This window comes from Entelurus aequoreus, linkage group LG14, assembly GCF_033978785.1.
Source record: "Entelurus aequoreus isolate RoL-2023_Sb linkage group LG14, RoL_Eaeq_v1.1, whole genome shotgun sequence".
Lineage (NCBI taxonomy): Eukaryota > Metazoa > Chordata > Actinopteri > Syngnathiformes > Syngnathidae > Entelurus > Entelurus aequoreus.
The window spans coordinates 15,365,704-15,509,882 of NC_084744.1; the positions used below are offsets into that span (position 1 = coordinate 15,365,704).

A 144,179-nucleotide genomic window follows, 5' to 3' on the forward strand; every position below is an offset into this window, starting at 1 on the left:
TCATTTATAAAAAATCTATTTTTTTTATTTTTATTTATTTTAAAAAATGTTTTATTTTTTATTATTTAATCCAACAAAACAATACACAGCAATACCATAACAATGCAATCAAATTCCAAAACCGACCCAGCAATACTCAGAACTGCAATAAACAGAGCAATTGAGAGGAGACACAAACACGACACAGAACAAACCAAAAGTAGTGAAACAAAAATGAATATAATCAACGACAGTATCAATATTAGTTACAATTTCAACATAGCAGTGATTAAAAATCCCTCATTGACATTATCATTAGACATTTATAAAAATTTAAAAAAAGAACAATAGTGTCACAGTGGCTTACACTTGCATCGCATCTCATAAGCTTGACAACGCACTGTGTCCAATATTTTCACAAAGATAAAATAAGTCATATTTTTGGTTCATTTAATAGTTAAAACAAATGTACATTATTGCAATCAGTTGATAAAACATTGTCCTTTACAATTATAAAAGCTTTTTACAAAAATCTACTACTCTGCTTGCATATCAGCAGACTGGGGTAGATCCTGCTGAAATCCTATGTATTGAAGGAATAGAGAATAATTTTGAATCGGGAAAAAAATCGTTTTTGAATCGAGAATCGTGTTGAATTGCAAAAAAATCGATTTTGAATCGAATCGTGACCCCAAGAATTGATATTGAATCGAATCGTGGGACACCCAAAGATTCACAGCCCTAATATATATATATATATATATATATATATATATATATATATATATATATATATATATATATATATATATATATATATATATAATATTAGGTCAGGAAAAAACACAAAAAGCTATATCATCCCTACAAGCCTGTTTCGGAAAAATCCCCTGACGAGCAGGGGCCGTACTTATCAAGCTTCTCAGAATTACTCCTAAGAAGTCTGCTAAGAGTTGACTTAAGAGTAAATAAATTCTTCGCTGAAAGCTGCACTTAAAAGTTAGTTATCAAGCGTCTTACTCACACTTTCAGCGAAGTGTAGGACTGAATCTTAAGTGTCACACTCAGAGCTGAATTACGACATTACTATGTGCCGTAAACGGAATTTTAGGTGACGTCATTTCTGTGTCCATAGAAATGACCAATCACGGAAGGGAATCCGTTGTCTAAGAATAAAGAAATATCTTGGAAATATTTAAGTGGACAATGGGAGTGTATATTTTGACAATAAACTACAAAATAATACAAAACAAACTAGTCCCCGCCGGCACTCACGCTACCGCTCCCTCTCTTCTATCGCCCACACACTCACTGACGTCACTCACCTCACGGCCACACACATACGCTACTGTCATAACATTTTCTTTCCAATTCATTAATTAGGCAACTAATTTGAAACTGGTGTGGGTGGCTCTATATATACTAGCCCACTGCAGCCACATGCAGAAATCAACATGGAATCGAAAAGTATTAAATCTGTGACAAAAATACCCGCTCTGTCTAAACGATACCGTTTGATCAGCTGCTCGTCATCAAACAAATCCAGAACATCGTTCCGCTCCCTGAATGTTCGCGCACGTCTCTCTCGCCTCAGTGCCATCCCCTGCTGGCAACTCCTAACCACTTAAGACACCTCTGAAGGTCTCTTGAATATCGTGGAGAGTAGGAGTGATTCTTAGACTTAAGAACGTTGATAAAAAGCTTTTATTCTTAAGTTTGAGAGTAGGACTAAATTTCGCAAATTCTCAGGACTTAAGTGTAAAATGGCACTCTAAGAAGCTTGATAAGTACGGCCCCAGGAAAACCTGCGAAACAGGCTTGTAGGGATGGTATATACTCTTGTGTTTTTTCCTGAACTAACATATATTCCGCTTTACCCCGGTATTGAGCACTGTATAACGGATATACCACAGAAACCTTGACCCCCCCCCGCCCCACACACACGCCAACATTTTTTCAACCCAACACAGCACCCCCGAGTCAAAAAGTTTGGGGACCCCTGGTATAAAGTGTGTTTTATCCAATTTTTCCGATAGCTGCAGCTCTAATTTTATAAATCCATCCATCAATCCATCCATTTCTACCGCTTTTCCCTTATGGGGACGCGGGGGGTGCTGGATACAGTTTCATTATTTATTATTTTTATTTTTAACGCCTCTTAATGAAGCAGCCATTTTGAACATCGAAGTAACCAAATATGGTACCGAACCACCTCATGATGTTTTTTTACTTTTGTCGTGTCCCCCCTCAGAGGGCTCAGCTCCCCCCTACTGTGTCTCAGGTGTGCTGCCACCCCCCGCCCTAAGCCATCATGGGCGACTGGAGTCTCTTGGGGAACGTCCTGGAGGAGGTTCAGGAGCATTCCACCTCGGTGGGGAAAGTGTGGCTCACCGTGCTCTTCATCTTCCGCATCCTAGTGCTGGGCACGGCGGCCGAGTCGTCGTGGGGGGACGAGCAGAGCGACTTCCTGTGCGACACGCAGCAGCCCGGCTGCACCAACGTTTGCTACGACAGCGCCTTCCCCATCGCCCACATCCGCTACTGGGTGCTGCAGATAGTCTTCGTGTCCACGCCGTCGCTCATCTACATGGGCCACGCCGTGCACACGGTGCGCAGTGAGGAGAAGCGGCGGCGGAGGGAGCAGGAGGAGAGGGAGGCCCGTGCGGAGGGCGGCGGGGCGGACCTGGAGGCGGAGAAGGAGTACCTGCAGCAGGGGGAGATGTCGGAAAGGCCGAGCCGCGTCCGCCTTAAAGGAGCTCTGCTGCAAACTTACGTCCTCAGCATCCTCATCCGCACCGCCATGGAAGTCATCTTCACCGTCATCCAGTACTGGCTTTACGGCGTCTTCCTCAAGGCGCTCTACCATTGCACGTCGTCGCCGTGCCCCAACCCGGTCAACTGCTACATGTCCCGCCCTACGGAGAAGAACATCTTCATCGTCTTCATGCTGGTGGTGGCCGCCGTGTCCTTGGCGCTATCTGTGCTGGAGCTCTACTACCTGGGCTGGAAGAGCACGAGGTCGTGCATCCGCCGAAAAAGGGCGCAACAAGCCGTGGACGCCGCCTTGGAGCACAACAGCCTGCCTCCGCCCTCGGACTCCCCCACCCCTCCCCCTGACTTCATCCGCTGCGCCATCACCTCCTCCATGACCCCCATGGCGTCCATGACCTCCATGGCCTCGCACCCCTTCAGCAACAGGGTGGCGCTGCAGCAGAACTCGGCCAACCTGGCCACCGAGCGCCACCACAGCTGCGACAACCTGGAGGACGACCGGGACTTCCTGGTGAGGTACCAGCACCAGGCGCCCAATGAGCTCCCCAACATCAACAACAACTGCCACCCGTTGCCCGCGCTGCATTCAGGGTACACCAGAGACAAACGACGTCTGAGCAAGACGAGCGGAAGCAGCGGAAGTCGGGCTCGTCAAGACGACCTGGCCGTTTAAAATGGTGGACCAAAGAGATGGGCCATCTGATAGTTGTGAACTCCTTGACCACCCAAAACTGACTCATGAACTACAGAGAACAGGGTATCAGGTGGGATCCTTCACTATTGCACATTTTGGAATATGAAACGCCAATAAAAAGGCGAGAATGACCTAAAAATGTGGACATGGTTTCCCTTAAAGGGGTCATATGACTTTTTTCCTCAATTACAAAACTTCCTTGAGGTCTACATAACATGTAATGGCGGTTTTTTGGTCAAAATTTTGCAAAGATTTCGTTTTACAGACCATCTTCCAAGACCCATTCTGACCATCTCTTCATATTGACGTGCCTCCACTGTGACTGCTTTTTCTCCTCGCCATTTTTGTTGTCGTTTTTAGCACTTCCATATGGAGTTTACTGACTGATGTAAGTTCAAACTATACGCTGCTTTGTATAAAAAAAAATGGCAACATAGGAGGATGCATGTGCTTGTACAAGCCAGTCTGCCCCACAACAAGAGGATAGAGAAAAAGAAGGAGCTCATTGACTACAGCATCGGACTACAATGGCAGACTCACGCAAAGCTCTTCGGGTAAATCTCTACTGAAGACGGAGATGTCCTCTGACGTCACACTCGGGGAAAAAAATTCACAAATTGGGCAAATTGCAAACGGCTCGTTTGGAGGAAGTATACTGAACAAAAATATAAAACGTAACACTTTTGTTATTGCTCCCAATTTTAATGAAACGTAAAACTTGTACGACATATAGTACATGCCAATAGTTTGGACACACCTTCTCATTCAATGGGTTTTCTTTATTTTCATGACTATTTACATTGTAGATTGTCACTGAAGGCATCAAAACTATGAATGAACACATGTGGAGTTATGTACTTAACAAAAAAATTTGAAATAACTGAAATCATGTTTTATATTCTAGTTTCTTCAAAATAGCCACCCTTTGCTCTGATTACTGTTTTGCACACTCTTGGCATTCTCTCGATGAGCTTCAAGAGGTAGTCACCTGAAAGGGTTTTCACTTCACAAGTGTCATAGTTTTGATGCATTCAGTGACTATCTACAATGTAAATAGTCATGAAAATAAAGAAAACGCATTGAAATGAGGTGTGTCCAAACGTTTGGCCTGTACTGTACACAAAAGTCCTATTCCTTCCAAATATTGTTCACAAATCTGTCTAAATCTGTGTTAGTGAGCACTTCTTGGCCAAGATAATCCATCCCACCTCACAGGTGTGGCATATCAAGATGCTGATTTAACAGCATGATTATTTCACAGATGTGCCTTAATAAAAGGCCACACTGAAATGTGCAGTTTATAATTTGTCAATTATTTGCTTATGCAAACCAATTGTTGCAGCAACCGTCTGGGTGGCTGGTCTCAGACTATCATGAAGGTGCACCTGCTGGATGTGGAGGTCCTGGGCTGGTGTCGTTACATGTGGTCTGCTGTTGTGAAGCCGGTTGGATGTACTGCCAAATTCTCTGAAACGCCGTTGGAGATGGCGAATAATAAAGAAATGAACATTCAATTCACAGGCAACAGCTCTAGTGGACATTACTGCAGTCAGCCTGCCAACTGCACACTCCCTCAAAAATTGGGACATCTGTGGCATTGTGCTGTCTGATAAAACGGAACATTTCAGAGTGGCCTTTTATTGTGGGCAGCCTAAGGCACACCTGTGCAATAATGCTGTTTAATCAGCATCTTTATATGCCACACCTGTGAGGTGGGATGGATTATCTTGGCCAAGAAGAAGTGCTCACTAACATAGATTTAGACCAATTTGTGAATATTTGAGAAGAATAGGTATTTTGTGTATATTACAAAAGTTTTAGATCTTTGAGTTCAACTCATGAAAAATGGGAGCAAAAACACAAAGTGTTGGGTTTATATTTTTGTTCTGGTATGAAGGAAGGCAAGATTGTTTTATAAATATTTCCGCCATGCCTCCATTGTTTGATTTTAAATTTTCCGCACTCAAGCAGATCCCAAATACACAAAAACAGGTACCAACAGGTTAAAATAAAGTTGTTTATGCATAATAGGTGCCCTGTAAATGATGAGCTGTGAAGGTGGCCTTGGATCACTGTGAATCGAGTGCCTTAGTGAGTCACAGGATTAAACATATGTTATGAAGAAAAGCCATCCAAGTACAAAAATGTGTGTAAGAAAAAAAGATACATTAGTACCAGTAGTTTGAAATAAGTGGCTTGCAGGTATGACTTAAATGGGAGCTTTTCATTTCAATTGAATCTAAAGCAAAACTTTGATTAAGAATTATTATCTGTGTACAATTATTGTACATATTTCTAATGTAGCTTTGTTTTGATACAATTATTAAACAATTCAAGTCTAGATGGAGCCCACGTACCAGCAGTGGTGCTTAAGCACTGTACACTAAATTCCAGGAATGCCTGTCGTGAGGATATTTGGCCACCAGGTGGCGACCCTGCACTTATTTGTCAGAGTTTTCTCGTTTATTTTTCCTTTCACTTGATGTCGACAGTGTATTTTATTTCAAGTATTGTCTTCATATTTATATAATATGCTTGCACTGGTTATGTATCACTATTTTTTGCAGGAAACGTTGCAGCCTTTGAAGTGTGGTATAGCAATTAATCTTCTAGTGAGTCTGGTTCATTCATATTTTATACACTTTTGGTTGTTTCACATTAAAATGCATCAGTTGTCATCTCTTTTCCATCACACGCCAATAAATGTGTCATTTGGATCACTTTTGTTTGTTTTGTGTCTGTGGGCCTTTGTGCATATTATGTCATTCCTATTTTATCATGTTACAACATCACCTTATCTACTCAATTTAAACTAGATTATATTTTCATCACGTTAATGTTGTTTCAAACTTGCTCATATTCATATCCTCCTAAGACCCAGCAATACATGTTTGTCCTCTGTATGGAACAAGCCTTTCACAGCCTTTTTTTCAAAAAATAAAAAACAAATACTTGCTGCGCTGTGGAAGACATCCTGACTGATTTGTTGGTGTTTGTCCATGAAAGAAGATATGCCTCTGCAACATTTCTGCAAAACTAAACAAAACTGAAGTAAGTTATTACATTTATCCAGTTAGTGTATTATTTAAATTAGAGATTGAGTAGATGTAAAATAAATAGTTTGGGGAACATTAATTTGTAAGATACTGAAAACAATACATTTTTCATTGTCCTCTGTGGTGGACATGAGGACCTACTGCAAATAGTACTACTTTTTTATGTAACATGACGCGACAAATGCAGCAAGATGCAAAAAGGCATGTGTGTAACCAAGAAGAAAAACTGCTTCTTGCTATATAATTTTTTCAAAGTGTAACATTAAATTTACTAAATGCCAAAAATAAGAGCAATACCTAGCCAACATTTTCAATGTTTTTTTTTTCATGCCCAATACATGCAATGAATAAAAAATAGAAGCAATAAGAAGTATGCACTGCTTTGAATTTTCAATGTTTAATCACAACAGTAGAAAATATGATATATAATTATATTCAGTCGGCCATAAATACTTTGCAGAAAAAAACATTAAATAAATTAAGTATTACATATGTCAAATAAATAGATGTATACATAATATTTGTCCACAAGAAATTGTAACTTTTATTTTTTATGAATCTCGGGAGATCAAAAAGACTTCATTGTATAAAAAATTGTGTGTAATCTTCACTCACCGATAGAGAGCAGCAAACTTTTTCTTCCTGTATCCCCAGACGGCCAAAAATACTGAAGACAAAGAAGAAAGGAATGTGGCGTGAGCATTTACATTTTATTTCGAATTAAGTTTTTACTTGGTGGATGTATGTACAATTATTTTTCCAATAGGTTATGTGAATATTGAAAAACTTAACTGGCACGGAGTTGTTTTGTCCCCGTTTTGTACCCGATCGGTACCGGAAAACCTGATCGGTCCACGCCTGCGCAAAGACTGCATCACTTCCTTTCTAGCTATATTTTACTACGGCGCTTCTGTGACATCACGTGCTGTGCTATTTGAATGTTTTTTTGAATGTTTTGTAGAAAAAAAAATAACTTACCAAGTAGTCAAAAATAACAAGAATATACAAATTAAAAGGTAGATTTGAAAAAATTAGAGCGTATTATCGCCACAATTTCAACCACGTTCACTTTTCTGCCATTGCTATATGAATGACGCACTAATGAGAGTCCCATTGAGTAATTTATTTTTGTTTATGTTTTTTTTTTTTAAACAAGGCACTTAAGTTAAATCCAAACCTGCTGCCTAACAAAAAGTAGACATTTAAAGTGTCATTATTGTGAACTTAGACAAACTTAGACTTAGACAAACTTTAATGATCCACAAGGGAAATTGAACTGATGTATTTGATGTAAATAAAGTAATAAAAAAAGATGGATTCACCTTTTTGTTTTCCTTTGTCATTATTGGTGAGTTATATACTTTTTCTTAACTTCAGAATAAAACAAAAAAATATTTGGTTTGCATGACATTACTCTGGATTTGTGAATATATAATGTTCCTAATAGTAAAGGTTTGACAGAACTCAGCATGACATTTACATTGTAAAAACAGAACCATTTCTTCTTTGAAAGGAACATTCTGGAGAAACATCCTGAAAGAATTTGGATAGAAGTGAGTTACAAGAGTAAAATTGGTCAAATATTTTGACGTTTAGTTCTTTAACTTCATTTGGAATGATAAATGTTATTTTTTTTAATTAATCAAAAGGAAATAAGTTTTGCTACTTCAAATGGCCATCCATCTTTTACTGCTTGTCTCTTTCGGGGCGGCGGGGCGTGCAAATGTCGACTGCACAACTTTTTACGTCGAGCATGTTTCTAACCGCACACTTACAAAACGGAATACGGCCTGTGAACTCTGGGAAATGTAGTTTTATTTCTACAACAGGCTTGTGTCGACTGGGCACTATGCCCTGCTCGAGCCTACACTTCCCGGCATGACCATTTCTTGCGAGAGCCAGTGTGTGGATTGCTGGTACTTTACGTGAGGGGACTTGACATAGTGAACGCTGATACAAGACAGGCGACGGACTGTAAAAGTATTCTACTTCTACGGTAAGCATGGTGGTATAAAACGTTATTCTTTGTTCTGCTTCGAGTTGGGTAATTTGTCTTTTAGACGTCATGCTCTCGTTGGAGAGTTCGAGCTACCAGTTTTGGTATTATTTGAAACGTTATCCACCAGCTAAATTCAAGTTCAAGCGGGCAAGGCGCCGATTGGGTAACATTTATGTCTTGTGTGTTCACATTCGTCCTATTTTGTCGAACAGAGTTGTATTGTTTTAATTCGTTTTTGGAGCTGACATTCCACATGTATCAGTATTCACCTCGGTCAGTAGGGGGCAGTTGAGCGTTTCTTCCTAATTGAATGCTACTACCTGCATACCGGAAGCTTCTAGTCATTCTGATGAGAGCGACCTGTCTGCGAACAACTGAAACGTTCTGTGTGCTTTTTTCCTCATGTTTAACAGGTTAGTTTTGGTAACTCCCAAATTAGAGCTCCCGTTTTCTTATTGATTTTATAATGTATTTTTGTATAATGTGTGTGCTCTGAAAGAGGTTTTACATGCTATTTTGTTGTGCTTAGACATGGTTGTATAAGTTAAGCTCTCAGGAATGGTCAATGAACATTTCAAGTACAGTAACTTAAAGCTGCTATTATAAGAAGAAGAAGAATATGAAGAAAAGTAAAGTGCTTAAATGAGTGTTGCTAAAAGTGCATTAAGTTAAAGGTGAATATTCCTGAGAAAGACACCTACTCAGTGGCCTAGTGGTTAGAGTGCCCCACCCTGAGATCGGTAGGTTGTGAGTTCAAACCCCGGCCGAGACATACCAAAGACTATACAAATGGGACCCATTACCTCCATGCTTGGCACTCAGCATCAAGGGTTGGAATTGGGGGTTAAATCACCTAAAATGATTCCTCGGCGCGGCCACCGCTGCTGCCCACTGCTCCCCACACCTCCCAGGGGGTGGACAAGGGGATGGGTCAAATGCAGAGGACAAATTTCACCAATTGTGACAATCATTGGTACTTTAACTTAACTTTAACAAGACAGTGAACAAAGGTCTAATTGGGCACTATATTGTATGTTTAGGAGTGATGATGTGGATATGTGAAAATATATGGGAAAGACATACAGTATTGTTATGGTAATAATAATTCCAGTGATACAGTAACGGTTTAAAGATAGTGTATTGAGTGTTTTGATGAAAATTGACATAATACAAAGTGACAAAAGATATGGGAAATGAAGTGAATTGTTGATCTGTAATTTCTGTTAATAAATTCTGATGAGAGCGACCAGTCTGTGAACAACTGAAACGTTCTGTGTGCTTTTTCCTCCTGTTTAACAGGACATTATTTTCTGACTGCTTGTCCTGGCTACCTGGGACCTGCAAAAGATATTTGGGGGCTCGTCCGGGATTAGCAACGCCATTGATGGTTTGACGGTTGCTGATCCAGTGATATATATATATATATATATATATATATATATATATCATATATATATATCATGATCCAGTGATATATATATCATATATATATCACATATATCGGTTGCTGATCCAGTGATATATATATATATATATATATATATATATATATATATATATATATATATATATATATATATATATATATATATATATATATATATATATACATATATATATATATCATGATCCAGTGATATATATATCATGATCCAGTGATATATATATCACTGGATCAGCAACCGTCAAACCATCAATGGCGTTGCCAATCCCGGACGAGCCCCCAAATATCTTTTGCAGGTCCCAGGTAGCCAGGACAAGCAGTCCAAATATCTGTTGCAGGTCCCAGGTAGCCAGGACAAGCAGTCAGATAATAATGTCCTGTTAAACAGGAGGAAAAAGCACACCGAACGTTTCAGTTGTTCACTGACTAGTCGCTCTCATCAGAATGACAAGAAGCTTCCCGTATGCAGGTAATAGCATTCAATTAGGAAGAAACGCTCTACTGCCCCCTACTGACCAAGGTGAGTACTGATAAATGTGGAATGACAGAATTCAAACCACAAAATAAAATAAATAAATCAACACAAAAATGTGGCACATTATGGGTGGGTCACATATGCGCTTCATAACTGATTAATATACGTGTGAACCATGTCTAAAAGATGACATCACTTTGATAAGCTGCCATTTTTAAGATTCAGTTTGTGGAATACCCAGATGTTAAATCGAGCCAGGTTATGTTATGTATATTACGGTACATGTCCATGCACTAAATTAGTTAGATTTTTTCAAATATTTAGACTCTAAATAAGCTCCCTACAACCCATGGAAACACCTTAATCTGATCATGGTCCGTTTTGGAAAAGTTGGACTCAGGCTATGTCTACACTAAGCCGGATAACCCCTTCAATCAATCAATCAATCAATCAATCAATCAATGTTTATTTATATAGCCCTAAATCACAAGTGTCTCAAAGGGCTGTACAAGCCACAACGACATCCTTGGTACAGAGCCCACATACGGGCAAGGAAAACTCACCCCAGTGGGACGTCAATGTGAATGACTATGAGAAACCTTGGAGAGGACCGCATATGTGGGTAACCCCCCCCCCCCCCCCCCCTCTAGGGGAGACCGAAAGCAATGGATGTCAAGTGGGTCTGACATAATATTGTGAAAGTCCAACACATCAGCGAAAGTCCAGTCCATGGTGGGGCCAGCAGGAACCATCCCGAGTGGAGACGGGTCAGCAGCGTAGAGATGTCCCCATCTGATGGACAGGCTAGCGGTCCAACCCGGGTTGGGAGCAGAGTAGAAAAGAAAAAAAACGGCAGATCAACTGGTCTAAAAAGGGAGTCTATTTAAAGGCTAGAGTATACAAATGAGTTTTAAGATGAGACTTAAATGCTTCTACTGAGGTAGCATCTCTAACTTTTACCGGGAGGGCATTCCATAGTATTGGAGCCCGAATAGAAAACGCTCTATAACCCGCAGACTTTTTTTGGGCTCTGGGAATCACTAATAAGCCGGAGTTCTTTGAACGCAGATTTCTTGCCGGGACATATGGTACAATACAATCGTCAAGATAGGCAGGAGCTTGACCGTGTAGTATTTTATACGTAAGTAGTAAAACCTTAAAGTCGCATCTTAGGTGCACAGGAAGCCAGTGCAAGTGAGCCAGTATAGGCGTAATATGATCAAACTTTCTTGTTTTTGTCAAAAGTCTAGCAGCCGCATTTTGTACCATCTGTAATCTTTTAATGCTAGACATAGAGAGGCCCGAAAACCAAACGTTACAGTAATCAAGACGAGATGTAACGAACGCATGGATAATGATCTCAGCATCGCTTGTGGACAAAATGGAACGAATTTTAGCGATATTACGGAGATGAAAGAAGGCCGTTTTAGTAACACTCTTAATGTGTGACTCAAACGAGAGAGTTGGGTCGTAGATAATACCCAGATTCTTTACCGAGTCGCCTTGTTTAATTGTTTGGTTGTCAAATGTTAAGGTGGTATTATTAAATAGATGTCGGTGCTGAGCAGGCCGATAATCAGCATTTCCGTTTTCTTAGCGTTGAGTTGCAAAAAGTTAGCGGACATCCATTGTTTAATTTCATTAAGACACGCCTCCAGCTGACTACAATCCGGCGTGTTGGTCAGCTTTAGGGGCATGTAGAGTTGGGTGTCATCAGCATAACAGTGAAAGCTAACACCGTATTTGCGTATGATGTCACCTAGCGGCAGCATGTAAATACTAAAGAGTGCAGGGCCAAGAACCGAACCCTGGGGAACTCCGCACGTTACCTTAACATAGTCCGAGGTCACATTGTTATGGGAGACACACTGCATCCTGTCAGTAAGATAAGAGTTAAACCAAGACAAGGCTAAGTCTGTCATCCCAATACGCGTTTTGATACGCTCTAATAAAATATTATGATCAACAGTATCGAAAGCGGCGCTAAGATCAAGAAGCAGCAACATAGATGACGCATCAGAATCCATCGTTAGCAATAGATCGTTAGTCATTTTTGCGAGGGCTGTCTCCGTAGAGTGATTTGCCCTGAAACCGGACTGAAAAGGTTCACAGAGATTGTTAGACGCTAAGTGTTCATTTAGCTGCTGTGCTACAATTTTTTCGAGGATTTTCGAGATAAACGGAAGGTGGGACACCGGCCGGTAGTTTACCAGGAGATCAGGATCGAGGTTAGGTCTTTTGAGTAGAGGATGAATAACCGCTTTTTTGAATGCTAGGGGAACAGTGCCAGAGGAAAGTGATAAGTTTATAATATTTAACACTGATGGACCTAATAATACAAAAAGCTCCTTGATAAGTTTCCCAGGAATTGGGTCAAGTAAACATGTTGTTTGTTTTGTCCCATTTACACATTTTGACAATTCCTCCAATGTTATTTCATCAAAGAGAGAGAAACTATTTTGGAGGGCGGTATCCGTCGTATATACAGTCATATTTGTGTTAATAGAACCCAGTTGTAGCTGAGATGCATTGTCTTTAATCTCTTTTCTAATGACTTCAATTTTCTTATTAAAGAAATTCATAAAGTCATCTGCTGTGTGGGTGGAGCTACTGGGAGGAGTCCCTTGTTGGGTTAGCGATGCTACTGTACTAAACAGAAATTTAGGATCATTTTTGTTGAGGTGGATGAGATTTTAGTAATATTTAGCTTTAGCTGAGGTAAGCATGCGTTTATAAGTTATTAAACTATCACACCATGCTTGATGGAAAACCTCAAGTTTAGTCGCACGCCATTTGCGTTCCAGCTTTCTACATGATAATTTCTGGGCTTTAGTTTCTTCTGTAAACCATGGGGTACGCCTTTTAGGGGCCCTTTTTAGCTTTAGCGGTGCTACACTATCAATGGTGTCGCGCAGGGCGTCATTAAAGTTGTTAGTGAGGTTATCAATAGAGCCCACATAATTTGGGAATGGTGCCATTACCGAAGGCAGTAGGTCAGTAAGAGTCGTCGTCGTGGCAGCATTAATGTTGCGGCTGCTATAGTAGTTAATATTATTATTATTAGTTTGTTGACAATGAGTCAGAACTTCAAATTTTATAAGGTAATGATCGGACATTACTTTAGTGTATGGGAGTATCGTAACCTTAGAGGTGGTGACACCCCTGACAAGCACCAGATCTATCGTATTACCGTTGCGATGCGTGGGTTCATTCATTATTTGTGTAAGACCACAGCTATCAATTATAGTCTGGAGCGCCACGCGTGGAGGGTCCGATGGGGTATTCATATAGATATTAAAGTCCCCCATTATAAATTATATTGTCGGCGTGCGTCACTAGATCAGCAACAAACTCTGAGAATTCACTGATGAAGTCCGAATAGGGCCCAGGGGGGCGGTAGATAACAGCCAGGTGGAGAGGCAGCGGTGTGACAAACCTCAAAGTGAGCACCTCAAACGAGATATATTTATTATTTAGGTTAGGTGTAAGATTATAGTTTTCATTGTATATTAGTGCGACACCCCCTCCCCTTTTAAGAGGTCGGGCAACATGTGTATTGGTATAGTTAGGAGGAGATGCCTCATTTAGCGCAAAAAAATCGTCTGGTTTGAGCCAGGTCTCGGCGAGACCAACAAGTTTGTTGGTCTCATCAAACCATCAAGTTTGTTGTCTCTAATGACTTCATTAACTAATAACGTTTTGGAAGATAATGATCTTATGTTTAAAAAGCCCATATTATAGGTAGTGGGCTGTTTTGAGGATTGTTTGTTGAAATTATCCGAAGTAGCAATATTAATAATGTTGCGTTTATTATGCGTATTGCACTTTAAATAGTTTCGACCATATCTAGGAATTGATACGACGGGGATATTCAGATTGTTTGCTTGATGTTGCGATAAACTGAACGCATCAAAGTTAGCTACCTCAGTACAATGTATGTCTGCCTCTGACACGGTCACAAAAGAAAAAACATTATGTGAGTTGTGTTTTATTCTAAGAGAATTGCTATGTGTGCAGGGATTATCCAGCCTGACGCCGGCTATTTCTAGTTTAAATGGCTTCTTACCCGGAGACTCCACGCTTCTTTGGTTGATGAATAATGAATAATGATTTAACCTAAGCCCCGTTTCAGCCACACTAAACTATCGTTTAAGGTTCCCCTCCTCGGACAATTTTTTACACAGGTAAGTGCGCCGTGTATTTCTTGAATCTCCAGCTCTTAGCTTTGTATGGACTCATTGATCGTTTACAAACTGAGTTCGGCGAGGAAGTGACGCTAGAAAGACCGCGCCCCACACAGGAAGTCACGTCAGAAAGAACGCGCCACAGCCAGCTTCATAATACAGCGGTTTCGTAACTCGGAGCTAACCACTGGAAATATGGAGGAGAGTCATCCAGACATGCCCGTGTTTCTCCTTCCGTCTGTACAGACGCTTGTGGAAATCACACATGAATACCTTAAGAGAAAGCGACTGCAGCTATTTCTCATACACCACTTCTCGGACGGCAAGAGAACTTTCGAATGTCCAGGTCAGCTGTGATTCTACTTCCCGAAAAACTGTCCATTTGTCAAAGGAGAGTCAACAAGAATGCGGGCTCCCGTGGATGTGATAAAAAAGGAAGCGTGTGCTTTGTATTACCTGGCCGTCGAGGGAAGACTACGGAAAATGTAACTTGTATTACCTGGCCGTCGAGGGAAGACTACGGAAAACATCGAATGCATTTGGACTGGCAAAGCAGACTGTATCAGTTATGTGCGCCATGTATGGGGAAATCAGACTAATTTAGTGCATAGAAATGTAGTGAAAGACACAATTTAGAGTCCCCGATTACCCTAACACACATTTTTGTCAACTGAGAGGAAACCGTAGTAAACCTACACCAGCACTATCAAGTTATGTGTTGGTTGTTTGTGCTCTCCCCTAACTTGAAAAGGGTTTGACTTTTTGACCAGGGTTACACTGGGACTTCACTTTTTTTGACTTCAATGATGGGACAAATCTCTCTTCCTCCTTTTATTTTTGGACTTGATTGTCTCTTTTTTTCATTGAAATCAACAGTTGCAAGGTGAAAAACCTTTGGAGAAGGTGGTGACACACAAAAGCAATTAGGGACCGATATAAACAAATTACATTTCAATTAACCATTTTTGAAAGTAACATGTTTTCAAAAGTACATATACTGATTCTTTACAGCTTAGATTTGACATGAAACATTGTACAACCAATTGGCAGTTAAAATAAATTCAAGATATCAAATCAAACATCCAAATAATACAGGTCATCTCACCGTCAGCCACCCTGGTCCCTGCAAACAGTTGGGCACTACTGCACTAGGCAAGACTCTCCTAGAGCAGTGTTTGTTGTACTGAAGTCTGAGCTGAAGCTACAGACTTTTCTTTAGGCGAGAGCCTTCCTGATTGCTGAATGGCTTTCAGCTGTTGGGAAATGTTGACTGTCATTCCAGTTCTCTCCTCTGGGGGGAAATAGGAGCCAAACTCACATTTTGAAATGAGGCTCTTCTGTTGTTTGGGTGGGTGAAGGCTTTGACCTTGTGTATAGTTTGCCAAGACAAGCACAGTGGAGAACATGCAAAACAGAGATTTAAACTTGGATCTCCAGACTGCTATGTTGACATGTTAAACACAAAGCCACCGTGCAGCACTAAAATACCAATGTTATTGTTGATAAATTAGATTATTACTCACCTGATGATAAATTGTATTCTCTTTACAGCACTGCCATGAGGAAACTTTGGACCAAAGTTGGCTTCTTTGGCTCCGTGTCCATTGCCTTGGTTTCAGTGATGTGGTGGAAGCGGAAAAACCAAAGTGGCGACTCAAAACTGTACGAGCTGAAACTGGTTCAAGTCCTGTTTCGACACGGCGCCCGAACGCCACTTAAAACCATACCCGATGTGATGGAGGTATTTATATATATATAAAAAAATAACCCAAGGATCAATTATTTACATTTGGGGGATGATCCATGACTGTTTGGTTGGCTCCATTATTAACTGAAAATATCCCTCTTTTTATAGTTGGAAACATATTTGTTCAAACAAAATGTATCTTTTTGTTAAACTACACTAAGAAGGATTACATTTTGATTACTCTGCTTCATTGATTAGTATTATCTTAAAATTAGCAATATAACTCCTCCTCTGTTGCTTGCTACCTTGCCTAACCACCCTCAAGAGGGTGGTTAGGCAAGAGTCACTGGTTTGCATGTGAGTGAGTGACTGGAGGAAACGCCTTTCGCTCGAGGTTAAAATACAAGACGGCTTATCTTTTTTCACCCCATTTTCTAAAGGAAAAGTACGGTCTTATATTTTAGGACACTACCTTCATTTTACTTCAGCTTTTGTTTGCGGTGAAAAACTCAAAATAATGTTATTATGGTCACACCAGAAACAAAAAAACAACTGCACTTTGAGAATTTAGGTTAAGAAGAAAAAGAGGAGTAGAAAAAAAAGTTGTCATCATACAGAAATATATTTAGTTGTAATTTTTATGAGGGTGAAGGCTGATTGTGTCAGACTGTTGCGTTTAGGTTGGTGTGAAAAAGTTAACATTGACTTTAAACATAAAAGTGGGTTATGGTCACACCAGAAACAAATAACATATATACTTTGAGAAATTAGGTTGTATGTTATGAAAAAAACAGGTTTAAAAAAAACGTAATCTGACGAGAATATAATGAAGTAAAAATTCTGTGAGAGTAAAGTTTGATTGTGTCAGACTGTTGCCTTAAGGTTGCTGTGAAAAAGTTAATATTGACTTTAAACAGAAAAAAATTAAAATAACGTAAATATTAATCGTCCCTTGTGGAATTTTTTTTTTCCAAGCATATTCTGTGTAAATTTGGCCTGAATTATTTTTTAAGCATTCAAAAGGCTAAATGAACTAAAAAAAAAAAGAGAGTGTACATGTGGGTGTTACTTCATGTCTACAGGGCTCTCGCAATGTCAAAAACATATTTAGAAGGTCCCAAACAGGTTTTCTAAGCTCCAGCTATGAAAAGAGTTGATTTATGATTAATAAAATCCTACTTTGCGTATACCAATAACAGTGATAAATAAGGGGTTACTGTAGCTATATATATTTGATTGATTTATTTTAGATTTATTGGTCCCCGTTGGGGAAATTCATTTCCACTGCCGTACATTTGAACAATAGACATTACACATCACAAACAAAAATAACAAAAAATCATATATATATATATATATATATATATATATATATATATATATATATATATATATATATAAATATAAATATGGGTGTAAAACAAAATCGATTTTCAAATGAATCACGATTCATATTTAAAAAATCAAATTGCTTTTCTTAGATGTATTTAGTTTTATATTGAAAATTTTATTTTTATCTGTTTATTTCTTAAAAATCTGTCTTGTCCAGCCACTCAGGCAAATCATATTATTGATGTAGATGCCCATATCTGCTGTTCAGATTTACTTTAGAAAAGAGAGGGGTTTGATACTTCTCTTGTTGCCTTGTTTGGATTTGACTTTATTAAAAGTTTGGGTAGAACTTCATTAAACAAAACCAATTTTCTTTTAAGTAATATAAAAATTAATCAGAGCTGTTTGTCCATTTTATGGAGGAATGTGGGACCCAATCGTATTAAAAAAGTATTGATTTTGAATCAAAAATTGATTTGAATCGAGAATCGATTCTCATTCGAATTGTTACCCCCAAGAATTAAATCGAATTGAATCGTGTGGTGGCCAAAAATTCCCAACCTTAATATGAAACACTGTACACAAATAGGCAGATTTGCGAATGCAGGTTTTACTTTTGTGTATGCACGCTGGGCATGTCGGTGTGTATGAGACAGCTGTAAGTGACAGCTATCTTTTTTTGTTCAATTTAATTTGTAATTGTGGAAAAATATAGACATGGCAAATAAGTGAGTTAAAACCGCACGGGCACAATTTTAGGATCCAATGTATTTGTCTTTTTTCCCAAAGGTGCAATGGTTGCCCACCCTGTTGGAGCCCCCTGCCCACACGCACATCAATTACGTGGTAACAGATCTTCAAGGCGGGCCCAGACCCCCATCAATGGTGGAAGACAGCTACAGGAAAAAGACGCTGAGCGTGAGTAGGTTTGAAAAGTTTTTTGTTATCTTTCACTACAATGAAGTGGTGGCACTATGTGTAACTGGGGGCTGTACGCACGATTTGGGGCCCAGGCACACTTGCACTGTCAAACTCCACTAATAAATACAAACAAATAGGCAAAATATATACAAACAGTAAACAAAGACATCAATAAACAAGGTTTTTATTTATAGACTGTGAATTGGCTGTTGACAAGTGATGATGCCCCCTCGTGGCCATTTAGGTCGCGTATAAAGAGAAACGCTGAGTATGCTGCCAACTTTGCACCAATGTACTGCTAACGCTTGTTTGTCCACAATATACTGTAAGGGTGGCGTGTTTCCGGGTCAGCTGACCACTTTGGGCATGCAGCAGCTGTACGAGCTGGGCAAAAGGCTGAGGAGGAGATACATCGAGGAGAGCCCCTTCCTTGGTGCCACCTTCAGCCCAACTGAGGTCTAGTAAGTAAATGATGAAACAACACACCAATTTCTACCTGAATGGATTTTAACCAACTTGTCCCTATTTGAAGCGTGCGCTCCACCAACATTGTCAGGACTATTGAGTCCGCCAAGTGTCTGGTAGCGGGCCTCTTCCAGCAAAAACAAAAAGGTAGAGCATGAAATCAGCTCCGTGTGTCTTCTGTTGGAGATCTCATCTATCGGTCTCCCCTGTGAAGACGTCGTTCCCATAGCAACCACAGCGGCAGAATCGGAAATCCTCTACCCCAACTACCACTCATGCAAGCTGCTTCGAATGCTCGGCAGGTTTGTACAACCATGTTTATTAACCCAGCAAAAACACTTTAAAACATTTTAAGAGTTCAATTTTGTTTGTGCATCAAGCCGCCGCCTGGCAGAGTCGTCCCGCCTTCCAGACATCGCAGCAGACCTCAAGAGCATCCAGAGCGAGCTGGGCATCCCCGACCGCCCGGATGTTGACTTCATCCTCATCAGAGACAACATGGTCGCCAGAGAGGTGACCACGCTGACACTTTGTTATTAGCATTCAGGCTATCTGTAAGCCAACTGTGTTTTTATTACGATGCTGCTTTTAACTGGATAAATACATTATTTGGGCTGCTTGGTCACATGATCATGTTGTTTGGGATCTTAAAAACAAATGTTTTAGAAAAAGAGAGCGTCGGACTACAATGGCGGAATGTGGCAAAGCACTTTGGTTAAATTTAAACCATAAATGGATATTTCGGTGATGTCATTGGTGCGATAAACGTCACTGGTTTTGCAAATTTCAAATGGCTAGTTTGGGGGAAGTATGAGGGAAGGCAAGATTATTTTATAAATATCTCAGCCATACCTCCATCTTTTAATTTCAAATTGTTGGGACTTATGCAGATCCCAAATATACAACAGCAAGTACCAATAGGTAAGAGAAGTTGGTTTTGCACAATAGGGCCCTGTAACTGTTGAATGACACGAAAACCAGTCTTGCAATGAGCAGTTAGGTTCACATTTTAAAGTGTTTCTGCCATTAAGTTACCAAAATATCTGCACTATTATTTTTATCAATTTTGAAAACCTGATTATTAAACTGGGTTATACATGATGGCAGGTAAAAACAGGGTTGGCAGGGTTGAACGTGACACCATCATGTAAGTGTTAATTAAATAGTATAATAATAAGGTTAAATAAACATTAAAGGCCTACTGAAACCCACTACTACCGACCACGCAGTCTGATAGTTTATATATCAATGATGAAATCTTAACATTATAACACATGCCAATACGGCCGGGTTAACTTATAAAGTGACATTTTAAATTTGCCGCTAAACTTCTGGTTCGAAACGCCTCTGAGGATGACGTATGCGCGTGACGTAGACCGGCGAACACAGGTATGCCTTCCACATTGAAGCCAATACGAAAAAGCTCTGTTTTCATTTCATAATTCCACAGTATTCTGGACATCTGTGTTCGTGAATCTGTTTCAATCATGTTCATTGCATTATGGAGAAGGAAGCCGAGCAAGCAAAGAAGAAAGTTGTCGGTGCGAAATGGACGTATTTTTCGAACGTAGTCAGCCACAACAGTACACAGCCGGCGCTTCTTTGTTTACATTCCCGAAAGACGCAGTCAAGATGGAAGAACTCGGATAACAGAGACTCTAACCAGGAGGACTTTTGACTTGGATACACAGACGCCTGTAGAGAACTGGGACAACACAGACTCTTACCAGGATTACTTTGATTTGGATGACAAAGACGCAGACGTGCTACTGTGAGTATGCAGCTTTGGCTTTTTTTTGCGTATGTACGTAACTTTTTTAAAATATATAAGCTTTATGAACCTTGGGTTAGGTGAACGGTCTTTTGGGCTGAGTGATTGTGTGTGTTGATCAGGTGTTTGAATTGTATTGGCGTGTTCTATGGAGCTAGGAGCTAGCAGAGGAGCTAGGAGCTAGCATAACACGTACCGTACCGTACGTGCGCGTCACGTACGTAACTTTTTAAAAATATATAAGCTTTATGAACCTTGGGTTAGGTGAACGGTCTTTTGGGCTGAGTGATTGTGTGTGTTGATCAGGTGTTTGAATTGTATTGGCGTGTTCTATGGAGCTAGGAGCTAGCAGAGGAGCTAGGAGCTAGCATAACACGTACCGTACCGTACGTGCGCGTCACGTACGTAACTTTTTAAAAATATATAAGCTTTATGAACCTTGGGTTAGGTGAACGGTCTTTTGGGCTGAGTGATTGTGTGTGTTGATCAGGTGTTTGAATTGTATTGGCGTGTTCTATGGAGCTAGGAGCTAGCAGAGGAGCTAGGAGCTAGCATAACAAACACGCAGGTGTTATTATGCAGGATTAATTTGTGGCATATTAAATATAAGCCTGGTTGTGTTGTGGCTAATAGAGTATATATATGTCTTGTGTTTATTTACTGTTGTAGTCATTCCCAGCTGAATATCAGGTACCGTGAGTATGCAGCCTTGGCTGCTAAACATTCGATAACTTGACCGTATGTGCGCGTCACGTACGTAACTTTTTAAAAATATATAAGCTTTATGAACCTTGGGTTAGGTAAACGGTCTTTTGGGCTGAGTGATTGTGTGTGTTGATCAGGTGTTTGAATTGTATTGGCGTGTTCTATGGAGCTAGGAGCTAGCAGAGGAGCTAGGAGCTAGCATAACAAACACGCAGGTGTTTTTATGCAGGATTAATTTGTGGCATATTAAATATAAACCTGGTTGTGTTGTGGCTAATAGAGTATATATATGTCTTGTGTTTATTTACTGTTGTAGTCATTCCCAGCTGAATATCAGGTCACCCCCGGCTCTCACAGCATCTTCCCTATCTGAATAGCTTCAACTCCCCACTAGTCCTTCACTTGCACTTTACTCATCCACAAATCTTTCATCCTCGCTCAAATTAATGGGGAAATTGTCGCTTTCTCGGTCCAAATCTCTCTCACTTCATGCGGCCATCATTGTAAACAATAGGGAACTTTGCGTATATGTTCAACTGACTACGTCACGCTACTTCCGGTAGGGGCAAGCCTTTTTTTTTATCAGATACCAAAAGTTGCAATCTTTATCGTCGTTGTTCTATACTAAATCCTTTCAGCAAAAATATGGCAATATCGCGAAATGATCAAGTATGACACATAGAATAGATCTGCTATCCCCGTTTAAATAAAAAAAATTCATTTCAGTAGGCCTTTAACCATATATTTAAAGACAAATATTTGTTTTGTGAAAGCTGTCAAATGATAATTTTTTTAACCAGATGAATTACATTTTGGAATTTGGATTAATCATGGTTATTCATAGGTGATTACTGGCTTGCATAATTAAAATTTGCTTGGAAAAGACCCCAATAAAAAATATTTTAAAAAACAGGAACATTTTTAAACCTTTTACATGAATGCATTTCATGTAAAATGCATTCACGGGACGGCGGGGAGCGGTTGGGAGAGTGGCCGTGCCAGCAACCTGAGGGTTCCTGGTTCGATCCCCACCTTCTACCAACCTTATCACATCCGTTGTGTCCTTGAGCAAGACACTTCACCCTTGCTCCTGATGGGTCGTGGTTAGGGCCTTGCATGGCAGCTCCCGCCATCAGTGTGTGAATGTGTGTGTGAATGGGCGAATGTGGAAATAGTGTCAAAGCGCTTTGAGTGCCTTGAAGGTAGAAAAGCGCTATGCAAGTATAACCCATTTACACAAATTTGGTAACAGTTTTATCTAAAGTTATTTCAGGCTGTATTTCGGAGTGAAATTGCCAGCGAGCACACCAGTCGGACTGTTTTTACTCATTTTTGTACTGACCTATGTATTGATGTGATCCCTGACCTTTATAGCGGTTAAGGTAAAAGAGCTTGTACGGTCATTAAAAAATGGCATGATTATTCTAGGTGTGTTCATTGCGATAATTTTTTGTAATTAGTAAAATGAGTTAACTTGTTATTTTGACAGCCCTGATTTTTGTTCATTATTAGTATCAGCTTTTTGTCATTACATAATGCCTTTTAAGCTCTTACTGTATTGGTAACTGGACAGATCCATGAGGAGTTTGAGTATAAATATGTCATGAAAGAATTAACTATAGACCACGAAACATTCACCAAATGTTATGTCACATTAAGTGTTTTTAAAGTAATAACGCTCTGACCTGAAAATCTCCACAAATAATGTAAAATAACATAGTGTTTACTTTTTATTATCAATATAAAACACAAAAGAGTTTGACCAATGAAGATAAAGTCTAATAAACAAGCTGTGTTCTTCTCCAACAACACCATGTGGATAAGTGCAACAGTTTGGCCAACAAAACTAAATAGGAGTGATACCTCTTACATGTGATACACAAGCTTTGTGCCTCACTGACAACTCAGCATGCTGACACTTTAAAGCCTGCGTTTAATTCATTTTAACTAGTGTTGACATTATTTGGAAACGCTGACAAAAATTGCAATGAAATAATGGACGAGTGACCATCCCAGAAAACCAAAATGAAAGACGTCATATACAAGTTGTGGCACTGTTCCGTACACATGGTTTTACAGATCACCTGCTACACGTTTCCTCCTGTACATAACACACTGAGTCGCAGCAGGTAGTTGAAGGAGCGACCAGTGACTAAACGCAAATACCGTAATTTCCGGACTATAAGCCGCTACTTTTTCTCCTCGTTCTGTTCCCTGCGGCTTATACAAGGGTGCGGCTTATTTACGGCCTGTTCTTCTCCGGCACCGACAAAGAGGATTTCGGTGGTTTTAGTACACAGGAGGAAGACGATGACACAATGATTAAAGACTAACTTTTCATATACCGGTAGGCTGGTTATTTTGATAACGTACAGGCGAGCACTTTGTATTACTTTGCACCGTCGTATTATTTGTACTCTGCACGAATGCTGTTCGCCATGTCAGTGATGTGAAAGTTTGATTGAAAGATTTATTGTTAATAAATGGGACGCTTTGCGTTCCCAAACAGTCATCTCTGTCCCGACAATCCCCTCCGTGGTAGCAGGAAACCCTATATACTACGGTAATTACACATCAAAACCCTGCGGCTTATAGTCGGGTGCGGCTTATATATGGAGCAATCTGAATTTTCCCCTAAATTTAGCTGGTGCGGCTTATAGTCAGGTGCGGCTTATAGTCCGGAAATTACGGTAATATATCGTTATCCTCCGTGGTATACTTTTTATGTGGGAAAATGCGTCTGTCTCCAATTTTGTCCACACCTGTCGCCGACTAGTAAGAGCAGTGCGGTCTTTAACGCGTGTCTTGACTCCACGGAAGTGAAGCAAGTGAAATGAAGTGAAACCCCGGGAAAAGTTTGTTAATGTTAATTATAATTTTAATGTTGTAGTTCGGCTCGGTGATTAAGTTTTGTGCTTAATCCCAAAGGTCTCTGACGTGGACGGGCGCGCGCTTCACAGGTCTGTTCTCTGCTGCTGCGGTTGTGAAAGTGCTTGATTTGATATGCAGCTGAGTCTGTTTTTTAAATGTTAATGTCGCCGGCAATCATCCTCATTTATTCGTGGCAGCCAAAATCGTGATTGTGATTCAAATTCGATTAATTGTGCAGCCCTAACCTGATCTGTCCCACTTTTTAGTACCTATCTGTTATTTTGCATAGTTAACAAACAAAAAGGTGCTGCACATAAACCTGCAGCCTCTCAGATGAGGCTATTGTCTGAATTTGACATTGTGCTGAACTCTTAATGCTCACATTGTTAGGCACACGGTCTGCCATGTCCCCCTGTGTATAACACGTGGAGAAGCACGGTGGAGCAGAGAGCAGTAGACATGATGTGTCACGTCTATGAACCCAGCAAGAGGTCAGCAGCAGACCTTTAACAAAGACCTTCTATCAACGTCAAACACAGACTCCAACTGGAATGAATAACGTTTCTTTCTGCCAGGGAGAGCTTGCAGCTTTGTGTGGGACCTCTGCTGCACGCCATTTTGTTGAACATGGAAGAGAAGCTGCAAGGTGCATATTCACAGCCTAACAGGTCAGACCAGCACCTTTACTCGGCTCTAGCACCTTTCTGTGCACATTAACTTAACATATTACATTTAATGATGTAATCACTGTCCCATGAAAAGCATGTATCGCAAATACACATTTGTTTAGCATTGTTACATAAATGTGTTTAGCATCGTTAACATGTTTGCATTTGCTTTGTCATAAGCAAACGTGCATACAAAATATATATATATATTTTTTTTAAATGACCTTGTTAAATTCTGATTTTAAAAAATGTATTCCACTTTCCTGATGCAGGCTAAGTTGCCATCTTACCTTTCATTTTGTCTAAATAAAAAAAAAAAATTAAATGTCCGCATAAAAATACAACTATTCTATGAATGTAATGTTAATTTTCATTTCAATTATTTTTTTATTTTTGTTTGAAACAAATGTGTTTTTCTGGTAAAGATTTAAAAAGAGGAACATGGAGATATTTGATTTTAGCTGGACAGCTATGATATATTTCCATCATTTTTTATTCACGTTTATATTCCTGTTAATTCCAATATCATCACTGTCCAAAAAAACACACATTTCTTCACATTTGGGATAAAAAAATAAATAAAATGAGAAAAAAAAAAGATTTTGTTCTTTAAGTTTTGTTTTTTATCGCACACATTTGTATATATGAATCACCATGCAACACAATTCCAATATTGTTGCTGTTAAAAAATAATTTTAGCAATTTAAAAACAATCTAAAATGTTTTTTTTCTGATTTAAAAAAATTATTTCAGCAGACTAGATACGCATTTTAGTGAGAACATTGCAATCATTTCTCATAGATTTTATTACATTAATAATCTTTGTAAATATTCTTATTCCTCTTTTTCTCTACATTGTCACTGTCCAACAAGACTAAGAAAATTAATGCTTTTTAAAAAATCGACAGATTTAGAGATACATGCTTTTTTTGGAATGACAATATAAAGCAGTTTTGGTTTTTTTTTTTTAAGTATTTTATTTTGTTAATAATTTTCCTTTTAATTTTCATTTTGTTGCTGTCCACAAGTAAGCACCAACAGTATCTTTGCATTTTGGATTTCTTTTTTTCTACCACACAAAATGAAAATCCATCCATCCATCCATTTTCTACAGCTTGTCCCTTTATTTCAAATTATATATTAATATTATATTTATATATGAAATATGTTCATTATGTCCATGTACTCTAAACGTGGTCTATCGAGGTATTCATTTTATTATTTTATTTTAGGAAGTTGTTCTTGTATTCTGCACACGACACCACGTTGATCCCGTGCCTAATGGCTCTGGGCATTTTCGACATGCAATGGCCGCCGTACGCCGCCGACCTCACGCTGGAACTTCATCAGCACCAACGCACCAAAGAGGCTTTTGTCAAAGTGTCCTACAATGGCCAGGTAGGACCTGCTCAGACCACCACAGAAGACAAGACTTTTTCAATTGTCGTTTCTATCTGTTTAGGATCAACTTCTTCCAGGATGCAGTGGACTCTACTGCCCCCTGCAGGAATTCAAACAGGTGCTATCAGCATACTCGCTCAACACTGAACTGTATGAGACACTTTGCAATAACACAACCGCCACTTAGTGCATAGCATGTGTTTTCTTAATCTAACACCGACTCCCCACTATTCAAATCATTGTTTCATCATTTGGTTTTGTTCAACAAATGCAACTTCAAATATGAACAATTCATATTTATATTTTACACACCATCTTATGTTTATAGCAAGTGAGGTTGTGCAAAATAATAAAGAAACTACTGCTTTTTGCTTTGCTAGTACTTGTATGTTCTAGTATTTTGTGATATTTAACCACAATAATGTTCTGCAGTCAAAGTGTTTTAACTTTAAGTGTTCTATGAAGGGTTAAGACTTTGCCGGATGTTATATTGAAGTAGAAAATACTAAAATATTTTTTTGAAAAATCAGTAAAACATTAATTTTATTCATGTTTTAGTGATTTTTGCCTTAAAAATAATTATAGAATATAATCAATTTGTTGGGGTCCAAACCAGGGTCATCACTCGACCTTATACTGTACTTGGGCACAAAGAATTCATGAGAGCGTGCAAAGTGCATGAGAAAAAAAAACATTCAGCACTTATTTATCATAAAAAACAAACAGTGGCCTTGTGGTTAGAGTGTCCGCCCTGAGATCGGTAGGTTGTGAGTTCAAACCCCGGCCGAGTCATACCAAAGACTATAAAAATGGGACCCGTTACCTCCCTGCTTGGCACTCAGCATCAAGGGTTGGAATTGGGGATTAAACCACCAAAAATGATTCCCGGGCACGGCACCGCTGCTGCTCACTGCTCCCCTCACCTCCCAGGGGGTGAACAAGGGGATGGGTCAAATGCAGAGGACACATTTCACCACACTTAGTGTGTGTGTGACAATCATTGGTACTTTAACTTAACTTATTATGGTGTGTGTTTTTTGCCCCATCGCCTTTATCAAAGACTCTCCTTTTCTTGATTCTATCTTGCCTCCCGTCTCTGCATTCTGGGGTCCACACCTTGACCCAGTCCTACCAGTGGCTCATTTTGGTAAACATACATTTCAACATGTACTGTTGGGGGGGAAGAGGAGAGAAAGAAAGGCAGGCCTTGTTGGTGGGTGTGTTCACTTGTGATGCCCCCTTGCTTTTCTTCTCATGCCCCCCCATGTGAGGAGGAAGAGTTTGGTACTGGGACTGTCGCAAAAGCTCAAGAGGAAGAAGAGGGAACTTCTAGTGAACTTAAAGCGGTTTTAAATAAGCGAAGGCAAGATAAAACATGCTGAAGGATGCAATAAAGTAGATTTCAGGGAGAGTAGTGTTGGAGTCTATGGTAACTTTTCATTATAATATCTCAAAGACACTTCATTGTGCAGTACAAGCTTTCTTTATAAGACAGTATGTCCCAATGTTTGACTGTTACTGTACACGTCCACTAACTTGTGTAAATAATGTTACAATAAGAGCTTTTGGGACTCGGGTACTAACTATTATTATTATTATTATTATGTCAGTGTGTAATGGTGTGCATGCGTGCGTGTGAACTTATTATGCATTATCATTATTATTGGTTATTATATTATATTTACACTAACTAATAATAACATTATTACTATTACTCCAAATATTTTCTTCACAGGCCATGTAGATAGTTGGCTTTTTTCCAGGAATTACTTTCTTCAGGCGTCTAATTGGCTAAAATAGTCTTGTGTGTGTCTGTATATGAACATACAGTAAATAATGAGGCACTTATGTAAATACAGTACAGTACTTGCAACATTTGATCCAAAACAATTAAGATTCTTTACATGACTTAATTTAAAATTGTTTAAAAAAAAATTTCTAGTGCGGCCACCACTGCTGCTCACTGCTCCCCTCACCTCCCAGGGGGTGGAACAAGGATGGGTCAAATGTGGAGGGTACTTTTACCACACCTAGTGTGTGTGTGACTATCAGTGGTACTTTAACTTTAAAATATTCAGTCATATCAGACTATGTTGTCTAGATCTTTGATAAATCACCTGTAATGTACTGCGGTAATGCATTTGGTTCTCTGTCTCATCTCTCTCGGAGGCCCATCAACTTCCTGCAAATATGTACATACTTCAAAGTCTCCTATCTGCTCTGTTTACAAAGTTATCCCACCATTCCTTGTGACAAAAAAAGTCACCTGACCAAAAAGCATTCTGTAAGAAACTGACAGGTTTTTTGTTTTCCAATTTTGTTTTTGTTTTTCCCCCATATGGGAGGTTTTGTATTTCTGCCATCGATATTCAAAATCAAATGACTGAGGCAAAAAAAAGAAAAAAAACATGATTGGGACATCTTTCAACTCATCAACTTTCCTCTCTCCCAACACTCTGTTGTTCCAGTTTATCGGGACAGACATGAAAATTAATTTAAATGAACGTAATTAGGGCAACAAAACCCAATATTTTTAAGCCATCATTCTGTTGAAAAATACACAAATGTTCGTATTTTTTCTGGCAATAAAACCAGATGCTTTAGCTGTAGCCATTTTCCTGGTGACAAAACAAGATTATTTTAGTCAAAGACAAACCCATTAACAATAAAAGTCTACTGTGCTATTTTTCTGTGAAATTAACTTAAATTACTTAAAAATTTGGCTCACGACTTGATAGGGAAAATATTTGTTCTTGTCATTTGAGAACCACTGCACCATCCATAGGTTGTATCTATCAACTCACACAAGTTTACTCAAAATCATCATTGATGCAGAGGTCCTGAGCAGAACCAACATTATGTTTCATGCTCACTGGAAATTCCCCCGACAGCTCGTACAGCAAATTAATATGAAGAGATGGGTAGAGTAGCCAGAAATTGTACTCAAGTAAGAGTACTGTTACTTTAGAGTTTTATTACTCAAGTAAAAGTAAGGAGTAGTCACCCAAATATTTACTTGAGTAAAAGTAAAAAGTATGTTGTGAAAAAACTACTCAAGTACTGAGTAACTGATGAGTAACCTGTTCGTTTAATGACGACGGCAACAAATAATGCACAAAAACATTAAAGTAGCAATGAACAAATTCAGAGCCAAGAATATCTCTTAAAGGCCTACTGAAATGATTTTTTTTTATTTAAACGGGGATAGCAGATCTATTCTATGTGTCATACTTGATCATTTCGCGATATTGCCATATTTTTGCTGAAAGGATTTAGTATAGAACAACGACGATAAAGATTGCAACTTTTGGTATCTGATAAAAAAAAAGGCTTGCCCCTACCGGAAGTAGCGTGACGTAGTCAGTTGAACATATACGCAAAGTTCCCTATTGTTTACAATGATGGCCGCATGAAGTGAGAGAGATTCGGACCGAGAAAGCGACAATTTCCCCATTAATTTGAGCGAGGATGAAAGATTTGTGGATGAGTAAAGTGCAAGTGAAGGACTAGTGGGGAGTTGAAGCTATTCAGATAGGGAAGATGCTGTGAGAGCCGGGGGTGACCTGATATTCAGCTGGGAATGACTACAACAGTAAATAAACACAAGACATATATATACTCTATTAGCCACAACACAACCAGGCTTATATTTAATATGCCACGAATTAATCCTGCATAATAACACCTGCGTGTTTGTTATGCTAGCTCCTAGCTCCTCTGCTAGCTCCTAGCTCCATAGAACACGCCAATACAATTCAAACACCTGATCAACACACACAATCACTCAGCCCAAAAGACCGTTCACCTAACCCAAGGTTCATAAAGCTTATATATTTTTAAAAAGTTACGTACGTGACGCGCACGTACGGTACGGTACGTGTTATGCTAACTCCTAGCTCCTCTGCTAGCTCCTAGCTCCATAGAACACGCCAATACAATTCAAACACATGATCAACACACACAATCACTCAGCCCAAAAGACCGTTCACCTAACCCAAGGTTCATAAAGCTTATATATTTTTAAAAAGTTGCGTACATACGCAAAAAAAAGCCAAAGCGGCATACTCACAGTAGCACGTCTGCGTCTTTGTCATCCAAATCAAAGTAATCCTGGTAAGAGTCTGTGTTGTCCCAGTTCTCTACAGGCGTCTGTGTATCGAAGTCAAAAGTCCTCCTGGTTAGAGTCTCTGTTATCCGAGTTCTTCCATCTTGACTGCATCTTTCGGGAATGTAAACAAAGAAGCGCCGGCTGTGTACTGTTGTGGCTGACTACGTTCGAAAAATACGTCCATTTCGCACCGACAACTTTCTTCTTTGCTTGCTCGGCTTCCTTCTCCATAATGCAATGAACATGATTGAAACAGATTCACAAACACAGATGTCCAGAATACTGTGGAATTATGAAATGAAAACAGAGCTTTTTCGTATCGGCTTCAATGTGGAAGGCATACCCGTGTTCGCCGGTCTACGTCACGCGCATACGTCATCCTCAGAGGCGTTTCGAACCGGAAGTTTAGCGGCAAATTTAAAATGTCACTTTATAAGTTAACCCGGCCGTATTGGCATGTGTTATAATGTTAAGATTTCATCATTGATATATAAACTATCAGACTGCGTGGTCGGTAGTAGTGGGTTTCAATAGGCCTTTAAGCATGTATTATAAATTAAATAATACATTAAAATAAAATAAATTAAGGCAAAATGAGCCACAATAACTTAACAGCACCATAGGCTCAGTAGACAGAGATTACTAAGGGAAAGAACAAGTTAGCCTTCACAAAAACCCTAAACTCTGATAGGTGTGGGCTGCACCTGGGAACACACTGTGCACTTCTGATTAGTGTTTGTATGCATGAGTGTGTGTGTGTGTGTGTGCATGTGAAGTTTTGCATGTTCATTCAGAATCACTCAGTTAAGTGACTATTCAGTTTCAATAACAACTGGCTCTCAGGGTTCACACTGTGAAGCTGTGACCTCTTAGCCGTGAACAGGAGTCCTGCGTGACTAAAAAGTCTCTCACAGGCTGCAGATGCTGGGAGGCTTGTGTTGATTTTCAGTGACAGGCTCTTGATTTGAGGAAAGGAATGCAAGAGATCCATACCTCCAGTGGATGGACATGAAAGGTACCTCTCTAGCTCTCCTGTTTTTGATTGTCCTGTACTCAGCGATGCAAAGAAGTCATCTTCATCAGAGTGACTACTGTTTGTGGGAGCATCATCCATCTCCAAGTCAGTGTCCATGTGATTTTTGATGCCTGTGGCAAGAGGAAGTGATTTCAAAAGAATTAGGTCTGAACATATTGTTTTCCTTTCTACTGTGTAGCCTTCCAAGCTGCTGGTTTTTGATGTGCTCCTAACTCTTGCTAGCCTATAATTTGTCACTGATAAAATATGAACTTAAATAAAAAGAACATTACATGGATTGATATACACACATCTTCATTTGGAAAATGTGTACATGTGCATAAGTATATTTACCGTCATTTAAGATGCTCATCAGTGGTCCAGGATGTCCTGAATTTTGGTAGGCGTAAAGCTGCTGCAATCAGCTCAGGTTGTTTCATCATCTCTCCAAAATGTTTCTGGATCCCCTCCTGCAGGACATCAATGAGAGGTCTACACACTTTGCAAGATGACTCCAACTTCTTCAGCTTGTCCTGCAACTGGTGAAGTGTTGGCAGCAGGAAGCCCAAATCCATATGCAATGATGATTGCCCTTGGAGGATATTCAGGTCCTCAGTCAAAAATGCCATTTCAGCTGTATTGAGCCTATAAAAGATGTAAAGATGTAATTTAGCTTTTAGCAACTTTTGATACATCCATTTTTTCATTTTCATTATGTGTGTTAAGTGATCATACAAACTACACAACAAATCAACTACAATTATCACATGACCATGTAAAGAAAACTATTATATTGATCTTAAAACAGGTGGATTCACCCACATTAATCAGCAATGTCCACATTTGTTCTATTACCGGTACACTTAAAACAACGTGAGTTCTGCCAACTTACATCTTTATCCGCAGTGCTATGCACACATTGCGGAGTGCTTTTTCTCCTCGCTCCTTCTGAATGTGCACCACCCTTTCTACAGCAAAGAACATGGCGCTCCAACGAGTTTGATTGGGTCAGAGAAACTGCATCTTGCATTCACGTTCCACAATTTCAAATGCTGTGGTTGACCTGCTGGTCTTATTCCACAAAGCATTAACTTAGTTATAATAAATTATCTGCAAGAAACACAAAAATTGGCATTTTTGAGCTAACGTTCTGGCTCTGGTTACAAAGTCATCAATGCTCTCATTTGGCTTTTGCCTGTACTGCATTAGATGGAGTCCATCCATCCATCCATTATCTACCTCTTATTCCCTTCGGGGTCGCTGGAGCCTATCTCAGCTACAATCGGGCGGAAGGCGGGGTACACCCTGGACAAGTCGCCCCCTCATCGCAGGGCCAACACAGACAGACAACATTCACACACTAGGGCCAATTTAGTGTTGCCAATCAACCTATCCCCAGGTGCATGTCTTTGGATCCTAAAATTCACATTCAGTTTCAAATATTACATATGTTATATTGCTACTGCGGTACATTTTTAGTCTGTTTTATACCTGCATTGTCCTTTGCAACTGAGCTACTGTGTGGAACAATTTCCCTTGTGGATCATTAAAGTTTGTCTAAGTCTAACTGACCTTCATAGAATTCCCATAGTTTAGCAGGCTTCTTCTTGTCATCCTCACTGCGACCACTGGCATTCAGTCCTTCATCTCCAATGCCACGGCATACTTTCCTTGCCTGCTTAGCACCATCTGTTATTTCTTCGTCCTCTAGGTAAAGAATCATTTTCTGTTTAAACAGTGATATTGCCTCACTCAGGTCCGGGTCGGTCCAGTTCATGGTCGGTAGGTGTGCAGCTCTCGCTGCTATCAGTTAGCTCGGCTCCTCCGTTGGTACCGACAGTTTACACGTGTAGTGCGGGCGACGACATACTTCTCCTCGGACAACTCCCCCTCTCGTCCTGCTCCGTGGGTGATCACTTTAGTCACCGCTGCCACCTTCAAGTGTTATTCGTATGAATAATACACTGGATAGTTACGACTGGAACATGTTTTATTCCAGAACGCTTGTTTTTCAGCCGGCATAATAGTAGTGGTGCACCCTTACGTAATATCCGTTTCCAGCACCTATCACTACACCGCAGTTAATCACGTGACCGCCTGGCTCTGTTTGATTGGTCAAAACGGAGTCAAACGTCACCATTTGAAACGCAGGCATGCGATCATAGATATGTTATAAGTAGACGCCGCATTGGCTGCTGTGACGCGAGAGATTCGGCCGCCATCTTGAAGTGGTGATGAGGAGCCGGCGAGCAGCCTAAACTGACAGTTGACAGGTAGAAAACAAAGATGTCGGGCTGGTTTTCAGCGTTTTCCTGCTCAAATGAGCGGACTGTTGAAAATAAGAATCGGGGGATTACTTTTCACAAGTCAGATTTAACAGTAACGTACTATTGGTTGTATTTTGTGAAAAGAATATTACCACAGAGTTGAGAAGGAGCAAAGATCTTCAATAGTACTGAAATCGTAGCCGCTAGCAAACAAGAGTATGACCATAATAGAATTGCTTGTCAATTAAATTAATTACATTTAAAAATGTCATACTTGAATAACATAAAGTTTAAATAAATGAGGAAGATAAAGATTCAAAAAGCCAACAGGGGTAAAAGTTAGGACCACAGTCCACCACTGAAACCATAGACATCTTATAAGTAGACGCAGCATCGAGCGCTACTGCCTACTGGCGCTGACGAGACGCGGGGCCGCCATCTTGGAGTGGTGATCCGCTCCACTCAGTGCAATTCATTTGGCAGGAACAATGAACTGTCAGCTCATTTAATTCATTTTACCCCACTAAATACCACTGATTTTCACGCGGGTTTTTGTCATACGTGTAGCTATGATAAAGGACATATGTTTTGGCGTGTTTTATTATCCATAGTTTGCTTAACAGTAATAGAATATTCTGATATGCTATAAATGACCAGACGTCTGAGATCAAAACTGGGAATATAATCCCAGAGAAGGGGGAAAAAACGGTCAGCTATTTTTAAATTGAAAAAACAATATGATTAGGTTATATATACATGCGTATATCCTACATAAACACTGTATGAATACATTAGATATCTATATATCTTAGGGACCTATAGACTGTATCTCTGTTGCTGCAGCAGCAGTTTATTCTGTTTTGACACTTTGTATTGATATTTTGTATCACATTCTTCCCTTAAATGATAATGTTTAAAGTGATTGTTTTATATCTATTTTTTATGTATGTCGCTTTGAATAAAAGCATCTGCCAAATACTTAAATATAAACACATATAAACACCTGAAAGTCTTTATATCAGCTAAAATCTGTTTCACTGGATTCAGAATATAACCAAATTTTGTTTTACCCAACAATGTTAGTATTTGAATATTGTTACTTGAAGACATATTCCTGGTTACAATTATACTGTTAAGAAAGTATTGTCTTATACTTTGCCTAAAATGAGAACACATCATAATCAGTGGCAGCCATAGGTGGATTAATGACCGGGCCTACCGGGCCCAGGCCCAGGGGGCCAGAGGCCCCAAGGGGCCAGGCCAACTTGGCCCCGCGGCCGCGACCCAAGCAAAACTACTTTTGCAAAAATAATAATCTTAAGCCCCAAGGGGCCAGGCCAACTTGGCCCCGCGGCCATGATCCATAGAGGGTAAGAGGCCCCAAGGGGCCAGGTCAACTTGGCCCCGCGGCCGCGACCCACAGAGGGCCAGAGGCCCCAAGGGGCCAGGCCAACATGGCCCCGCGGCCATGATCCATAGACGGTCAGAGGCCCCAAGGGGCCAGGCCAACTTGGCCCCGCGGCCACGATCCATAGAGGGTCAGAGGCCCCAGGGGGCCAGGTCAACTTGGCCCCGCGGCCACGATCCATAGACGGTCAGAGGCCCCAAGGGGCCAGGCCAACTTGGCCCCGCGGCCACGACCCACAGAAGGCCAGAGGCCCCAAAGGGCCAGGCCAACTTGGCCCCGCGGCCGCGAGCCACAGAAGGCCAGAGGCCCCAAGGGGCCAGGTCAACTTGGCCCCGCGGCCACGATCCATAGAGGGTAAGAGGCCCCAAGGGGCCAGGTCAACTTGGCCCCGCGGCCGCGACCCACAGAGGGCCTGAGGTCCTAAGGGGTCAGGCCAACTTGGCCCCGCGGCCATGATCCATAGAGGGCCAGAGGCCCCGAGGGGTCAGGCCAACTTGGCCCCGATCCATAGAGGGTCAGAGGCCCCAAGGGGCCAGGCCAACTTGGCCCCGCGGCCACGACCCACAGAGGCCCCAAGGGGCCAGGCAAAATTGGCCCCGCGGCCATGATCCACAGAGGGCCAGAGGCTCTCAATCATTATTATCAAAGCTAATTCTCAAATTGGATGGATCACACAACCTCACTCACATATTCTTTATCAATTATTAAAGGTTGTTTCTGAATTTTGATCACAGAACTTAATGCAAATATTCTTGATTGATTGACAAAGCTCATTCTCAAATTTTGATTACACAACCTTACTCTGACAAATTATCATTATCAAAAAGCTCTATCTCGAATTTGGATCACAGAATCTCACTCAAGTATTCTTAGCTGTGCCCCTCCCCCATCAAGTCTTTCATAAACCGGTCTGTTCTTTTAGAATCTCCTCATTTGGTATTTTGAACTCGTGAGAGACTGCTCAAAATTTGGTTTCCTTTCCCTCAGTTCAGACTCAGAGATAATTTGAAATCATTCAACAAGAAGTTTAACGCGCGCACACACACACACACACACACTTGAGTTGAGCATTACTTGGAAATTCTTATATTTTCCATTTTGCTGTTATTATCAGCATCTTCCCATTTTGTCCTTTTCTTTCGAGAAAGTTTACAGTCTGACATTTGTCACTGCTGTCAGTTAATAACTTTTTGGTCTTTGACCCATTTTGTCATTTTCTCGATTCGATCGTCACTGACCACTCTCTCCTGTCTGGCAGACATCGTTGCTGCCATCATAGCTAGCAAGCTGCCTGCAGCGGGTCATCCCTATGTTCCCCGTCCCTATGTTACCCGGGTCCTATGTTCCCCTCTACCGGGGAACTAAGGACCCTTTTTAAAAAAAAGGGTTCTATGTTCCCCGCTGCGGGGAACGTACAACACTTTTTCCAGAAAAGGGTTCTATGTTCCCCGCTGCTTCCAATGCGCGACTAAGTAAGACGCACGCAGACACGCATGACAGAGACGCGTTTAAGTTGTCGAAGGAAGGAAGTTCGCGTTTGAGTTGCTCTATCTGCTGCCGCACGCCCTGTGACAGGTTAGGTTTAGGGATGGTTTTGGTCAGGGCACAATTTCGCCAAAAAAGTGCTCCACAACGCCCTGTGACAGGTTAGGTTTAGGGATAGTTTTGGTCAGGGCACAATTTCGCCAAAAAAAAGTGCTCCACAACGCCCTGTGACAGGTTAGGTTTAGGGATGGTTTTGGTCAGGGCACAATTTCGCAATTTCGCCAGATACAATGCAGGGAACATAGGACCCTTTTTTAGAAAAAGGGTCCTAAGTTCCCCGGTCGCATACAAAGACCCAGGAACAACCGGGGAACATAGGACCCGGGGAACATAGGACCCGGGGAACATAGGCACGCTCCCGCCTGCAGATAGCAACATTTTGGTGTCCTTTGGGAAAATATTTAGAAAGAAGACAAAAGTACACACAGTTGTACAACTATTATCTTTATGATCTTTTTTTTGTTAGTTTCTCTGTTACTGTGTGTGGCCAATTAAGCGACTTTTGGCCATACCTGGCTGGTGACATTTAGCGACTTTCTGGTTGATGTTAAGATTAATAATAGCAACAGTTCTCTTCATCTTAATGCAATTTATTGTGTCTGTCTCTCCACATTTTGCCATTAGGTACTTTGAGCTCTTGTTGGTCAGTCACTCTAAGGTACATTGTTGCTGCCATCATAGCTAGCAAGCTGCCTGCAGATAGCGACATTTTGGTGTCCTTTGAGAAATATTAAGAAAGAAGACAAAAGTACAAGACATTGTACGATTACTATCTTTTTAAAATTATTTGTTTCACTGTGTGATTGACCGACTTTGCCGCTAGATTTCGCGTCTTTTGGCCATACCTGGCTAGCGACTAAAAACATCATTTAGCGACTTTTTGGTTGTGAAGATAAGTGGTAAAAGCAGATCTTCCTGTTGGTCTTCCCACATTTGGTACTTTGCACTCTTCTTGGTCACTCCAAGGCATTTGTCCCTGCCTTCAGCTAGTCACTTGGCTCTTTTGGAATATATTTCACTGTAATTGGCTCTCTCTCTCTCTTTCTCCTCAGTACAAATCAGCCTGTTCCCTTGCCATTCATCACTGACCACTCTGCTCTCCTGTCTGTCAGACATTATTGCTGCTTGCAGATAGCTTGGGGTCCTTAGAGAAAATATCAGAAGAGAAAAGTACACAATTATCTTAATTATCTTTTTTATTCAGTCAGTCCTTCAGTGAGTCCCAGTGTGTTGGCGATTAAGCAACGTTGGCATTCAATTAGCGACTTTTGGCCATACATGGCTGGCGACTCAAAAAACTAGAAAAAAAGTACAAAAAGTTGTACAATTAATATCTTTATTATCCTTAATTCCCCTGAATCCTAGAGTGTGTTGCAATTAAGCAACTTTGCTGCTAGGTTTAGCGACTCTTGTTTTGGGCATACCTGGCTAGCGACTACAAACATTATTCAGCAACTTTTTGTCTGTTAAGATTAACGTTAATAAATTAAATCCTAATACAATTTATTGTGTTGGTCTCGCCATCTTGCTATTAGGTACTTTGAATTCTTGTTGGTCTCTGCTAAGGTATCTGGCTGTTGTCTTTGCCTTCAGTTAGTCACTTGGCTCTGGAATATATTTAACTGTACTTGGCTCTCTCTTTCTCCTCAGTACAAATCAGTCTGTTCCCTTGCCATTTAGACATTTTCTTGATTGGATCATCACTGACCACTCTGCTCTCCTGCTGTCTATCAGACATTGTTGCTCCCATCATAGCTAGCAAGCTGCCTTGGTGTCCTTTGTGAAAATATTTAGATAGAAGACTAAAGTGCACAAAGGTGTACAATTATTATCTTTTCAAAATATTTGTTTCACTGTCAGTGTGATTGACCGACTTTGCCGCTAGATTTCGCGTCTTTTGGCTATACCTGGCTAGCGACTGAAAACATCATTTAGCAACTTTTTGGTTGTGAAGATAAGAGGTAAAAGCAGATCTGCCTGTTGGTCTTTCCACATTTTGCCATTTGGTACTTTGCACTCTTGTTGGTCACTCCAAGGCATTTGTCCCTGCCTTCAGCTAGTCACTTGGCTCTTTTGGAATATATTTCACTGTAATTGGCTCTCTCTCTCTTTCTCCTCAGTACAAATCAGTCTGTTCCCTTGCCATTTAGACATTTTCTTGATTCGATCATCACTGACCACTCTGCTCTCCTGCTGTCTATCAGACGAATCAGTTGATTCTCTGCTCTCAATTGTCTATGCTAGTAAGCTGTTATTCTCTGCTTTGGAGTGTTGATGCTGGGTTGCTAGTTTTCTAAATCACCTCACACACTTGAAGGAAGCAGCACCGATCATAAACACACAAACAAACTCACACACACACACACACACACACACACACACACACACACACACACACACACACACACATAGTTGGTTTATCTGTTGTGATAGGCAAAGAGCCAATGTGCAAAGAAAGAAGGGAAATATGGATCATAAACGTTTAAGTGGAGGAGCTAGAAAAAAAATTCAGCAAGAAAAGAAAAAAAAGGAATCAGTTTTACTTGAGAGTGTTCCAAATATCTCCAGCTTCTTCAGTACAAAGACATCTGCTGAAAGCAATTCTATAAATGCTACTGCAAATTCAGCTAAGGTTAGCAATGCACCTGAGCTAGCATGTAGCTCCCAAGATCCTGAGACCACTACAAGTGTAGACACTGAACCAAATGCTTCTGATGCTTATGATTCAACCAATTCAGCAGTAGCCAGTTGCTCGGATGAATGTGAGGTCACTGCACCTCTGGACAGCATAGAAAATGAGCTGAATCTTTCTTCAACACCATCTACAGTGACAACTCTACCTAGTGATCCCGCTAAATGGGCTGAGACCCTCACTGAGTCAATGAAGGAAGTTCTTATTCAAAGAGGTGCAAAATCATTTCACAACCGTCACAGCCATTATCCAGCTTCTGTGAGGAACAGTGGGCTAGGAGGCAAAACCCGATGCCTAAACAATGAACATTTTACTTCACACTTGCCCAATGGACAACGAGTACAAAGAGAGTGGCTGATGTACTCTCCCTCTACTGGTAATGTTTACTGCTTTGCATGCAAACTGTTTTCCCCAAAAACGCATTCTTTTGTGACAGGCTATTGTGATTGGAAACACTCAGAAAGATTTGGTGAACATGAGCGAAGTGCTGAGCACATAACCTGCATGCAAGCAGTCTTGAACCGCGCCAAAGGTGCCACAGTTGATGCAGACCTGTTCAAACAGTTTCAGGCAGAGAGCAGCTATTGGAGGCAGGTGTTACAAAGAGTTGTTGCAGTCATTAAATTCCTTGCAGAAAGGGGCCTTGCATTTAGGGGTAAAAATGAATCGTTAGGGTCTCCTCTCAATGGGAACTACCTTGGTATTCTGGAGGTCCTGGCTGAATTTGATCCCTTTCTAAAGGATCACATCAGAAAGTTTGGGCAGATGGGTCGAGGTAATACCTCATATCTGTCCTCCACCATTTGTGAGGAATTCATTGAATTGATGGGTGCAAAAACCAAACAGGCTATAGCAGATGAACTGCAAGCAAGCAAATACTACTCTATCATTGTGGATTCAACCCCAGATTTATCTCATGTGGACCAATTGACATTCATATTCCGTTTTGTTAGCAAAGAGGGCAGTGTTGTTGAACGCTTTGTGGGTTTTGAGCCCATTACTAGCCATACAGGTGAAAGTTTGGCTAACTGTGTCATGTCTGTGTTGGAAAATCTAGGGTTAGAGCTGTCAAATTGCAGGGGGCAGGCTTATGATAATGCCAGCAACATGTCAGGGAGGTATAATGGGTTGCAGGCTCACTTAAAGAAAAGCAACCCATTAATACACTATATTCCATGTGCAGCTCACTCTTTGAATTTGGTGGGAGTCAACAGCATTGACAGATGTGGAAATGAAGTCTCTAAGTATTTTGACTTGATTCAGTCTATTTACAACTTCACAACTGCATCCACACACCGATGGGACAGGGTATTTGGCAATTCCAACATAGATCTCACACTTAAAGCTTTATCCAACACGCGTTGGAGTTGCCGTGCAGAATCTACCAAAGCACTGTGGCAGAACTACAGTAAAATAAAAGCAGCACTACAGGTTATTTCCACTGATGACACAGAGAAACGAGACACACGAACTGAAGCTGACAGTCTAGTGCGGAAGCTGGATTCACTTGAGATGGCCTTCATGGCAGGCTTTTGGGACACTGTTCTGTCCAGATTTCAGGCCACAAGTCTGCAACTTCAAAAAGCAGACATGGACCTTGGTACAGCAGTTAGATTGCTGGAATCTCTGCGCACCTTTGTTCTCTCCCAAAGAGATCTATTTGATCATTTTGAGCAGAAAGCCTTAAACATGTTGGGTGGCACCCCATCTTACAGGGCTGAACGGACGAGGAAACGTAAAAAGTTTGCTGATGAATCAGCATCCCCAGATGTTGTGCTTGAGGGAAGGCAACTGTTTCAAATAGAGACATTTATTGCCTCTATTGATCAACTGAGTTCAAGCCTTAATCACCGTCTGGAGGCCTACAAACATCTGAACAATTTGTTCAGTGTCCTTTTCTCTTTGGATACAGAGTCCAATGCTTCAGTCCTTCACAAGGCCAAGATTCTCACTGAATCATACCCATCTGACCTCAATGAAAGTCTTGGACAGGAGCTTATACAGTTCAAATCTTTTATACAGCTCAACAACACTGATGAGGAGAGGACCCCTTCAGGACTGCTCAAAACAATAATACATTTTGGACTACAGCCTACGTTTCCTAATACATACATTGCGCTACAGATTTTTCTCACTCTACCGGTCAGTAACTGTGAGGGAGAACGCTCATTCTCTCTTTTGTCAAGAGTAAAAAATGAGCTGCGCACAAGAATGACTCAGAAAAGATTAAATGCGTTATCTCTAATGGCAATTGAGAGTGAGCTGACAAGAGAGTTGGACTTCAATGATGTGGTGGATGATTTTGCAAAATTGAAAGCACGAAAGAAACCCCTTGCTTAAAGGTGCACTGTGTAAGATTTTTAGGTTATTTCCAGAATTCACCCATTCACTAATGTTAGGCTACCTGTTTTCATGAATACTTACCACCACCATAAAATTCTAAGTATCCATTATGACTTGGAGAATTGCACTTTTGCCATTTCTGGGAAGTGTCACCTGGATTGTGAAGATAGGATTGACTTTAGGCAGAAGCTTGGTGCTTTCTCTGGCAAACTGAACCTCAAGCTTCATTCTCTGCAGCTTTGCATTCTTGTGCAGACTTTCATCCACAAGGAACTTTTCAACTTCCCCACTATCGTGAAGGGGCCATCAAAAGATTTCAGTGTGTCCAGCATGTCTAGTCTCTTACTCTCCTTTCTTTGAGCCATCTCTTGTTTCTCATCTGCCCTACTCTCGAATTTTGCCTTCATGAATTTACTCCAGTTGAGTTCAACCTCCCTTTTTGCTTGTGCTGCTGCCTTGAAACCTCTGAAGCTCCTGGCTCTTCTGTAAAATTATTGACCTATTGACTGCGTTCAGTGTGCCCAACTTCTTCAGTTTGTAGTCCACCTTGCCACATTGTCTCTCCATCCCAATGTTGTGCACAGGGGTGCCATCAATGTTACTAGCCTGTTCACTGACAGGGTCCATTGGGAAGGTCTCCTCATCCATCCTCTGCCTGGCCAGGACAGTCTTCAGATGGGGCAGCATGAGATCTGTCAGCTGCTTCACTTCATCCAAGTATTCGGCAGCCACGTCTGACACTGAGTTCAGGACATGTCCAGTGCCTGTCCAGCCACTATAGCATTCTTGGAAATGGGCTATCTTGACCTGCATGCAGCCCTTGTACCATGAACTGGCCTACACCTTTCTTTGTGGTGCTCTCCGATGCATGTTATCATTTTACCTTTCTCCTTCTCCTCAAGCTTAACCACAAATAGATACAGACTTTGAGCCTCAATTTGCTGCACAGCTGCCGTTATGCCAATGTGTTTTCCTAAGATATTATTTTATTTTTAATGATAGAAGGGAGGAAAAGGGGGCAAAAATCATGTCCGATTTAGTTTTTTGGGTGGGTTGGGGGGTTTATTTCATGATAGCTACCAACTTCCAATACATAATATCTCTCAAATGACCCAATGCACCATCACTGAAGTGGGTGTAATCATTTTCAAAAATGTTTATTTTTAGGCCATTTATCCCCTCCCCCTGTGTCTGTGTGAAACCTGTGCTTGTCAGTGTCTGTGTGGTATACCTAATAGTGTGTGTGCAGTATGTGCACTCTTCTGTACAGTACAGTGTGCATGTCTGTTCACAGTATACAGTATTTCTTGCATAGTGCGTGCGTGTGTGTGCGCCCACACGCGCGGGGGGTTGAGGGGCCAAGACCATGTCAGGCCCAGGGGGCCAAAATTTCTTAATCCGCCCCTGGTGGCAGCTGGTGAATTTTGTTTTAGGTGGGGCTGAAAGTTTGTAAACCAAACCCCTGTAGGGGCGTCATCCTCCCCCAGAAGATTTCTTTGTGATTTTTGGCAAGACACTTGCCCAAGGACACTCTCGCTCTCTTGACTAGAGTGGAATCGAACCTGGAACCATCTGCACCATGAGAATATCGGGAAATTAATATTAGGGTAAAACTGGTAAAGGAATCTAAATGACTGAGAAACATAAATAAATACCGAAACAGAAAGAAAATATTGTAAAAAAACAAACTCGGGGTTAGAGGATATTTTTCATTTTACTAATATGTTAGTAAAATAAAAAACAAAAACAAGTACAGGATTTTAATGAGTGCCCTATGAAGGGCTACATTTGGAAAAATGCTGGGAAATATGTAAAGAAAGGTGAAAAGAAAACATCCACATAAAAAGCATGGACAACATGTATATACCAAAACAATATCTTTTATTTGTAGTCCATCACCACAGCCCTGGTAGACTATTTGCACCAAAGCCAACGGAGAAACACAATGACAAGCTTATACAACAGAGAAAAAGAGAAGAGGAAGTCAACTGGATGGTAAAAGCAGTGCGTGTTTACATCGGTGTCTCACTCCGGGTGCCTTTAACTACCGCTAACTAGTTCTATGGCATACCTGCTGCGGCGCTGAGCCACTCCGTTCTGCTGACCATTGGAGGGGGTTGGGGGGATTATTGCTGTGGGAATGATTCACCCAGAGTCAACCAGGAAGAAAAAAAAAAACCAACGAGAAGACACAAAGCACATCTGGGTTTTAGCAATAGTATCCACGCTGGCTAAAGAAGTCCTGGGCAATTTTGGAGCACTATGCTGCAAAGTATCCCCCCTCCCATCACACACTTCATGTGGTAAAAATAGAGAAAGAAGACGCTTTCGGCAGACGGTCCATGTTTGTGCTTTTTTTTTTCCTTTCTTTAATAATACTATTATCTTAATGAGGTCATAGTTTGGTTTGTTATACACTGGAGTTACAAAGGAAATTAAAATAGACTAAAATTCCAATAGCCCACCAATGGTAAACAGTACAGTATTTTTTTAAGGGGGCGCTTCCTCCCCCTCCCCAAATAAAGTCGGGTAAGAAGGAGGTCGAGAGGTCACTGATAGAATGCCTATACACACAGAAACACGCACTCTCACACACGCGCACACACACACGCACGCACACACACACACACACACACACACGTGTATACTATACAGAAACAGTCAAAAAAAACATTGGATGGAGTCCTTTCAACGCCATCGTTGGTCTCCAGCCTGTTCCATACCGAGATTTCTTATTTTGGGAAAAAGTATACTGTATCATCTCCACGCTGAGCTTCAGTCCATTTAAGAGTCAAAAAACGATGACAAAATAAACCACGAGAACAGTTTTTTTTTTTGCACGACAATTTCATACATTCTGAAGTTCATGATTCCAAATGTGGCAAAAAGATGTCCGTTTTTGTGGATAATACTTCCTTCCTTTCAGTCTTATCGACGCGCCGCCGGAGAACATTCTACAAAGTTCCCCGCTTTAGAACATTCCAGAACCCGGACTGAAGCCCATGTCCATGTCGCGTGGCCTCATCTGACCCCCCATCATCATTGTCTGCTGCGGGGGGCCGCCCATGCCCTGCAGTGACATCATCATGTTAGGGGATCCCCCAGGTCCAGGGTGGGCCATTTGTCTCCCCTGCATCATCCCTCCCGGACCCCCGGGGGACATCATCCGGGGTTGGTGGCCCATCATGCCTTGGCCCATGAATCCAGGCGGGCGCATGGAGTTGTGGCCGGGGTTGCCCATCGGCATGTCTTGGGGGCCCATTCCCCCGCCGGGTCCCCCGGGCATCCCCCCCATGCCCTGCATAGGCATGCCCATTCTCGGGTGACCGTCACCCATCATGGCCTGCATGGGGAAGCCGGAAGGGTGCGGCGCTTTGCCTCCAGGATTGTCTCCTCCGCCGCGAGGGAAGTAGGACAGAGTCTGGCTGGGTTTTTCCGACGGGATAATCCTGGACAGGTCGAACTCAGGAATGCCGGACGCTCCCGGCCGCATCACCTCGTGAAGGTCCGCCTCGCTGAACCCACCTTGCATGCTGTTGAACTCCGGTCCTCCGGGGGTGTTCGACTTACACATGACCCCGTCTGGTCCTGCTCCGTGAGGCATGGACCCCATCCGCCCTCCCATGGGGCCTCCTTCACCCTGGAAGCTCATGGGGTGGCCTGGGAATCCTTGGGGACCGGGCCCGTTGTGCGGAGAGAAGGGGCCCTGCTGCGACGGAGACTGGGTGAGAGGGTAGACCTGGTTTCGGTGAGGGTACCCAAGACGTCCCTGGGGCATCATCTGAGGGTTCACCATGCCGGCGGGGTCTTGCGGATTCGGTGGGATCATCATGCCGTGAGGTATCATACCGGGGCCCATGTTGGGGGCGTTGGGGGAGGGCATTTGCGGCGGCATGCCGTGTGAGAGCGGCTGGGACCCCATTGGGTTCATACCCAGGGGACTGAGAGCGGACATGGGTCCTGCGTTGCCAGGTCCCATCATGCGAGGATTGCCTTGGTGGTTCATCGGCATACCTTGTGGACAGAAGAAGACGGCCATGTTAAATTACATGTAAACAAAAACTATCATCTACACTGTGTTCCAAATGATTATGCAAATTGCATTTAAGAGTCAAAAATAGGGATGTCCGATAACGGCTTTTTTGCCGATTTCCGATATTCCGATATTGTCCGACTCTTAATTACCGATTCCGATATCAACCGATACCGATATATACAGTCGTGGAATCAACACATTCTTATGCCTAATTTTGTTGTGATGCCCCGCTGGATGCATTAAACAATGTAACAAGGTTTTCCAAAATAAATCAACTCAAGTGATGGAAAAAAATGCCAACATGGCACTGCCATATTTATTGTTGAAGTCACAAAGTGCATTATTTTTTTTAACATGCCTCAAAACAGCAGCTTGGAATTTGGGACATGCTCTCCCTGAGAGAACATGAGGAGGTTGAGGTGGGGTAGCGGAGGGTGTATATTGTAGCGTCCCGGAAGAGTTAGTGTTGCAAGGGGTTCTGGGTATTTGTTCTGTTGTGTTTATGTTGTGTTACAGTGCGGATGTTCTCCCGAAATGTGTTTGTCATTCTTGTTTGGTGTGGGTTCACAGTGTGGCGCATATTTGTAACAGTGATAAACTTGTTTATACGGCCACCCTCAGTGTAACCTTTATGGCTGTTGACCAAGTATGCGTGGCATTCACTTGTGTGTGTGAAAAGCCGTGGATATTATGTGATTGGGCCGGCACGCAAAGGCAGTGCCTTTAAGGCACGCCCCCAATATTGTTGTTTGGGTGGAAATTCGGGAGAATGGTTGCCCCGGGAGATTTTCGGGAGGGGCACTGAAATTCGGGAGTCTCCCGGGAAAATCAGGAGGGTTGGCAAGTATGACTGGAAGACGCAACTGCTCTGTACTTCCCTACGTCCGTGTACCACTCCGTACAGCGGCATTTTAAAAAGTAATACATTTTACTTTTTGAAACAAATACCGATAATTTCTGATATTACGTTTTAAAGCGTTTATCGGCCGATAATATCGGCAGTCCGATATTATCGAACATCTCTAGTCAAAAACCTTTATTTTTGGGGGTTTTCCATTAAACTCATGGATGGCATTGTGTCTCAAGGCTCTGTAGATCATTGACATCAATCTTAGACACCTGTGATAAATACTCTCCCAGGTGAGCCCAATCAAAGGAAAACTGCTTAAAAGTGATGTTCCACATTATTAAGCAGGCCACAGTTTTCAAGCGATATGGGGAAGAAAAACGACCTCTCTGCTGCTGAAAAGCGTAAGATAGTACACTACCTTGCTCAGGGTATGAGAACATTGGATATTTCCAAAAAAATGTATGCTTGATCATCAAACTGTAAAGAAATGTGTTGCTAATTCAGAGCACAGGCGAGTTCGTGCAGATAAAGGCGACATTTTAAAAAGTCTCTGCCAGACAACTACATCGAAATAAGAGAGAAGCTGCTAAAGGGCCATTGCAAAGCAGCAAATATGTATTACTAAGGTGTAGGATCCTCAAGAAGTTTTCAAGTGTGCTTAAAGCTAATATTGGGCCACCCCCTAAACAATGCTCACAAGCAGAAATGGTTGCAGTGGGCTCAGGAATACATGAAGACTCATTTTCAAACAGTTTTGTTTAGCGATGAGTGTCGTGCAACCCTGTATGGCCCAGATGGCTGCAGCAGCGGATGGTTGGTGAATGGCCACAATGTCCCAACCAGGCTGAGACGGCAGCAAGGGGGCGGGGGTGTGTCATGTTTTGGGCTGGAATCATGGGGAGAAAAAAAAATCAAAAAATAATCTTCATGCATGACAATGCCTCATCTCATGCTGCAAAGAACCCCACTGAGTCACTGGCTGCTATGGGAATGAGAGGAGAGAAACTGATGGTGTGGCCATTATCCTCTCCTGACCTCAACCCTATTGAGAACCTCTGGAGCATCATCAAGCAAAGGATCTATGAGGGTGGGAGACAGTTCATATCCAAGCAGCAGCTCTTGGACGCTATTCTAACATCCTGCAAATACATTAAAGCTGAAACTGTCCAAGAACTCACAAGTTGAATGGATGCAGGTCTTATGAAAGTGATATCAAGCAAGGGGTCCCATATTAACATGTAACTCAGCCTGTTTCATCAAAAGTTATTTCGATCAAAAATATTTTAATTTATATGGTCTTATAATGCTACAAATTCAACATGTGACCATTTTGAGTTCTGTACAGCCTATAAAATGTCTTGAAACGCTGTTCTGCTTAATCATTTGGAACAGTGCACTTTGAGTTATTTATTGTATTTATTTATTGTTAAAATACTGTTATTTTCGAGATTTGTTCAATGAAATTTGAATTAAACTCTAACGGCTGATGTCTTGAAAATTATACTGACTGACATTTGAATCAATTATTCATGAAAATTTTAGAAAAATTTACTTTGCACAATTAAATATTTGATTGATTATTTATTTATTTCAGGCAATGACATAAAAAAGTACAAAGTTGACAACACATAATAATATAAATTAATATAGTGCAAAAGGTAATGTATAGTATGTAATGCATGATTGTCCAGTTTTGCCTGAAAGGGAGTGGGAGGAAGATAACTTATTTAATCCCACCCCCAGTTCTCCATTCAGTGATTATTCACATGAGTTTCACTCTTACTTTGTTCAAGGATTATAATACAGATGTTGTATTATAGTGGCATTACCACAGGTAACAATAATTATTACACTGTAACAATAATTTGTATCAACAATGTAGGAATAATGAATATACTAACAATGGTAATAGACAACATAGCAATAATGGTAAGGAAACATTGAGCACATGTTAACACTTTGAGACAGAGTACAGCAGCAGGTCAAATTAAAGACCCTCATCTCTATATTTGAACCAGACCCCATGTTTGTATAATACCGGTAGTTTAAATGGATTAATAGTTTGGCATTGCTTGTGTTGTAAATCCAGTTTGTATAATAGTTTAAAGGCCTACTGAAACCCACTACTACCAACCACGCAGTCTGATAGTTTATATATCAATGATGAAATCTTAACATTGCTACACATGCCAATACGGCCAGGTTAGATTAGTAAAGTGCAATTTTAAATTTCCCGCGAAATATTCTGCTGAAAACGTCTCGGTATGATGACGTTTGCGCGTGACGTCACGGATTGTGCGGACATATTGGAACACCATTGTGGCCAGCTATTAAGTCGTCTGTTTTCATTGCAAAATTCCACAGTATTCTGGTCATCTGTGTTGGTGAATCTTTTGCAATTTGTTTAATGAACAATGAAGACAGCAAAGAAGAAAGCTGTAGGTGGGATCGGTGTATTAGCGGCTGGCTGCAGCAACACAACCAGGAGGACTTTGAGTTGGATAGCAGACGCGCTACCGTGAGTACGCAGCTTTGGCTTCCAAACATTTGATCGCTTGCCCGTACGTGCGTGCCGCTATGTGCATGTCACGTACGTAACTTTGGGGAAATATATGTGCTGCATGAACTTTACAGAGGTGAACGGTACTTTTGGGCTGTGGGATTGAGTGTGTTGTGCGGGTGTTTGAGTTGTATTGGTGGGTTATATGGACGGGAGGGGGGAGATGTTTGTTATGCGGATTAATTTGTGGCATATTAAATATAAGCCTGGTTGTGTTGTGGCTAATAGAGTATATATATGTCTTGTGTTTATTTACTGTTGTAGTAATTTCCAGCTGAATATCAGGTCCCACCCGCCTCTCACAGCATCTTCCCTATCTGAATCGCTTCCACTGCCCTCTAATCCTTTACTCTCACTTTCCTCATCCACAAATCTTTCATCCTCGCTCAAATTAATGGGGTAATCGTCGCTTTCTCGGTCCGAATCGCTCTCGCTGCTGCTGGCCATGATTGTAAACAATGTGCAGATGTGAGGAGCTCCACAACCTGTGACGTCACGCTACTTCCGGTACAGGCAAGGCTTTTTTATCAGCGACCAAAAGTTGCGAACTTTATCGTCGAAGCTCTCTACTAAATCCTTTCAGCAAAAATATGGCAATATCGCGAAATGATCAAGTATGACACATAGAATGGACCTGCTATCCCCGTTTAAATAAGAAAATTTCATTTCAGTAGGCCTTTAAATGGATTAATAGTTTGGCATTGCTTGTGTTGTAAGTCCAGTTTGTTCCATAGTTTTACTCCGCATACAGACACACAAAAACGTTTACGAGTGGTTTGAGCTCTCGGCAATAAGAAATATCCAAAGCCTCTCAAGTTATGAGCCTACACTCGTCTTATAAAAAAACTTTGTAGATTAGGCGGCAATAATTTGTTAAATGCTTTATATAAGATTATTAATGTATTAAATTATTACAATAATTTGGAACACACTGTACTCCTGGACCACAGCTCACAAAATGATGAATATTAGCTAAAACATGCACCCCCACTGTGATACTGTACCATTATTTGCCAGACATATACACCACATGGTGGCGCTGTTATGAAACCCCAAAGTTTGTTGTGTGTTTAGCTGAATCGTCCAAAACTTGGCACACACCATAAGGCAGCGTTTCTCAAAGTGTGGGGCGCCCCCCACTGGTGGGGAATAGAGACATGACAGGAGGAAATTTCACTTTACATTTTTTTTTTTTTTTAATTATACTTAGATTTTTTTTTTTTACTATGCTTTAATTTTTTATACACACTGTAAATCACTTTGTGATTCTGTCTGTGAAATCCGCTATATAAATAAATGTAAATTACTTATTTTTCCTGTAGGCTTTAAATTTCTAGGTAGGAGCGAAAGTTTGACAGACATAGCAAGTAACTAATGGGGGCGGGGCTAAGCGGAAGCTTTGTGAATGGCAAGTCACTGTGCGAGGATTTGCTGTTTTGCAAATACATAAAAAAATAGAGCCACTGCTGATGAGCTGTTCGAGATAATGGACCGTTTCCTCAAAGAACACAACCTTAAATGGGAAAACTGTGTGGGCTTTTGCTCTGATGGCGCACAGACCATGGCAAGGTAAAGAAACGGGCTGCAGGCTCTAATAAAGAGGGTTGCACCAAATGCGCATTGGACACACTGTGTCATTCACCGGGAAGCACTCGCGTCAAGGCAGCTCAGCCCCGAACTCAATGAGGTTTTAACAGTGGCAGTGTCAAGCCTGCAACCCCGATTTGAAAAGCTGTGCAGTGCAAAACAGGCTCATTGCAGCCACTAATGCTGGAGTACTGTAAAACTCATGTTCACTAGCCCTGTCTTGCCAAAATGCATAGCTCCTCCTTTTTTTTTGCAAAGATTGCAAAGTGGCACTTTTATTTTATTTATTATTGAACTTGATGCAAGTTATTTGATTTATTATTGAACTTGATGCAAGTTATAACACTTGTATTTGATTTATTATTGAACTTAATGCAAGTTATAACATTTTTATTTGATTTATTATTGAACTTGATGCAAGTTATAACAATTGTTTTGATTTATTATTGAACTTGATGGAAGTTATAACACTTTTTTTGATGTATTATTGAACTTGATGCAAGTTATAACACTTTTGTTTTATTTATTATTGAACTTGATGCAAGTTATTTGATTTATTATTGAACTTGATGCAAGTTATTTGATTTATTATTGAACTTGATGCAAGTTATTTGATTTATTATTGAACTTGATGCAAGTTATACCACAGCTGCACAGTTAGATTTATTATTGAACTTGATGCAAGTTATACCACAGCTGCACAGTTATTTTATTTATTATTGAACTTGATGTTATTTTATGTTATTGACTTTGAATGTATACAACTTGATGTTACTTGATGTTCAATAAATTTGAAAATGTTAAGCTTGGCATTAGCGTTCTGTTGGGGCGATGGGGGCAGGTTGGGCTTGAAAACTCCCCCTTGTCCAAAGTGGGGGATGACAAAAAAAGTTTGAGAACCACTGCCTTAAGGGGACTGACAAGCATAGATCTGTGAAAACATTATCGTGTTTGCAGGTGCACAAACAGAACTTAACAACTAAATGTTCAGTTTTTAAGTCTAAAAATCCAAATATATTTATTACATGCATTCTGATCACAACCCATGGAGGGCGTCTGCACTGTATTACAGCAACACTTTATGCAAAACCGTCTGCAGCTTCAAGTTACCGTTGTTGACTGAAGGCAGATTCGGGGAGCGAGCCGGGGGCGAGTCGTCATCGGAGCTGGCGACGGTCTTGATGGCGTCGTGGTAAAGTGGCGTAGAGCTGGGCATGGCGAACTTGGACATGCGAGACATCATGATGGAGAGCGGGTTCTGGGAAAGTGTCGGCTCGGGAGGGATGGTGTAAGGGCTGCCCGACGGCACGTTGCCCGGCAGGGACATGGACCCTGACGGAGCGCCAGAGGAAGGTGGGGCGGAGGCGGGGCCATTACCACCTGGAGGATGTAACCAAAATATAACATTTACAAGTCCCATTTGAAACAATCTGTGCTGTGATGTGTCAGTGTGAGATGTAGTAATCTGTATGACCACAAGGTGGAGTCAGTGGACTACTGGACGCACTAATATAGACATAGGACCATAGATCATGGTGTCATATTGCTACATTAGAACCATGTGATTTAGAGGCGCTTCTGTTTTCGTTTGGGGGGGGCAAACAACTTTTTTGCCAGTCTTTTTAAAGGCCTTTTGGATATACTTAATAAAATATACATTATATAATCATTTTAGAAAATTGAGAACCAATTATTTCAACACTTGAACCTTGTCACTTTATTTTTTGTTTGTTTTTCTAATACAGAAAAAAGATAAAATGTTTAATACTTGAAACAATGATTCTCCAATGGAGGGTCTGGACCCAGAAATTGATATTTATCATTTCATTATTTAAAATTTCACTATATTTACATGTGCAGACAAACTTAAAATATAAAGAATATCCTATAAAATATAATTTAAAAAAAAAAAGTGTCCTTTGGGTTTCTTAAAAGACGCTTCTCAATTAAATGTATTTTTTAATGTAAAAAATAGATGATTAATATTATTTAAAATGCACAAATTATGGCTGTGAATCTTTAGGCACCACACGATTCGATTCGATTTTGGGGGCAACGATTTGATTTAGAATTGGTTCTCGATTCAAAATGAATACTTTTTAATAACATTGGATGGCAGTTCTATAATTAACGACATTCCTCCATAAAAAATACAGCTCTGATCAATTTCTATACTATTTCAAAGAAAACTGGTTTTGTTTACAAAAATTCTACCTAAACATTTATTAAAGTCAGATACAAATAAGGCAACATGAGAAGTATCCCACACTTAATAAATCTGTACAACATGTATGGGCATCTACATCAAGAATATGCTTTCCCTGAGTAGCAGTACGGGATAGATTTAAAAAAAAATAGTTGTTGTTGAATCTTTTTTTTAAAATTTTTTAAATCAATTAAGAATCGTTAAAATAAAAATTGCGATTCAATTGAAAATCTTTTTTTTTTGACACCCTTAATACAAACAACAAATGTGGAGACATCTTACATGATGCATACAACTATGAATTACATTTTACAGATGTTTATATATAAAGTTCCTACTGCGTTTCATAATGGTCCAATTAGTAAATATTGGAAACACAGTTTTGATGACAAAAATTGTACAATACCTTGCTCCATGTTCCCCATCATGTTTGGCGAGGTGATACTAAGCGGGGGCTTGCCGCCCTGCTGCGGCACCCCAGGGCTCTGCATGGGCGGTTTTGGCGAGGAGGCCCAGCCCGGTGAGGGGTTGGGAAGAGAAGGAGATCTCATGTGAACAGGAGAGGCGCCGGCTGATCCCATCATGGAGTGAGGCGACTTCATCGACGCCGATGACGGAGGCGCCGGAGGAGCAGCAGGGCCTGTGGAGCCCGTGAGCATTCCGGCCAGCTGGGACGGCGTCTGCGGTGATTTGAGGTTTCCGGAGGGCGAGCCCATCATGGGAGACTGCACCTGCCTCAGAGGGGGCGACTTGAGCGGGTTGACGCTGGGCGAGTGCCCGCCTCCTCCCTGGACATTCAGATCGGCTGGTTTGCGCCCTCTCTGGCCTTGTGGAGGCCCAGCATTAGGAGGCAGGTGGTTCATGCGACCATTGCCTCCCGTTGGTGTAGATCTGTGCTCTGGGCCAAACGCTTGTTCTCCATGCGGGCCCCTCATTCCTCCAGGACCCCCTGGGAAAGGTCGCCCAGGCCCGAGAGGAAAGTCTCCAGGTTGTGGCTGCTCAGAGAAAGGTGGGCCTTGCATCGACCTGCCTTGTGCAGCCATGTTGTCCATCGGCGGTCCTCCTCTCATTCTCATCATCTCATCTGGACTCATGTTCATCGGAGGCTCTCGTAGTTTGGAAGGATGCATGTGAGATCCTGGCCCAGGACCGGGTCCCATGCCAAACTCGGGACCCATTTCTCGACCCCCCATTCCCTGGAGCCTTGACGACGGGCTCATGGGACCGTCACCGGGCATTCTGGGAAACATACCCATGCCATTACCAGGCTCCATTCCACCTCTTTGGTGGCCCATCATCCTTTGCATGTCCATCATCATGCCAGGGGGCAGGCCTTTCTCTGCCCCCATACCTTGGTGGAACATTGCTTCTTGGACTGACTGAGGGTTTGGGAAGCGCTCCCCTCTACCGCCTGGACCAGAAAACATAGCCCCGGGACCTACGGGAAATCCCCGTGCATCCCCCATGCGAGGCGGCATGTCCTCGGGCCATCCCATCCCCGGCCGTGGAGGTCCCTCCATCTCAGGATTAATCATGCCTGGGAAGCCGGGCATCCTCTGCATGTGTGAAGGTATGCCTCTTGGACCGGGGCCAGGGCCCATGCCCATGCGTTCTGGGTAAGGGTCTTGCGGCCCACTCGGTCCACCCCACATCTCTCCTTGGCCCATCTGATAGGGAGGCGGGGGTCCTCTCATCATGCCACGTGGACCGTGGGGGTGCATCATCATGTCTGGAGGAAGTGGCCGGTGTTGCATTTCTTGTTTCTTCCTTTTCTCCTCATAAAACTCCTGCTGCAACTTCAACCACGCCACCTGTTCCGGGGTCATTTGATCGCCATCTCCGCAGCCTCCCGGAACCCCCATGTGGGGACCCATTTCATCTGGCGGAAACGGGGGCATGTCTCTGGGACCGTGGGGCGGACCGAAGGGCGGACCTTGCGGGCGAGGTCCTCCTGGCCCACCCGGTGGTCCAAGGCTTTGAGACTGCGCCATCATGGCCTGTAAAGGGCCTGGCTCAGATCTTCGTGGTGCACCTTCGGGCCCTCCGTCGTGGGGCCCACCGTGGGGCTGTGCAGGCCCAGGGGGAGGGGCGTCTCGGTCGTCAGGGAAAAGCATGCGCTGGATATCCCGCAACGTCTGTAGCGAGCGCTGCCGATGCTCCAACTGTTCCTGGGATAGACCTTCTGTGTTGGCTTCCATGTTTAAAAGTTCCTGGGCTAACTGTTGCTGCTGCTGCTGGGGTGTCAGACCTGGGCCAGGAGGCCCTCCACCCTGCCCTCCTTCACCCCCCGTGGGAGCGTTGAGGCCTGCCTCAGGTTGGCTGATGGGCGTCTGGTCCATTGGGGCTGTGTTGTTGCTGGGGCTGCTACCAGGAAGATTTTTGGATTCGATGCCTGCAGTGGACGAACCGTCTTGTGACAGAACACCAGGTTGGCTTCCCTGGCTGCCGGACTGGGGCGGGGTTGACTCCGCCATGCCCGCTAAGGACGGCTTGGACCCGGGCTGGTGGCTCTGATCTTGGCCATGGGACGGTTGTTGCTGGGAAGACTTGGAGTCATTTCGAAGAGCGTTTGCTGCATTGTTCTTTAATTGAAACACCAACAAACAGAAATATGGTTTGAACAAAACATGTTTACGAAACATTCATGGAATTAATGGCACTCATTTACCAGAAGAAGGTGAGCTTTGTCTTTGCTGTTAGAAATGTTTTTCATGTGGAAGGTGATGATGTTTTCTGTATGGCCAGTTAGAACCGCATCAGCTGCCCTGAAGATGGAAAGGCAGGCAATCAGCAAACAGAAACAATTGTTGTAATAATACTTATATATTTCACAATTTTCTAAAATTCTAAAAAAAATTGTCTGACAACAGATTGGAAAATTTCATAGATAAAAAGTGGAACACTGGCGAATACAGAGCTAGCATTTCAACATCGATTGCATTAATGGAAATGAGGGAAGAGATGACCAATGCAACAAATGGTAAACAGTGTGCAGCTGCAGTGTTTAAAGGATCCAACACAAACATTTGACACAATTAATCATAATATATTAATTAACAAATTAAAACAGTATGGCATCAGAGGGTTGGTCTTGAACTGGATGAAAAGCTACTTAACTAACAGGAAGCAATACGTGAAGCTAGGCGAACATAGGTTTATGACGTTAAATGTATCTTGTGGTGTACCCCAGGGATCAATACCGGGACCAAAATTGTTCAAACTTTATATAAATGACATTTGTAAAGTTAAGATTTAAAATAAACAGATAAACATATAAAATGCAAAATATTAATACAATTAATATTAATTTAACATAATATTAATTTCCTGAATTGTTTTTATTTCCTTCTAAGTACATGTTTGTACATACTGTATTAGTACAACAACTCACTGTTCCATTTTGGTTGGGGACAATTCAATTCAGAAATTACTCTCAATTCAAACCATATTATTTTGTATAAAAATTATAACAAAACATTTTCAAAACAGGTTATAAATGCTCCTTTTGCCAGCTGACGCATGACGTAAACATGCAGCGAGTAAGCCAGAGAAATGCAATACATTTATTTTCAAATTGATTTTTGAACATTGATTTAAAATCAAAATAAATAGGGATCGCAATTCGGATGTCAACCGATTTTTTTCAACACCCTTATACAAACCGCTCATTTACTGGAGACGCAAGCTTAAATGCTAAAATTAAAACACAAGACAGTAACGTCTTTCTCCTTTAAAAATCAACATTCCCCAATCTAAACTTGTATTAACATATTACTGTCAATTCAGATATTCAATTGTCCACATTATACCTACAGTAGGGAAGGGATTCATAGCACCCCATTCCTGGTTGGATCTCGCGTAAGAGGAAGAAGGGGTGTTAATAATTTTGCAATGCAATCTGCTAAAAATAATTGAAAGTGCCACTCTATATAGCAACTGACACTGTGGTCAAAGTTGGAATTTCCACAAAACACATTTTAAGATATTCAACACTCTACTGATATCTGGCGGCTAAAGTGGATGGTGCACCCCCCCAATTTGTCATGTTACAGGTGAACCATGACAAATGGGGCCATAAGAATCCCTATCCGACTGTGCATGTTGTGCTCTCACAGAGAGAGGTCAATCATTTATCGAAGTAATGTGACAACAGGAAGTGAATTTGCGTCATTTCACATAAACTGGACGTGACGCAACCAACACGTTATTTTCTTTATCATTAAAAAAACACAAACTACAATTAAAACGGTAAAAAATAAACATATTTAAATACTCAAATAAAAATAATAGGTGCCAGAACAATATTGTTATATAACTAATTTCTTCTGCCACGAAATTATTGTATAGATTTGTTTTAATACAACTTGTTTTTAAGCGTGTCCGTACTTTTTAAGCACATTCATCTTTACCAGGGGTGTCAAACTAATTGTAGATCGGGGGCCACATGGAGAAAAATCTACTCCCAAGTGGGCCGGACTGGTAAAATCACGGCACGATAACGTAAAAATAAAGACAACTTCAGATTGTTTTCTTTGTTTAAAAATAGAACAAGCACATTCTGAAAATGTAGAAATCCTAAAGTTGTTGGGGTTAATAGAATTCTACCTTTATTTGTCGTTATTTATACTTTCTGAATAAATTATGTGATCATGTTTATCAGTCAACTCATTGGTGTTAATTTTCAATCCATCAAGATAAAAAAATAATATCAAAATCAAATTACAGGATGTTATTTATGTAGTTTGCTAATTTTCATCGACTAGTGCACTAACATCAAGTGGTTTATTTGTTTTTACATATGTAGCATCATCTACAAAGATACAAAGAATTGCTATTGCGACATCAAGTGGACACATTTAGAACAGCAGTTTCTTTCATTCAAGAATTTCGGCTCATTTTTATACTAAGCAAACTCATTCCGCAGGCCGGATAAAACCTGTTCATGGGCCTGTGGTAATTTTGCTGACAATCACCGTGATATGAAATGTTCATATTGTTACATCCCTAGCTAAGGCTGTGTGTTTTGGTACTGTACCATCTAATCCAAATGTAAAAAAGAAGACGATTACGGCAGTAAAAACACAGACTTGAGTGAGCATCTGACGAGATTAAATTAATCAATATTCCAATATTATTGCTGGGTTGACCACAAAGGTTGATTTCTGTATTTTTTACTAGCTTAGATTTCACCACAAGATGGTTAATTATACTTTTATTGAGCACAGTTGTCTGTGAAATACTCCTCAGTTTAATGGACCAAAGATCAAATCAAGAAACTTATATTCGGGTCCAAACAGTTTGCTTGAACACTTTCTTGCTTTCTGTTGTCGTTTTAGACTCACCACTACATTCTTGCAATGCTAAGAATCACTTGCTACGTCCTTACTTGTTAGCCATTTCTGTAGTGAAGACATAGACGACTTTTGAGCCAGCTTTCGGCCCGCTAGAAGGTTCCGTGGTGGAGCCCTGGACCCCCAGTAAATTGTGGGAGGGCGTGGATGAGCGGCTTAGTCCAGCGTTGGAGGTAGGATGGCTGACAGAGTCCGAGGGCTTCACGTCACTGGAGTTACAGTCTGCGGGGAAGACAACAGCTGCGTGGCTTCAGGACCTGATTGTGTTCTGCGGTGCGTTTTAAAACCACATATTTCAAAAGACACTTACTGAAGAATCCTTTGTCGTCTTCGTCACTTTCTCCCCCAGAGCACCAGTCGGCTCCACTGTAAGGCTGCCTTCTCTCCGCCACGCACATCCTCTTTACCCGGCTGCTGTCTGCAGGGACAAAACCAATTGTGGTCTTACACGGAGCAGTGGGAAAGACAATAGAAGGGACAGTGTGGGGCCTTTGCGCACAGTCTTTAATTAACAAGAAATACATGGTCTTAGACGACTACAGTGTATCCCTGAAGAGCACGGGGCATCGTCTAATCATTTTATAATACACTATATGTGTACTTAAGAAGTGGGTAATCAAAACAACCATGTTTCAATAATAAGGTCAGCTTCAGCCCTTTTGAGCTCGTAAACACATTATAATGGGACTGTCTATGTGCGCGATAGATACCATATAAATGATATACATTGGCAGACAATAGAGATTTTAATACCGCCGCTATATCATGATGAAACATGTTGGTGCCACATTCTAGCTGTGTTTGACAGTGACGAGCAAATGAACGGTTCCTCAACGCACAGCGGCTAACGTCCCTCCACAGCGCAAAGCCACTTCTGAGTCAGCAATCCGCATCTCCATGGCGGCAAATAAACTAAGTTTCGTACATGTACATTATCACTGGAGGACGAGGAATAGCTAAACATGCTACATTACACACCATAGGAGGATATGCTAAGCTAGAGTTACCAAAACAAACAAAAAAAAGTGTGAAGATATATACAAAGATTGACAGTAACAATAGTATGGGTATATGGTCGATACTACAGTGGTTAGATCGATTATATTATCATCACAATTTTAGTTTTGGTGTATAAAGTCAGGAAACAAGTTCCTGGACACTTTATGGGTAAAAAAACAAAGGATTTAAATCAGAGCCAATAGTAAAAAATCATTTAAATATGTATTTGATATTTTTAGACCATCATCCTGTGTTTTTCTCTGATTAACATTGTGATTATAAAATGTAATCATTGATTGATCTTGAAAATGTGAAGTATCACTATCAGCATCGGTATGACCAATACTGATCCCTGTAACTGCTTGGTATTGGAGCGATACCGAAATTTATAGTATCGCCTTTAACTAATGTAAAGTATCCAAACAAAAGAATAAGTGTTGAGTACATTTGAACAAATGTGTAGCTAGAACCATCTTACAACAACAGAAAGTAACCAGATATTAACACTAAATTAGCAATTGGATTAATAACAGTTTTGACCAAAAAAATACAACCAGAAATGACGTAATATGCTACCGCATATGTCAGCATCTAATTTAGAAGCATTTGTAACAACTTTGTTAAGTAGATGATTCTTAACATACCACATACTGTACATACCTGCTCTACCAGAGAATTAGCAGACAGAGCAGGAGGGTTCAGTGTTGCCAACTTAATGACTTTGTTCCTAGATTAAGCGAGTAATCGGAGCCCTCTATTAGGACTGGACGATAATGGCAAAAATAATAATCACGATTATTTTGATTGACATTGTAATCGCGATTAATTACACGATTATTTATTAATTTGAAAACATGAGTATTTATTGTAGCACTAAAACTCAACTTTAAATGGATATACATTAGTAACAAACCACAACAAGTAAAATAATAGCAATAACTATACATTTAAATAACAATAGCAATATAAAAAAACATAAAAATTCATTTTTTCCTATTTATTTTGAATTCAGTTTTTTACACTTATTTTACCACCATAGACTGTGGTTTTTGTGTCAAATAAATTTTTTGTTAATTTAATGCAAAAAAATCCTCACATTTATTAGTATAATACATAACAATTTTTTACCAGTAGTTTAGGTCAAAGCATAATATTTGTGTTAATGTATCAATAAGTGCTTTAAGTACTTTTTGCTTTAGTAAGGTACTTTTTATTTATTTTATTAGCGCAGTCAGACCGGATGTGGCGCACCGCGCTATTATTGTGAAGGGGGGGAAGTGTGCTGTGCTGTTTTTCTCAGCTTGATGAGTAAAAAGGCAACTTGAGGCTGTAAAAAAAAAAAAGAAAAAAAAAAAAAGAAAAGAGAGCCTCTCAAGTTGCGACCACTGTTTGTAGATGAATGTAACATCGATGATGTCGTTACAACACAAGCAGATAAAATGTGTTGTAGGTGCATGGGTGCATGGATTTTTCCTGCTAGTTTAAGCTTTGTAATTTAGTCGCTGTTTCAATGGAATCGTCTCCGCGTTGTTGATTTCAGGACCGCCGGCGTTTGAGTGCGTTGGGGATAAACGAGAGCTACCGGACTCACTATGTTCCCAAATAAATGGCTCTTCTCTTCACAATGATAACATTTCACTCACATTTATGTCAATTTCCCTGATATTATTTTACGTTTATCAGCGGATTCCATTTAATTGGCCAATTATGTGACTCTGTCCGCGGAATCATATGCCTTACTTCTATTGAAATGAGTGATTATTGATTAGGCATACTAGCGCTGTGTCAATTAAAAAGTAGTAACCATGGTAACATCCCAAACTTCTCGTAGACGTGCTCTTTTTTCACTCATTCACTCCTCATCTGTTTCACCGTCACAAACTCTGGAATTTGCATGCATGTTCTGCGGCACATTCATCTTTTTTTCCCCCCGATTACTATATTTTCATAATTGTGAGAAGCCATAATCGAAATCAAAATCTGATTAATTGTCCAGCCCTACTCGCTATATATATAAAAGCGACTAGCGACAAATCTAGGACAGAAAACTTTTAGAGCAGTGGTTCTCAACTTTTTTTTCACCAAGTACCACCTCAAAAAACACTTGGCTCTCCAAGTACCACCATGACCAACAATAAAGTACAGTAACGCAGTAGGCCTAAATATTTATTAAAAACCAGGCAGAGGTTTTAATTGAATAATTATGTTTAATATTTCTGACGACCGTAACATTACACACAGTTTGAATATTTAATTGATTTATTGGCATACCACTAGATAGGGTTTTGAGAATCACTGTTTTAGAGCCTGACAAAACAGCACTGATTGCTATCGAGCTGAGACCGAATAAACAGCACCTTGCAGCCACGCTGCTTCAAGATGAATTAACAATCAATTCCGAACAGTAGACTAACATTTAAAAAAAGATGAATTAACCATTCCATTACTGTACTATCCAATAAGAAACATTCTACACCTAGACAAGATTAACATAAATGACAGTATTCAAGCATTTTCTTCTGTTCTTTCAGTGTTGAGCAGTGAAAAGCTTCATTACAAAGATAAACGGCGTCATTTACCTATAAAATCATAGCCGGTGACAGCAAATCTTTACAAGGTCTGAGTAGCACCGGCCCCTGAAACCTGCTCGCCATGAATCACGCGCCTCTTTTACTGTACTACTTTACCTTTTTCCTCACTGGTGGGCGTCCCGCTTTCCGCCTGGTCGAACGACTCCACGGATGTGCTTCTCTCCCGTTTCACTTTGACTTTGGAGCTCGGGCCAGACGTCAGGCTCTGGCCGTTCTTCAGCCCGATGCCCCCCGCCACGCTCTGTGCTCCTTTGGCACCCAGGGTCTTGGGGTCGCAGGGCGAGGGCTGCGATTGGCTGCCGGCGCTCCCCGGCTTACCCTGATTGGGCATTTTAGAGTCCATTTGGGAGGCGGTGGAGGGGGACATGACGGGAGGTGAGCGTACCATGACCTCCGCCTTCGGTTTAGGGCTGAAAAAAGGAAGGGGGGGAAGTATTTTAATATTTTATTCAATTGCTCAAGCATATTTCCATTACAAATCGCTGTTTTTCACCAGCGATATTGTCTGCACAGTGGAACATTTTACAAAACTAAAGACCAAAATGACCAGATTTAAACTTTCCCTTTTATTCTTATATAATTTGTAATGTCTGCCATATCTTCAAAGGCTTTTCTCACCAAAAGGCAAATACAGTCATGCATGAAGTTATAAAGTCTTACATTAATTAAAATAGAACGTACCCAAGTCAAAAATCCTCTGAGTGTTTTTCAACCACTGTGAGGAGACATATTAGTGTTCCGTGAGAGATCATGATCCACTTTCACTTAATTGGTCTGAAATAGGGATGTAACGATTATCGGTATAATGATAAAGAGCGATAAAATTCCCTACGGTTAGTATTAGTTATTATTATTATTATTCAAAGTTTACGTATCGTAAACCCGTGATTGATTATGGCACTTGTGAAAAACTCACGGTGACACTACTAATTTCCAAGAGAAGCAGCTAGCGTGCTAACTACTAGCTAGCTTAAATGCTAACATGAATACAAGTAGGGATGGGGACAGAATCCAGTACTTTTTTGACACTGTTTGAATCCCGCAGGTCCTCCCGGGCACCGATTCACATCCAATGGTGCTATGCTTCAGGACCTGGGTTGCGCGTGACGTCACGCCCGGTTGCCTTTGCACTTCGACACATGGCGATCACTCCAGCAAAATGAGAGCGGAGTCAGTCAAAATACCTTTAGGTAATGTTGCAATTTTTAATGCCAACAAAGAAATTGCCTCAAAAAACACGCCAATGTAAATTAAGTAAGGCTCCACTTTTCCACAGATGCATTGGCTTTGCTATTGACATGCTACTGATTAGCATTAACAATTTTTGACTTTTTAATTTTAACACCTTTAAATTTGTTAATGAAAACTACAACTATGATGCACATTACAATCATGCAGCTGGTGCGTAATTAGTACAATACTTAGAGTAGTAGCACTTTGTAGGGCGCAACAGAACTGCCATTTAAAATCTTAGACAGCTGCAATTGCAACTCAGTGTCATACCTGCAGACACGACTCAGAAATGTGATAATTAAAGATGTAACAACAGTTATAATCAGCTCAGTTTTAAATGTTGCAATAAAAAAATCAGCTTTTATTATCCAAAACACACTCAATTACCCAAAAAGTGGTAACGTTGAGTACCGTATCGGTTCAAATGCGAACGGTACCTATCCCTGAATACAAAACACATTTATAGATATTTAAAAAAAAAAAAGTGGTTAAAAGATTCCAGTGTGTGTAGAAGTATTTTTGAGCACTTTGAACAATACAGTGATAATAATGATAACTGTAATAATTTGGGCCATTATAGCCGTGATAGGAAATGTTCATAGAGTTACATCACTGGTCTAAAAATTATTATAAATTTACAACAAATAATGTACAGTATATTTGTTTCGATATATAAGCCAGCGACATAGAGAGACAGGCACAACAATTCAATGAAACACGTGTTGGCATTCACACAGGGATGTTGTTTGGCAACATTTTTATGACTTAGAATATGTGTTTTGGTCTATAAATGTTTGGGAACGCAAAAGCCTGTGACATTTTTAGGAGTTACAGATACTTTATAGGACACAGGAGCTCTGTCCTTTTTTTAAGGTGTTAAAGTACAACTCTAAAATTAAACAAAACTCCCGGAATGTTGTTTATTTTCAAAAAATGTATTTCCCAAACTACTATCAGTGGTTAACTTGGATTTGGTGACAACGATGAATGTTAAATAAGAAGATGTGTGAAGAGGTGCAAGGTCTTACGACGGCACTGGAACAGATTACAGTGGTACTTCAATTTACGAGTAATTTGAGACACAAGCGGTCTCTGAGCTTATTGTCATGCAAACATTTATCCATAAAAATATTGAGAATCTGCAGTTGCTGTCTTTGCTAATTTGTTCCGTCTACTCCTCACTCAACAAACTGTACAGCCGAGCATTACCTGCGGTACACAGACATACACATCACTTGTTGTCAACTATAACCTCTAAGGTCCGTCACTAAAACACGTCTGTGTGCAACATAAACAACGATTTCCTAGATCCTATTGTTACATGACGGCTTCAAAAGGGAGACACCTACAAAAGTCCACTCCCTAAGGTAAACAATATTATTACATTTTATAAAACTGCTGTAGTTGTTTGTAGTACATTCTATTGTAATGTTTGTGAGAGTATTTATCTAAAAGTTCCTTTTTATTTTTAAAAGACATTGCTACTTAAAATGGTGGTGTTTTGAGAGGGCCAAGGACGGACTAAATTGATTTCTATTCATTTCAATGGGCAGGGCCAATTGGATATGAGTGTTTTGAGTTGAGACCTACGTCGTGAAAAGCAATGTGCTTATAAGTTGAGATACTACAGTATTTTGAAAAGACTACCATGAATGGCGTCCCGTGACAAATTATATTCCTCAAACAAGGAAGATGCTAGAAAGCCCGAGGCACAAAGTTAGGTAAGCCAGTCATCATACATCCAGTCAATGTTGACAAAGTTAGATGTTATATGGAGCATCATCCTACTGACAAGGAAGTCTAATGTTCTACTTAGGAACCCAACAAAAGACAAAGGTTGAAAGAGTACATAACTGACACTGTAACTAATCTCACACAGTGAAATGTTACAAACATTTAGACTTACTAGCTGGCTGTAAAAGCAGCTCAGTCCCGTTGAGCAGCGTGAATCCAACTTTCAGGGAACTTTCTTTCCACACCCTAATCCTTCCCTCCCACTCGCCCTCGTACACACTTGTACAAGCAGTGTGAAGCGAATGCCAACAAGTCCAGAAAGCACAACCGCAGCCTATCTCACTATATGTACAAACACAGGAATAGTAGAAAAAGGAGGGAAGGCTAGGGAGCGTTTTTTGGCAGTCCAGGCAGCTGTTTCCAGAGACTGAAGCATGACTTAGCAGGGAAACGTTCCAAAGACAATGCACTCCCTGAACTCAGGACATCTACGGATCACACAGGGAGGACATTTGGTTGAGGCTATAGGGACATTAACTCAATTTCATTACCACTAACTTAGGTACGCCCGCATGCTGGGAAAATACCACAGAATGGCAAACAACTGTCTGTTTCACCTTCAACTCATCCACTATGTTACTTGATGTGAACTTATGCTGCATTTTCAGAAAGCTGGGGGCCGGACTTATCCTGCATTTTACTCTCGTTTTACCTTCAATGTCAATGCAAGATCCTGTCGTATAATAAAACTTGCGCTCCACTAAATACTCCATTTAGCTGTAATGAAAGTAATGGAAAAAACACACAATTCAAATAACTTTTATGACAATCTTTAGGGACATACTGCAACAACACTGGTCAATGATACTTCCACACTGAAAACCCTGAAACCCTGATTTACGAACTTAATTAGTTCTTGAACATGGTTCGTAAATCGGGAAGTGTGTATAGTGAAGCAGAGTTCAAATAACAATTTAAACATGAATAATAATAGGTTTTCTCCTCGACTGAAGTCCATAGTTTAGTGAAGGTTTGTACACTTTAAAAGCAATATAAAATGCTATACCACTACTGTATATCAAACAAACATACCAAGGGGTGATAAATGAACTATCTATTTAAAAACAAGCTAAACTGTGCCGTATACACTGTTCTGGCAACATGAGCACACACACACAGAAACAACTATGGTGCCCTTCCAAACGATCAGAAATCCTTAACTTTAACAACCATATTGCTACAATAACAAACATTTTTAAAAAGTAAAATCCACCTAATTAGAAAAAAAAGAAAAAAGCAGACATACATAAGGAGCGATAAAGACGGGCTGGAGGGCCCCTCCCACCCCCTTCTGTGTGGGCTCTTCTGTTGCCTAAGGTGCAGTACCTGTCGTATCTTTTCCCTGCTGTGCAATAAATCTGCTCTGGCAACTTTTTCCAGAAAAGTCAGGTGTCTTCACATTTAAAACTTGTTGTGGTACGGTCATGGAGCCTGCTTTGTCAATCTTCATCAATCATATTTGGAAGCGCCAATAATGTACAGTACTCCTCGCAAATAGTCTTGTTTTGATCCACATGGATTCCTTCGTTTTTTCCATGCTGGTTTGTTTGCTTTGTGGGATTCATTTTGAGTTTGCAAAGTGGTCACAACTAGTCAAAAGGGGGAAAACACACAAAAGGCACACATACAGATGCACTGAAAAGTGAGTGTTTAGTGCAGAAAGTGAGTGGAAGGCTCCGCCTCCGCTACAATGATACACCTGCGTTTTTGTCTGCAGGCGCAAAAATTATTGACTGAACCAAACTTTGGTGTACAAAGACTTGGTTCCACACGGAGACATACTTGGGCCAATCCAAAAGTTCGTAAATCAAAAAGTTTGCAAATAGAGGGGTTGTTAAATTGAGGTTCCACTGTATATGTATAAACATACAATGACAAAATATCTTGGTTTTAGTACGATTACACACAGGTTGGTGACTCAAGTTTCTAAGCTTTTTGCACAAAACGGTGCATTCTGAAGAGACAGTCAGAAAGTGGCTTGAAGATGGTCTGTAAAACAAAATCTATGAAAATGTAGACCAAAGAACCACCATTACACATCATGTAGACCACATGGAGTTTGTTTTTTTTTAAAGTAGAAAAAAAAAATCACAATATGACTCAAGGTACAGTGAGTAGGGTAACCGCGCCACTGCCATTCTAATGTGTGTCGGATCATTTTTAATGTGTATTTAAAGACATTTAAAGTTGTGGGAAAATTGCAAGGAGAAATAAAAACAATATTAAAATTGAGTCAAATTAACTACTAATTTCACGACATCCCTGCAGTACCTTGTTGAATACCTCTGATCCAGTGTTTTAAATGTAGATTAAAATCATCATAGGTTCCCATTCCCCTTTAAATGTTCATTTATCTATTTGATTTCATTCGTTTTCTGCGTGTAAAACAATAATTATGTTTCATGTGAACATTTCTGGGTGTACCGCTAGGGAAGCCTGACAGATGCGGCAGATTTGGCCCGACGACCCTGATATACATGTAGGTGCTTCCCAACCTTTTCTATCCTCAGCAATGTACATTTTTTTCAATTACTTAATTAAACAGGAGGTGGATTAGACCCCTTAACTCCCTCTAATTCTTGATTAAGACATTTTGGACAATTGTTTGCTTCTAACTTTGTGGGAACAGTTTGGGGAAGGCCCATTTCTAATGCATCATGCAGAGTGGGTCCATCAAGACATGGTTAAATAAGTTTGGTGTGTATGAATACATGCAACCCACAGTAGGAAGGGGATTCATATGGCCCAATTTGTTGCGGTTTACCTGACACATGAAACGTGATGATTTGGGGGGGTGCACCGTCCACTTTAGTAGACTGTTGAATATCTTAAAATGTCCACAGTGTCAGTTGCTATGTAGAGTGCCACTTTCCATCATTTTCAGCAGACTGCATTGCAAAGTGAATGGAATGGGGCCCTGTGAATCCTTTCCCTACTGTATCCAGTAGTTCGAAATACTACATCTACTCACCTTTGTGTGTTGGTGGATGGGGAGTTCTTTAGCCTATTGGAGTGCATTGATGGGGTTACCAGTACAACAGAACAGGGTGAAGTGATGAGCTGGTGAGGACTGCCTGCGTGCGCGAGCGGCGCTTTGGCTCGCACGTTCCTGGAGCCGGGATTCCCGAGGTTGGCGAGGTTTCCCCGTCCGTCCTTGGCGTCCTCTCGCTCTTTCTTGCCGCGGTCCTTCTTGCCGAAATGTGTCGCTGCTGTACCTGCCGCCGCTGGCCTCTCCTCTTGGACCTCCAACATTCTCCCTTAAGTCCTTTTCTGTGTGGAGTGTGTGCGCACGCCTCTGTGTGTGTGGGTGTCTGTTTGTGTGTGTGTGTGAAAAAATGTGTAAAAACAATAACAATAGTCCAGGAGTCTTTTCTCGTTCACTCTGTATTTATGAAACTCCTCAAGGGGGCTTTCAATGGCCCTTGGGCACACTGTGGAGAGAGAAAGAGAAGAGAAAATGAGGCTGTTAACAAAAATGGAAAAAGAGACTACGGTCTGAGCAATACTGAACGTATACAGTGAAGTCAGTGAACTCACGCCGAAATGCATGAACCTTATGATTTGATGCTTTGGCATTGTTTAAAACGAATATCTAACATTGTAACAACATTCCGAAAACACAAAGTTCATCATAGGTCCCCTATAAAAAGTTTGTTTTGGAGTAGTTTCATGTCACTTAATATTAAAAATATTAACTTAATTTTAAACTACATGGAACCCAGAACAAATCCAGAGTTGGTTTGGAAGCATACAGATTGCTTTATTAGGGGCCCTATTAAAATTGCTTTGTTTATTATAATTTTTCCCACTTATTATTATTTTTCCCACTTCAATTGCATTTTTGAGGGCCTTAACATGCACGAAAACTCACCAATTTTTTCAAGCATTTCCTGTCTGGCAAAAAAATCAAACTTCAAAAATTGTCTCTCTTGCGCCTTCTTTAAAATTTGACAAATTGTGCCCCTCTCCCCAGATTTACGTATAATCACGAGAATGGCCAGTGGCGTCTATCATGACAGTCTCAACAACCCATATTTCGAAACAAACAGTTGGTCATCTTGGTTTAGCAAAAAAGGGGTCTTACTTCAACAAACTCCTCTTAGGGACTTTGACCAAATGAGTTGCGGTTGAAGTGGAAAAATACTAGACAAATGGCCGATGATAAATTGCGAATAAATTTTGCCTTTGCCTTAGGAAGTGGGCGTGGCATGGCACCAAACTTTAATCTGATGGCTTGCCACAAAACTTTCAACATTTATAACTTGGCTCCACAAACTCATATATTGATCAGAATTGCTACAAATGATGATGATGACACCCTGAAGTGGAGGATGGGTCAGTACATATTAGTACTCATTCGTGGTGGGCGGAGCCTGGTGGCAAAAACTGTCCCTTGCCATCAACCATCAAACTGTCATTACTTTATTTTAAATGATCGGATCTACTTCGAAACTGATATGAGGCTTTAAGGTTGGGGTCTGATCATGACGAGTCGTTGATATCAACACCAACATCGACCCTTTGTGGTGGAAAATGATAAAAGTCGTGACTTCCTTCCACATGGTCCAATCTTCGTGAATTGTTGATGGTTGGTCTGGGCATTGGGAAGGACTTAACTTGCGACTCACGTTCGACTTGCGTGGTGGTGCGAGGGCACTCTCAACGCTGCTCGCAGCTTCAATTTCGTTTTGTGGTTAAAGTTAAATTAAAGTTAAAGCTACAAGCAGTGTTGAAAAGGCCCCCATGTCCCCAGCCCCCGCACCTCGGTTTTGACGCGAGTCGGGGGAAACGCATTACACTTGTCCTTCCCAATGCCCAACCTACCATCGAAATTTTTAGATAGATTGCGAATGTTGAAGAAGGTTCTGACTGTTAAAATGTATCTAAAGTGCAGTATTGACAGTTTGAAGGTTTATTGAGCACTTTTCGCTCCCAGGCTCCGCTCACTACAAAATGGTACTAACAGGTACTGACCGATCCAGCCCTTCAGGGGGGTCATCATTTGTAGCAATTCTGATCAAGATCTGAGTTTGTGTAGCCAAATAATAAACGTTGAAAAATTTGTGGTGAGCCATCAGATAAAAGAGTGTCACTATGCCACGCCCACATGCTATGTCGTAGGGAAAATTCCTTCGCAATATATTATTGCCAATCTGTCTAGTATCTGTCATTTTAACTGCAACTCATTTGGTCAAAGTACCGAGGAGGAGTTCATTGAAGTGCGACTTCTGTTTTTTTTTACTAAAAATGGTTGAGGGAAACCAAGATGGCGGACTTCCTGTTTGTTTTAAAATATAGGTTCTTAAGATTTTTATGTGTGTGATAGACGTCTCCAGCGATTTTCGTGACGATACTTAAATCTGGTGGCAGGGGCTAATTTTTCAAATTTTCAAAGTGGCGCTAGAGAGTCAATTTAAAAATGTTGTGTTGGATAGCCACAAAATTATGCCGGACTGGTAACGCTTACAAAAATTGGTGAGTTTTCATGCATGTTAGGGCCTCAAAAATGGAAAAATAATGCAAGGCGCACTTACTCGTAGCCTTTGCAGCTCCGACCCTAACAAAGCTCAACAAGGGGGAAAAGGCAGGACAATGTTCACCTCTAAGATCGGTTTCACCTGTAAAATGACTCAAAGGCGTCTTTAAGCGTACGTTGAGGTGTGCAAGTTAAGAGGGGGTGTCGCAGTTTTTCTTACACTGGTGAGTGGGTGAGAGGATTGCATTAAAAAAAAGAGAGACTTTCAGTGAAATTGCATTGTCATCCTGAAAATATTTAGGAGCTCTTCCAAACACTCCAAATAGAAACTGGCTTCAGAGGAGGTAGACTGCGTTGGAGAGAATTTGGGGAGGGGGGATGGGGTGGCGGTATGGGGGTTGTCACCGGGAATGAGGGAGGAAAAAAAACAAGACTCCTGCTACAGCAGCAGCACTAATCTCTCAACAGTCTGCAGGAGAAGTGGTTTACTTCTACGCTGGACATATCGCAAAGGCACGTGAGCATAAGGAGGCTTCTTGAGAGCAAGAACAGAGGAGCCTTATGTGTCCAATTTACACTGTTTGGACAAACCTTGCAATAAGGAAAGGGGGGTGGGGGACAGCATGAGACGCTGGAGTGACTGAAAGTTCCTCAGTGTGCTCAATAAAGATTGCACATCTTGATACAACTAAGGGTTTACGAGTATGTATTCCTAATCAGCTTTTTCAGTATGGAACATTCGGTACTGTGCAGGAGCGTACGGAGTTCCCTCAAATGAAGGACAAGAAGTATAAGTGCCTTGTGATATAGTCATGCCTTTGCTCAGTAGACAAATACAGTGCAGCCTTTTGTTAGCGATAGTGCCACGGAGAAGCCAGAGCTTAAAAAACATTTTATGTTGTTAAAGTGTCCTGTTTAAAATCGCATTGCCATCCCGGGGAAATATCTGAATGGACAAAGACAAGTACATAAACAAAAAATCAGTAGAGATGGGTAACTAGTAATTAGGGATGTGCCGATCGATCGGCCAATTTTTGTGGAAAAAGTACATTATCACCATTGCCTTTTAATGGCAGTCACAACGACTAGTTAGTTCCCCAGCTGACCAGCAACTAGCAGCTAATTAAGCGTCTCCAGACACAGTGGGGAGCAGCTCCACTAAGCTAATAATAATGACCACTATTACAGCAATTGAACAGCGTATCTTGGGATCTTAAGTATCATTATCATGTACATTATCACTGGAGGACGAGCCTTAACATGTTACAAAGGAGCAGGCTCACTAAGCAAGCTAGCTAACAGAAGAAATAAGTGCTTAGTAAAGGTTAAAAAGTGTAGACAGATCCACGTTAAAGCAGAAAGTAAGCAGATATTATCAGGAAATTAATAAGTTGATTATTAAGAGTTACAGAGAGGATAATATAAGAACAACTGTAGGTGTGTCAGCATTGTCACGGTCAGTACACAACACATAAGAGGAGGGCGGCTTGATTCATAAGTTGGTAGTGTCGACACCAATGGTAGTATCAGGAGACGATCGACACTAGAGTAACAAGGCCAGTATTTGTATTTTCTTTAAAAAAAAATGTTTTTGTTGTTTTAGTTAGTGGTGATAAATTAAGGGGAAAATTCCATGAACACAGACTTAAAAGGCAAAAATTATTTCACTGGGATTTCACCGATTTCCCTTTGTTTAGTTATTGTGTACGATTGACTTTAATTTGCTTAAACAATTGTATTTAATCAAATACAATATGGAACTATTTGAAATACTGTGCTGATATTGTTAAACTGGCAATAGCGCTCACCATAAATAAAAAGAAAAATGTGAAGTTAATACATGTGATCGGTATCGATCAATCTCGCTCATGGATGATTGGTATCGGAAGCGGCAGCATCAAACCCTGATCGGAACATCCCTACTATTAATGCTTCACTTAAATATTCTAAAAATGAAATAATTTTAACATTGTTTAATTACAATTTCACATCGTTGCACTTGCCTAAAAAGCTATTACTTTTTTTGAGGATTTATTGGAGAATTACCCGCGAGCAGCTTGCACAAGAGCTAAGCAAGTTTATGTTTTGCATTTTGTTTCCTTGCCATGCCAAAATTAACCGAACCGTAAGCCTACAACTGAGGTACATACCAAACCGTTATTATGGCGTACCGTTACACCCTTTGTATTTACAAACCAGAAATAGTTTGGATGCATGTACGCAAGAAAAACTCCACCCATTCAACTGTGTTTCATTATCAATATGCATTCATTCCGATCCGGAAAAACATTGGGAGAGAAGCAATTTAGGGGCTTTTAATGAGCTAGTAATTAAATAGCAGAGTGGTTCATCATGTTCTTCAAAGAAAAATGGAATGCAATATTGATATTTCACCCTCTATGGTGTCTAGTAATTACAATATTTAAAAAGGAGGAAGGGGCAATGATGCAGATTGGATTCCTCTGACAAACAACCCAATCAAAAACAGTCATTTATCAATGATGGAAGCACATGTTATTTAAAACGTATTGTAGTGGAGTTGTTGCTCAGGGACCGTGTAAAAAGGTAGCCTCCGCATCATTAATGGCACCAATAATGCTGAAAACGCAAGTCAAGTTTGGAGAAACATGAAGCCATAAAATATGACAGATGTCAACATTATTGGAAAATCGCATTCCGTGTACATTGGCTGCAGATTTTGTTTTTTTTACTAACTTTACATGATGTACAACACTAACGATTAAATTTTTAACAAGTCTCTTGACTTTTTAGTGTAAACTTTTTGCTTGAAACAAAAAAAGACTAAACCGAAAGGCAGCAAGAGTCAAACATTTTAATACACTAAACTAACTCTCACAAAATAAAGAAAGTTAACTCAAGTCTACTGAAGTACAATGCCTGAGAACAAATGTACTGACGGTATCAAAGTAGTGAGGATGAAAACACATTAACTAACTTTGCCAGCCTTGGAAAAGTCATTCCAATGACCAATTTTACAACAAACTGCAATGCTCCCAGTAGGGCTGGGCGATATGGCCTTTTATTAATGTCTCGATATTTTTAAGCCATGTCACGATACACGATATATATCTCGATATTTTGCCTTAGCCTTGAATTAACACCTGATGCATATAATCACAGCAGTATGATGATTATATGTGTGTACATCAAAACATTCTTGTTCATACTGCATTAATATATGCTAATTTTAAACTTTCATGCAGAGAGGGAAACCACAATTAAGTCAATTTACCAATACTGTATTTATTAAACAGTTATTAAGCAGTGGCACAAACATTCATGTAATTTCAAAACAGAAAGTGCAAGATTGTCAGAGACATTTTAAAACAAGCTATTAGTGCACTTTTGTGCATGTCACTAAGATGACATATCAAAATAACACTAAATTAAAGTGCACTTTTTGTACAGAACGCAACTACAACAGTTTAAAACAAATAAAGTGCACTTTTGTGCATGATGTCACACAAGATATTTCAATAACTGTCAAATCAAAATGAGCTGCATAATAGGAAATCAAATGGTTTATGTCCTTCGCTATGTGGTAGGTTCCTGTGGACGTTATCTCCTGTTGTTGACTAATCTTTTCATATGTTGTTGATCTGGAAATGGTTGCTTCGGCATTTTGTTGGTATGGCACCGAACGGAGATGTTGACATGCAGTTTCAAGCACTCTTCATTCTCTAGCGGGTGACTTTTCAAATGATGCTACACATTAGCAGTAAGTGCTACTTTTTGTAGCAACGCTTTTGCCGCATACTTGTTCGATATCTTCCCGCTTGAAGCCAAACCACCGCCAGACAATGGACCCTGTGCTGTTTTTCTTGGGAATTAATTCTTCCTTCATTTGTTACCAGATTCGCACCTTCTCTCTCTCGTATTACCACTCGCACCACTCCGCTAGCATCAAAGCTAATGTTACCCATGCTGCTACCGCTCTGCTCAGCGGGGGCTTATGACGTGACAGTATGTGACGTATGTAAGAAGGTGCGCTTGTTTTAAGTCTCTGTGAGAAGGAGAGACAAGAAAGAGTGAAAAAAGCCTGTAGTGTAATGCCTGCAGCTAAAAGCACCTGCTTGAGAACGTATACTTGAATATCACGATATAGTCATTTTCTATATCGCACGGACAAACCCGCGATATACACTGCAAAAAGTCAGTGTTCAAAAACAAGAAAATAAAATAGAAAAATTAGGGGTATTTTATTTGAACTAAGCAAAATTATCTGCCAATAGAACAAGAAAATTTGGCTTGTAAAGACTTTCCAAAACGAGTAAAATTAGCTAACCTCAATGAACCCAAAAATACCTTAAAATAAGTATATTCTCACTAATAACAAGCGCACTTTTCTTGGTAGAAAAAAAAAGAGACCTTTTTGCTCAATATGTTGAAAAATATTCTTAAATTAAGTAAATGCTAGTGCCATTATCTTGACATAATGATATGCGCTCGGCATTACATTTCTTGAAACCAGCAAACTTATACTAAAAACTAATTTATTGTTCTTAATGGAAAGGCAACAAGGCAACCGCTTGTTACTCTCGGGGTCTCCTAGCCGCTCAGGCAAATCATATTGTCTAAAAATGCATTTTTCCATCGATAACATGACATCATTGCGCCAAGTGCATGCTCTTTCAGTCAATTAGTGCACATATTTACAGCCCGGCCCCCGGCCAAATTTTTCTAATTGTAATTTTGAAGAATTTATCTGAATGTGCATGAACTATTTTTGTTCAAAATTGTTAGAAATGTCACATGTTAAATGTTTAAATATTAACTGTCAGTTTACTGTACTGTGCCAACTCTACTACTATATGAGTACGTATTTTCTATTGTTTCATTGAAAATAAAACGGCAAAGTCCATTTAGCTGTCATGTTTTAATTATGAGACACATTCGTGTCAAAATCATGATTTTTTTTTTTCACGTTTGAAGTAAGAAATTATTACTTTAAAAAGGTAGTTTTGTACTTGTGAGTGTTGATGACACAGCTTTGCATCAGTTGATATTCTAGTTTCAAGCATGTTTTACTCAATATAGGTCATAAAATCTCAGCAACAAGCTGTAATATCTTACTGAGATCATTTAAGACCAGAACTCTTAAAACAAGTTAAACACTAACATAAAATCTGCTTAGTGAGAAGAATGATCTTATCAGACAGAAAATAAGCAAATATCACCCTTATTTGAGATATTTAATCTTACTTAGATTTCAGTTTTTGCAGTGTATCGAGTATATCGATACATCACCCAGCCCTAGTTCCCAACTAAAATGTTGCTCTCTACTGTGGATGGCCTAAAACCTGTATCATGATAATTGTAGCCTCCTGTGATAACGATGTGTATCACAATATATAAATGATAATAGAAACATTTCAAAACAGGTTACAAAGGTTCCTTATTTGGCTGCTGATGTATGCGGTAACATATTGCATAATTTCCAGTTATTATTTTTTCAAAACTGTTAATCTACTTGATAATTTACTGTTAATATCTGATTACTACTCAGTGGCCTAGTTACTAGAGTGTCCGCCCTGAGATCGGTAGGTTGTGAGTTCAAACCCCGGCCGAGTCATACCAAAGACTATAAAAATGGGACCCATTACCTCCCTGCTTGGCACTCAGCATCAAGGGTTGGAATTGGGGGTTAAATCACCAAAAATGATTCCCGGGCGCGGCCACCGCTGCTGCCCACTGCTCCCCTCACCTCCCAGGGGGTGATCAAGGGTGATGGGTCAAATGCAGAGAATAATTTTGCCACACCAAGTGTGTGTGTGACAATCATTGGTACTTTAATTAAATTATTTTAATATGTACTTTCTGTTGTAATATGGTTCTATCTACACGTGTGATTAAATGTACTAATAAGAACTTATCCTTCTGTTGTTTCAATACTTTACATTAGTTCTGGGCGATACTACAAATTATGGTATCAATCCAATGCTTAGTAGGTACAGGGGCAGTAGTGGCAATACCAATACTGATACTTAAAATTAAGTCAAAATAAGTAAACACTTATTGGGTCTGGTTTAAATCCTTTTGCACATCCTCCTATGTCCAGGGATTTATTTCCTAAGTTTGTAAAAAAAAAAAAAAAACCACAAAAAACAGATTTTGTGATAATAAAAAATATGGATCCAATTACTGCAGTATTGACCATATACTGATACTATACTTGATATTGTTACTGTCGATATTTTTATCAATCTACCCAACCTTGTTTACATTCAAGAGCTGTAGCTTAGCGGTTAGCATGGCTTATTGTATCCTCCAATGGTGTGCAGTGCAGCATCTTAAGCTATTACTCGTCCTCCAGTGATAATGTTACATGAAATTAACAGTTTATTTGTTGTCATGAAGGTGGGAATAAGTAACACGCACTGTGAAGGGACGTTAGCCGCTTGCCTGCTAGTTGGGACTCTACATTGTGTTGTTTGCTTGTCGCGGTCAGATTTGTGGGACAAGGCTACATGTAAACATGCATTATTACCATAAGCTTTATCGATTTTGCACTACAGGATCACAATTTATTGTATTTTATTTATTGATGATATTTTATTTATAATCTATTTCTATTAACCTATTCTATTTATAACCTACTCAGACATATTCTATTTAAAATATTATGTACATACCCTTGTTCTTGTAGTACTCATTGGGCGAAATTTGGGACCGTGGTTAATACATTTTGTGCCATTTCATGTGCGCTGGTATGACAAGGTTCCTTGTATCCTTGAATATCGCAAACCTACTCTACATATTTGCATTGCAAACCAGTTTGGTCTGAATTAATGTATTAAATCGAGTGTAATAAGACATCCTTCTTTTTCAAGACCAAAACCTATTTGGAAGATAAAACTGAAGACAATCCAATGGCAGATTGCAATAAAAAGGATCTCATATCTTGATCAACCCTAAAATCAGCATCATATTTTTCTGTTGGATGACATTTAAAAGTCTCTTTCAGTAGGTCTCTGTGTAGCATTCACAACGCCACAGGACATTGGTGTTTTTGTGAGTGACCAGAAGAAAAGCGCTGATTCGCTTGGGCAGAAGCCACTTTTTGTTTTGCACTTTTGAGTCTCTTGACATCAAATATAAATCAAGCGGAAATTAAGGCGCTGGTCGCTTGCATTCGTCCATTGGACTGAATTTCCTTGATCAACGAACGATTATTGCAGTTGTATAAATCCAAATGTTTACCAGACGTGATAAAGTCAGTAGTACCTGGGATCCCTTGCAAATAAACGCAGTAGCATAACCGCTAGCAAGTACTGTATGTGTACAGTATGTACAGAAGAAGAAAGCAAGAATGATCACCTGAAAATGTATGCCTGAATTTTATAGGAAGAAAGAAGGTTGTATTTTCTGCGTCTGTTTGCCAATAGACAAGGGTTTTCCAGTACAAGTGCCACTAAACGAGAACATTTCATTACACGCTTATGTCACGGCAATCTCGGCAAGCGTGGTGAGGAGACTCGCCCCGTCCTCGGCTACGTCACCAAAATCCCTCGAGAGGGGGGAGATTACGATTTATACCTGAGGTTGGGGTTAATGGTGTGGGCTCGAGAGGCGGGAGAGACCATGGCCTTGCATTAAACTGAGTCCACTGGCTTTTAATTCACCACAGCGGCGTGAATTTTTCTGACATGTCTTAAAAGAGAGGCAAGAAAAGCGGCAGCGCATATACCAAAAACAAACTCACTCGCCTCATTTCCAGCCATGCCGCCGGCTCGGCCTGTCGATGGTTTCAGCCTTATTTATGCAAATCCCGCTTTGCAATTCAGTCACAAAGAAGTATTGCTCCCTTCTTCGCTCTCTAGCCCCCACCCCACACCCCTTTTCTCCGTCTGCTCTGCCTCCGTTTCAAGATTTCCCCTTTAGGCTTTTATTTGTTTAGGGCAGTATCAGACACACTCTCCTCTTCTGCAGGAATATATACAAATGCAAAGCTATCACGAAGGCAAAGTGTGTGCATGAGGATAACAAGGGCATGAAATTACCACATTGATCCCAATTAGGGATGTAAAGATAAACGGTATTAATGATAACAGCGGTAAAATTCTCAACGGTTAGTCTTACCCTTTTAGATTAAAATGATCGAAAAACTGAGATTGATAGCCGCACTTTGATGAACTCACGGATGGGCTAGCGCTAGCTTAAATGCTAACATGAATACCAGAAACAATAATGTCTTTCCCCATTAAGAAACAACATACCCCAATCAAAGCTTATATAAACACATTTCTGTGTGAGTAACTAAGATATTTAATTGAGCAAAATGAACCTACAAGCATTGCTTTCTTAGAACAGAGTGATCGATCTCCACTCTGAAGACACAGAGGTGTGTTTACAATGCATTCAAGGACCGTTGAACCAGTGTTAATTTTGTTAACTAATAAATAGCGATGGGAATCGAAAACTGATTATTGATGAGAACCAACTCTCAGGATTCCTGGGAATCATTTGCTGGTTTTGTTAACAATTCCTTTTTCGATACCTGTGAACATGCATGACCGTTGACGTCACCACGCACGGCGCCAATCAGCAGCACAGACATTAAAATTATTTACAAGAAAGAAAGGCAACTTGCAATACTTGCAAAGTGGATCCATCCATCCATCCATCCATCCATTTCCTACCGCTTGTCCCTTTCGGGGTGGCGGGGGGTGTTGGAGCCTATCTCAGCTGCATTCGGGCGGAAGGTGGGATACACCCTGGACAAGTCGCCACCTCATCACAAGGCCAACACAGATAGACAGACAACATTCACACTCACATTCATACACAATGGCCAATTTAGTGTTGCCAATCAACCTATCCCCAGGTGCATGTTTTTGGAGGTGGGAGGAAGCCGGAGTACCCGGAGGGAACCCACGCAGTCACGGGGAGAACATGCAGACTCCACACAGAAAGATCCCGAGTCCGGGATTGAACTCACGACCTTCGTATTGTGAGGCACATGCACTAACTCTTGTTCCACCGTGCTGCCCTGCAAAGTGGATATTGCATCAAATTGAGAAAATATGTATTATATAATTTATTTGAGTAAGGCTGGGCAATATGGCTGAAAATTGTATCACGATGCAAGTTTTTTATATTGATCGATGTCGATAACTATTGATATTTTTTATGAACTATGGAAAATATTGACCAGGAGAAAAAAATATAAACTTTTAATATTTTCATTTGAAATGTAACCTTCCTCTGATTATAACCCCTTCAGCTTTCAAGGCAGAAAGGATAGGAAATGTCAAAATAACCATGGAAAACACAACATTTTAAAATCCCAATATCTACATACACAATAACCTCTTTATATTAAGATTCAAAATTAAGGAATTCATTAGAAATGCTTAATGAAGTGTAACGATAAGGTTTATTGCCAGGAAATAACGTGATCTGTGATACATCTAATTTGGTCTGTTATTCTTATTTAAGTATGTAAATGAATATGTGCTATGCAGTAATTATTATTTAGAAAATTATTGGACCAAATCATTGTTTTAAAGTAGCACATTTGTTATATTCTGTTGTTTATTTTAGTTGTACAGTCCTGCACTTTAGTCCCTACCTATTGTCCCCGTTTGGAATGGACGTGGGTTGAAAAGAAAAGATGAGTGCGGCAAAGGACTATGGTGTGTTTGAAAACATGTTTTTAAATTGCCATATTGTAGAGATAACCTTTCCTGTTTTATCCACAATTTCTTCGCTCACTGCAGCACTCATCTTTAGTTCTTCTTCTCACTCCATGCAGAGAAGCAACAGCGGGACAGCGAGATAACTAAGGCTGAAACGACGCGTCGACGTAGTCGACGTCATCGGTTACGTAAATACGTCGACGCCGTTTTTGTGCGTCGACGCGTCGCATAATGACGTCACACTACCGTCATGGCGAAGCGCAAAGCAGACGATCAAAGAAGACGATGCGAGCGGTGCGAGCGAGGGGGGAAAAGCATGCCAAAAGTGTGGGAGTATTTCAATAAACGGCCTAATAATGTTGTTGTATGCACACTGTGTCGAGCGGAAATGGCCTATCATAGCAGCACAACGGCTATGAACGAACATTTGAAAAGAAAACCATCAACTAGTCAATCGTCCGCGCGAGCATACGTTGTCATCATTACACAAAAACATGAATGTGTCATTTGTATCTGCTAGGGGTGTAACGGTACGTGTTTTGTATTGAACCGTTTCGGTACGGGGCTTTCGGTTCGGTACGGGGGTGTACCGAACGAGTTTCTAAGCTAAAGCCAAAGTCTTAACAAGCTGCTTTGCTTTGTCTGGCTCTGTCTCAGCACGCAGCATTGTCCCAACCACACAACCATCTGATTGGTACACACGCAGCATTGTCCCACCCACACAACCATCTGATTGGTACACACGAAGCATTATCAGCCAATCAGCAGTGCGTATTCAGAGCGCATGTAGTCAGCGCTTCAGCGTGGAGCAGATAGGTGTTTAGCAGCTGAGCATCAGGCAGCGGACTCTCCCCAAATGATAATAAACACCTCCCAGTCAACTACTAGTAACATCACTATGAGCCCGTTGACCTTCTAGAAACTTAAACTGCAGCTCAGCTCGCTCGCAATCCTGGCTTGAGGTGAAGGCTAATTAGCTCTCAGTTCCAGCCACATCGACCCCTTCTGAGCGCCTATTTTCAGCTACTGGGAATATTATAAACAAGAAAACCAAAGCATGTACACATGCTAACCTTTCTTCATTACAACTGTTAGTCACTCACTGGAATGAGTAGAATTGGTTATTGTGTACTGTGTTGGACTGGATGTTTATTTTGCACATTTTAAAAGCAATATTTAATGTTTACAGTGCTCCAGAATATTTAGATTGGCACTTTTTTGTATTGGATGTTTATCTTTATTTTTGCACATTTTAGCAAATAAGCAATACTTTCACTTTTGTTGAAATGTTTACACTGTTACAGAATATTTCGTTTTGCACTTTTTTGTATTGGATGTTTATCTTTATTTTTGCACATTTTAAAGCAAAATAAGCAATACTTTTACTTTTGAAATGCTTATACTATTGCAGAATATTAAGATTTGCACTGGATGTTAACTTTTATATTTGCACATTAAAAAGCAAATAAGCTACTTTTAATTTTGTTAAATGTTAAAGGTTTTAAATGTTTACATTGTTACAGAATATTTAGTCATGTTGTTGTCAATGTTGACTGAGTGGCCATACTTCTTTTTTTTTTGTAAATAAAAGCCATGCCTTTTGAAAAAACGGGCCTACATTTATTTTTTCATCTTCATTTTGAATAAAAAAAATAATCGGTAAAAGGAAAAATAATCTATAGATTAATCGAAAAAAATAATCTATAGATTAACCGATTAATCGAAAAAATAATCTATAGATTAATCGATAGAAAAATAATCGTTAGCTGCAGCCTTAGAGATAACACAACCAAACTTGATATTTGATACTGTTACACGATTGGCTGTTTAGCGTGTGCCTCCCTTTGCTTACTCACCGCTTCCTGTTTTGCAGGCTCAGCATGCTTCATTCTTTTCGGTTTCTTCCGACCCAAAAAACGCATTTTATATTGATATTGATGACATGTCTATCGCAATATATACTGGTATAGTTTTATTGGCCCAGCCCTATATTTCAGTCAACTAAAATTACTGTACCAGTCATTTTAGCTCACTAAAATGTTGTGTAATTTCGTCGACTAAAACTAAACTAAAACTACATCAATTTAGATGGCTAAAATTTAACTAAAACAAATTTTGGTCAAAAGAGTATGACTAAAACTAAATAAAAAACTGCTGCTAAAATTAACATGGCGCTGAACAGAAAAGGACACCACAACCCTTATTGTCATGTGTGCAGTCTGCTGCTCCGAATTTTTCTGTTTTAGTTTCCCATGTATGGTGTTCCTGGGTGGAGCCGCAGCAGCACACCTGTAGTGCATTACTTAAGTACAGCTGTGTGGCATGCTAAGCGCCGGATTGTTACTTAAGACTTGCTTGCATCTCGCTCCCTTGCCATGCCCTAGCTTCTGTTCCAGTTTTTTTGTTCAGACTTTTTTGCCTTGAACCTTTGACCTCTACGGCTCCTGGTTGGTCTTTTTGTTGCTACTATCCTGCTTTCAGCATTAATGTTTCATTGTGACTTTGTTAGTTCGCGGTGACCTTCGGTTTCCTTTTTTCCCCCACTCTCTGTGGTATGCAATTTGTTTCCTGATTAAATATCTCATTTTTGTATTTTTCATCTCCATCTCTGCTTTGGGGTCCTATGCCTGGCTAACCACCAATCGTAACACTTGTGTTATTAGTGAAGGATAAGAAACGCAAAACATGACAAATAGTGGGCTTTATAAAAGTGGTATATTTATTTTAGTTATTTAAAAAAAATCTAAAGACTTCAATATGTATATGTAAAATGTTTTCCCCTGACTAAAATAAGACGATAACTAATCAAAACAAAATGCATGTTGACTAAGACAATGACAAAATTGACTGACATTAAAATTAACACGTAAAAAAGTGACAAAAATTTTGACAGAAAGGAAATCCAATCGTATTTAATTTTGTCTTGTAGATGGGTGGGACAAGTTTGGCATATATCAAATCATAGTTCTTCAAGGAAAACTGCACTTATTTTGGAATTGTGCCTATAGCTCACAATCATGATGTGATACATGAAGACAGATGTATTTTTTTTAATGCATTCTTACTCGTAAATAAACATGCATAAAAGTCCGCTTACAAAGGAGCCAATGGGAGGTCCTCTATTCCGCCTATAAAGCCCTTTAAAAAAACATCCAAAACCGCCAACAATATTCCATTTACATTTTGTGACTTCAAAATTAACAAAGTATTAGTGATATACTGTAGATATTTTAAGCGCTAATGCAGACAAACTTTGTGTAGCGGTGCCCTGATCAGAGAACGCTAACTGCTTTCTCGCTTCGAACCTTGTGAAAGTTTATTCTAGATCACAAATAATGCCTCTCACCTCAATATTAATAGGATGAGAACATAATCCAAAAAATTGGTTAATTTTGGCACTAAAAGATTTAGTTCTTCTCTGGGATTATGAGTCATTCCTCATCTAAATGGGAATATATGAACATCCTAGCAGTCAAAATCCTAATGACAACCGCCTTTGTACAATAAATTATGTTTTATTATGTATGTTGGCTCTAATAAAGTCTGCAGTGAGTATTACTCATTGAAGTTGTGGAAGAAAAAAAGCGAATGTTGTGATGCATTTTTTTTTTTTTAATTAATGCGCTGCCGTATGCTTAAAATGAGCAAAATACGTAAGAATTACATGTTATAATGAATGTGCCTGTTAGTACATTACTTATATACTTACAGAGTGTATATAAAACCTTGGAGATGTTTTTTAGAGCGTTTTATAGGCAGACAAACTCCCACATGAACCATTGTATAAAAAAGAAAAACGTGTGCTTGACTTTCATACGGATTGTGAATGATAGACAAACTTTTTTTTTTAAAGTGCAGTTCCCCTTTAAACAGCACATGAGGGAGGGTCCGGGAGTGAGTTACCAAGGAGAGCAAATCAGGTGATTTTCTTTGTTAAATAAAGAAATTGGATTTCTCACCGCTAAAACAAAAAACTTTTAACAAGACCCACATCGTAATATGTGTACACGACGCGTACACCTGGGAGAAAGAGAACAGGACTAAAGTTGACAAAATGTACTGTAATTTTAGTTGAATAAAATGTTGTAAAATTTAGTCGACTAAACTAAATCAACTTAGATATGACTAAAAAGGCATTTTCAAAAAAAGACTGACTAAAACGAAGTCATAAACTGCTTGATAGTAGAGTATCGACCAACATTAGCTTTATAACTCCTCCGTTTGCTAATTTGCCCAACATTTCAAACACTTTTTCCAGCAAGTGTATGTCTCTAGGTCTCTAGTCTGTGAGTGACAGGAAGAAAACCTAACACTCTTGTTAAAAAAAAAAAGAGTTAAAGTACCAATGACTGTCACACACACACACTAGGTGTGGTGAAATTAACCTCTGCATTTGACCCATCCCCTCATTCACCCCTTAGGAAGTGAGGGGAGCAGTGAGGGGAGCAGTGAGCAGCAGCGGTGGACGCGCCCGGGAATCCTTTTGGTGATTTAACCCCCAATTCCAACCCTTGATGCTGAGTGCCAAGCAGGGAGGTAATGGGTCCCACTTTTATAGTGTTTGGTATGACTCGGCCAGGGTTTGAACTCACGACCTACCGATCTCAGGGCGGACACTCTAACCACAAGGCCACTGAGCAGAAAGATGTTTAAAAAGATGTTTGGCTCCAATAAATCTCTCGACAAGAAACTCTAAGACGACGCATCTTTAAAACTGTTTAGTCTTATTTTTAGTTCAATATGGCCACATCAAACCAGCTTATAACATTAAAGCATTTAGATCATTTTCATTTAGAAAATCATCCAAATTGTGTCTTGTTCCTGCGCTATTGACTTCCTACATTCCTCTCTTTCTCTGTCTCAGCTGTTGATGTCGCTAAAGTGGCTTCTAAGGTTCTCACGCTAATGCAACCAAGTTAAATGTTGCCTTTTCAAGCCTGGTCACTCTCATCTGCACAGCATTGAAGAGGACTTCTGAATTTGCCTGGGTCAAAAAATATAACATTTTGTCATCGGAAAACACAAAACTGAAGCTATTTTAATCACTGGACTTCACGCGAATTAGATCAATTCAACATGCTTTCAAGAGAACATGATAAAAAGCAACAAATCTTCAAACAAACTGAGGAACTTTTCTTAAAAAATAGATCCTGTCTCCAATCATTAAGAATGCATGTGAAAGTGAACCCTCTTAACTTTACGCTGGTTTCTTACACAAAAACACAAGCGAGCTGCTTCTCCTTTGAGAGTGGGAGAACCACAAGGTGTGTACAAGGGCTCCTTTTTCATTGGTGATTGACAGCAAGGAGCAGTAAAAAAAACCTTGAAAACAAAAAAGTCCAAGCATCTGTGAGCTCATCCGGTGAGGTGACTTGGGTAAACAGTGTCATCCCAGCACACCACACCCTGCACAAGACAATCATGACTCAAACGCGGCACACGCGCAATGTCAGGAATGCCGCGTGTCGCTAAAGATAGAGCTGGGACGCCGGCGACGTAGCATTTGAGATACAACTACGTGAGATCACACATGCTGACACGAGTAGGAGGAAAATGCTTGCTTTCTAGAAAAGCCACAAAAGATTTTCTGCTAGGGCTAAAATATTCAAAGCTACGTTTGAGGAGGATAACAATTCAATGCATAAATGTGTCCTGTTTGCCTACATAATAGATATTTTCTAAGGTTTCTACCATAACATTTTTGGAAAAAAAATGTTTTCAATTTCAAAACATACCTGACATCCTCAGCTGTAATGTCAACCCGTCAAAATCTGATCCAAGATCTGTGTGTGGCACATAATATAAATACAGCCCAGAAAAATCCTACTCGAAGGGTCTGCTACATTTTTCAAACCAAAAAAATATAACAATAACACCACGGGCTAGCTTATGTTACCATTAGTGGTCTAACAGAACATATATATTTGTCATATTTTTTTTATTTCACACTTACTAATTATATTGAAAAACAATTGCTTGTCGGCCCGAAGAAATAGTCTGGCGTTTATGGCTGTCACTCACCGCTGTCACGTACACATGCCCAGAGGGCCTGCATGCATGCACGCACGCACACACACAGACACACGAGCAGTTCCGGAGTAGCACTGCCCCTCCCAATACGCAGATCACACGCTGCGAGTAGGGCCCCACGGTCTGTGGGGGGCCTGTTTTGCGTGAATAAGTGCATGTAAAATGTCAATTAATGAATGACAGGACACTTCATAAAAACTCCGCCAACGTATTCCTAGCCTCTTCCTGCTCCGTTGCTGATAAGAATATAAAGGCAAATTTCTGCAGACATTGTCATCTTCCTCTGTGGCACCCAAGCATTAGTGTTGTGCTTGTAAACAGTCATTCTGGATTAAATCCTGGCCAGTGGTCTGACAGGAAGATAAGCAAATTTAGGTTTTAATTGTTACATTTTTATTTTGCCCTAAAACATAATTGTGTTATTGATACATTTGTTCCCCATGAATTTCTTTGAATACAAATGTGTAAAATTACCGTATTTTCCGGACAATACGGCGCACCGGATTATAAAGCGCACTGCCAGTGAATGGTCTATTTTCGATCTTTTTTCATATATTAGGCACACTGGATTATAGGGCGCATTAAAGGAGTCATATTATTATAATAAAAAATAAAAAAAAGTAAACACTTCCTTGTGGTCTACATAACATGTAATGGTGGTTCTTTGGTCAAAATGTTGCATAGATTATGTTTTACAGACCATCTTCAAGCCGCTTTCTGACAGTCTCTTCCGGATGCGCCGTTTTGTGGGCGGTTTTATTTACGTGGCTCACCTTCGACAGTATCTTCTCCCCGTCATCTTTGTTGTAGCGGTGTAGCGTGCAAGGACGGGGGTGGAAGAAGTGTCAAAAGATGGAGCTAACTGTTTTAATGACATTCAGACTTTACTTAAATCAATAACGGAGCAGCATCTTCTCATCCAGAAACAACAAGACCGGAAATGTGTCCCGTGAAAAACCGTCCGACGGGAACTCTAATAACTAAAGTTCCTTGAGTGAATAATGTAAACTCGCTACACCGGTATGTTTTAGCGCTTTAATGGCGAGTTTACTGACAGATATAAGTAAGAACTTTACACTACTTTATATTAGAAATGGCAACAGCGGAGGATGAATGTCACGTAACAAGAAGATAAAGAAAAAGAAGATTATTGACTACGGTGTCGGCGCGGACGCATGCAATTTTTCAGGATTTAGGCAGATCCCAAATACACATCAGCAGGTACCAGAAGGTAAGAAAAGTTGCTTTTGCATAATAGCGCGAAACAAACGCCAGATAATATGTCTTACCTTATACACACACCATAATAATACTCGTATGTTTAATGCGCCGACAATCCATCAAGCGGTGCGGCTTCATAGCTTACCAAAGTCGTACTAAAACATTTTGATAGATTTTTGAGCGCCGTGTGTAATGTTTTATATTTTCAATGGAACATTTAAAATGTTAGTGTTGTTTACTTGAGACCCATCACAGTGCAGTCTACTTGTATCTTATGTTTGACTGCCATCTACTGTCGAGTTTTGAGGGGGGAAAAGGTATTTTAAGTGTGCCTTGTAAATGAAAATACAGTAGATTGAAGGGTTTAAAAAAAAATTAATTTACCCTTTTAAAAATTTTTCATTTTTTTCCATTTAAAAATATCTTTAAAAATATATATCATGTTTGATTTAAAAAGTATAAAAATCGTTTTACCTCAAAATTAGATTCTGCTTAGGGTCCCAACGATAGCAATAAGAAAAGTGGCTACGTTGTTTTGGGTTGTTAAATACCAAATATCAAATTGTGAACCAGAGAAATAAATATTGTGTTACTGTGTTGGGTTGCGATCGAAGTGTCTATGTTGCTGAGTGTCTAACAAGTGCACACATAAGCACATAAGAGAGTGCAGCTAGCATTTAGCATCACTCGCTAGCTAGCTTGAAACCGTCGCCGGCAGGTGTGTTGATGTGAACGAGTATCTTATAAAGATGATCAACGTTTGAAAAAGCAAAACATCAAGGAAGGAAGACAGCCATGATTTCGGGAGTCACTTCAATAACTCCCAGCTTTGTCTCACTGTCGTACATGACAGCACTCAAGTAAAAGCTCAAAGACAAACAACACACTTTCGGCCTTCACACAAAAAAGGCGCTGTACTGACAAAGACTGCGAGTCAAACTATTTAGGACAATTCAAATTGTATTATTAAGAAGAAAGAACATATTTAAATATAATAAGTCTGATACTGTTTATTATAGTACAGATTGATCTACTGCTTGTGTTTGTTAAAAAATAGATAAGAAAACCTTGAAAAAAATAATCACATTAAATTGCAATAGCAATAATAACATTTTTAAATCGCACTTAATTTCCAAAACGTCCGGCCCCAATATAGTTTCCTTTGTTTAATGTTGCGAAAAGTTAACCATCTGTTAACTGTTAAACTAATGTTCTAAACTCCTGTTCAGTGCCACTGACTGTAATGATATGATCTGACTGTAGTGTTCAGTTCAGTTTCGGGTTTATTTGGAACATGCATACAATGCAATGTAATGCATCACACAACTCCAGTTGTTTCATTACAGCACGTCCGAAAAGGAGCAGGAAGAAGCAGGGCTTATTTAATCCTACCCCTTTTCATACCATAGCAATTTTGTCCAATTTCCTTGTTCTCTGTAACAGAACAGTGAACAAATAAATAATAAGTAAATAATATACCATAGTAGGCAAACAAATATTAAATACATAAATAATCTTTGTCTCAATAAAAAAAAGAGAAAAAAAAGGGTTCAAGATGTTCATCATAATTCTTGTTCTGTGTACTTTGTGAACACTTGTAGTTTGAACAGTCTCTTAAACTGAATCATGTTGGTGCTTTGTTTGATTTCTTCGGTTAATCCCTTCCATAATTCAATACCACATATAGATATGCAAAATGTTTTAAGTGTTGTACGAGCATACAAATGTTTTAAATTAGATTTTTTTCTAAGGTTATATTTGTCTTCTTTTGTTGAGAAGAATTGTTGTACATTCTGGGGTAGCTGGTTATAGTTTGCTTAATAGATAATTTTAGCTGTTTGCAAATGCACCAAATCGTTGAATTTCAATAATTGTGATTTAATAAATAAAGGGTTTGTATGTTCTCTATTGCAGTGGTCCCCAACCCTTTTTGTAGCTGCGGACCGGTCAATGCTTGAAAATGTGTCCCACGGAGGGGGGGGGGGGGTGAAATTTAAAAAAAATAAAAATCTTTATTTATTAATTTTTTTCCATAAAGAAATACAATCAAGTGTGCTTACAGGCTGTATCCCTGCAGACTGTATTGATCTATATTGATATATAATGTATATATTGTGTTTTTTATGTTGATTTAATAAAAATTAAAAATAATTTTTTTTTTTTTTTTTTTTTTTTTTTAATTTCTTGTGCGGCCCGGTACCAATCGGTGGTTGGGGACCACTGCTCTATTGCATAAAGGTATTTTTTTTAAGTCGTGAAAAAAAAACCTTAAAAAACAAGCCCATAATTATTATATCATAATATCTATTTTATTTTTGTAACGATTTTCAGCAGTCGCATTACGTATCGAAGTGTTCATTCACAAGATACAGTATATCAATGACGTAATCATAACAGTTTCATCCAGTTCCTTGACATTGCCAACTACTGGGCTGACATGCATATTCCATTTTCTGTTGTTCATGTCAACTGGAATTATTTTGTCATCATCGCTGTGATGTGAATGTACATTTTGTTGCCCCTACCTCAGTCCGTCTGTCAAACATTTCTACCCAAATGTTGCCTCCTCAACAGCCCGCCCTATAGTCACGCCTAACAACAGTCAGCTCTCTATGTCTCTCCATCCCTGAGGAGGTGACATGTGTGTAATGTCACATTCTGTCATATCATGTGACAGAAGCTGCGCCGCGTCCATCACTGCGACGGAAACGGCAAAACAAACGAGGGGCTGGCAAAAAGGGGTGTGTCACAGACATCCCCGCAGGACGGGAGGGGGTTGATTGCTCCATTGCGCTCTTCGCCAAGAGTCCAGGTGGGCGTCTGTGTCTCAGACGTGGGAGATACAAGCGCAGCTGACTCACAAACGACACATCTGTTGGCAGAAACCCGGGCACAGCGCCATGAATGTTGCGGCAGCCGCGCCGGCACTGTGCACTCTGGTCGGCTTTGATCTGCATGTCGCACACACTTCACCCTGCACATCTCTGCCCATCTGCACCACAGCCCGGAATGCATGGCTCCTTCTTGGATGCAGTGCCGCTACTTCACACCAGACAGAGAAGCACTTACATGCGCATCAGTAGCCAGGAGGGAACAACCGAACAAACCTTGTTGAAACAAACATCCAATTCAAGTGAAACAAAGTCATACTAAAGTGCTTCATTTCTTTAACCCGACATGACCGACCAGGTAGTTGTCGCAGTGTCTCAGAAGTTACAAAACTAACACCTGTACAAACACACTGGCTGAGTTATTGTTCAAAGCAGCCTCCTTTGGCTTTGGTTTTTCTGTAGATAGGGTTTGTACACCTTTTCCACGGCCAAATTCAAGCACTTTTTAAGGACTTTCAAGATCAATTTTCCAGTTTTTCCAGAACCCTTCAAAAGGCGAAAACCAGTGTGAATCAATCCATAGCCTTGTTGTTTGAGGTCACCAAATGCTGTCTGTAGGAAAAATAGGGAAAATGTGCTAAAACCTAAGCCTAACATTGAACCAGCAGTTATCATTAACTGAATGGGGCAAAGAAAATGAAGCAGTGTTTCTGTAGACTATTCAATGTCATTGGTGTTTGCAAACATGTCTCCATTTGTGTTGTTTTACAAATGTCTTCTTCTTTTTCTTACTTACAGCACTCAATGACATCAAACAGCATGGATTGATTCACACCGTATTTGTGCTTGTAAACTGCATAACGTGATATAAATACATGCACCCTCAAAATGTCAATTCCACTAATTTATTAACAAAACTGTTCCACATTAATATAAGGATAATATATTAAAGGAAAATATTTAGTTTGTTTCACAACACCTCAGTCACCTTTCATTAAGCATATCTAGCCTTATAACTAACAAATCGATTTTTAGTTGAGGGAAGTTCTTAACATTACAATTTATCATTGACAAACGCTCGCTTTTTTCCTTTCATACTTAGACTTAGACATAGACAAACTTTAATGATCCACGAGGGAAATTGTTCAACACATTAGCTCGGTTACAATGATGGAAAGTGTAAGGATGGAAAGGACAATGCAGGTATAAATAGACTGAATATAGCGATATAAACTATAACATATACGAATATATACATAATATGTGTACAGTATATTATATATACAGATATATATTTCTATAACATATATACAATATATAACAATTACCATGTACAATATTACAGTATACAGTATACCATACCTCGTAATAACTGTTCGTAATTAACATGTAATCTAGCGGTGATCTCACAGTTCTTAGGTCTAGCATGTACCAAAAGGTTAGAAAACCAAACTTTAGCTAATGTTGGTTAACTTGTAGGGCTAGTAATCTCTGTGGCTTACCTTTCATATGACTAGAGAGAGCAGACTCTCCCATTGCGAAAAACTGGATTTCCTTTTTGCATACTTTGCAGCAGGCTACACGTGGATTTGGTCCATGTTTTATCCAAAGTTTGTATTTGTCATTTTCCATCCAATGTTCATTAAAACGACAACCTCCCGGCATGATGGACAGATGCACCACTGTCCTCTTGGGGGCGACACAGAGCCGCATATGCATGACCACAACCTAATGTAAGGGCTCGTGCAAAGCCAACAGATCAAGCGTGTAGCTTTCATTTTTAAGGAAATTTATTTTATTTTTTTCCATTTTATAATTTGTCTAGTCAGACTGCCGGGTAATATGATCAACATTTCCAAGCACTTCACCCAAAATTCAAGAATTTTTCAAACCTTGAAAACACAACATTAAAATCCAAGCATTTTCAAGGTTTTTAAGCACGAACCCTGTGTAGAGGTCTCGTTTTTACCCTCACATGAGTAAGCATGAGTCTTATTGGTTAAGAAAAAGGCAAGCGGTAACTCCATTTTGTAAGAAGAACCCCACCCGCCCCCACACCCCATTTGCAGACCCCTACTTTCTTCCCTCCCTCGACCCAGTTGCTCCCACACTCCGGCCACATTCCTCCCTCGCTCATGCTGCAAGGATGTCTCCCGGCGGCTAAAAGCATTGTGGGAAATCCCAGCAGCCAGTCCCTGTAGGCCTCTTGGGAGCCAAGCAGCAATATTCTACCCCCTTGCCATAGTGAAATAATTAAAACAGACCCTAGTGTTTTGACTCAGCACCTTGTATTAAACCACAATGAGACCTCAAATATTAGCATTTTGAAGGCCGCCATCGGGATGACCCACACTGCACAGGCAGGGGGCATTATGACTCCCTTGTATCATTACTTATTTAGTTGACTTGTCAACCGATCCCACTACGCAATGCAGCATGTTCTGAACAAAGTCATGTCAGACATCAATGCAGAGACAGTGGTTTATTCAGGGGCACTTCCAAATGTCTTTATGATGTCAGAAAAAAACTGAACTTCAAAAACTGAAATCTCTTCTCTCAAAAATTGAGCTCTTTGGTTTGATGCTCATAAACAGGCTCCAGGGACAAGTATTACTATGGCAACATCATTTTAAAGAGTCAATCTTGCAGAATAAGGTGAATCTAACAGTGTGATGCTATCTGCTGCCCAACACTACAGAGCAAGGCTATTCAACTGGTGGCTAAATCTGGCCTGGAAATGAAAGAATACCGGCCCAGGTTCAGTTCAAATCATGGGGGACAAACATTTTGGAGCAGTGTAAACTAGGAATGTAACAATAAACGGTATCGACGGTTGTTAGTATTACCGTTTTAAATGAACATTTTCAAAAATCCTTGATTGATAACAGCACTTTGTTCAACTCACGGAGTGGCGGAAGCTCTCTCACTTAAATGCAAACATGAAAACAAGAGACATTATGTTTTCCCCATTAAGAAACAACATATTTCAATCTTAAATTATACAAACACATTACTGTCTGAGCAACTAAGCTTCAATTCTATTCAATTGTGCACATCAAACCTACAAGCTGTGCTCACTTAGCACAGCGTGATCGATATATGAGACAGAGGTGTTTTTTCCAATATCATCCATCTGCGGCCACAAAATGCCTCCTTCCTAACATCCGCCCAGTTTCAAAATAAGATCTTAATCTGTACAGGTTGTGTAGAACTATCGTATAAATAACTAAGTAAGCAATCTAAAGAAAGTTAGTCCGAGTTGGTTAAGTTTAGGACGAGGGAAATTAGAAAGACAATAATTATAAAAAGACAAAGTGTGGCGTAACCTGTAATATACTGGCCTACTTTTATTTTGAAGACCGAAATGTGGCTACAGGATGTGGCTGCGACAAACCAAATGTGATACATGGAACTGACATTAAATGATAGAAAAATTGCAATAGATTTCATTTGTTGTACACTTTTCATTTAAATAAAACCAATATTTAAAACAATAAAAGCTGATTAATTAAAACTGATAAAATACTAAAACAAAAACGCACATCAGTAAAGCATAAGAAACACAAAACATGCAAAATAATGGATTTTCTCACAGTGTGTCTATTTTATTATAGTTATTACTTTTTGAGCACATTCAACAATACAGCAATAATGGATAACCGTAATATTTATTCAAATGTCGTATTGTTACATCCCTAGTGTAGTGTAAACACATACGCAGATCCTTGCATTGACATGTTTACCTTGCTAGCAAACATAGAACACTGAGGTCCAAACTTGTGATTGGCACTCCTTTAAATACTCTCTTTTTTGGCAGTTACAATTTTTTTGTAATGTGATTTATTAAGGGTGTAATCAGAATATTGATGGTTTGATTAATATTCCTTAGATTCAATTACATCAATCTGTATTCTGCAAGTTTGCCTTACGGAAGATAGGTATCGATCCAACATTTTTTAAAAAGGGAATCGTTCGATTTTAGCGAAACAAGAAAATGGAAAACAGTAGATTTAAGAACGGCAGACTTTATATGAAGTTCAGCACTTTTAATGATAAGGACGTTGAACAGAATTCAAGTCTCTCTGCCCGTCTGTGCATCCCCATCAATCGGCAAAACTAGAATGGCGGCTAGCTACAGTGGCCAAAAAGGTCACAACAAATGCAAACGCGACAAGACAATATCATAAAGCAACTACACAAAGACTTTCAGCTCCAGCACAGTTGCAAAAGCCACAACAAATACAAACGACACAACACAATACCGCAACACAATTTTAAGCCACAAACGACACATGCAAGGGAAGTGAGAGCGGATCTAGTTACAGCAACAGTAGACTTCCGGAACACAACAACAACATCAGCAACAAATAAATACAAAAGATAGATCAAGAAGGTTATGGAAATTAGGAAACGAGGGGGCCAACACCATCAACAGGGATGAAGGCGCAAACATACTGCTGCACACTTGTGACGCTGTCCTTCACCTCTATTTAGCAGGTAAATCTACTTTTAAAATGTTGGTTACTGTAGTTTTATTGAAAATTGCTTGAATGTTAAAACTGCGAACAAAAAAGGTTTGTTAACTCAACAAAAAATGTTGGTTGTACTTCATTTAAATAAGATGTGAAAGCATTGGCCATTATTGCTGTTTACTTGCTTGTTTGTATCTATAATTTATGTATATCTAATTCCCTGATAAGAAATAACAGGAATATCGGAAACTTCACCTGCAGTGTCCAGTATTTATTTCACAGTTACCCTGGTTGATTAGTTTTTTGCTAAAAAGTTACTGAATCGATTTCAACACACTGAATTGTTTCATAATGTATCGTTTAAAAAAAAAATTCCCGTCCCTGAATCGTATAGCAACCAAAAATTCTGAATCGAATCGTTGTTAAAACAAATTATTACACCCCTATGATTTATGTAACTGAAGTGTTGGTGTAGCTTGTTTACTTCAGGTGCAGTCAGTTGTCCTTTGTTCAACTTCTTTGATCATATTTGCGGTGTTCCTCAAGGTTCCATTTAGGTCCTCTCTTTTTCATCACTTTCTCGCTGGCCACTATTCAGCTGGTGGCCAGCGAGTTCAGTTGAAAAAAAACTTGTCAGAGACTCACATTACCACAACAGATTTTTAAAAAACATTGAGTGCTGTGATACAGATGCTTTTTTGACTAGCTTTTTTGCAGATAGTCCTTAAAAACAGCAGAGCACTCCTGTAACTCTGACAAAATAAACAGACCAAAATCAAATGTCTACCGCAGAGGAAGCTGGTTCTCCTGAAAATATACAAAATAAGAGTATAACTGAAGGGAGAAGTCTGGCTGGTCTTCAGCTTTCAGGAAACGTGGCCCCTAAAACAATTTAGTTGAATATCCCGGAGAGGCAACAGGAGGCTTCCTGCCCATCACCCATTATTATGTCCTCTGTTGCTGTGTTTGTCAAACAACTTCCACAAAACTCGCGAACACAACTCCGTAATGCAGCACATGTGCAACCATCCTCTCACATAAAAAAAACCCAATGCAACACTCTTGAGGGAATCTGAGCCAGACTGTGTCCCTGAATTACCCCAGTTTGCATGAGTGTGTCATTCCCGAGGAATTTTAAACACACTGCCTAAGACCTGCCCAATTAAATATACAGGCATAGATGAATATATGCGTACACACACACACACACACACACACACACACACACACACACACACACACACACACACACACACACACACACACACACACACACACACACACACACACACACACACACACACACACACACACACACACACACACACACACACACACACACACACACACACTGGGACACACATTAAATACCACGGCACTTTCGAGTCGGTACGTATTTGTACCAATAACGTCGGAGCGGCACTGAAAACCTCACCGCTGCTTTACAGTTGTGACAGAGTTTTCCAACTTGTGCTCTTTTCTCTCCCAAGTGGGACCGCTCTACAACATGCCATCTCTGCTCTGCCATTAGCCACATGTTAAATGTGGTAAAGAACAAAGTACAGCACTGGCAAAGCAGAGCAGATAGATGTTTGTAACACTTCAATACAGGGAGGCAAATCACAGCATCTGCCAATCCACATAAAAATGCCAATTAAACTGTGACATGATTCCCCATTAACCACATTTAACTACACATAATAAAAATAAGTCCCATCCCTTCACACAATCATGTCAGGTGATGATTAAATAGATAAAACAACTTTATCGTGTTACTTGTAAAGTTAGCTTTGCTTACTGTAAACCTTTATGCTCAATCGAGTAATCACACAACTCTACAGACTGTCCTGCATTTAAGTGTTTAAGAATTACGGCATAGTCAGCAAAAACAAACAGGATCAAACATGCTGGTCTTAGACTTAAACAGTCCAGACTCGAGGTGTGGCGCCTTTTTGGTTGTCATAGTTTAGTAGCAACGGAATGAAACAACCAATGTGAGGCAACAACTAAACGGTTGTTTTGTGAGGTAAGTACCCCTGCATTTATACACTGTACAGTGGCGTTGTAACTTGTAACACTAAGAATGTAGCCTCATTAGAGTGACATGTTTCAAAAACCAAAAACTAAATTTAAGCCCAAATCGTAGCTTTATCACGTATGATCAAGGAACAGCGCTACCACGTGGCGAAAAGAACAACAGAAAATAATATAAATCCCAACAACCCTTTAGAGTTCAATCAGGCAGCAGACAATAACAACACAGAATCCATCGATGCTTTCGACATGACATAACAGCTCAGCTTGGGGGAAACCCCTCCCCCACACCCACTTCTCCTGCCGGGGCAGGTGGACCGTCAGTCCATCTGCCACACAGCTGCCAATCACAGTAGAGAAACATCAAAACAGATTGAAGCGTGTGAGTTCCGTCTGACACTTTCCCTGCGGATCCATAGACCCCCCACCCACACATACTCAGGAGAATACCCTTTTCCACCAAGCAGCACGGTTTGCTAAGGTGAACCCTAATCTGGTGAGATGCCAGTATTTTGATTATCATAAACGCTCTGATTAACCACCAATTTTCCTGTGGTGCATGGTCTACACGAGCAATAAACGGCCATGGTCTCTAATTAGCGCCAGGTCAAAAAACATTAGCATGAACAGATGTGGCTGTAGGCAACCACCTGTTGTAGCTTTTATTAACGCTACAAGATGGCATTAGCTGCATTTGAAATTGCAAAAAAAAACTGTGGAATGTACTGAACTGTACTACACATGAACTTCCACAATATAAAAAGGCCGCACCCACCAAATTTTAGAACAAATAATTATCCATCCATCCATTTGCCACCGCTTGTCCCTCTTGTTTACATATATTAGCTGTCCCGGACTATAATCCGCAGCTATATACCAGTACAAAAGATTTTGTAAATGTTAATTTACATATCCTAATTGTTTCCAAACGGTGCCTGTCACATGGCAGTAAAACGGTTGAACAAACAAAACAGAAGTCATCGTCATGGACCCATTTGCTGCGAAAGCTAGCTCTCTAATCAGCTAAACAGTCTCAATAACTCCACAGTGACCTTTTGGTCAATTTACGAAACTGAAACAATACAAAAAGAATGCCATTGTAAGTTAATAATACTAACACAAACACGTGTAAACGTGTTAGCATATTCGCTAATGCTAACGATGCTAGCTTGATTACATTATGACAGCACAAGGTTTGCCCTTAATATATTTGATTGTGGCGGTGCGCCACAGAAAAATATTATCCGCCACACTTAACAAGTGTGACGTTAGGCTGTCTGCACCTTGAGTCGCTTTTCGTCGAGGACGGGGAGCGACAGTAGTAAAGAGTATCCTAACAAAAGTACAGTTTACAATAACACCAGACATAAATGATAGATTTGTTGCCAGTTTTTTAATTAAGAAATCGTGATGAAAATGATTGGAGAAATCTTTAGGAAAAAAATTTAAAACTCTCAACAAAGTACATTGTACAATAAGTAGCAACAATTGAAAAATTTAACAAAACGATATTCCATCCATCCATCCATTTTTCTACCGCTTATTCCCTTAGGGGTCGCGGGGGGCGCTGGAGCCTATCTCAGCTACAATCGGGCGGAAGGTGGGGTACACCCTGGACAAGTCGCCACCTCATCGCAGGGCCAACACAGATAGACAGACAACATTCACACTCACATTCACACACTAGGGCCAATTTAGTGTTGCCAATCAACCTATCCCCAGGTGCATGTTTTTGGAGGTGGGAGGCACAGAAAGATCCCGAGCCCGGGAATGAACTCAGGACTACTCAGGACCTTCGTATTGTGAGGCAGATGCACTAACCCCTCTGCCACCGTGCTGCCCTTTAAAACGATATTATGTAAGAAAAATATAGATGTTAATACTATAATTAAGAATAACAGATTTGTTTTAAATGTATGTATACATTTGTTTAACCTTTTTAAAGAAAGCACGCATCTAACCACGCCTCTAACCATGCTCCCAATCTAGGGGAAACCCTGTACCACATACAAATATGCATGAAAACACTCCTACAGACATCACACATGGGACGGTTTAGTAAGTATGAATTGTTTTAGTTATATGGTAAAACTTACAAACGTTTCTTGGAGTGATGGATGAAGAATTATTTCGAGCAGAAACTAAACGAAACAAGAAGTATATTTTCAGCCCGCAGCACCTGCAGTGAGCAAACTCGTCTAAAAGATGGCGCCATAACACAAACAATAACACACCTTTTTAGCTTCTATGTCGGTGTTCTATGAAAACAATTTGTTTAATCCAAAACATTTTGGTCTTCAGCAAAAAAAAAACATCAATTAGCCACACTGATTTAGAAGTCGCAAGGCTCAAAGCGTGGGAAAAAAGTAGCTGCGTATAGTTCGGAAAATATGGTAATAAACTGGTGATTGTTCCACCATAGTCAGCAAAGAAGTTTATCAATTACAGTCATTTATGAATGGTTAGTCTCAGATGGGTGACTTTCACACAGCACGCAAGGTAACATCATATATATGTATGAAATGTGTGTTTGTGTGTGTGCGCACGGGGGAGCGCATGGTTGCCAATTTGCACTGCCTCCATCTCTGACGCACAACATGTGTTAATTTGACAGAATTGGTGGCCATTTTTGAGTGTGTGCAGGCTGGCATGCTAAAAATATCACTGAAGCATTAACAAGAAATGCCCCGTCGGGTTTTAAGTGCACACCCAATTGTGGCATCGTTACAGTTTAGGTTCAGTCTGTCAGAGAGGCCACTGGATAACACAATGTGGTCAGGGTGTCAACGTTTTGGTGAGACGGCAAAAGAGAGCCATGGAAAACATTGGTTGTATTAACATATTTGGGGGATTATTACTTCAGCCAAGGTTATATTTCCTTCAATTTCAGCACCACGCCAAAACAACTTTTCTCGTCTTTTGAGGGGCTAAGACTGAGGAAGCATTTTTCATCACACTTACATGCATACATTACAATAATTAGTCTTTCTCAATGGAAAAAAAGCCAAATGACAAAAGTCAACCATATGTAGGGTAAGCCTGACACCTCAAATCATGTTCCATTTACTAGTGTGAGTATCTGTGCTGAAGTGCATTACCTGGCCCCAAAAGTTGGAAAATCACAACGCCTCCTTCCGCATTTTATTATTACCAACTCCCATCTCCTCAACACAGTATACATAACCAGAAAGACTGAAAATAAGTCACTAAATTAAAGCTCACGGTACACTTGCAAATGCACAAGCACACACAATGTCCTCCAGTCACAGTTATTATTGACAGCTGATTCCCTTATACAACAGAAAAAACGAGACAGACTCAAAATAATCTAAGTCAAAGAAGGGATGGGCAATATGGCCTAAAATCTATATTGTGATGCAGTATATATTGCAGCCTCTTGTGATAACAATATATATCACAATATATTATTTTGGCATATAAATAATGATACAACCATTTCAAAACTGGTTACTCATTTGGCTGCTGACAAATCGGGTGGCATATCGTGTCATTTCCGATTGTATTATTTTGTCAAAGCTATTGATCTACTTGCTAATTTATTGTTAATATCTGGTTACTTTCTGTTGTAACATGGTTCTATCTAAACTTCTGTTAAAATGTAACAAGCACTTATTTTTTGTTTGGACACTTAACATTAGTTTTAAGCCATACTACACATTTGGGTATCGATCCAATACCAAGTAGTACCAAGGGCGGTATTGCTTGGATTTTTACCCACGTCACGTCCGGCTCACATCCCGCCCATTAAATATGTGTGGTGGTCAAGCTAGCTCTGTTCTCAATGGGTACTTGGCGCCATTTAGCCTTTCTCAATGAAAAAATGTCCCATGCTTGTCTTGTTTTCCGTTGTATGAATCGTTCAAATTGCACAATGGATAAACGTTTCTTCAGAGTTCCTCGAGGGGTAATCAAAAAGGGCGGAGAAGTGCAAGATTTTACAAAACGACGAGAAAAGCATGCAGCTCACACTCCAGTCCCAGGGAGCAGAGTCGAAGAATGCATGAGTTTGCAGTGATCACTTTGTTAAAGGTTTGTTTGATATACTGTACTTATAACTTTTATTATTTCCCATTTAAGTATTATCTTGATATTATTTGTATTTCTTAAGCACATTTCTGTTATGAGTGTTTCGAAAAGCACCAACTCGGTGAGTCTAAATAAAAGAAAGCAAATGTAAGCAAAACCTAAAAGAGTTAAGCTTTTACCAAATGCAACAATCATAAATGAAGCTTTCAGCACAAACACAATGTTGACATCTATAGTTATATTTTGATAAAGACAGGAAAAACACCGAGCAAAAACGATGCATATCAATCTGGGAGAATCTTGATACCAATGTCCTTGACCCAGCCGCACACAAAGAAGTTGTAGACCTTCATACTTTACCAAGTTTTCATCTGTTTTGTAGTGTAGGCACAATAGTTCGATATGTCTGGGAACGCGACCGACGTATAATCCTCGATATCACTCGACAAATCTATTTATTTTTAATAAATTTCTATTCCATTGCATAATTTGATTATTTGCTTGTATCTGCTTTTTGCAGGAAGATTTAAGCCTCATTTGTACTGCGATAGTTTGCGCGCTTCTTGCTGTACAACAGCCATCTTGGATTGGTTTTCACTTCCGGGAAGAAGTCAGGTGACAGAATACAAGCAATTGGTTGTACCAATGCTGATACTGATACTTCAAATGTTCAAGATCATTAAATGATAAATGGGTTATACAACCCTCCGATTGCTGGCACGGCCACTCTACCAACTTCGCCACGCCGTCCCATCATTGAATGATTTAATTTCTAATCACAATGATATTCAGACAAAAACACAGGATGGCGATGTACCAATATCAATAGAATATTCAAATTCTTTCCTATTATTGGCTCTGATTTGCGTGGCGAAGTTGGTAGAGTGGCCGGGCCAGCAATCGGAGGGTTGCTGGTTACTGGGGTTCAATCCCCACCTTCTACCATCCTAGTCACGTCCGTTGTGTCCTTGGGCAAGACACTTCACCCTTGCTCCTGATGACTGCTGGTTAGCGCCTTGCATGGCAGCTCCCGCCTTTAGTGTGTGAATGTGTGTGTGAATGGGTGAATGTGGAAATACTGTCAAAGCGCTTTGAGTACCTTGAAGGTAGAAAAGCGCTATACAAGTATAACCCATTTATCATTTATTATTTGCCTTTAAAGCCCTCCTGTATCCAGATACTTATTTCCCTAGGTTGTAAACAATAACAAAAACAACAAAAGATTTTCTGATAATAAAAAATATCCATCTGTCCACTGTAGTATCGACCATTTACAGATCAAGATGATGGGTCAATTGCAGAGGACACATTTCCCCACACCTAGTGTGTGTGACAATCATTGGTACTTTAACTTAACTTTAACTTTAATTTACTTGGTATTGTTACTGTCAATATTTGTATTAATCTGCCCACCTTTGTTTGAAAGGCTTTAAATTGCGATTAGCAGGTAACATATCCGCCTACGGTGTGTAGTGTAGCATGTTAACTATTCCTCGTTGTCTGGGGATGACACTTGTAAGAAAATGAACTTATTTGTTGCTGCTTTTATAAGGGATTTTGGGGGGACATTAGCCGCCAGCGAGGACGCTACATTGCGTTGAGGACAAGATTGTTCGCTTGTTACTGTAAAATTTGCGAGACACAGCTAAAATGGGCCGTCAACCTGTATTATATGATATAACAATAGTATTAAAAGCAATCGTCAGCCAGATTTATATAATTTATATCCTATATTGTCTATATCGTGCAACCCTAAGTCAAAGCTAATTGTTGGCTTGCTCATGCATAACCAAAGAGAAGCACGCCTTCTCTCGCCAGTTATTAATAATAGCTGCACACCTTGCACAATGGAAATGACAGGAAAGACTTCAAATAATCCCCAAAGTCAAAGCTCACTGGCTCATGCATGAGCACGCGAGTTAGATACAAGCAATGATTTGTTGCCCATTTTACAGTGGTTCGATCTTAAAAGCTCAAAATCCAAAAAATAAACACCTATAGGACTACAACAATTAGTTGACTAATTTGATTAGAAAGGGGCTTCGATTTAAATTTTGCTGGAACGCTAGCGGCCTCTAGGCAGCCGCCAAACCGCTACAATAAGTTTTTTAATTGCTGTATTACACAATCCTACAGCTATTGCGGACACATGCCCTGGTGGAAACGCGAGCCTGATCAGGACCATACTGTAGCAAACTGAACTGTACCGCTTGGTGGCTTAAGTATAGATGCTATTAACATTGGTGAAAGGTAGAGAGTGAGATTCATCATTTTAGCATTGCAATGAATGAGATGTGAGCCCCCCTGTAACGCACTCCACTCACATAATACATGTCTGTGTGGCTTTTTAAAGTAGAAAACTCACAGACACACACACAAATAAATGCAAGGGAAACATGACAGGGCCAGATACAAAGAACAGAAAATAAATCCTCTGCTGCCTTCCTTTAATATCATTTTTTTTACTCCCGCATGTCCTTCACCGCCCCTGCGGTTTTCCGTTAACATGGGATTAGATAGCAGATAAATAAACTGCGAGGGTTTTCAGGAAGAGCAGCGTGACCGTGTTTCGTCCCACCGCGTGTGTCCAAATCTGAGAGAAAAAGACCAAACAAGCTGATAGATCGAGTGGCACAAAGTAAACTATGGAGGTCCCTTTTCCTCTAGAATAATTATCAACCTTGTACTACTCAAGGGGCTCCCACTTAGCGATGAAAGCGTCTTCACAGATTAATGTCAAAGAGGTGGCTGGCCCAATAAGTAGACGCATAGTCTCCCATCTTGTTGCTGCTGTATGGAAGAGACGCTCGCTGCCATGCAAAGATAACGTCACCCAAGCAGGATATTTATGCTCGAAAAAAGCAAAATAAAGAGATAGCGGGTAAACTAGTGTGTTGAGACTCCGGTTGACTGGAATTTAAATGTATTTTAGGGATACCAGGAGTTCAGAAGTCGCACATTTGGGACTATTTGGACAAGTGTTCCAGCCAAATTATCGCCACAAGTCTGATGAGAATCAACAAGCTCGGACGAGATAAAACTCTGTTGTATATTCGTGTGTACTTTTCAAAGAAAATGTTATTGAATATCAACCCAAAAGGTAACAATAACAACACATTGGATCATTGTCCCTACATTTTTGCACTTTCACAAGGGTTAATATAAACCAATATAAACGGTAGTGATTACACACTAGCCATGTCCCGCAAAATTGAGAGCAAAAAGCTGTGACGAACTCGTCATCAATGCAATGTAGTGTCCTGACAGCGGCAGCGAGCTCGCACGGCGAAAGAATGTCCATACACAGAGCAGAACCGCTTCTAATGGTGCGTTCCAATTGTACTGGGACGTCAGAATTTCCTGGTTCCTAGTCGGAAGTCAGAATTTCCAAGTTCCTAGTCTGAAATTTCACGTGGAAATCACCCAGAGGTCGGCTTTCCTATTGGTCCTCACCACCCCTGAGTTGGCTTCAAAGATGGATGTTCTGGTTGTAAACAATCATAGAAGCTTCTGTGATATCTGTTATTAGCACTTCTAACTAGTTTTTGTTGCACTAAATAAACAGCTCTGATACATTTCTATATTCCTAAAAGAAAATTGGTTTTATAAAATTCTACCCAAACATTTCATTATCCAACACTTCTCTTTTCAAAAGTATATAGGCATCTACATCAATAATATGATTTGCCTAAGAGGCCAGACAGGACAGATTAAAAAAATATATATATTTATGTGATTTATTCGAAAATTACTTTTTTTGACACCCCTAATATTTTTCCAACTTCCGAGGTTAATGGATCCTTGCCTCTATGATGGCAAATAAACAAAATTAGACAAAAAGTACTCACTGGAGTACAAGGACAAGCTGAACATGCGACACGTTTAGTAAGAAAGAGCAGGAGGAGACAGGAAACCATGCTAACCGCTAAGGTAGCTTGTAAACTTTAACAGAAGTATGGCTGGAACCACATTACAGTGGAGAACAGGAAATTAGCAAGTAAATAAATAATAGCCTAGGGAGAATACTAACTACAAAGAGAAACAACACTAAGCATACACGTCCAAAAACAATGCGATACATTACCGTGTACTTGAACAGCCATAGGAGGAACAACTTGTAACTTGTTTTGACATAGTTCCTAGGTCATTTATATGCCAAATATTATTTTGTAATATTGTTATCGCATGAGGCCGCAATGTATACAACAAAATGGATTTCAGTCTGTATCGCCTATCCATACTTTTTAACATAGTAAATGTTTAAACCCTAAAACACTATACTTCTATTTACATTATTTCTTATAGTGAAATTTTAAAACACCAACAGATAAAAGGTTAAACAGTCGCCTAAAAAAGAATTCCTCGATTCTACTGTACAATATTTGTGAGTTTGATCACTTCCGAGTAGAGTCGCACAGTTAATCAACATCCAATCAACATTGAGGATTTAATTTGAGTGATAAATAAAGTGGTTTTGTCACCGACATTTAAGTGACAGACATGTTTGCCAATCAGAATTGTTGAGCCTCGCGTTTGTTCATTTCTCGCTTCAAACAGGGAGAAAGATGTCTCACTCTGGGCATTGCTCTCAGCACCTGATAGCTTTTATTTAACAGTAGAATTATCTGAATGCAGTGAGCCCTCTTTTCAGTCATTCACAATATTTGTCTTGGTGGGAGGAAAACAGGGTGCCATTTTTACACACACAGGAAGCCCAAACAGAGAACCTCGCGACTCACCACTGAGAAGTTTCGCCCAGTAACAGAAATTAGGAGGGAAAAAAATATGATTACAAAGCCAAATGTCCCATTGTGGTAATATTTCAGCTTCAAATTGGATGGGCAATATACGCCCATCCAAACGGACGAATAAGCGAGAATGCCGTGATTACATGATGGCAACAAACAAAAAGACAACGTCCGACCTCATTTTTCAAACTGGGAAAAAAATACACTTTAAAATGTTCAATATTTATTTAAGTTACATTTTTGCTTACAGAAATCAAAGTCCATTTTATTTTTTTGTTTGTTTAATTATTTAGGATAAAGTTATTTATCTTCCAAATACAGTACAATGGTAAACATATCTACAATAATGACAAATTAAAGTTTATATCCTTTAAAAAGGTTACTTGCATTATTATCATATATTATGATTACATTACAATATAAACACTATACTTTTTATCGGTTAATCATTTCTACAGTTTAAGAGCATGATGTAGACCAATGGTCCCCAAACTACGGCCCATGGGCCGGATACGGCCCGCCAGCGTCCAAAATCTGACACGCGGTATGTCCAAAGTTAATTTTTCTTTTAAAATCTGTTTAATTCTATTTCATTTTCTACTCCTTGTTACTCTCGGTGTCTCCTAGCCGCTGAGGCAAATTATATTGTCTAAAAATGCATTTTCCCATCGATAACGTGACGGCAAGTGCACGCTCTTTTAGTCAATTAGTGTGTGAGGAATATATATATAGCCCGGCCCCCCGGCCAAATTGTTTTAACCCAATGCGACCCCCGAGTCAAAAAGCTTGGGGACCCCTGATGTAGACGCAAGCCCTGAGTCTGCATAAAGCCAAATATGTTTTTAAGTAAATTATTGCATATTGTTCTGTGTGGTACCTTGAGACAAGAATATCTTGATTGACAAATCAAGTCGCAGTCGCAATTTTGGAGAGAAAAATCGCAATTAGGTTTTTTCTCAAAATCATGCAGCCCTACTTCTGAGTGTTAAGAGTTTTGAGTACTTCAGGGTGGAAGTGTTTGGATCAATTTCTCATTCTAAAAGGTGGTTAACTTATTTGTATACTAAAGCTAGTTAGTCAGTGTTAATTAAAGCGGTTTTGTGTTTACGTTGCATTAGTTTGAGCCAGGAACACATTATTTTGCATTTCCACTACTTTCAACGAGGAATGTGAACAAATCCGAGTTTACAAGCATCCCAGGCGGGATTTCGGTCAACCTTAAAGCATTAGATGTAACAGAAACTTAAAATATCCAAAGGATAAAGCAGCAGAGTTGCCTTACCTCATAAGCCCCCCCTGCCCTTTGAGCAGGGCCTCATATGGAGGGACCAGGCCTCCCTCAGGTCCCCTGCGCGCTGATGTGTACTCGCCACCGGAGCCCTTGCAGTCAGCCCCCCTCCTCCTTGGAGGGTGTGTGTGTGTGTGTGTGTGTGTGTGTGTGTGTGTGTGTGTGTGTGTGTGTGTGTGTGTGTGTGTGTGTGTGTGTGTGTGTGCGTGTGTGTGTGTGCGTGTGTGTGTGTGTGTGTGTGTGTGTGTGTGTGTGTGTGTGTGTGTGTGCAGGAAGCTGGCCCACTCACGACACCCTACAGCCACAAGTCATTCACACCTGCAACACACACGGAGAGAGAACTTTGCTCACGGGGTGACAAGCAAACAAGCCCAAAACGGCAAAGAAAATCACTCAGTCAGTCATGTTGACATGACAACATGGAGCAAACATACAAGCAGTGCAAAGTTGAGGTCACTGACTGCGTTTGCGAGCTCCTTCTGGAAGCCAGAGTCATACTTCCAAGGGATGCGCACATAAATGTTGCGCTCTCCTCTTTATAATACATATACGGTATGTGCAATATACAGGCAATAAGACTGACATAATGAAACGGCAGCAGCGTAGAAGTGGTAAATAGGCAGAACCTGTGTGCATCACATAAACCATGCAAGCTGACAGCGGTGTTGCTTAGCAATTGAGAGGACCCGTAGTCCTCTAATAAGAAAGTGTGCCTTGTATGCATGGAGACCGAGCCTGGACGTCACACTAAAGAGTCTGTATTTGCTTTCATAGGACTCAATCCAACACACATTCATGTCATTTAATAGCAATTACTTCCATGCGTTGAAATGCAATATAACATGTTAACCAGTGGAAACTGTGGTTGACATATTGTGTATTATGTGGTAAATCAATGATTGAACCATGCTGTGTTTGTAAAATTTGATGCAAATTTTCCGTATTAAAGAGGTTTGTATTCTACACTTCCTGCAACACTAAATTGGCCCTAGTGAATGAATGTGAGTGGGAATGTCGTCTGTCTATCTGTGTTGGCCCTGCGATGAGGTGGCGACGTGTCCAGGGTGTACCCCGCCTTCTGCCCGTGTGCAGCTGGGAAAGGCTCCAGCACCCCCCGTGACCCCATAAGGGACAAGCGGTAGAAAATTGATGGACTTCCTTGTGGTGTGTATGACATGTGATGGTGGTTCTTTGGTGAAATTGTTGCATAGATTATGTTTTGCAGTCTGTTTTCAAGCCTCTTTCTGACCATCTCAGGATGTGGCAATTTGTGGGCGGTCTTATTTACGTTTCTCCACTTCAACAGCGTCTTCTCCGGCCATTTTTGTTGTAGTTTTTAGCGCTTCCATGGCGAGTCTAGTGATGGATTAAGTTTGAACTATACGCCACTTTTTTTAAGAAATGACCACAGCAGAGGATGCATGGGCAAGCCAGTTTGGCCCACAACAAGAGGATAGCGAAAAAGAAGGAGCTTATCAAAAACAGGGACTCACGCAAAACATTTTGGGTAAATTATACTATTAATGGAGAAACTGCTGACATCACACTTGGAAAAAAACTTCCAACAAATTTGAAATGGAATTTCAAATTTTTGGGGACATATGCAGATCCCAAATACGCAACAGCAGATACCAATAGGTAAGAAAAGTTGGTTTTGCATACTAGGGCCCCTTTAATAAGCCTTAAAGTGTCAAAGTTGTTATTTCTTAAGACATATCGCACAAGACCTCGCAGGGCTTCAGTTCAGCGAGCAGAAATAAATCTCAGTGGGTTTTTGATTTCTCTTTCACTTTTTGAAGCTATTTCGTGTCTTGTATTTCACAAAAAGGAGTCGCCTTAATGTACCAGTAGAGTGGAAAAACAAGTGGCCTCTATATTGAAGCTATTATCATATATATCTGATGTATGACACCAAAAGACTTACAAAGTTTGCGAGTAAATTAGATTAAAATATTATCAATCTCACAGAGATTCCCAAGCCATTTTGAGAGATAATGAGCTAAACAGACATGTCATCGCATGACGTAGAGGTAGAAACCACAGATTCCTTCATCACCAACAACAATGCAAATCATGCAGACTTTGTGAGAGCCAACAATTACTTTGGAAACAATTATGATCCATGAAATTATATTTTTGATCCTGATTATAAGGAGGAGGAGCTACATGTTTTAGAAGCTCTGCTAAACAGATCCAGCTTTAGTGAAACACTAAGCATCATGTAGCAGTATTGATAAGTGCTTAACAAGAAATATAAACTACAAACATAAAACAATAGCTTACTGTATAATGTCTGCTCTTACTTCCATGACGACTGACAGGATGTCCATAGCTTCCCATTTAGATGAACAATTAATCATAATGCACACGAAGTGTTAACAAGGAAAATACTTTGTCTTCGGTTGTGTGTGTTTGTCTCCACCTCCGGGTATAAACTGAACGTCAGAGATGAACAACTTCTAGATTTAAGGATAAATCCTTCTAATATCCAGATGAGAGGCATGATTTACAATCTAGAATAACGTTGACGAGCCGAGACGCAATGATGCGGGAGCATCAGGACATGGCGGCCAGCTCACAGTAAAGCAGCAGAGGGCTACTTAGCTGTGTTTTCAATCCGCCGCAAAAAATAATTTGTGTGCGTTAGCGCTTATAACAACATCCCTAATATTTGGTTAATATTCAGGCCACAATATGTATACAGAGTATTGCGTTGCGGGTTTTGGATGGTTATTTAGAGGGTTTTGTGGGCGGAATAGATAGCCCTCATTGATGGACTATTTATTTATTGCATTAAAAAAAGAAAAACGTATGTCTTATATAGGGATTGTGAATGATAGACAGCACATCACTCAGTAATTTTTGCGTATATCCAGTATGACTGATCTGATACTATGGTCATAGTGCAGAAGTGTTACTCCAATGACGTCAATCTACGAAAATTACCGGAACATTCAAAATGGCTGACTGAATTTGTGCCATTTTGTGATGTTTAGACAGTATTTTCACATACTTTGCGGATTGTTAATACAATTGGATATGGTTTAATGGATACAATGAAACCCAATTAGGCATATAAAGTCAACTTGTTTTTCCACTCTAATTGTACTTTGTGTTAAATAAGGCGTTAGCTGCCAACCAGCTCTCTAGCAACGAGATAGCTGCTTTTTGCATTTGAGTGTTTTGTTGATTTCACGGTGATGAACTTCTTTTTATTTGTGACTATTAATGTTCCAAAAACATTAGTCCATCTGCGACTGAGCAACTTTATTTCACACCCGCACTTTGTTTTGTTGAAGAAGTGTTGTTGTTCTGACAGTGGTCAACCTCTTTTTACACTCATAAAGCAGTTAAGAATGAGAAAATATTTAAAACACTGTGTCTACGTTTATTAAAGTTTTTATAACGTGAAAAAAGTGTGTCAACACTTTAAAAACAAACAGTTTATTCAGCGTGTTTAGTCGTGGTTTACACGGAGTGAAGTGAAAGTTAGCATGTTTAGCTGTGGGTGACAAGGGATTCGTTGTGTATGTTTTCTTAACATACAACAAAATGTATTCTTAAAATTATACGTTCCTGTGCTTGTAAGGCAGCAAAATGAAATTGGAGAGCAATTTGTCTGAAAAAGTGTGCTGTTACTAAATAAAATTGTGTATTGTAATAGGAAAGTTAGCATTAGCATGTTTAGCTGCAGGTGACAAAAGAAATCATGCTTCTTAATAACAGATCAAAAGGTCACATCCACACCTTGGAAATGTAAATTGCATTCCTTTTGTGTGCTTCGTAAGGCAGCAAAACCACATAGGGAACTGTTTGTTAGAAAAATAAGTAACTGTGTATGTTATTATTATTAGGACGCAAAAGTTAGCATTAGAATGTTTATCTGTGGGTGACACCAGAGTCCATAATCGCAAGAAAATATGTTCTTAATAGAAAACAATAGCTCAAAAGGCCGCATGAATACAATATAAATTGTTCCAATACTAGAAGAAACTGTGTATAAAGTATTATGAAGTGAAAGTTGGGATCACGATGTTTAACTGTGGGTGAAAAGAATCCATATTTGCTTTCACCAACAAAATACCGTCTTAAAAACAATATTAATAGCTCGAAAGGTCACATCCACACCTTGGCAATGTGGATTTCTTTGTCCGTTTTGTAAGGCAAAAAAACAAGTGGAACACTTTGTTTTACTGTACAAATAATAGTGTGCTATTACAGGAACCTGTGTACATTAGGTGAAAGTTAGCATTAGAATGTTTAACTTGAAGTGACAGCCAAGTCCATATTTGTTTTCTAACATATTCAACAAAAAACATTCTTAACAACAAACAATGGTTACTTGTGTGTCCTTTGGAAAGGAACAAAAGAGCGCAAAAGAATCACATTCAAATAGGGCTGGGCGATATGGACGAAAAAGTATACCTCAATATATTTTTACTTAAACTCGATATTCGATATATATTTTGATATATTTTTCGGTGAAAGTATACATATAAAGATATTCATTTTTGAGCGATATTCAGTGAAATTGAAGTAAATGACAACTGTACTGTAAACAGTCAGTTGCACTTTTATTAACACAGTTAGTCAACATCTGTATTAACAGCACAGAAAAGAAACTGTTTAAGTAGTACAGAATTACACAACATAAATAAAATAGAAAAATATTATTTACACATAAAATAAATAGCATAGCTGTGCAAATAATACAAAATGTATCAAACTCAGATAAAAAAAATACATTTGCAGGCAGGCACTTTGTGATTTCCCTTTCTGGTTCGATGATCTTGCCTCTGATTGGCCTGTCCCTAACCAATCGTTACTCATCATAGTAAACAGCCAACCAATCATGGATGTTCTTATACGTGCAAGCATGTCTTGGAAGGAGGAAAGGGAGATGTTTAGTAGCCCATGGAGGGGGAGCGGGGCAGAACAAGGAACACAACAAATAAGCGATGTTTGGTCATTTTAACTTTATTTTCTTAATTCAGATCTTGTTTAAAAATATATCGATATATCTTACAAACTCGATATATCCTAGTGTCTAGATTCCTGGGAATTATTTGCCAGTTTTGTTAACGATTCCCTTATTGATGCCTGTGGACGCGTGGCGTCACCACACAGTGCGAAAGTAGCACAAAAGCTGGAGTTATTCACAAGAAAGGATGACGACAGGGCAGCTTGCAATACTTGCAAAGTGGATATGTCATCAAAGAGAGGAAATACTAACAGAATTAGCATACACAGAATGTGAAAGCTTAGAATGAATGACGTGTTTTCTATCCTGCCCGAGCCGGAAGTGAATCTCAACCAGCAGCAACGGCGGCGATGTACTACAGGTAACTAACTCTGCCTGTCATGTTAGCACCTGATTGTAAAAGCTGCTAATATTAACTGTAAACATAAAATTATTACCGATCATGCAAATCGTGACAAAACAGCCTCTGATTGGCAGGCTGTGCACGCTTCCTCACTGTCTCACTGTCTGAAAATTGTTCTCCAAAGCGGAGTCAGTGTAATTTGTCAGAAAAATCTCATATCCTTCCTGAAATAAACAGATATGCTTATTTTTCTACAAAACAATGGTTAATGTTTATAGCTGATGGTTGCAGAATTGCACAATGCACACTTTTATTGGACTTGACTTGCTTGTATTCGTCATTAGCTGATATGTAATTTTACTTTTGAGTGGTCAGCTCATATATTCTTCTAAAATAATCCTTTTTATTTAATTTAATATGTTCTTTATTTCTTCAGTAGACTATTAATTGTATTATTATAATAGTTATTAAAAAAAATTAAAAAATCTGAGGAACCCTGACCCTGGTACCCTAAGAAAGTTGTCAGCCTCTTAACACCTCACTGTTGAGTTTGCACATTCAGGTTTCTTCGAAACTAAAGAAGGTTAACGCTAATCAACTTGTTCGTTATCGTTTTATCCAAATGAGAATCGATATGAGAACCAATAAAGAAATTAACGTTAAGCAGAATCGAAAGTGGAATCGGAACCGGAAAAATTGTATCTATTCCCATCCCTATCTAAAACTACCATGTTCTTGTTAATCAGAAATTAGCTTTGGCATATTTAGCTGTCCTCAACACTTCCTAACAAATAATACCACAAAACACCTCAGAAATTTGTGTTAGCTTTAGAAGGCAACAGAATGACAAGGGCAACAATTTGCTGTCCAAATAAAAGTTTGATAAAACTATAAGGACATTTTGAGTATCATCATCTGAAAGTTGGCATTAGCATGTTTAGCTGTGGATGACCAAGTCACACATAGTTTTTAATTCTACATTTTCTACAACTCTACCACTGCTTTGTAAGGCAACAAAATTTATTTTGATTTTTATAGATTCAAAAGGGTGCTAACACTATCGGAATTTGTATGTTACAGTTAGGCGAATTATTTTACATTTGTGTGCTTAGAAGGCAGCAGAATGACAAGGGCAACAATCTGTTGTCCAAATAAAAATTTGCCAACACTATAAGGAAACCGTGAATATTATTATTTTAAAGTTAGCATCAGCAGGTTTAGCTGTCGATGACAAAGTCATACAGACTTCTTATTTCTGAAGAAGAATGGATAACGTCACCCAAGGAGGATATTTATGCCTAAAACAAGCAGAATAAAGAGACAGCGGGTAAGCTAATGCATTGAGACTCAGGTACACTGAGTACACTTTATTTTAAGGACACCAGGAGTTCAGTAGTTGCACATTTGGGACTATTTGGACAAGTTTTCAAGCTAAATTATCCCCACAAGTCTGACAAGAATCAACAAGCTTGGACAAGATAAAACTCAGTTGTATTTTTAATGTATTTTTCAGGTGTACTCTTCAAAGAAAATTGGATTGAATATAAACCAAAAACATGACATTAACGACACATTCGACCGCTGTCCCTACCTTTTTGCACTTGGTAAAATATAGCATCTACAAAACCTTTTTACTATGGTTGTGCAATATAAACGATAATGATTACACACTGGCCGAGTCCCGCAAAATTGAGAGCAACAAGCTGATACAAACGTGTCATAATACAATCACTACGTTTCCATGCACTAAATTAATCGGATTTCTCAAATGCACACTCTCTAATTCGACTATTGCTTATATGCCATGTGCCACCTGTACACCGGGGGGTGCTTATTTCATTTTAGAGCGGATAAATGAATTCCTTTTCCAGTTGACCTATGACGTCACGCTAGCCACCTGCGGATCTTTATAACTTGTTTTAAGAGATGTCCGCTGTAATATTGGCACAGGTTACAAATATTACGTCTCTAATGGCTATGCTGATGTTGAACAACAGACAGCATCAAGAAATTATCTTGGATTGCGCTACGAACACGACGCTGCTATCAAGAAAGTATCAGGGCGGATGTCGGTCCAAAGCAAAGAAAGACCGCTGGCAGAGTTTTTTCAAAGTATTTTTTGGACGAAGAATCATGGAAACAAAAACTTTTGAATGTCTCAGAGTTAATTGAAAAGGCTCTGTGGATTGACTTAGACAAACTTTATTGATCCGCAAGGGAAATTGTTCCACACAGTAGCTCATTTACAAAGGATGGAAAGGAGTTTTAAATTTGAAGGAAAATACCATTTGTGCCCCAACTGATACTGTTCCAGATGAGCCTTGCTATTGTTCTGGACTATCTTGCCAGTTGTGTAGAATACAAAGTTATTGTTAATCAGTTTGGAGTGCACAAATGCAACGTGAAGAGGTTTGTGTATGCCTTATTATTCACCTTGTAATATATTTACCTGCTTTATCTTTAAACTCATTCGTATTTTGTTCGAGTCCAAATTAAACCGGCAATTTTACATTTCCTTAGCTACCTTTTTAAATAGATCTCTGTTTCTTTTTTTTTCTACCATTAATGCACTTCAAAATGTTTTGTTGTTTCCAATTGCATAATCTAGGTGTGTTAGTTCGACTTTTCAAAAACCGAACACATTGGATTAATGTGTTTCCATGGGCTGTAGGAGGCTTATTTAGAGCCAAACTATTTGAGAAATCAGACCCGTACTGACTGTGGTGTCCTGAGAGTGGCTCGCACAGCTAAAGTATGTCCATTTACACACTTCTAATGTTGCGTTCCAGTTGTACAAAGATGTCTAACTTCTTAATTCTATGTTTTCTAGAATCCTACTACCTTTATGTTAGGCAGCAAAATGACACAGGGAACTTTTTTAAGAAATAAAAGTGTGCTAATCCTATGAGAAATTGGATTATACAATGAAGCAAAAGTTAGCTTTAGCAGATCAATACTTAAATGATGGATAAAAAAACTCAGAAATTTGAAGCACTCATATTACTGTGTTTTTAAAGGTAACAAAATGAGAAGGGGAACATTTTGATAGAAATAAAAGTGTGCTGACACGATGAGAAACTGAATGTCACTGTTAAAATCGGTTTTAGCATATTTTTCCGTAATCAACACTTCTTTACAATACCACAAAAGTCTTTGGAATAATAAATCATTTTACATTTGTGTGCTTCAGAAGGCATCAGAATGACAAAAGCAACTAATCTGTTGTCCAAATAAAAGTTTACCAACACTATAAAGAAACCGTGTGTGTATATTATTATTTGAAAGTTAGCATCAACATGTTTAGCTGTCGATGATGCAAAGTCATACAGACTCAAAGGGGAACTGCACATTTTTTGGAATTTTGCCTATCGTTCACAATCGTTATGAAAAACACGACGGCGTATGGATGTTTTTATGCATTCTAGATATTACATAAACGTAAATAAAAGTCTGCTTACAGCGCAGCCAATGGGAGGTACTGTATTACGCACATAAAATCCAATAAATAACCATTCAAAAAGCGGCAGCAATACTCTATTTACATTTCGGGACTTGAAAATAATCAAGTATTAGTGATATTGTTATTATAAGCGCTAACGCAGACAAACTGTTCATTGCGATGCTGTGATAACAAGCTAGTGTACAATTTCGACATGATCGACTGGCGAGGGGTTTCCTCGCTTCTTTGCTCCCTGGAAGTTTATTGTAGATCATAAATCATGCCTCTCACCTGGAAAGTAAATGGCTGAAAACGTACTCCGACAAGGCGGTACACTTTGTGTGTGAATTGTGTGAATTATATTTATATAGCGCTTTTCTCGAGTGACTCAAAGGGCTTTACATAGTGAAACCCATTATCTAAGTTAGATTTAAACCAGCGTGGGTGGCACTGGGAGCAGGTTGGTAAAGTGTCTTGCCCAAGGACACAACAGCTGTGACTAGGATGGCAGAAGCGGGGATCGAACCTGGAACCCTTAAGTTGCTCACATGGCCGGTCTACCAACCGAGCCACGCCGCCCCACTTTGACAGCCATTAAGGACTCGTAAATGGCGAGAATGCGAAAAGACGCTTGGGGGTTTCTTTGCGAGGATTATGAGACATTTTTTATCTAAATGGGAATATATGAACATCCTAGCAGTCAGCATCCTAATGACAGCAGACATTGCACAGTAAGTGACGTTTTGTTATGTTTGTTGGCTCTCATGAAGTCTGCAGTGAGCAATAATTAGTAATGAAGAAAAACAAAGCAAACAATGTGATTTGTTTTTGAAATTATTGCGCCATTTATGTTTAAAATGATAAAAATACGTAAATATTAAACGTTATTATAAATGTGCCCGCTACTACATTACTTTGTAAGGCCACAAAATGACGAGGGGTAATTTGTTTTAAAGAAATTAGTGTGCTAACACTATGAGAAATTGAACGTTACAATTAAGTTAAAGTTAGCTCCAGGATATTTAGCTGTCTTCAACATTTAACAAATAATGGATCAAAAGATCTCAGAAATTTAAAACCCCTCACGTTTCCTTGTTTTGTACAAAATGACAGCGAGACGATTTTTATAGAAATAAAACTGTGCTAACAGGATGAGAAACTGTATTTTAAAATTAAGCGAAAGTTCGCTTTACCATATTTTTAGCTGTCATCAACACATATACCGGTATATTGGATCAAAAGACATCACAAATGTAAAACTCTTAACATTTGTGCTTTGTAAGGCAAAAAATTTACATGGGGAACTTTTTTATTTCAATAAAAGTGTGGTGAAACAATGAGAAACTGTATTTCACTAACAAGTGCAGTCCGCTTAAGCATATTTTGCAGTGATCAACACAAATAATGGCTAAAAAGACATTGGAAATGTTTAAACCCTCAGATTTGTCTGCTTTGTACGGCAACAAAATGCAAAGGGAAATTTGTTATGAAAATAAAAGTGTGCAAGCAAGATAATAAACTGTGCATAATAATAAATGAAAGTTAGCTTTAGCATGTTTAGCTGTGGGTACAAGACTCAAGACTTGCTTCTAATAACAAAACAAAAAGGCTTTGAACGTTTAAATTGTGTGTTTTACAAGGCAACAAATAGGAGCAATTTGTTATGGGTCTTGGCCAATAAAACAATATCAATATAAATCGCGATACACACGTAAAAACTACATTCAATAACACGTTCAATATATATATTTTTTGGTCTGAAGAAACCGGAAAGAATGAAACATGCTTAGTTGCATGAACAAAGGCATTTGCAGTCTAGTAACCTAGCAAAACAAGAAGTGATCACTGAGCAATGGGAGGGGGCCACGCTAAACAGTATTATCTATAATGTTTGGTTGCACCAACTTGGTATCTCGCAGTTGATTCTCTGCATGGAGTGAGAAGAGAAAGTAAAAACAAGTGCTGCAGTGGATAAAACCAGAAAAGTACCCTCGGTATGGCAGTTTTTTGGGATTTTTTCAAACGGAAAGTAATCTTTTGCTGCACTCATAGTGTCTTTTCAACCAAAGTCTGTTCCCTATTCGGCTGTACGGAAACAACAGGTGGGAACTACAGTGCAGGACTGTATAAATAAAGTATAGCAAATCTGCTACTTTAAAATAATTATTAGGTCCATTAATATTTAAATAATAATTACTGCATAACATTATATTCCATACTTCAAATAAGAAGAAAAGATCACATTAAAAGTTACACAGACCATGTAACTTCCTGGCAGTAAACCTGCAAAAAATGGTTCTTCTCAGGTTTCACCAAGTTTGCATTTTCACTCTTTAGAATTTTGTTTACATGGATTTGAGTGTTTCCATGGTTGTGTTCACATTCTCTTCTTTTCTGCCTTGATAGCTGAGGGGATGATAATTAGAGGAAAGTTACATTTGCAATACAAATTTTAACAATTAATATATATTTTCTCCTGGTCCATATTTGCTGGCTCATATAAAATATCAATAATTATCAATATAGACCAATATAAAAAACGTATATAGTGATAAAGTTTTCAGTTGTATTGCCCAGCCCTAATTTGTGATGTAAGTAAGTTTGAGAAGGTGTGTGTATCCAAGGAAAAATTAGCATTACCAAGTTTAGCTGCGGTTGATACTGCAGCAGCATCACTACACTTCAAACTTGGGGTGTAACGATTAGTTTTAACAACATTTCGATTCAATTCAGAGTTTGTGGTTGCCGACACGATTCAGAGGCAATATTATTTTAGAATTCAATGAACCAATAACCGATTCAGTAAGTTGAAACCGATATAGTAACTTTTTAGCAAACAAAATTCAACCCTAGTGACTGGGTACAGGACCCTTCATTATCGTATTTGAATAAAGTGAAACCAACAACAACAGGTTGAATTAACAAGCAAAAAGCTTTTTCTGCTCACAACATTCAAGTGATTTTCAATAGAAGTACAGAAACCTATATTTTAACAGTTGATTTACCTGCTAAGTAAAGTAACCCCGACCATACAGTATCTGTTCTCCGCCCTGGCGTTGGCGATGACAGAGTCCCAGGTGTGCGGAAGCATGTATGCCCCCTCATGTTGATGGTGTTGGCCCCTTGCTTCCTAATTTGCATAGCCTCCTTTATCCACTGCTTGTATTTATTTGTTTCTGATTAAATAACTTTTCCTTGGGTGACAGTTGTGTTCCGGAAGTCGGGTTGTCGCAGTAACTTGCCCTGCTGACACTTCCGTTGTGTCGATCGCGTCTTTTAATAATAATAATACCTGGGATTTATATAGCGCTTTTCTAAGTACCCAAAGTCGCTTTACATGTAGAACCCATCATTCATTCACACCTGGTGGGGGTAAGCTACTTTCATAGCCACAGCTGCCCTGGGGTAGACTGACGTGGCTTAAAGTCATGTTATGGCTTTATATTATTGTGTCGTTTGTCTTTGTTGTGGCACTTGCAGTCGTGCAGTAGCTGAAAGTTGTTATGTTGTAATTTATGACATCGTCTTGTGGCGTTTATGTTTGTAATGACCTCTCTCGACCACCTTAGATATCCGCCATTTTAGTTTTGAGGACGCCACAGAAGGGCAAATAGACTTAACGTCCTTGTTATTAAAATTGCTAAACTTCATATACAGTCTGCCGTTCTTACATCCAATGTTTTCTTTTTGCTAGCATCGATTAAATTGATCGATTCCATTTTAAAACGATCTTGGATCGATACCTATTTTCCGTGGGGCAAAGTTACCAAGCACAAATCGATATACTTGAAATTTAGGGAATATAAATCAATCTATCGATATATCAATTCAAGTTTGGTTGCGCCAACTTGGTTTCTCGCTGTTGATTCTCTGCATGGAGTGAGAAGAGAAAGTAAAAACGAGTGCTGCAGTAAGCGAAAAAATTGTGGATAAAACAAGAAAAGTCCCCTCGGTGCTATGGCAGTTTTTGGGATTTTTTCAAACGGACAGTAATCTTTTGCTACACTCATCTTGCCTTTTCAACCCAAGTCCGTTCTCTATTCGGATGTACAAAATTGCTAAACTTCATATAAAGTCTGCCGTTCTTACATCCAATGTTTTCCTTTTGCTAGTACCGAATAAATCGATCTATTCCATTTTAAAACGATCTTGGATCAATACCTATTTTCCATAAGGGCAAAGTTACCGAGCACAAATCGAAATACTTAAAATTTAGGGAATATAAATCGATATATCAATTAATGTTTGGTTGCGCCAACTTGGTTTTTCGCTGTTGATTCTCTGCATGGAGTGAGAAGAGAAAGTAAAAACGAGTGCTGCAGTAAGCGAAAAAATTGTGGATAAAACAAGAAAAGTCCCCTCGGTGCTATGGCAGTTTTTGGGATTTTTTCAAATGCACAGTAATCTTTTGCTGCGCTCATCTTGTCTTTTCAACCCAAGTCTGTTCCCTATTCGGATGTACAAAATTGCTAAACTTCATATAATATATTCATATATCTGTATATATATATTATTCTGTACACATATTATGTATATATGTTAGATTTTTTTATCGCTATATTAGTCGATTTATACCTGCATTGTCCTTTCCATCCTTACACTTTCCATCATTGTAACTGAGCTACTGTGTTGAACAATTTCCCTTGTGGATCATTAAAGTTTGTCTAAGTCTAATAAATGGATCTATCGATATATCAATTAAACGTTGCACCCCTACTTGAAACACCAAAATTTGCTTTATGGGGAAAATATCACCTTTCTAACTTAACTGCAACAACTCAGCAAGCTTTGTTACAAATTCACTTTTTTTTCCTTTTTTTTTTTAAAAAGTATGCTACCTGTGGATATTCCCTCAGTAAAGCATGTTTTAAAGTTCCTCCAGGAAGAAGTCGTCCTAAAATACACATCCAAACCCTTCAAACTATAAATAAACTTCATCATCAGCTACAATCCAGACTTCCACCCCCACCACCACCTCCCTCCATTGAATCTCAGCGCCCCACTTGGACAACTCATGGCGGACACAAAAGTCAACCCAATGGCGCTTGAAAAACTCCTGGAACTTTTTTTTCTCCCTTTTTCCCCCCTAAAAGAAGTTGTTCCTGTTTTGCCACAGAGCTGCTGCTACTGCTGTGGTGAATGTGTATGTGTGTGTGGTGATGGGGGGGGGGGGGAAGGGAGGACTTGAGCATTCATGGAGCCTCGGCCAGCGCAAACAAAGTCTTCCCCGAAGAGGGAGGCACAGGACGGGGAAGAACAGCGACGTCTTGGGCCCTTAAAGGCACCACGAAGCAGTCCCACCGCCGGTGGATTGTTAAGAGAAAAGCCCCACTCCCGGCCCTCTTGCTCGGCTGTTCAAGTTAGCTAGCTCCGTTAACAATGTAACAATTAAATCGCTCGCTTGGCCCAACACAAGGCCTATAATCTCACCGCGCCGTGTAAAAAGCAGCACAAAATAAAGAAGAAAGAGCAAAATAATACAATACCCACGTCCACGGAGCTCCATTGTATCCCCCTTTCCTCCATTTTCAAGCACGGGCGGTCCTCCAGTATCGGCAGCTAGAAAAACAGCATTTGTCCGCGGCTTGTGCGCCATGCCGAGACCATCGTGAATAATAATCCGCTTTTGTCGCTCTGCCGCCGGGAGAGAAGACGGAAGAAAACCCGGGCTTCTAACGTGGACACGGAGCACCAGGCTGGACGCAACGCGGGGGCCAGCCAGCCTTCTTCGGGTGGGGAGGGAGGGGGGGACGGATACCGGAGTGAGATGTCCCCGGGAGGAGGACCCCGCGTGTGCCCGTTGCCAGGAGGCGAGCTGTGGCTGTGGTGGTGCTGCTGCTGGTAGTGCTGCTGGTTCTTGTTGTTTCCCACCCCCTACAATGTGGATTCGTCGAGGCCAAAACAACACTCACCTGGGACTTTTTAATTCCGATAAACGCCACAGCAAAAATCACATTTTCACGGCACCATCGTAAAATCCCCCCCCCCAAAAAAAGAAAACGTCTCCCCCCCCTTTCGCCCGAGTTTTCCAGTGGTCCTACTCCATTGCACCCCAGTCAAACGTTTCCTGTCGTCGGTCGGTCTAGCAGCGCTCGCACCCCCACGCTCGGCTCCAATGGTTCAGTCCGAATTCTAAGTAACAATTCTAGGTCAGGTCTGTGTGCCAGTGAGGCTGCTGTCCCACACAGACACACACTCGTGTCCACCTCCACAAAAACAACGTCACTAACTCTATAACACACACTTTTTTTTCTAGTTTGGTCTTGTTTGGTCAATTTTTGGACATACATCGCTGCCATCAATCAAAATATTTTATTTTGCTAAAGTGTAAAAAGAAACAAACCTCCATTTTAAACACCACACCTATACGTAACAGGCAACTTTAGGTATGTTGGCACCAGATTAATAAAAACAGCAGATAACTCCTGTCTAATTAGAGCAGTGTTTTTCAACCACTGTGCCGTGAGATACAGTCTTGTGTGCCGTGGGAGATTATCTAATTTCACCTATTTGGGTTAAAAATATTTTTTGCAAACCAGTAATTATAGTCTGCAAATTATGTGTTGTTGTTGAGTGTCGGTGCTGTCTAGAGCTCGGCAGAGTAACCATGGTATACCATACCATATCAGTAGGTGGCAGCAGGTAGCCAATTGCTTTGAAGATGTCGGAAAACAGCGGGAGGCAGTGTGAAGGTAAAAAAGGTGTCTAATGCTTAAACCAAAAATAAACAAAAGGTGAGTGCCCCTAAGAAAAGGCATTGAAGCTTAGGGAAGGCTATGCAGAACGAAACTAAGACTGAACTGGCTACAAAGTAAACAAAAACAGAATGCTGGACGACAGCAAAGACTTACTGTGGAGCAAAGACGGCGTCCACAATGTACATCCGAACATGACATGACAATCAACAATGTTCCCACAAAGAAGGATAAATCAACTGAAATATTCTTGATTGCTAGAACAAAGTAGATGCAGGAAATATCGCTCAAAGGAAGACATGAAACTACTACAGGAAAATACCAAAAAAGAGAAAACGCCACCAAAACAGGAGCGCAAGACAAGAACTAAGACACTGCACACAGGAAAACAGCAAAAAACTCCAAATAAGTCACGGTGTGATGTGACAGTACACCTACTTTGAGACAAGAGCTATATTGATGCATGGTTGGTTATGGTTTAAAGTCATATCCAACAATTGCGACAATGACTTTTTACTGTCAACTGAGTTTCGTTTTTTCATGATTTCTGCTGGTGGCGTGCCGCCGGATTTTTTCAACCCAAAAAATGTACCTTGGCTCAAAAAAGGTTGAAAAACACTGTACTAAAGGATCTTTGACTCGGTCCTTAAAACGACCAAGCACTCCTGTCAAATGAGGGATCTTTGACGGTTTTTGCAGTTGCTGCATGAAAACAGTCAAAGATCCATCTTCACCTGTCTTTCTGTAGAGCAGTGGTCCTCAAACTTTTTTCACCAAGTACCACCGCAGAAAAATGGCTCTCCAAGTACCACCATAATGACCAACATTTAAATACAGTAGCGTAGTATGGATAAGTATTCATTAAAATCAAGGCAGCGGTTTTATTTAACAAGTTTATTCAGTATTTTGGCACAGTTTAAACAATAACACTGTGTTGGAATATGGGAAAGTAAAACACTGTACTTTAATGAAGGGATTATTTAACGGACCCCCCAGATGGAGCCCGTACCACAGTTTGAGAATCTCTGCTGCAGAGGATCTATGACTAGTGTTTTTGCAGTTGGTGGTTAAAAACAACAGCGCACTCTCATACTATAGAGGATCTTTGACTGTGTTTGCAGTTGCTGCATAAAAGCAGCCGAGCGCTCCCATACTGTATGAAGCAGTGGTTCTTAACCTGGGTTCGATCGAACCCTAGGGGTTCGGTGAGTCGGCCTCAGGGGTTCGGCGGAGCCTCCACCGCAGAGGTCAAGACACAACCGACTCATCGTGTAAATAAAAACTTCTCCCTATCGGCGTATTATGGGTACCACCAAACAATGTTCCCTCTAATTTTCCATCTGATTTGCAAGCGTGTAATTTGTTGTGAGTTCATGCACTGTGTTGGTTTTGTTCTTTGAACAAGGTGATGTTCATGCACGGTTCATTTTGTGCACCAGTAAAAAAAACATGTAACTTTGTCTTGAATTTGAAAAAAAAATAAAAAATTTATTTTTCACTGAAGAAGGGTTCGGTGAATGCGCATATGAAACTGGTGGGGTTCAGTACCTCCAACAAGGTTAAGAACCACTGGTATAGAGGATCTTTGACTAGTGTTTATGCAGTTGCTGCATTAAGACAGCAGAGCACACCTTTCCAAATAGAGGATCTTTGACTAGTGTTTCTGTTAGTGCTTAAACATAACATAGCACTCTTTGCATTCTGCAGAGGATCTTTGACTGTTTTTGCAGTTGCTGCGCGAAAACAGCAGAGCACACCTGTCATACTGTATAGACGATCTTTTAGCAGCATGGTCGTCGTTAAACACAGTGAAGCGCTCCTGTCTAATTAGAGGATCTCTGACTAGTGTTTTGCACTAGGTCCTAAAAAAAACATAGCGCTCCTGTCCACATAGAGCAGGGGTCCCCAAACTTTTTGACTCGGGGGCCGCATTGGGTTAAAAAAATTTGGCCGGGGGCAAGGCTGTATATATATATATATATATATATATATATATATATATATATATATATATATATATATATATATATATATATATATGTATATATATATATATATATATATATATATGTATGTATGTGTGGGAAAAAATCACAAGACTATTTCATCTCTACAGGCCTGTTTCATGAGGGGTTTTCCTCAATCCTCAGGAGATTTTAAAATCTTCTGAGGATTGAGGAAAACCCCTCATGAGATTTTAAAATCCTCAGGAGATTTCCTGAGGATTTTAAAATCCTCAGAAGATTTTAAAATCTCCTGAGGATTGAGGAAAACCCCTCATGAAACAGGCCTGTAGAGATGAAATAGTCTTGTGATTTTTTTCCCACACATACATATTACGCTCTACCACGGTATCGAGCACTATTTTTTGGATAATCTAATTAAGACACATATATATATATATATATATATATATATATATATATATATATATATATATATATATATATATATATATATATATATATATATATATATATATATATACATACATACATTGTCTTTATAATCCGTTTTGTCATTTAACATAAATTAACATTGATGTTCACCAACATTTAACATTGTCACGTTATCGATGGGAAAATTCATTTTTAGACAATATGATTTGCCTGAGCGGCTAGGAGACACCTAGAGTAGCAAGCGGTAGAAAATGGATTAGAAAGGAAAGATTAAAAAAAATAAAAAAATAAAACATTTTGTGGGCCGGATTTTGGATGCTGGGGGGCCGGATCCGGCCCGCGGGCCGTAGTTTAGGGACCCCTGACATAGAGGATCTCTGACTGTTTTAGCAGTTTCTGCATAATAACAACTGAGCACTCCTGTCATACTGTATAGAGGATCTTTGACTCGTGTTTAAGCAGTTGCTGCTTAAAAATAGCAGAGTGCTCTTGTTGCGTAAGAGATCTTTGATGGGAATGTTTAAAAAAAAGTACCACCTCAGAAAACACCTGGCTCTCCAAGTACCACCACAATGACCAACATTTAAATACGGTAGGGTAGTAGGCCTAAGAATTCATTAAAAATAAGGCACCGGTTTTATTTAACAAGTATATTTAATATTTTGGCCACTGTAACATAACACACAGTTTGAACAGTAACACTGTGTTGGAATATGAGAAAGTAAAACACTGTACTTTAATGAAGGGATTCTTTAACGGACCTCCAGATGGAGCCTGTACCACAGTTTGAGATTATCTACTGCAGAGGATCTATGACTAGTGTTTTTGCAGTTGGTGGTTAAAAACAACAGCGCACTCTCATACTGTAGAGGATCTTTGACTGTTTTTGCAGTTGCTGCATAAAAACAGCTCAGTGCTCCCATACTGTATAGACGATCTTTGACTAGTGTTTATGCAGTTGCTGCATTAAGACAGCAGAGCACATCTTTCCAAATAGAGGATCTTTGACTAGTGTTTCTGTTAGTGCTTAAAAATAACATAGCACTCTTTACATACTGTACAGGATCTTTGACTGTTTTTGCAGTTGCTGTGTGAAAACAGCAGAGCACACCTGTCATACTGTGTAGACCAGGGGTGTCAAACTCATTTTAGATCGGGGGCCAAATGGAGAAAAATCTACTCCCAAGTGGGCCGCACTGGTAAAATCACGGCATGATAACTTAAAAATAAAGACAACTTCACATTGTTTTCTTTGTTTAAAAATAGAAGAAGCACATTCTGAAAATGTACATATCACAATGTTTTTTTGTTTTTTTTTACACTTACAATAGTATTCTATTTTTATTTGTCGTTATTTATACTTTCTGAATACATTATGTGATAATGTTCATGAGTCAACTCATTGGTGTTAATTTTCAATCGATCAAAATAAAAAAAATTATATCAAAATCAAATTACAGGATGTTATTTATGTGGTTTGATCATTTTCCTCGATTGATGTACTAACATGTGGTTTATTTTGTACAAATATAGCATCATCTACAAAGATGCAAAGAATTGCTATTGCGACATCCAGTGGACACATTTAGAACAGCTGTTTCTTTCATTCAAAAATTTCATTTTTATACTTAGCAAACTCATCTCGCGGGCCGGATAAAACCTGTTCGCGGGCCTGATCCGGCCCTCGGGCCGTACGTTTGACACCCCTGGTATAGACGATCTTTTAGCAGCATGATCGTCGTTAAACACAGTGAAGCGCTCCTGTCAAATTAGAGGATCTCTGACTAGTGTTTTGCACTAGGTCCTAAAAAAAAACATAGTGCTCCTGACTGTTTTTACAGTTTCTGCATAATAACAGCTGAGCACTCCTGTCATACTGCATAGAGGATCTTTGACTCGTGTTTATGCAGTTGCTGCTTAAAAATAGCAGAGTGCTCTTGTTGCGTAAGAGATCTTTGACGGGAATGTTTAAAAAAAAAAAACAGGGCACCCCTGTCTCAGACATTATTTTGCACAAGGTCCTAAAAAACAGCCACGCACTCCTGTTATAAAAAATCTCTTTTACTAGTTTTCGCATAAGGTCCTTAAACACAGCAAAGCGCAACTGTCTACATAGATGATCTTTGATTGTTTTTGCAGTTGCTGCATAATAACAACAGATCACTCCTATCATACTGTGGACGATCTTTAACTTCAATATTTATGAAGTTGCTGCTTAAAAAAGAGAAAAGCGCTATTGTTGTATAAAGGATATTTGAAGAGAAAGTTCAGTTCAGCTTATTTTGAACATGCGTACAATACAATTACAATGTCATGTATCACATATTCGTGGTAGTTATTCCAAAAAAACAGCAGAGTGCTCCAGTCATACTGTATAGAGAATCTTTGACCAGTGTTTTTGTAGTTTGTCATTAAAAACAGCAGAACACTCACAGGATCACTGACTAACATTTTGCACTATAGGTCCTTAAAAAAAAAGCCAAGCATTCCTGTCACATGAAGGATCTTTGACTAGCTTTTGCATAAAGTCCTTCAAAATACAAAGTGCACCTGTTCACAAAGAGGATCTTTGACTGTTTTTGCAGTTGTTGCATAAAAACAGCAGAGCACCCTGTCCAAAGAGGATCTTTGACTATTTTGCTTGTCATGTTGGCCCTGCGATGAGGTAGCGACTTGTCCAGGGTGTACCCCGCCTTCCGCCCAAATGCAGCTGAGATAGGCTCTAGCCCCCCGCGACCCAGAAAGGGACAAGCGGTAGAAAATGGATGAATGGATGGATATAAATAATCTTTGATGAGAATGTTTGCAGTAGTTACTCAATAAACAGCAGAATGCTCCTGTCATACTGCATAGAGGATCTTTGACCAGCACTTTTGCAGTTTGCCATAAAAAAGGAGGAGTCCTGTCTATTTAGAGGATCTCTGACCAGTGTTTTGCTCTGGGTCCTGAAAGCATCCAAGCACTCCTGTCACATGAAGGATCTTTGACTAGCTTTTGCATGAAATCATTAAAAGCAGCAGAGCGCACCTGTCCACATGGAGGATCTTTGACTGTTTATGCAGGTGGTGCATAAAAACAGTGGAGCCCTCCTCTTCACGTTGAGGATCTTGGACTGTTTTTGCAGTTGTTCCACAAAACAGCAGAGCACTCCTGTCATACTGTAGAGGATCATTGGCAAGCATTTTTGCAGCAGAGCACGTTTGTCGTGTAAAGGTTCTTTGACTAGAGTTTTTGCACGAGGCCATTAAAAAAAAGAGAGCATTCTTGTGAAGGATTTTAACTAGAATGTTTACAGTACAAACTCAAAAAACAGCAGAGCCCTCCTGGCATGTTATATAGATGATCTTTGACCAGCGCTTTTGCAGTTCGCCATTAAAAAAAGGAGGAGTCCTGTCTATTTAGAGGATCTCTGACCAGTGTTTTGCACTGGGTCCTGAAAGCATCCAAGCCCTCCTGTCACATGAAGGACCTTTGACTAGCTTTTCCATGAAATCATTAAAAGCAGCAGAGCGCACCTGTCCACATGGAGGATCTTTGACTGTTTATGCAGGTGGTGCATAAAAAACAGTGGAGACCCCCTCTTCACATTGAGGATCTTGGACTGTTTTTTGCATTTGTTCCATAAAACAGCAGAGCACTCTTGCCATACTGTAGAGGATCTTTGGCAAGCATTTTTGCAGTAGAGCACGTTTGTCGTACAGAGGTTCTTTGACTAGAGTTTCTGCACAAGGCCATTAAAAAAAGCATGAGTGTTCTTGTAAAATGTTTGCAGTACAAACTAAAAAAACAGCAGAGCCCTCCTGTTATAATATATTGAGTATCTTTAATCAGCATTTTTGCATTGTGTCCATACAAACAGGTGATTGTATTATAGATTATTTTTAAACGTTTCTGTTATGTTTCTGCAGTTAACTTAAAAAAAATACATTACATATTATTTTAATAATGAAATTTATACTTAACAAATATTTTTATTTCAACTGTTGGCAATGTTATTTGACTGGTGCCATAATAATAATAATAATAATAATAATAATAATAATAATAATAATAATAATAATAATAATAAGAGTAATAATAATAATCAGAAGTTGTCATCATTAGTCCACCTAATTAAAATCAACAGAGCAATTATATTTAAAAAGAAAAAGGTTTATGTTGACACTGTGTAATATTTGTTTACTTACTTATGGTATATTCGTTTATTTGTTAATTTATTTATTTACGTATTCACTGTTCTGATACAGACAACAAACAAAGAAATGGGATAAAACTGCTATGATAGGAAACGGGGTAGAATTGAATAAGCTCTGCTTCTTCCTACTCCTTTTCAGACGTGCTGTAATGAAACAACTGGAAATATGTGATGCATTGCATTGTACTTGTATTGTGTGCAAGTTCAAAATAAACTAACTAACTGTGCATCATTCCATTGAATAATAAAAAGCTGGGAGTCATTCACTGATATGCACTTTAATGAGCAAAGTAACTAATGACATTTGAAAAAAGACACCGGCCACATGACAAATTTAATCATGTCCGGCACATTACATACACACACACACACACACACACACACACACACACACACACACACACACACACACACACACACACACACACACACACACACACACACACACACACACACACACACAAATACTGGTTATCATTTGGAATGGGGACCAAGTTTTTGATCATCACTTGTGGGGACCACCCTTTCTACAGGTTGTGGAGGCATAACATTTCTTAGGTAAAATGGCCACTGCCCAATTAGCTCATACACGTCTTTAAATCTCTGGATTGATGAAGTAATGTGCTGATCATTCTTATTTTTTAACGGCCCCGCGGCACATTCTAAAAATACGATTAAAAAAATAAAAAACATAAAAAGTGGTATAAAAGAGCAAACAGGTGAAATGTAACAAGAACATGTTGCAATGTTTACTCTAATAACACAAAGCTGCCATGCAGGCTGTTTCTTTCTTTAAAAAATGTTAATGAATCTAAATCAATGTCATTATGAATTATTGACCTATTGAAAGCTCCAATTACGTCACATTAAATATTCCACTTTGGAATATTTTTTGGGGAAAATATTTTGTGTCTGCCATATAAAAAACTAAGCTGTTTTGTTTAAAGAAGGGCCTAAAACGAATAAACAAAAAACATAAACAACAACAAAAGTTATAATTGACGGATAGATCTGAAGTTGATCTTGAGACTATTGTGTTAAAAGTAAAAAAAAAAGTATGATTTATTTTTTAATACTTTACTGAGCAGGACCCTTTTGGATCCCCAATAATTTTAGTGGGACTTTTTTTTTTTTTAAGTGTCTATTTAAGTTGCTCAAAAATAATAATGAATTAATGTTGTTATGAGTTATGCTATGAACTCCAATTATTATATAATCTAAAATATTCCACTTTAAAATGTTATTGGGGGAAAATATTGCATAGTTTGTGTTTTTTCCATAAAAAAACCTGGGTTTTCTTTGACAAAAAGAGCATACAACTTAAATCTTGAAAAAAAAAACACTTTATATTGACAGATAGACCTAATGTTGATCTGGAGATTTAGACCTTGAATAATAATAATAATACTAAATCATGACAAATTGTTTATATATTTTTTTACCTAAACCCTTTGGGGTCCCCAGGATCAAGCCTGAGTGGAGGCGTAAATGTATATTTTTTTATACATATATTGTATTCCATCCATCCATTTTCTACCGCTTATTCCCTTCGGGGTAGCGGGGGGTGCTGGAGCCTATCTCAGCTACAATCGGGCGGAAGGCGGGGTACACCCTGGAAAAGTCGCCACCTCATCGCAGGGCCAACACAGATAGACAGAGAACACTCACACTCACATCCACACACTAGGGCCAATTTTAGTGTTGCCAATCAACCTATCCCCAGGTGCATGTCTTTGGAGGTGGGAGGAAGCCGGAGTACCCGGAGGGAACCCACGCAGTCACGGGGAGAACATGCAAACTCCACACCAGAAAGATCCCGAGCCCGGGATTGAACTCACGACTACTCAGGACCTTCGTATTGTGAGGCAGACGCACTAACCCCTCTTCCACCGTGCTGCCCATATATTGTATTGTTTTTTAAAATAAAAAATATCAAAATGGCCCCGGCTTGCTTTGATATTTCAGTGTGCGGCCCTCAGTGGAAAAAGTTTGGACACCCCTGGTGTAAACAGAGCGATGTCCCCATTAAGTAGGCATTGCCAGAACACGCACACACACACACACACACACACACACACACACACACACACACACACACACACACACACACACACACACACACACACACACACACACACACACAAACATATGAGAAAGTGACTATCTCAAGCCTCAGAGGAAGAGTGAAACATTAAAGACATGCAATGTGAGAGTGGTCCTCCTCAATTATTCATCAAGATACTTTTCAAATGTAACCCAAATGTATAATCAGGACGACTGGGGATTTAATTAATTGGTATTTAAGTGTACACAATATTAAGCTGTTCTGAATGTATATCGTGTGTGTGCGTGTGTTTGTGTGTGAGTGTGTGTGTGTGTGTGTGTGTGTGTGTGTGCGTGTATGTGTGTGTGTGTGTGTGAGCGCTCTCCCAAGTCTCGTAGGACGTTCAAAGTAAAGATGTGTTCACAAACGGCAGCACGTTTTTGTTCAAGACGCCGTTTGAAGCCAGCTGCTTTGCTTTTTTTTTTCCACACCAAATTGTGAATGAAATGTGTTTTTTCTGCCAGGGAAATAGTATGCAAGGATTTAGTCAGTTCCGGTGTCAAGCTGGCGCCATCTTAAATCCTTATTAACCATGCGGGCAAAGTTTTAACACGATATCAGCCTTAAGCATCATATACAGTCGCGATAAAAAGTTTACATGCACTTGTAAAGAACATAATGTCATGGCTGTCTTGAGTTTCCAATAATTTCTACAACTCTTATTGTTTTGTGATAGAGTGATTGGAGCACATACTTGTTGGTCACAAAAAACATTCATGAAGTTTGGTTCTTTTATGAATTTATTATGGGTCTACTGAAAATGTGACCAAATCTGCCGGGTCAAAAGTATACATACAGCAATGTTAATATTTGATTAAAAAAATTGAGCAGTTGGGCCACAATACCCAGCAATATGTTTGGAGGAGAAAAGGTGAGGCCTTTAATCCCAGGAACACCACTCCCACCGTCAAGCATGGTGGTGGTAGTATTATGCTCTGGGCCTGTTTTGCTGCCAATGGAGCTGGTGCTTTAAATGGGATAATGAAAAAGGAGGATTACCTCCAAATTCTTCAGGACAACCTAAAATCATCAGCCCGGAGGTTGGGTCTTGAGCGCAGTTGGGTGTTCCAACAGGACAATGAACCCCAAACACATGTCAAAAGTGGTAAAGGAATGGCTAAATCAGGCTAGAATTAAGGTTTTGGAATGGCCTTCCCAAAGTCTTGACTCAAACGTGCATGCTTATGGACTGTATCCCTGCAGACTGTATTGATCTATATTGATATATAATGTGGGAACCAGAAATATTTATAACAGAAAGAAACAACCCTTTTGTGTGAATGAGTGTGAATGAGTATAAATGGGGGAGGGAGTTTTTTTGGGTTGGTGCACATGTATCTTGTGTTTTTTATGTTGATTTAATAAAAATAAAAAAAATAAAATAAAAAGTATTTTTATTTTTTAAATTTTTTTTAATTTCTTGTGCGGCCCGGTACCAATCGATCCACAGACCGGTACCGGGCCGCGGCCCGGTGGTTGGGGACCACTGATATACAACACATTAACTAGCGTTTTTGCAGTATTTTCTTTAAAAAAGTAGAGCGCTCTTGTCATGTTTATCTTTTACAAGCATTTTTGCAGTAGATTCCAAAAAACAGCAGTGCTCTTGTCATGTACTAGATTATCTTTCACTAGCGTTTTTGCAGTAGATTTATAAAACAGCAGATAACTCCTGTCATAGAGAGCATCTTTGATTAACGTTTTTTTCAAGTATTCCTAAAAACAACAGAGCACTCCTGTCACATAGAAGATTTTAACTAGAGTTTTTTTGCGGTACTTTCTTAAACACAGGCTCTTGTCATATAGATCAGTGTTTTTCAACCACTGTGCCGCGGCACACTAGTGTGCCGTGAGATACAGTCTGGTGTGCCGTGGGAGATGATCTCATTTCACCTATTTGGGTTAAAAATATTTTTTGCAAAGCAGTAATTATAATCTGCAAATGATGTGTTGTTGTTGAGTGTCGGTGCTGTCTAGAGCTCGGCAGAGTAACCGTGTAATACTCTTCCATATCAGTAGGTGGCAGCTGGTAGCTAATTGCTTTGTAGATGTCGGAAACAGCAAGAGGCAGTGTGCAGGTAAAAAGGTGTCTAATGCTTAAACCAAAAATAAACAAAAGGTGAGTGCCCCTAAGAAAAGGCATTGAAGCTCAGGGAAGGCTATGCAGAACGAAACTAAAACTGAACTGGCTACTAAGTAAACAAAAACAGAATGCTGGACGACAGCAAAGACTTACTGTGGAGCAAAGACGGCGTCCACAAAGTACATCCGAACATGACATGACAATCAACAATGTCCCCACAAAGAAGGATAAAAACAACTGAAATATTCTTGACGGCTAAAACAAAGTAGATGCGGGAAATATCACTCAAAGGAAGACATGAAACTGCTACAGGAAAATACCAAAAAAAGAGCAAAAGCCACCAAAATAGGAGCGCAAGACAAGAACTAAAACCCTACACACAGGAAAACAGCAATAAACTCCAAATAAGTCAGGGTGTGATGTGACAGGTGGTGACAGTACACCTACTTTGAGACAAGAGCTATAGTGATGCATGCTTGGTTATGGTTTGAATTCATATCCAACACTTGCGACAATGACTTTTTACTGTCAACTGAGTTTCGTTTTTTAATGATTTCTGCTGGTGGTGTGCCTCCGCATTTTTTCAACGCAAAAAATGTGCCTTGGCTCAAAAAAGGTTGAAAAACACTGATATAGATGATCTTTCACCAGCGGTTTGGCTGCAGATTCCTAAAAACAACAGCGCTCCTGTCACTTAGAAGATATCAACTAGAGTTGTTTGCAGTATGGTACGTTATTAAAAACAGCAGAGTGCTCTTGTCATATAGATGATCTTTCATGGCCGTGTTTGCAGTTTATTCTTAAAAACAGTAAAGTGCTCTTTTTCAGTATGTCTTTTATATGCATTTTTGCAGTACATAAAAAAACTGCAGAAAACTCTTGTCATCTTTTATTAGTATTTTTGTCATGTATTCCTAAAAACAGCTTAGTGCTCCTATCATATAGTGCTTTTGCAGTAGATTCAAAAACAGCAGAGCATTCTGCCATACGGAGAAAGCATCTTTTGATTATGTTTTGCCAAATACTCCAAAAAACAGCACAGCGCTCCTGTCATATAGAATATATGTTCTTAAAAACAGCAAAATGCTCTTGTCATATAGACTATATTTTATGAGGATTTTTTTCAATATAGATGCCAAAAAACAGCAGGTCACTCATATGCATATGTTCCTTCTTGACTGTACTTAAATGTAGAGTATATGTAGTATATGTAGAATATATTTATATTATTTATATATTATATATATTATATTATTATATTTATTATTATTATTGTCTATTGTGAGCGAACTGTGGTGTTGAATTTCCCCCAGGGATCAATAAAGTACTTTCTATTCTATTCTATTCTATTCTATTCTAATACAGAGCATCTTTGATTAGCAGATTTGTGGCAGATTTGTAAAATAGCGGTTTGGCTGCAGACTCCTAAAAACAAACAGAGCACTCCTGTCACTTAGAAGATTTTTGCAGTACGGTACATTCTTAAAAACAGCAGAGAGCTCTTGTCATATAGATGATCTTTCATGGGCGTGTTTGCAGTTTATTCTTAAAAACAGTAGAGTGCTCTTGTTACATACAGTGTGTATTTTATAAGCATTTTTGCAGTACATTAAAAAACAGCAGAAAACTCCTGTCATATTTGATTAGTGTTTTTGTTGTGTATTCCTAAAAACAGCTTAGCGCTCCTATCAAATAGTGCATCTTTCTTGAGCGCTTTTGCAGTAAATTCCAAAAACAGCAGAGCATTCTGCCATATAGAGAAAGCCTCTGTTGATTATCGTTTTGCCAAATACTCCAAAAAACAGCACAGCGCTCCTGTCATATAGAATATATGTTCTTAAAAACAGCAAAATGCTCTTGTCATATAGATGATATATCATGAGGATTTTTTTCAATATAGATGCCAAAAAACAGCAGATCACTCAACATAGAGCATCTTTGATCAGCAGATTTGTGACAGATTTGTGACAGATTTGTAAAATAGCAGTTTGGCTGCAGATTCCTAAAAACAACAGAGCACTCCTGTCACTTAGAAGATTTTTGCAGTATGGTACATTCTTAAAAACAGCAGAGTGCTCTTGTCATATAGATGATCTTTCATGGCCGTGTTTGCAGTACATTCTTAAAAACAGTAGAGTTCTTTTGTTACACACAGTATATTTTTATAAGCATTTTTGCAGTACATAAAAAAAAAAAACAGCAGAAATCTCCTGTCATATAGAGCATCTTTGATTAGTATTTGTGTCAAGTATTCCCCCAAAACAAGATATTGGTCCTGTCAGATAGAGCATCTTTGATTAGCATTTTCGCCAAGTATTCCGAAAAAGATGATCTTTGACATGTGATTTTGCAGTATGTCCTTAAAAACAGCTTAGGTCTCATAAAGAATGTTTGATAAGCAGTTTTGCCGTAAATTAAAGAAAACAAACAGCTGAATCCTCCTGTCATGTAGAACACATCAACTAGTGTTTTTGCAGTATGTTCTTAAAAACAGCAAAGTCCTCTTGTCATATATATCTTTTACAAGCATTTTTGCTGGAGATTCCAAAAATAGCAAAGAACTCCTTTTTTTATATAGTGCATCGTTGTTTAGCGTTTTTGTCGTGTCCATTCCTGTCATATATAGAAAGCATCTTTGATTAGCCTTTTTGTCGAAGATTCCAAAAAAAACAGCACAGCGCTCCTGTCATGTAAATAATATTTACTAGTGTTTTTGCAGTATGTTCTTAAAAACAGCAACATTTTCTTGTCACATAATTGATGCATGTCATATCACTCTTGTCATATAGAGCATCTTTGATCAGCGGATTTTCCGCAGGTTTGTGAAATATTTTACCTTTTATTTTTGCAGTACGTTGTTAAAAACAGCAAAGTGCTCTTGTCATGTAGACAATCTTTCATTAGCGTTTTTTTGCAGTAAATTCCTAAAAACAAATGAGTGTTCTTGTCACATAAAGGATCTTTGATTGGCCTTTTTGTAGTAGATGCCCAAAACAGCAGATGATCTGGACTTGCATTCTGAAGAACAGCAGAGGGTACCTGTCGTATAGATGATCTTTGACTTGTGTTTTTTGCAGTTGGGCTGCTTTCTTTTAGCATTTCTCATGCAGTATTTTTAGGGCGTGTTTTTAGGGACAAAACGTGGGACTGAAAAACATCTTGGGACTTTTGTTGCATATTTGTGACTTATGACAAGCAGGCCGCGGCTACATTGGACATGTTTGCGCACGCTCGTAAAGATCAGTGACACACACACACACACACACACACACACACACACACACACACACACACACACACACACACACACACACACACACACACGCATTCTTGTATTTGTTACCTTCTTGAGACCTCCGAAAAACGCCTACCTCTTTAAGACCATAAAAGTTGGAATTTTACTCAATAACAGTCGCAACATTACAAGAAAAGCTTAAAATTTCGGCAATTTTATGAAAACAGTCGTAATTTTACTCGACAAAAGTCACAATTTTATAAGAAAACTTTAAAATGTTGGCAATATTCTAATTATAATCGGAATTTTACTTTTACTAAAATTATGACAAAAGTTATAATTTTACTCAAAATTGTCACTATTTTACAAGGACAACAAAAAAAATTGGCGATATTGTAATAAAAGTCAGAATTTTATATGACGATGTCACCATTTTGCATTAAAAAGTAATAATTTTACATAAAAAAGTAATAATTTTAGAAGAAAATATTGCAATATTACAGAAACAGAACAAATACGAGAAATTGTTCCCAATTTTATAAGAAAAAAGTCGACACATTGTGAGAAAAAGACTGCTTTTAGTTTATTTATTTATTTTTTTGAAGTTTTTATTTGTAATTGGATTTTAATCTTCATTATTTACTTCAAGTTATTACAGTATGTCGCTATATGCATATTTTAAATTTTAAAAAAAATTAAATTTAGCCAAAGGGGGCGCATTTCAATTTCTTACACACACTTGTTCTTTCATATGTTGGCCAGAGGGGGAGCACTTCACATTTTTACACACACTTGTTATTTCATATGTTGACCAGAGGGGGAGCACTTTTAAAACCGACTGTCAGAATAATTGTATCTAAGTTATCACAAAACTTTGTGTTGCTATGAGTTCCCGGCAAGAGGACAAAAGCTGTCTTTGATCCTACCAATCAAAAGGCTTGTAAAACTCCACTGTGTAGGATGGGAAGTGACATGAATGTGTCGGTTTCTTTGATGTATTGTAATCATCCGGTCTCCCCTAGAGGGGGGGGGGGGTCACCCACAAATGCGGTCCTCTCCAAGGTTTCTCATAGTCATTCACATCGACGTCCCATTGGGGTTGTGAGTTTTTCCTTGCCCTTATGTGGGCTCTGTACCACGGGTGTCGTTGTGGCTTGTGCAGCCCTTTGAGACACTTGTGATTTAGGGCTATACAAATAAACATTGATTGAAGATTTTATCTTGACCCGAGATCTACAAGGCGCAGAGGAAGCAGGACCTGACTCCCCTCCAGGCACCTTTTCTTTGAACTGTTTTGTGACCAAAGGCAGCGGCTGTTTATGACCCCCTTCCTTTAGAAACAGCTGTTGCCATGTAATCAGGGAAAGTCCAAATAAAAGAGGAGACGTACAATCTTTCGCCAGAGCGTGGTGGGAGACTGTGCAAGAGTACAGCCCAGACGTTTCTCCTCAATTGAGCCAAATTTAATTCTGTCTGTTTAATTCCTTGCTTGTTTGTCTGTTTAATAGATGTCATCAGTGCTTGAACCTGACACCGACACACAGTGAATTTGACTAATATTGATAGATTTCACCACCAGGGGTGCAAATGAGACATTCTCTATTAGATGCAATGGTTTATCCGTATTGAGACCATGATTTCGGTCCTAACTTGTTCACCGGTCCTCATATGGAAGGTACTTTTCCTTGTTGATGTCTCAAGAAGGGTAGAAATACAAGAACACACACACACACACACACACACACACACACACTCTTGTACATTCTCTGGCTGGTTGTGCATGATCAAGGCTACTCTTGGTGTAGCAGTAGACTGGCACCATTCCCAGACCGGCTTGCATTAGACATGCAACACTAACACGAGATGTCTTGCAACACTGCAACTTGACAGTCTTAGCCACAGTGCAGATCCTGCAGCGTGTCACATGATCACAATCACATTTATTGCACTGCAAAGGCTTTGTGTGTGTGCGCGCGGCTTCACTCTGTCCATCTGCTCTCGCACCGCGTCTTTAAGCAAGACGCCAACATTGACTGCTCACTTATCATATTACCATCTGCATTATTTAACGCTTCCATAAACAGTCTTTTGCTGGTGGCACATGCACAAGGAGACGCTCGGCGGACAAAGATGGAGAAGGTAGACTGGAAATAGTGTAAATACTCAACAGGCCTGACGGCGGTGGGACGAGTGGGAGTAGTGGAGGGCGGGGCTTATTCACAATATTAATGACGGTATCGCTGCGTGATTGTGTGCTGAATGCAACAGGGAGGTCAGTTAGCAGCCCGACCAATCGTCAGTCAGTATATTATCTTCAGTGGTTGCCATGAGTAACACGGCTCAAGTGCTGCCTCACGTAGTCTTAATGACGCCTCATGCGTTAAGACGCCCTCGGTTTATGTCAAAGTAACATGCGAGCGGAAGAGGCAGGAATTTGTGCGATCATTTTATTGTATGATCGCAACTTTATTGCCATTCTACCAAACCAAAATGATCAAATCACCAATGAATTTCTCACACACTTGAGTTAATATTTTTAAAGCAAAACATGGAATCAATTTATAATTTTCCAAACATATATTTATTGTATATTCGTGTTTTCATTTAACCAACAGCATACAACTAAGTACATTTTTTCCTGGTTAACTAAAAATATTAAATGGCATGATGGAGTGAGATTGTTTAAATGTTTTATTACATTTGAATACATCGCATTATGTTTATGCTTTGTTTAACCAACAAAATACATTTAATTTGATGCAGTAACTTTTTTTAAAATTATATTCAACACAATACATTTAATACAAAACTGAAAAGTCGTGCCTACCTCTTTAGAACCACCCTTTTATTATTTTTTTCTTCTAGATGTATAAAGATTTGTATTTACAATATTAATAATATATACATACTATGCAAATATAAAAAATGTAAGCTTGTAGTATTTTGTGTTTGTAATTGGTTTTAATCTTTATCATTTACTTCGTTATTACAGTATGTCTCTATATACATATTTCTAAAAAAATTTTTAATAAATTTTGGCCAAGGGGGGCGCATTTCAATTTCTTACAAACACTTGTCATTTCATATGTTGGCCAGAGGGGGAGCACTTCACATTTTTACACACACTTGTTATTTTATATGTTGACCAGAGAGGGAGCACTTTTAAAACCGACACACAGTCAATTTGAAAAATCCCTCCTTTTTGGGACCACCCTCATTTTGATAGATTCCACCACCAGGGGTGCAAATGAGATCTCCATTTTTTGTTTTTTGTAATGTGCTTAAGGCCGATGACAGACGAGTCACAGACTCAATGAATTTAGCCACGTCACGTCAAGCCAATGAAAATTGCTGAACAGGTAACGATGGACCAATGACATTGTTTACATTGAATCAAACGTACCCACACAATCATTCAGTCGGCCATTTAGAGCGCTATGGACTCACCCTCTTGGAGAAGACACGGCAAAATGCACAAGACGCAGCCCCAAAGCCAAAGACAATCAACCCGGCCATCAAAAAAGAAAAGAGGGCGACTTTCAGCCGACAGGAGTAGGAGAAGGCATAGACCGCACTCCGGTAGACTTTTTAATGCCGTGTTACAGGAACGTTTTTTTGTGAAATTTGTGAATGAACGCAAGCGCTTTTTAAATATATCATCTTTCCCTGTGTACGTCTGTGGCTTGTAATTTTTTTTTTTAATGTATACATTTTCTAAATTCAATTGTTTTTGTGGGCTTGTCAGAAAATTAAATGTCAATTTTGCATATTTCTTCAATTCAAGCGACAAAATACAAGTATGTAGATGCTAAATATTAATGTATTTTTCTGTATTTTGCACACACTAAAAAATAACCCAATTTTAACCCAACTGCTGGTACAGAAAAGGACAAACCTTTTAACTCAACATTTTGGGTTGATTTTTTCAACCGAAGTTTTGCGTTGATTTAACCAAAAAGTTGAGTTATCATAACTTAATGTTGGGTTATTCACAACCAAACTATTGGGTTGAATTATTTAACCCAAAAGTTGAGTGATGCTAACTCAATGTTGGTTGATTCATAACCCAACTGTTGGGTGGAATTTATTTAACACAAAAGCTGAGTTACGCTCACAACAATGTTGGGTTATTCCAAACCCTGTAACGACGGGGTCGCATTTTACTGTGCGGATCCTTCTCCCAAGATGCAGCAGGAACTCCGGAGGCAAGGTGCAGGTGAGACATTGATTTATTGTCCATGAATCATGCAAAAATTCAAAAACACAGAAAAGCGTGCCGATCTTGGGCAAAGCTTAGCACAGGAACAGGAATCAAAGATCGTAGAAATACTTAACGTAACGGGTTGGAAGGAAGCAACATAGAAGAAGTCGTCAATGTTGCGTAGTGCAAACAAGGAAGCCAGACTGATTGTGGCGAAAAACAGGAATAAGTAGCTCTCTGATTAGTGCCCGGCAGCAGGGGAGCATCCCGAACACTAATCAGAGGCAGGTGAAACTAATCTGCAGTCACGGCAACTAAAACACAAACCCAGGGGTGATGAAAACAGAACTGAGGTAGTCAAACTAACAGAACAAAACATGATCCGGGCAACCCAACTATTGCGTTGCGCAATTTAGCGCTCTTTGACCCAATAGTTGGTTAAAAATTATACATTTTACTGCTGGCTTGTCTTACTCCTTCCCAACTACTGATCAAAGTTATTTTTATTCCTTTAAAATATACTCAAAAGCAAGATATGGGTGACTTTTTTTTTTTACAAGAATAGTATTGTCATAGTAGTTCTATACAGCATGCTCAAATATTTGTATGTACATAAGATGTGTGATTGCAAATCATGTTAAAGAGATTAATCCTTCAACAAAAAAGGAAATTTTTAATTAAAAAAAAAAGCCTTTTACCCAAAAATGTGTTACTCATTGAAAAACAATCCAAAGATGTCATGTCTGTGTTAATCATGTTTTTGTTTTGCTTGGGTTTTGGGCTCTTTTTAGTTCCTGGTTGCACTTCCTTGTTTGGTTTGGTTTCCATGGTCACCCATTAGTTTTCACCTGTCATGTCACGCACCTGTTTACCTGTCTTGTCACGCACCTGTTTTGACTGATCACGTCACTATTTAAATCTCTCTGTTTCTGTTGTTCGTCCTGGCGTCCTCGCACTTTTTGATCCCTCCACTTCATGTCATGTCACAGTTCTTTGCCAAGTAAGTTTTGTTCATTTATGCCACAGTTAGTGTTTTTGTTTTATTGTTCATAGTTTCTGCCTTGTGTTTCTACCCAAGTTTTGTATTTCCGCCCTTGTGCAAGTCTTTTGTTTTGTATAGTCAAGTTTTCTACCTCCACTGTGAGCGCCTTTTGTTTGCTTCCTTTTTTTGTAGTTTATTAGTGTTAAAAAATAAATAATGTATTTAAATTCACGCCTTGCCCACGCCAATTTTCCTTTGCCTTCTGGGAGAACAAACCACGCCATAGACCCAGTCGTGACAAAAGATGGTTCATGGTTTTGAAAACCCAGAAATTGAGTTAAAATAATACCCTTATAACCCAAAAAAATGGATTGCTCTTCATAAAAATAACTCCAAAATGTAACCCAACACTCGCAACTCATAAATTGGGTTGTCAAAATAACCCAGCATTTTTTCATGTGTAATGAAGTGAGTGTGACTACTGCAGCAGTTCCCATCTCCAGGTCCTAATAAATCATAAGAATAAAAGTGAAACGAGTTTTGTTGACTGTGTAATAATTCCCTGTCACATGATGTCTAAACCTCCAAATTAGACTGCAGTGTAATTTCTTGCATTGCGGCTCCACATGCCACATCACTCCCGTTGTTGTTTACTACTGCCTGTGCTGATGTTGTGCCACTGTGGCACATTTACTGCTGATTGTTGGGCACGCCTGAGGACTAAAAACAACGTTTATTAACGGGTCATTATCCCCCCGGGGGATGTGAGCCCACCCACCTGTGTCTCTACTTGACTAAACTGGACTGTTAAAGACTAATCGAGAGGCTTGGACAATTAAGACTGAAGTCCTCTAATTAAAGGAGGGATTTAATGGTACTAGTAGTGTTTGCTTCAGACATGATTAACAAAGTTACATTAAGAAACAACACGCTTGCCAAACTCAACACTCCTGAAAAGTAGCAGGAAGAAGCACAGTTTATTTATTCCAACCCCTTTTCTATGTCTTAGCAATTACTGCTAGGTTCTTCACTTCCTGTTTTTAATATTTCTCATCTATTACAAATATAGAATGTGTTTGTATGTGTATGTATAACAGGTCCCCAAAGTGTGCTCCCTTTTTTATTGGCCCATGGCAGTGTAAAAAAAAGAAGAAAAAAGAATACAAACGCACAATGTAAAGAGGTTCAAAAGCATATATATATATATATATCCATCCATCCATCCGAATTCGAATCGCGATTCTCACGTTGTGCGATTCAGAATCGATTCTCATTTTTAAAAAATCATTTTATTTTTTTTAATGTATTTATTTTTTTTTTTTAATATATATATATATATATATATTTTTTTTTTTTTTTTAATTAATCAATCCAACAAAACAATACACAGCAATACCATAACAATGCAATCCAATTCCAAAACCAAACCCGACCCAGCAACACTCAGAACTGCAATAAACAGAGCAATTGAGAGGAGACACAAACACGACAGAACAATCCAAAAGTAGTGAAACAAAAATGAATATTATCAACAACAGTATCAATATTAGTTACAATTTCAACATAGCAGTGATTAAAGATCCCTCATTGACATTATCATTAGACATTTATAAAAAATTTAAAAAAAGAACAATAGTGTCACAGTGGCTTACACTTGCATCGCATGTCATAAGCTTGACAACACACTGTGTCCAATATTTTCACAAAGATAAAATAAGTCATATTTTTGGTTAATTTAATAGTTAAAACAAATTTACATTATTGCAATCAGTTGATAAAACATTACAATTATAAAAGCTTTTTACGAAAATCTACTACTCTGCTTGCATGTCAGCAGACTGGGGTAGATCCTGCTGAAATCCTATGTATTGAATGAATAGAGAATTATTTTGAATGGGGAATCGTGTTGAATTGAAAAAAAAATCGATTTTGAATCGAACCGTGACCCCAAGAATCGATTTTGAATCGAATCGTGGGACACCCAAAGATTCACAGCCCTAATCTTTGGGTGTCCCACGATTCGATTCAATATTGATTCTTGGGGCCACGATTCGATTCAAAATCGGTTTTTTTTTTCAATTCAACACGATTCTCCATTCAAAAACGATATTTTCCCGATTCAAAACGATTCTCTATTCATTCAATACATAGGATTTCAGCAGGATCTACCCCAGTCTGCTGACATGCAAGCAGAGTAGTAGATTTTTGTAAAAAGCTTTTATAATTGTAAAGGACAATGTTTTATCAACTGATTGCAATAATGTACATTTGTTTTAACTATTAAATGAACCAAAAATATGACTTATTTTATCTTTGTGAAAATATTGGACACAGTGTGTTGTCAAGCTTATGAGATGCGATGCAAGTGTAAGCCACTGTGACACTATTGTTCTTTTTTAAAAAAATTTATAAATGTCTAATGATAATGTAAATGAGGGATTTTTAATCACTGCTATGTTGAAATTGTAACTAATATTGATACTGTTGTTGATAATATACATTTTTGTTTCTGTTCTGTGTCGTGTTTGTGTCTCCTCTCAATTGCTCTGTTTATTGCAGTTCTGAGTGTTGCTGGGTCGGGTTTGGTTTTGCAATTGGATTGCATTGTTATGGTATTGCTGTGTATTGTTTTGTTGGATTGATTAATTAAAAAAAAAAAAAAATTGTTTTTTTTAAAAATAAATACATTTAAAAATGAGAATCGATT

At 39.5% G+C, this 144,179-nt stretch overlaps 4 protein-coding genes and 1 long non-coding RNA gene across 18 annotated transcripts in view; 2 read left to right on the plus strand and 3 right to left on the minus strand.

Moving 5' to 3' along the window:
- The window catches only part of gja5a (gap junction protein, alpha 5a), a 39,172-nt gene extending 34,544 nt beyond the window's left edge, over positions 1-4,628 (plus strand). For both annotated transcript variants that reach the window (XM_062069071.1, XM_062069070.1), the window contains exon 2: positions 2,231-4,628. In XM_062069071.1, the coding sequence (XP_061925055.1) occupies positions 2,291-3,424 (1,134 nt within the window). In that variant the 5' untranslated portion in view covers positions 2,231-2,290 and the 3' untranslated portion in view covers positions 3,425-4,628. The remainder of the gene's footprint in view (positions 1-2,230) is intronic.
- Positions 1-15,815, minus strand: part of LOC133664436 (gap junction alpha-8 protein-like) — a 106,868-nt gene extending 91,053 nt beyond the window's left edge. The window contains exons 1-3 of one of the 6 annotated variants that reach the window (XM_062069061.1): positions 15,709-15,815; positions 7,117-7,168; positions 6,402-6,473 (exon numbers count right to left, since the gene is read on the minus strand). In XM_062069061.1, coding sequence (XP_061925045.1) covers positions 6,402-6,446 — 45 coding nt within the window. In that variant the 5' untranslated portion in view covers positions 6,447-6,473; positions 7,117-7,168; positions 15,709-15,815. Of the gene's footprint in view, positions 1-6,397; positions 6,482-7,116; positions 7,169-15,708 lie in introns of all 6 variants that reach the window. The other 5 variants (XM_062069060.1, XM_062069063.1, XM_062069062.1 and 2 more) reach the window with 5 other exon arrangements.
- acp6 (acid phosphatase 6, lysophosphatidic) lies at positions 8,332-26,806 on the plus strand. 3 transcript variants are annotated; one of them, XM_062069068.1, is made up of 11 exons: positions 8,332-8,497; positions 16,155-16,344; positions 18,412-18,540; positions 18,874-19,004; positions 19,076-19,155; positions 19,223-19,310; positions 19,389-19,521; positions 24,746-24,846; positions 24,931-25,023; positions 26,256-26,421; positions 26,486-26,806. In XM_062069068.1, the coding sequence occupies exons 2-11, from the start codon at positions 16,162-16,164 to the stop codon at positions 26,609-26,611; spliced, it is 1,230 nt and encodes a 409-aa protein (XP_061925052.1). In that variant the 5' UTR covers positions 8,332-8,497; positions 16,155-16,161; the 3' UTR covers positions 26,612-26,806. The 3 variants fall into 3 exon arrangements, with proteins under 3 accessions (XP_061925052.1, XP_061925051.1, XP_061925053.1); XM_062069067.1 differs by lacking the exon at positions 8,332-8,497 and adding an exon at positions 8,765-8,913; XM_062069069.1 differs by lacking the exon at positions 8,332-8,497 and adding an exon at positions 10,359-10,464.
- Positions 26,807-30,995: 4,189 nt separating this feature from the next.
- Positions 30,996-33,574, minus strand: LOC133665272 (uncharacterized). Its single transcript, XR_009828730.1, has 4 exons — positions 33,120-33,574; positions 32,440-32,657; positions 31,902-32,192; positions 30,996-31,678 (listed from the first exon to the last, which is right to left on the minus strand). It is a non-coding gene; the product is annotated as an uncharacterized LOC133665272 (long non-coding RNA).
- A 9,785-nt stretch (positions 33,575-43,359) lies between these two features.
- bcl9 (BCL9 transcription coactivator) lies at positions 43,360-121,560 on the minus strand. Of its 6 annotated transcripts, none has more exons than XM_062069078.1 (10): positions 121,069-121,478; positions 106,810-107,133; positions 67,981-68,440; positions 62,079-62,392; positions 58,703-58,810; positions 58,428-58,614; positions 55,710-55,806; positions 53,448-55,623; positions 51,946-52,215; positions 43,360-45,816 (listed from the first exon to the last, which is right to left on the minus strand). In XM_062069078.1, the coding sequence occupies exons 3-10, from the start codon at positions 68,259-68,261 to the stop codon at positions 44,774-44,776; spliced, it is 4,476 nt and encodes a 1,491-aa protein (XP_061925062.1). In that variant the 5' UTR covers positions 68,262-68,440; positions 106,810-107,133; positions 121,069-121,478; the 3' UTR covers positions 43,360-44,773. The 6 variants fall into 6 exon arrangements, with proteins under 6 accessions (XP_061925062.1, XP_061925057.1, XP_061925058.1 ...); XM_062069073.1 differs by having other exon boundaries at positions 58,428-58,632; XM_062069074.1 differs by having other exon boundaries at positions 58,428-58,632; positions 121,065-121,478.
- Between the last annotated feature and the right edge of the window lie 22,619 nt (positions 121,561-144,179).

Bases quoted from the DNA above. Each gene is read 5' to 3' on its own strand.
- acp6 (XM_062069067.1), top strand. The intron at 19,156-19,222 runs GTAGAGCATGAA...TCCCCTGTGAAG, and splicing joins CTTCCAGCAAAAACAAAAAG to ACGTCGTTCCCATAGCAACC. The intron at 26,422-26,485 runs GTAGGACCTGCT...CTATCTGTTTAG, and splicing joins AAGTGTCCTACAATGGCCAG to GATCAACTTCTTCCAGGATG.
- bcl9 (XM_062069077.1), bottom strand. From the start codon at position 68,261: ATGTTGGAGGTCCAAGAGGAGAGGCCAGCGGCGGCAGGTACAGCAGCG. The intron at 55,807-58,427 runs GTAAGGACGTAG...TTCCATCTTCAG, and splicing joins ACTACAGAAATGGCTAACAA to GGCAGCTGATGCGGTTCTAA. The intron at 55,624-55,709 runs GTAAATGAGTGC...TTTCAATTAAAG, and splicing joins ACAAAGCTCACCTTCTTCTG to AACAATGCAGCAAACGCTCT.